The following is a 120977-nucleotide window of genomic DNA, read 5'->3' on the forward strand; positions in this document are numbered from 1 at the left end:
TCTCTGTTTGCCCTGCAGAGCCTGCAGCCTTGGAACGAGAACACCGCGAAGATCAGCAGCGTATCGGCCTGCGAGTAGAGCCAGCACCGCCCGCTCCGGCAGGGTGTCTGAGGGACTGCTCGATAGCAGAGGAGCTGGCTACAGCTCAGAGGAGCTCCGTGAAAGGCCGTTCCCTGCTCCCACTGTCACCCATCTTCTGTCAGACAGACAATGAAGCTGCTTCAGACAGAGTTACTCCCTCCGTAACGGGGGCCACAGTCTGAGGTGGATCCTTCGGTGGTCCGGAGTGAATCAGCCCTGCAGACACCACACAGCAGGCTTTGGAGCGTAATGATGAACAGTGTGCTCCAGAGCACAATCAGGAAAGACTGGCATCAGTGACTTGTATTATAGTTTCTTAAGAGACTAAATGATTCATAAGCAACGTATTTTCATATGGCGTGTGTTACAAAAAGAAAATGCCCCTGCACCCGGTGCGTGTCCAACCCGGTCTCAGGGCCCTTCGTGAAAGGCTAATCATGACTTTAATCTATGGATGTGTGCTCCTCCCTGAACATCAGTCCGCTCTCACAGGTAGTGTTTCAGAGGTCAGGTGAGAGGCGTGATAGTGACGTCAGCCTCACCTTCAAGCCAGAGCCGGAAGTTCGACTCCTGCTCCTCACAGGTTTCCGTCATTTTTAAATGCGTTAATAGTTACAGATGTGTTTGGTTAAGGCATTAAAAACTACTTGGTTATCTTTAGAAAATATCAAATACAACCCCTGTCACATCTTTAAACATCAAATAGAGTTTCTACTGGAATGCTTTACTAACAAATTCATGCAAAAACAACAGCGACAAAAAAAGTCCTCCATTAAAAAATAGATTCAGTTTTCATTTTCATTTCACAGCTGCCGTGAGACCGGGGGGGGGGGGGGGGGGGGGGTAATGTTTATTAACAAGACTTTTTACTCACTGCAAAATAAAAGAGCACTTATTTCAGCACCTTTCTATGAATTAGCCTCAAATATGAGATCAATAACAGCAAAGCAGGAAATCAGCACGTCATACTTTAGGTCAGGGATCCTCACATCCAGGCTTCAAGAGCCGGTGTCCTGCAGGTTTTAGATGTGTCCCTGATCCAACACACCTGAATCAAATGGCTGAATCACCTCCTCGGTATGCAGTCAGGTTCTCCAGAGTTCTGCTAATGACTTCTATATTTGACTCAGGTGTGTTGAAGCAGAGACACATCTAAAACCTGCAGGACACCGGCCCTCGAGGCCTGGATGTGAGGATCCCTGCTTTAGGTGGTCAAAAAGCATCTGATCAATACAGCATATCACAGAACATATAGAACATTTCATGGCACTTTAAAAATACTTTTCACCACAGTTTAGCACGTGTCACATTTTGTTGGACTCTTCTTATAGACTGTATTTTCCTGACTCACCTCAGAGCATCTCAGACTGTCACACTCACAATTACAAAGCAGCCATGTGGTCATCTTTACATTGTCTACCACTGTGTGTGTGTGTGTGTGTGTGTGTGTGTGTGTGTGTGTGTGTGTGTGTGTGTGTGTGTGTGTGTGTGAAAGTAAAATGTGAGACATGGGAGGACACAGAGTGTGTGTTAACATTTATGAGGTCAGTGTTTAATAAGTGAGGAGCCCCGGGCTGCTGTGATTAATGAGAGTGATAGAGATGATTAATATGGCTGTGTAAGTGTTAATGTTTACTCTGTGTGTGTGTGTGTGTGTGTGTGTGTGTGTGTGTTGATTTGAACAGTTCATTAGAGAAATAATAAATAATAAGCAGGTTCATTAAAAGTAATTTGAATGGAAGAAATTCAGGTCCAGTCCCAGATGAAGACCTATCATAAAGCTCCTGACTTTATGCCATCGTTTGAGCCACTCTCATGGCTGAGCCTGCTGATGCTGAAGTCAACAAATAATGAATTCCTGCTAATATGAGGCTGATGTTATGTTCTGTAATTCATGTATGTAGACTTCTCCTCACAGTCTGTCAGTCAGCTCACAGTGCTTGTTTGTTTGTTTGTTTGTTTGTTTGTTTTCAGACATTACACTCCTATGGTTTGCTTGCTCGTGTTTTACACAACAGATATAAAAATGTCATTTCTTAGTCATTTGTGTGAATAAACCTTCTCTGATCCACCGAAGAGGATAAAGCTGAGGGGTTCACAGATGCCAGGACACTGCTGAGCCAGCTGTTTGGTTGTTTGTACAGCTGCATGTTTGTGCGTGGACACACGTGTGATGTGACATTTGCCAGGGCTGCTCTCTAAAAGGTTGAAGGGGAACGTCATCATCCACTCAGGAATATCAGTACTGAGCCACAGAAGCTGAGCTACACTGGTACCTCCTTCCCCCAATACACACACACACACACACACACACACACACACACACACACATCCCTGAAACAGACTGAAATCAGATAAAATTGTAATACTGGGGACTGTCTTATGTTTAACCAAAGCAGGAAGGCAGCAGGAGAACCAGCTAAACATCCATCCAGACCTGTTGGTGTCTGACTACACCTGCAGCAGAACTGTCGCAACCTTTCCAGGTTTCCCATCAGTCAAATACATGTTTCATGGATTACCACCATGACCTGATATCTTTCACTGCTTCTGAGATTATGTCCTGTTTACGACAATGATGCTGCCAAGCTAGCTAAAGATTTCTACTTGCACTGAGTGCATCCCTGTCAAGTTTTGTATTTAAAAATACGGGAAATTTTCCGCTGCTGAAAATAGAGGTCACTATATGACGTCATCGCCTAATTTGCATAACTGTTCATTTGGATGTACTGTAGTTGCAATCGAGGCTGCAGGAGAGAGGAAAAAAAGTGAAGAAAAAAACACCATAAATATGTTTATAACTACAAATAAACTTTAATAACTTTAATGCTTTGCCTAGACCCACATTACATACATCAATTTTGTCCCGTATTGTTTAATGTTAGCATATCAAATTTAATGAAAACACTGTGGGGTGAGACTGCTAGATAAGTTCAGCCTTCCTCCTTTATCTGGGCCACTGCTGCCAACCTGTGTAAGAAAACTCGCTGTCGCCTGTCTTAAAGGTTGATAAAGGCCGAAGTGAGGACCGGGGATGGGAGCGGAGGGAGCGGAGGGAGCGGGTGGGCAGGCTCGGTGTTTAAGTGAGGTCCGGGGGTTGGAGGGTGGAGTCGAACCGAGGGCGATGCCAAAGTGTACGAAGGGACGCAGTAAGATGTGCACAGAACATGGTGACAGCGGAGGATTTCACTGTCGCTTTATGGGTCCAGTTGTTTTTACGGGGTTGTTCCGGCTGTCGGCACTAACCTAGTGATAACCTAGTGACAATTCAGTTTGGCACAGGAATGCTTTAAAAAATTGAAAACTGAAAATACGGGAAAATAAAAATATAGGATGCCGGCGGGACAGAGGGGTAAAATACGGGAATTTCCCGGCCAAAACGGGAGACTTGACAGGTATGCTGAGTGGGTTCATCCTAAATGGAACACAACAGAGAGAAATACCTGAGACAAGTGCAAGCAGAGCTAAACTGAGTCAAACAGTATTAGACATTGTGGAAATGTGGCTTTACTGTAGGCTACATATAAAATGGTAAATGGACTACAGTATTCTTATATAGCGCTTTTCTACTCTGAGCACTCAAAGCAACACCACGTTTACTTTTACCCCATTCATACAAGCACTTCCATGATTAACTAACCTAAGTGCTTTTATTATCTAACATTCACACACATTCACACTCCAACACAGGGGCGGACTGGGGAGAAAAAGTGGCCCGGGAGTTCCTGACAGACTGGCCCACTATATATATATATATATATATATATATATATATCTGTATGTGTGTGTGTGTGTGTGTGTGTGTGTGTGTGTGTGTATACTGTATATGAATCTATACATGGCACGTAGTGTATATGACTTTTATTGTCATATGGACAATATTACTTCCAGCAATAATATGACTACAATAATACAATAATATGGCGTAACAAAATAACTAACAAACTTAACAATTCGACCCTGACAAAATACAGGGGAAAAACAACTGGAAAGCTACTGAAACCTACATTGTTCACTCAGTGAGTAACCTCTGCAGCAACCGACTCTTTTCTGCTACACCATCTATAATTTTATTACTCTCCAGCATCTTTAAGACATCTGTCTGAGTAGCCATGAGCATGAAAGCCTCAAGGTGCTGTTGTGAAAGAGGAAAAAGGTCTAATGTCTCTGGTTTGGGTCTGGTGAAATACTCAATCTCTGATTGATGGGCATCTAGGCCTTCCTCTTGAGTCACATCTCTCTCTGTAGAATCATCAGATTCACTTTCAGCCAGTGACGTGCAGTCAGGGGAGGCAGGTGAGGCACGGCCTCACCTGTCATCGTGGAAATATAAAATTAAAAAATAAATTAAATGGTTATATTCATTCAGTGATTTGTATTTTAAAGTTCTTTTCCATTTAACTACACCATTTTTAGATTAGTTTTTTCAAAATCGCTGAATTTTTGCATTTGCCGGTCAAATACTAAGAGACGAACGGTGAGGCACCAGCCCGGCGAGCCGCACCACGGATTGCGCAATCCGTGGTGCGGCTCAGTATAGTCATTGCCAATGACTACTAACTGTGCTGGCATGCTATGCAGTGAGACCGGATTACTTTCCCTTTGCATGTGGCTATTAAAATGTTCTAACACTTTTACTATATGAACTAAATTTCCATATTTTAGCTGGTGTATATAATGCACAGTTTTTTTTTTGTTTTTTTAATTAACAACTGTATGTGTGTGTAATGCATTCTTGTGTTGAGCGATCATGAAACTGCTGCGAAGAGACACTAGGTGAGGCACGCAGTTCTCGTGCCTCATGGTAGGGGGCGCTGGTGATCCCAGGGACTCTACGACTCCTCGGTGGCAAGCTACCATAAACAGTTAGCAAGGCCAGTTAGTTTTTCCTGTTGCTTGGCCTTATGTTCAACATGGAAGATTACATAACTCAACTGAAAGAATTTTCTAAACTGGACTTTCAATCGAAGCAGAAGATAATAATTAAAGGAAGACCAACACCGGAGCTAAAAGGTTTGCTTCAGACTATGTTAATGTTAAACAAAACAACTGTTGCCAATCAAATGGTGAATAAGCTATATGTTTGTAAATCTGATGTGATGACGTCAGTGCCTCACCAGTCACGACCCTCACCGCACGTCACTGCTTTCAGCCTATAAATAATTAGTAATTGTTAATTGAATTAATAGGCCTAAAAAACAACTACACAATCAGTAATAATACTAATACAAAAGCAATAATTAATTATATTAGTAGCTGGTATTAGTGCATCTTTATGGCAATGCGGACTTATTTTTTCACGTTTCAGTAGTGTCAACAGTGTCGCGGAGGGATCACATGATGAGTTAGACCCCCTCAGCAGTGTCAGTGTGCAACTGGCGTCTCTCTCTTGACTTGTCACTCATGGGATACAAACAGGGAGATGTAATTAATGTGGCATTAGTATGGACAAGACTTTTCCAGTTCGTGACTACTTGTATTAATAAGTGAAACAGCTGCTGTATGTTTTCGTAGTCCGGCCCGGATTTTCTGGGACAAGTTTTTTGTTTTTTTTTTTCTGATCTCCGCTGCATGCCGTCAGCCCGCATCAGCTGGCCGGCATGCTCGTTCATGTGTTTACAGGCTCATTCCGCGGCCGCGCGCTAAGCAGATTTGCCTGACTGGAGCGGGGGAGAGGTAATAGGCACCGTTAAACAGCAGCGTGACTATGGGCCGGGGCCGCAGTGCGCGGCAATGGCTCCTCCACGGACTGAGTTAAACAGCCGGCGGCCCGGCGGCCCACTAACCCATCGGCCCACCGGGGAAATCCCCGGTAGTAATGTATGCCAGTCCGCCCCTGCTCCAACACTTAAGTCGGAGAGCAACTTGCCCAAGTATGGAGTAGCCAGGAATCAAACCGCCGACCTTCCGATCAGTAGGTGACCTGCTCTACCTCCTGAGCTACAGCCACCCCGCCAAATCAAGTTAAGTATCTGACCTGAGATGATTGTGGTGTAAAGACTCATGTCAGTTTTGCAGAACAAAAGTCCACTTGCACTAAAAGACCACCATGTAAAGTCATCATCAGGAGTTAAAGTGGGCAATGGTTTTCTGGCACCTTCAATTAACAAGTGATTTAATCTGGTAGGAAAGTGCACATTACTGTCAAATGGATTCCTTTTTTCTGTCCTGCAGCCTGATGTTGCTTCCAGCAATGTCATGTAGACCTATGCTCAGAAATAAGAAAATAATGAAATCCTATGGCCCACATCATCATTGGTGGTGGCTGTACATCACAGGGTAGAGTAGGCTGGAAGGTTGGTGGAGCAATCCCTGGCTGTTCCAGTCTGCATGCCCACATATCTTTGGACAAGATCCTGAACCCCAAGCTGCTCTGATGCATTCATCCAAGTGTGAATGTGAGTGAATGGGTGAATGAGCCATGCTGTATAAAGCGCTTTGAGTGCTCACTGTAGAGAAGAAAAATGCTACTAGCGGGGAGGGAATTCAGAAAAATTATGCATATTGTGACTAGTGCTTGTAATTTGGCACGGCCAAAGGTACGGAAATAAGGTTTTCAAACACCAACACACACAAGCTGATTTGGACCCCTGTTGGCAACCCAGTAATGACCTCAGAAACTGATTTCTTGTACCAAAAATCTAAGAAAAGTGGTATCATACAAGGTTCTACTGCAGGGATCCTCAAATCCAGGCTTCAAGAGCCGGTGTCCTGCAGGTTTTAGATGTGTCCCTGATCCAACACACCTGAATCAAATGGCTGAATGACCTCCTCAGTATGCAGTCACGTTCTCCAGAGTCCTGCTAATGACTTCTATATTTGACTCAGGTGTGTTGAAGCAGAGACACATCTAAATTCCACCTTGGCCCAGGCCTCTCCCTCTCTCTGTGTGGAGTTTGCATGTTCTCCCCGTGCTTGCGTGGGTTTCCTCCGGGTACTCCGGTTTCCTCCCACATTCCAAAGACATGCACTTACTGGGGTTAGGTTAACTGGCTACTCTAAATTGCCCATAGGTGTGAATGAGAGTGTGAATGAGAGTGTGAAAGGTTGTCTGTCTCTCCGTGTTGGCCCTGTGACAGGCTGGTGACCTTGCCCTATGACAGCTGGGATAGCCCCCCCCCCCCCCCCCCCCCCGTGACCCTGAACAGGATGAGCAGAAGCGAATGGATGGATGGATGTTACTTGTAACAGTAGAACCTCATATTATTGTTCTGAGGGTGGCCATATTGGATTTTTTACATATCGGCCACTAGGTCGCCACCTCTGCTTGTATGTGGTGGTTTTTGAAAACAAGACTACATTTAAGAGCCTACCAAATTACAAAAACTTGTCAAAAAGTACACAATTCTTATCAATTTTTCTGGATTCCCTCCTGACTATATATATGAGAACCAGCCCATTATACACTCTTTGCACCAGCTGAATCCCATGGAGGTCAGCAATTTTGAAAAGCTCCAGAAGGAGATGGTAAGATGACCTTAAGATAATGGGCTGGACATCAGCTGTGGTCACTGTCTGGTTTAAGATGATATCATGCCAGTTTCACGTGTATATGCCTGCTACAGAGCTGTGTGTGTGTGTGTGTGTGTGTGTGTAGGGGCACAGAAAGCCAGTGCTGGTGGAGAATTTGCCTGGTCGCTACACTGTCATTTCCTTGTTTCACTGTGAGAATTAATCCGATGTTCAACTTTTGTTCCACGTGACTTTTCGCCCAGGTCGTTCGCGCCCCACCTGTCACGACCCTGTGCCCCACCAATGGGGCGCCCCACAGTTTGAGAAACACTGATGTATGTAACATTTTTGCCAATGTATAAATTTTTTTGCATCAAAACAAAATTGGTCCTCTTATTAACCTAAACTCAATTCAAAATCAATTTAAAAATGCACTAAAACAAAATGTAACCGGACACCGCCTTCATTTTTACACTGCGCTGCATTCCTTCTCATTAAAACAGGCGCATCTTCTACAAGCAAAATGAAGTATTTCCCTCCATTCATTGCTCACGCATGCTGTTGTGAATAAAACGCGTTTCCCGGACCCCCTACAGTGCAGCAGAGTAGGCCACTTTAGAAAAAGAGCTGCCCGAGGAGATAATGCAGTTTGTCCAGTATGCGGAACGTTTTCACGAAGCCTTCGCTACTCGGCATGTATATTGCGCAAATGGGACTGGAATGCGCCTGCGTTAGTGATTTCAGTGCGTCGCTCTCACAGACGATTCACGTTAGTAACCACTGCACAGTTTTTTGTTTGTTTTGGCCTTCGTGCATTAATTATCCTGCACTCTGTGACGTGTTTGGCTGTGTTGGTTTGCGTGCAACCCCTACAGCCCTCGGTTAAAGTCATTTCCAAACAACGAGTGATGGTCTGCTGTGCCGTGCCAGATGTTAGAATTTTGTTGCATGACTCTCTTTTAACGCAGTATTACTCGATCACACTACATCCAGGGAAGCTTCAAGCTGCATGGTGCAGGAACAGCTGAGATTTAGCGCTGATTTAGGGAGCTTTTGATTTGATTTTGATTTACATTCTGTCTGCGGAGCATTTTCAGTATCGCTCGACCACATTCACTTAATTAGGGGAAGCTAAAATCGCGATCGAGATTAAAATTCGATTAACTGTGTAGCCCCATTTTCTACACGTTTCTACACACCAAAGTTGCGTTGGAAGCACACACGTCTTTATAACGGATATTTAGCGCTTGGTCTCCCCCTGCTGGCCGTACGCAGCAGTGCACTGGCTCGCCCGACATTTTCCGTCGCTAAATGATGATGAAAATTGCGTAATTGTTAGTCGACAAACAATATCATTACAGTGTAAGTGCCCGAGCTGAAGACACTGGACAGAAAGTCACTGGTTTTGTGTTTCTCTTTTTGAGACATGTCTGTTCTGCGGGTGTGCTCCTCAGTCAGCAGACATGTGCTCTGTAAGAATCCAGCTGTGGAACCGCTGTTCACAGGTCAGTTTGATCGCTTCAGTAAGAGATAAGCGAACCTCCGTAACTGACTGCACACTTGTTGTTGTTAGTTGTGTTTTGTGTTGAATCCTCTATTAGCAATAAACTGTAACTATAGTAATGGGCAGATGACGCCTCGTGAAGCTTTCTGATTAAAATAAAAGTTCATTTCTCGAGGCTTCACGTGCGCACTATGCGGGATAGTTTAACTTAACATTTCGAGATTTATAACTCGAAACTTCGAAATAGCTCTGCTTCGGTGGAGGTACGTCATTTCCTTGTTACCCGGAAGCAGAAGGCGGAAGGCATCAGCTGTCCAACAGTTCGAGGACCACACGCATATGTGTAGCGACATCAATGGTGGCCGTTCACAACAGACATAAGCTGTGTCCTAATTCAGGGGCTGCATCCTTCGAAGGGCCCGTGGACTGGGCCCGTGGACTGGGCCCGTGGACTGGTCCTGCGAAGGCAGGAGACAAATATTAATATATGCCATCCACTACAATTGTCTGAAAGCTTTCATTAGTTATATTTAAGGGCAGCATCTCATAGCTAAAAGTAAAATAAAAAGACGTGACCACGTTGTGGTAAATATTCTTTTATTGGGTGAGAAAATTGTGCAATGTCATAAGATGGGATGATGTAAGTCTATCAGGAGAGAGATGATGCAGACACATGACCTCTTTATAAAATATGATGTAATACTGTTCATTTACTTACCTCAGAATATATAAAACCTATAAAATTCTACAGCACTAATATGCAACACACACACATGTCACAGAACAGGAGTTAGTTTGCTTGACATTTATCTGCAGGTACATTTTGATGCTGATACTTACACACTAAGGCCTTGAATGTACAATTTTACTGCCCTTGATACTTTTTCCTTAAAAGTGCCGATTTCCTTTCACCTTCTCAGGAGGCACAGAGACCTGAGCATGAGGGTCCAGCAGCAGCACCAGGGACTCACTGCTCAGCTCAATAAATACAATTTCTCATTTGAAAGAATAAAATGTTTTCTTTTTCACCACATATTAGTTATTGTAATTCTGTATACACCGGTTATATTTTGTGTTGGAACCTCTGCAAAGAAACATATTTAGTAACTGTTTCCAGCAGTCGTTCAGCGACAGCTGTCTGCTCTCTCCAGCTGGTGTTGGGTGGCTCCTCTTCCTCACACACTGCTGAATTTGTCTTTGTGTATCATCAGGGGTGGAAACCTCTGTCCCTTCACCTCCCACTTTGCAGCAGTGGGTTTCTCAGTCTATCCTGACTTTGGATGCTTGCAGTTCGAAGACAAAGGAAATCAACCCTGGCGTTAACAAAAAAGCAGCAAAAGCAATCAGAAGTTTAACATCTGTTAAGTTGCAGGATTTAAACACAATTTTGACTTATAAACACATGAAGACACTTTATATATTTTAATCAGAGAAAACATAAGAGTAAGGGAAGCTGGACACAGAATCCTGCAGAAATGTTGGTCACTATAACAAAGGTAATGGGCTCAGGTGGGATAAAAGCATGACAAAGACAACACAGAGACAGGAGGACGATTTCCCCATCGACTGCCTATTATTAGAGGCTCTGTTTGAATTAAACTGTGACCTTCAGCTCAACAAGGTTCAGTTGGGATATTACAAGCTGTCTGATACCTCAGCACAGTACACTGGCAAAATGTTTGATTCCTGTAAGTAAACTTTTACAGTTATCTGCTCCGTTCTTATTAAATATTAAAGTCTGTTTGGCTTTACACCACAAAACACCCAGATTTAGTATTCGATTCAGTTCATTTTTATTTATATAGCAGGAAAACACAACAAACAGTCGCCTCAAGGCGCTTTGTATTGTAGGTAAAGACCCTACAATAATACAGAGAAAACCCAACAGAACGACCACCTATGAGCAAGCATGTGGCAACAACACACAAGTGGCTGTTTTTCATCTTCAAAGTCAGATTTTATGTCTTATATTATATGAATGTCAAAATTTACAGACGAGTGCTGTTCACTAAGCGAGGATCAGATGTGGAGCTCCATTGTGTCAGCTTGTTGTAAAGGTCAAGCCAGCTTTTATTCTAAAACTCCTGCCATGTGTCTCCTCCTTCAGGGTGTTCCCGGACAGCAAGCGGAGTGGTGAAGGACACGGAGCCGTTGAAGAAGGCCAAAACCCCGCAGGGACGGTTTGACAGCCTCGAGGAGAAGAGCAAAGATGTTCTAGAAAGTGAGAAAGAGACGTAGCACTTTGATTAACATACAAACTACACTCAGAAAACTGACAAACAAACTGCAAACGGAAGAATCTCTCAGCTGCTTCAGTTCTATTGATTTAATTGCTGTCCAGTAGTGCTGTTACTTGATGAGGGATAATGAACAATGGAGGTAGATGTGCTAATTCTTAAGGGTTTTTTTTTTTTTTGGTTACAGTCAAGGCGGTGTGAAGTCGGGGGGCCATGGGATCCAATGTCACGTCCTCCTTAATGATGCCAGCCCTGTGTTTAAGTCATAGCACACCATTTTTAGGAACATTTATTGTGTAAAGTGAATAAATTTTAAGCTTTACTCGTGCTTTACCTACAACCCAACATCTTACAGGGACAAGTCCCCCACCCTTGCTTGGAGGGTTTGCAATTTTAAGGTAATTTTCCCCTTTATGATGAAGACAAGAACACAGATTAAGATAAAACATCAAGGCAGGACAGTAAAACGGGCTGGCCGGGCAGATGCAGTGTGCAGGCAGCGGCCAAGAACGGTGGCCCAGGCAGGCCGATGCCCAGCTATCGAGGCTGGTGACTGGGACATGGAACGTCACCTCTCTGCTGGGGAAGGAGCCTGCCCTAGTGCACGAGGTTGGCAGATACCGGCTAATTATAGTCGGGCTCACCTCGATGCATGGCTTGTGTTCCAGTCTGGAGTCGGTGAGAGGCGGTTGGATGGGGTGGGCGTCTTGGCTTAGCGCCGGTATGTTGGAGTTTTTACCAGTGGACCAGAGGGTTTTTTCCTTTCGCCTTCGGGCCAGCGAACAGATCCTCACTGTTGCTTATGCGTACCCAGCGTTCCTGGAGTCACTGAGTGGGATGCTCCATCTGTTGATGCCATTGTCCTACTGGAAGACTTCAACATGGGCAACGACAGTGAGACCTGGAGCGGCGGCCGGCCTGATTGGAACCCTAATGGTGTTCTGTTTTTGAACTTCTGTACAAATCTGAGTTTGTATGTAATGAACACCATGTTTGAACATATGGATAAATTACCTCACAATCACCTCACAGCAGAACAGAAACCCAAACTTTAGCCTCCAAAGTGACCATGAAGTTAAATCATGAAGCTGCCAAACAGCTAATGTAAAAACTGATTCTCAGCTTAGACACTCCAGATCTATTTAACTGCATGTTGCATGTATCACTAAAAGACTACCACTGACTTTCAGCACACAGTGCCAAAACTTTTACTCCTCTTCACATCCATCCAAAGCAAAGGCATGCTTGGCCATGCTTGGCTAGCAGTTGTAGCTCATCTCCCCAGGCTCAAATGTTTGGCTGGTGGTCCTCACAGCTTGCTGTACACTGATGGAAATGGGAAAGAGGCATTCCTCCAGGACTAATGTCTTGAAATGAGCAGTTGCTCTTGGTAGTTTAAGCTTGTGGCTTGAAATGTTTGTGGAACAAACTATGCTGTGCCTGTAGATGCCCTATCATAAACTGCGAGAAAGGAAAACAGTTACTAAAGAAACATCTGAATTACTCTTATTTTTTTCAGAGTTCCCTGATGATGTGAACCCTGTGACCAAGGAGAAAGGAGGTCCACGGGGTCCAGAGCCAACTCGCTACGGAGACTGGGAGAGGAAGGGCCGGTGTGTGGACTTCTAGTTCATCTGTAAATCTGAAATGTATCATATGTGTTATGGATGTGTACTGTAAATCAGTCACACGCTATCCAACAGTTTTACTGTACAGGTAAATGCCTTCATATCAGAATGAGGCAAAGGGTGATGCTGTTTTTGTACTCTTCATCGCTGGTGTTGAGATTCAGAAATGACACCAAATGGCATACTGATACAGTTTGGATATGTGTGAGACCATGAGTGGGTTTCCATGTTGTCTTTAATCGTGATGGAGAAGCAGGAACAATCAAGTCTCCAAATTAAAGTAATAAACAGAGACGATCAGCAGAGCTATGACTACAGAGGCACTTCTGTTCTGGCTAATTAATTTACATGTTGATAGAGGAATGCCTCTATCAACATGTAAATTAAGAACACACACTCTCATTGTGTTTGCTGTGTCTGAATCATTGTCATACCATACAGAGCGCTAACTGAACACTCAGATCTTTCTTGAATTTTGATTTAAGAACAATTATACAAGAAAAATCACCAAATATCAATTGAAGTCATTAAAAAGAGACTTTAAGTGTAAACATAGCATGAGCCAATGAGCTACAGCAGCTCATAATCATCACTAGCTCAGTGGGGTCTAACTAAAACAAAAGAAAATCAGTTACATATTTGTTCAAAGATGAGTTTGCACATTGATGGTGTTCAGCTGTGAAAGAGACATAACTGCCTGTCCTGTCCTCATGGATGAATGTTCAAATTAATAAATGTAAAATGAATTTCATTCACAACTCCACAATGTATGTTGCTGACTTTATTTAAAGCAAGTACATATGGCCAAAATTATTAGTAACCTTTAGCTTAAAGAAGCATTATTTTCTCTGAAATAGGTTGAAACTGACCAAAGTAATCAGCATCCACTGAACCAAAGTCACCTTCCTCTACCATAAATAGGTCAGTCCTCTGATGGACTGTCTTATAAGCTTGAAAAAGAAGGCGACTGGACTTCTTTACGTTTCTGATCCAAGAGGTGGAGAGTTCAAGGTATTTCTCAGACTCTTTATCTGATTTAGTGCTCAGTTCAGATAAAATCATTATAGTGGGTTAACATCCATGTAGATGCTGAGAATGACAGCCTCAACACTGCATTTAATCTATTGTTAGATTCAATTGGCTTCTCTCAAAATGTAAAGGAGCCCACCCACCACTTTAATCATACTCTGGATCTTGTCCTGACATATGGCATAGAAACTGAAGACTGTGAGGTTGATTATCTCCTCAATAGTTTTACATCCTCACTGCGTATAACTTTGGATACTGTGGCTCCTCTGAAAAGGAAAGCTTCAAATCAGAAGTGCCTGACTCCGTGGTATAATTCACAAACGCACAGCTTAAAGCAGATACCCCGAAAGCTGGAGAGGGAATGGTGTCTCACTAAATTAGAAGATGCTCATTTAGCCTGGAAAAAGAGTTTGTTGCTCTATAAAAAAGCCCTCCATAAAGCTAGGACATCTTACTATTCATCATTAATTGAAGAAAATAAGAACAACCCCAGGTTTGTTTCCAGCACTGTAACCAGGCTGACAAAGAGTCAGAGCTCTGTAGAGCCGAGTATTCCTTTCACTTTAACTAGCAGTGACTTCATGGATTTCTTTACAAATAAAATTTTAGACATTCGAGAAAAAATTATTCATAACCATCTCAAAGATTATTCTTCATGTTCGGCTGCTTTCAGCACTGCTGGTATTTGTTTAGACTCTTTGGCTCCAGTTGATCTTTCAGAGTTAACTTCAATAGTTACTTCCTCCAAACCAGCAACATGTTTGTTAGATCCCATTCCTACTAGACTGTTCAAAGAAGTCTTTCCAATTATTGATGCTTCAATCTTAAATGTGATCAGTCCATCAATCGGTGTGGCTGTATCTCAGGAGGTAGAGCAGGTCATCTACTAATCAGAAGGTTGGCGGTTTGATTCCTGGCTGCTCTTGGCTGCGTGCCAAAGTATCCTTAGGCAAGATACTGAACCCCAAGTTCAAGCGTTGGCATGTAGACAGTAAGCGCTTAGCTTCATATGAATGGGTGACTGTCTTTGGGTGCTCAGAGTAGAAAAGCGCTGTTTAAGAACTGCTCCCTTTACCATAAGTATTGCTGTCACTGAGGAGTTCAGTAATTTTGGTGTGTTTCTTCTTTGGTGTTATTCAGCTGGAGTTTGGTCTCCAGCTTATCCCTGTATATCCCTGTAAAGCTAAATAAAACTATCCAGTAAAGAAGCTTAACTTTAATCTCTGCTAAACTGATTTGCTCAGGAATAAATGAAACAAAGAAATAAACCAGACATCAACTATTATTGATCATCTGAGTGCATTATATCTGTGTTTAACTTCCACTCATGGGTGAAAGTCAGCGGGGGTTTGAAAATGATGTGCCAGGAGTCAGGTGTTCTTTCTGGGTACAGGGACCCTCGACCGCCCGGTCAGCTGACAGCTGGTGAGGTGAGCTACTGTTAGACCAATGGGAACGGACATCTCCGAAAATATTGGAGCACTTTTGCAATTAAGCAATATCTTAATATCAATCAGATATCTGAGATTTATACATCTACAGTCTCGCCTGAAAATGTTGTAAAAATTTATTTTGCATCACAGAAACAGTAATATTTCAGAATTTTTGGATGTTCTCCTCTGCAATTCCCACAACAGGCTTCAGCCCGCAATGAATCATGGGCTAGGCTAGACCATGAAGGATACTCCCAACCTGGGAAATCTGGGAAAATGAGGCCACGTTTTAGGCGCCTTCAAGTTGGGACAGCCTTCGACGCCTGGCTCTGACGGCTCTGACATATCACCCTTAAAATGCAGCCTTAGAAGGATCCAGCCCCTGAATCGTGACGCACCCATTATCAAATAAAAGAATCAATGAAAATGTGGTGCTTCCTGTTGGTTTTAAACCGACAATCTGAACATCACCTGTTCCTGACCGTTTAGTCTCAGCTGCAGACTCGCTGTTCCGTGATCCTTATCCATTTTGGATGTGTCCTGCCGCGCAAGTGGACTCACGATCCGTTAGGCAGCCTGTAACACCTTCGGGTATATCCGGGTCTGGGTCGACCCGCCGAGACTGATTTTGGTGATTTTTAAAGAAAAATATGTCGAGATTCATTCTCTGAATTTCAGATTATTTTACCTTTCAGAATGCTGACAGCATTTAATGACTGAATCTCAATCTGTGAACAAATGTCAACATGAAATGTTCACAACACAGACTGTTTGCAGCTGCATTTAAAAACTCACTTTAAAATTCTATATTCAGTGTGTTCCATGTCTAAAGCTTTATACAGATGTATTTAAAAAGTGATTGTTACAGTAACATACAGTAGTAGGCCTACTAAATGTTTCAGAGGAACTGACTGACAGTCTGACAGCTGTGTTACTTTGTGCAGTCACAGATTTGGAAAGCTGGAGATTATAGATTATATTCTGAGCTGATAACAGATCCACAACATAATTGCTGTCTCCGTCCTTATATACTAATGACTGTAAAAGCACTCATGTTAAATAAATTCAAAAATAGTGTATTGTAACTGGAATTTCAGTGTTTGTAAATGTCTGCAAATTAATTCACTCCCCTATGCGCTCGTGGGCAGGTTAAGATCTGAGTCTGTTCCCTCAGTAAGTGACTCAGAAATGAAGTGAATTCTCTTTCTGGAACAGAAACTCAGTTTTCCTCAACTCAAGGTAACAAATTCAAGGTAAGCCCAGAAACTGCTGAATATGCACAGATCCACTGCATTAAGTATGAGGAAGAGAGGAGAGTAGCTTTATTTAAGAACAGCAAACAAAACTCTACAACATGAAGTCCGGACAGCAACACAGAAATTAAGCAGTATTTTATTTGCTCATCTTCGAATTACATGATTAATGCAGAGGATATGGTTCTTTCGGTTCTTCCCATTGCTAATCACCAGTATGGCCATCCTCCAGTCCGGTAGGTGGCGGTAATGCACCTATAAGTTGGTTTGTCAGCAGCCTTTAAAATCCGAAGAAGACGACGAAGCAGCAGAAGCGGAAAAAGAGAGATCAGAGTTTAACGAAGCGCCGACAATTTTGGAAGCTTTTCTGTTCACAAAGTGATAAAAATAAGACCGGTGTGCATTTTTATTATTTTCTGTTTTACCTTAGTGCTACGCGTTCCTGTTAATTATTACTTTCATATCGTTAAAGTGTATCCTTTACCAGATACATTGTACATGCAACAGATTACAAGTTATAATAAAGCAATTATTAAATGTTATTTAATGCTATTAAATGTAGCCGAGTGGCAGTAAATAGACCATTCCCTGATGGTACGGCCTGGATGCTAATGCCAGTGAAAGGCTTGTCCTCCGTACTGAACAGGCAGGACCGGACCTGAAGGCAGAACGAGCGGAGGAGGGAGGCAAAGCTCCGGGCTGAGCTCCGCTGCTACATGCGGTAAATATCTGCCGTTTGTGTTGTTTTTGGGTTGCATTCGGGCAAAGGGTTGTAACTACTGCTAAACACTTCGATTGTTTTGATAGATTATCTATAAGTGGCTGTTGGTGTGACTTACACACAGACTGTGGTCGGCGATGGGAAGTGTCAGATTCTTTAAATAGGAGTGTTGTGCCAAAAAGCAATTTTCGGTATTTGCCATAAAATGATTGCTCGTATTTAAACGGCTGCAAATGACTTGTTGACCTATAATCTGTGAAACATGTGTCAAACATATCTCTCATGAATGATATCAGGTCATTTTGAGTGAGAAACAGCATTTCTGTCACAAGGTGGAAGCTGCACTCAGTTTTTGGCAAAGTGACTTTGATATATTTGGTTTTTTTATCAAGGTAAAAACTGTCTGACATTAAAAATCTGGCTCAGAAAGCTGCAGAAATCACAACAAATATAACATCACAGATCTATAAAGATTTTTTAAAAAGCACTGGATTGATTATAATGTAGGTACAATAACACAGACTCCTAAAGATTGTTGAAAAACAGGTTATTTCTTCATTTTATATATAAGCCCTTCATAAATCATGCTGGCTGCACTCTGTTTACCAATATAAGCAAAGACATTACACATAAAAACACGTAAAAACACACAGAAACATCAGGATTACTTTTTGGCACAACAAGGAGATTTTATGATGATGAAAACCAGTTGGATCATTATGAAGCCATCCCCTTGGAAACTATGGTGGTGTAAATGGTTTACCAGCCACCCCAAATCCTGAGACAGGAAGGTTAGTGTGTCCCAGCTGAGCCTAACCCTAAACCCAGACCAGGGTTAGCCTAACCCTGTTTCTAATGTGACAGCTGCTCAGTGCCGATCTTAAACTTGATACATTTGAAGTGGGCCTATTCTATTCATTTCTAGCTCTGTATGTCTCATTCTTGGACTCTACAGCAGTAGAGTACCATGATCTACATTTCAAAAGAATCCTTATTTGCTTTTTTACTGTGCCTCGGTGGAGCCCATTCTCTGTCTGAAATGAGCCATTTTAGCTCCACAAACCTCCCGCCAAGCCAGCTTTGTGCTGATTGGCTGCCCCTCACCAGCCAGTGATGGAGTGATGGAGATTCACAGCTGACATAGGAAGCTATAGCTGATGATATTAGAGTTAGGCAGTCCTCGGATCTCCTTTAGTACTCAGGATGGGTAGAAACTTGCCAAATGTGTTCCAGTAGAAAATAGAAAGTAGAAAATAAATAGAAGTATCTAACAAATAGAACTGGGCAATATGGACCAAAAATAATATCTCAATTTTTTTAAAAAACTCAATATATCACCCAGCCCTGCTAACAAATAACACGGCCAGCTATGAGGAACAGCCCAATCAAGAAGTTTGCCCTTCCACTATGAAGGTCATGTGACTCGTGTGAAGGTCACGTGACTTCTTTTCTATTAATTTTATGGAAGTACTCTGCTGGTAAACTCACAAAGAAGACCAAGCTGAGTTGAGGTAAACACTTGTGCTGCACTTGTACAGTTTATGAAGTGCTAAGAAAGCTTACTAATGTAATGCACTCCACCCTCTTGTCCAAATATGGTAACTTGTGGAACCAAAAACCAACATGGCAGTGGCTGTGATGATCTGATAATACTGTCAGTACAAAGTCCTGACATGCTCTTTCCTGGACTGTAGGTATGGAAGAGTCAGATCACTGCATCCCTGTGGATCCTGCAAAAAGAAAGAAAGAAAATATTCTGTTCCTGAAAGTCCAGTTTAATATTGACACTGTAGAAACATTTGAAACATCTTTTTGCTACTAAACTTCACGTTTTCCTCGACGCATCATATTAATCAGGATTGAGAGGCAGTTGATGGAGCTCCTACAAAACACAGTGAGCAGCTGTGGTCACTGAAGGCCGATGTGTCCGGTTGCACCACCGTTGGACAAATGCCCCTCTCCCTCATTGATGCAGGGAGGTAGGTGAGCAGGTCTGGGCATGCATTGTTAATGATATCGGTCAGATGAGGAGCACCGTATCATTGCACTGCCTGAACCCTGGAATTGGATGCTTATCAGATCTACTGCCTATAGTGCAGCAGAAAGGCTCCCAAGATTTCATGCTACATTTGAGCTTGTGTAATTTCATAATGGAAACACATTATCCCCAAATTGATGTAATGAGGAAATACAAGTACAATAGGCAGAAATTTGAAATATGGGAATATGTGATGAATGGATTCATATACTTTTTGATACTTTTGTTGCTATTGTCCCAGAAACACTGAACATGGTTTTCTGAATAGTATATGATGTGTTATGGTATCAGGTGCAGTCAGTGTACTGCATTAAAAGTCTGTGATGTGGTCCAAGTAAAATAAAGAGGCATGAAAGGAGTGCATTTATCGAAGGAGCCACTTCCTGTTATTTAACTTAGACATTGTTGACCAAAATATATTTTATTTAAATAATGTCTAACATGTTTGTCCCCCTGAAATAATATTAGCCAAAGCTTTTACAAAGCTAGACACAGTCACAGATGTAGGCTTGTGACTGAGCCTGATTGGCTGAGAGTAATTTGATTAACTTTAGCCCAATAAAACCTCCACATGAGCTACAATCTCTGCTGAGATATTTCTAAAATGTCCAGATTTCATTTGGCTCAGACTAAGAAATTGATGAGTTGCCAGCAGCTAGCTGGAGCTTATGGTAAGTCATGACTTCACTTGTTTGACTTCATATAAGAGCAAATTTTACTTGAGTTTAGCCTGTGCTTGTTTCATGTTAACTACTTTTATCATCTTAGAATTAAAATGAAAAACCTCTTAAACAATGTACAACAGATTTGCAGTGGCTACATCTTCAGAAGAGAAATGAAGAACAAACATACAGTCATTTACATAATAAATCTAAAGTATATTAAAACTGCTAAATATATCATGTATAAATGAGGTATGTTTGACATTAAAAGATGAAACGAAAGACGAGACAGGAGAAAACACACCTGTCAGTCACATGTTCCAATACGTTTGCTCACAAAATAATCGGTGGGTTCAGACAAAAGCTGCCGTCTTCTGAACTGTGGATCAGATCCAGATATAATAAAAACTGAGATGTTCATCTGATGTTTTCAGGCTACAGCAAAATAAAGGGATTGGCCTCACTGTACCTATACACTTTTGGAAGGAAGTGTAGAAGCAGATTCCGCCTTCCCTCGTTTTCCCAGAATGCTCCATATTGCAGTCCGCTCAGAGAAGTTGGAAGCCCAGCAGATATAATGAGCTGAGGTTTTGGTGAAGCACATTGGCAGAAAGATGTCCGCCTTTATTCTGTTGCGTAGCAGCAGTTCATTGATCTTATTTGCAAGAGGCGGGACATTCGCCAGGTGAACTGAAGGGAGCACAGATCGGAATCCCCGCTGACGGCGTTCAATGAGCGCTCCAGCTCGTTCCCCTCATCGGCGTGTCCTGATATTCCCATTGAGAGCTGCCGCCCTTCCAACAAAGTTCTCCAAAACTCTCTGGATGGATGAAAGATGGTGAAAAAGTTTAATAACTTGATTGACGGACGTGTAAAAGTTCTTCTCTGCTGTATGAGAGCAGAAAAGTACCGAGGCTGCTGTCTGCGGCGCCATCCTGATCACAGCAATAAATAATTTATATTTCCCTATGAAAACAAATCTCTTTGCTTCACAATCTGTGTAGCAAATAACATCTTCTATTGAACTGCTGACTCAGATGAGGAAAACTGTCCATTATTACGGAGCAGAAACACTGATGTACATTAACTGCTCTGTGGACAGAACCATGAGGCAGTACTTCCAGTCTTAGAGAAGTAGGACAGTCCTTCCTGTATGTTCTCATGTGCTTTGCTTCTTTCTTGTGTCATCGCAGGGCTCCTGTGTGTGTCAACTCGGCAACATGATTTTTGCTGCTGAGAAAACACTGTACAGAAAACGCTGCCTCGGTATTGCAAGGTACATGGATGAACTCAAAACTGAAATAATTAACAATAATGTAAATTTCTGCTTTTCTCATACAATAAAGAGAATTTTATTCTTTCAGTTGACAAGTCTTCCTTCATGCAATGGAAACCAAAGGATGCAGCCAGCGATTTAAAGAGTTACAGAGCAGGAGATGCTCAACTACAGAAGACAGTGAAAGAAGCACGAGTGAGGGCCGAGGAGGGCCACACAAAAGTGTTACTATGGCAGCTACCTCCAGCTCTGTGTCACACAGACAGTATGTGGCGAGAAAGCCTCTGTTTTCTGCAGAGCACCATGCATCTATCTTAAAGAAGACACATCCACAGAGAATCACAGAGGTGAGGAAGCTGGAGAGGTAAAATCTGTTTCCTCATCAACAAAATTATACTGCAGTTACTGAATGACTTGACTTTCATTAAAGGTCCCGTAAAAACACATTTATATAGAATTTAAAAACTGAGATGTAAAGTATGTGCTATGAAATCTGAAGTCCACCTCCAACATTTACAGGCCACTAAGAATTTCCTGCATTTTCTTTGTGTAAAAAAAAAAAAAAATGGGTACCAAGCAGACACTGAGCTAAGCTAACGCTGCTGGTTAAAGCCAACATACTCCAAAAAAGGAAGAAGAGAAATGTGACACTGTGTAGCAATGACTGTGATCGGGTTGTTCAGCACTTTCACTTCCTCCTCTGCATTTCTGCCTTCTTCCTCTGCTGCCATTTGATTAACTTGCAGAGAGAAAGCCTGGTTAGTGTTTGTGGTTGTAATGCTGCAGAGCAACGAGGGCACAGCAGCACAGGTGTTAATGCTGGAAACACATTATACTTTAATTTTCTCACACCCCTGAAGAACATAAATATCTGATGAACTCTGGCGCTGCTTGTCAGGGCTGGTGTGACTGACATATACCCTCAGGTCCGAGCTCTGTGGAGATGCATGAAGCGTTATTTTTATGCACTTCAGTGCAGTTAAACAGATCTGAGTTTCCTACTCTAAACTCACTTATACTATATTTTAATACTGCTAGATTCCCAGTAAATGTTCTCCTGCACATATTTTTCTATTCCTGTTGTCAGGTACTGAGCAGGAATAAAATATTGACTTTATCGTGGCTAATAAACTACAGAGCGCTAACGCACTCAATCCACTTACCAAGCCTCTGCTTTTCAGCGCTGAAACTGTAAATGGTAACCATCATTTCCAGACAAAGCGCCTGAGCTGCTCCTGTTGGCTGCTCCTCACTGTCGCTCACCGACGCCTCCTTGAAAGGGGCGAGGCCGACAGCTATTCCAGTGTGATTTAAACCTACAATAAAACATAAGGTTAGGAACAGAGTGCCAAACCAGGGGGGTTCAGGCATGGTACAAAAAAATGACCTGTGTGGTATTTCGTTGTGGAACTTTAAATATATGTCGTGGGGATTTGCAAGACTAACATCAATATGTCTTAAAGTGGGGAAATACGGGACCTTTAAAGTAGCTCAGGTCTTGTACATTTATCCATAATCAAACCGACTGTTCACTTACTCATGTAAGACGTTGCCATTTGCTGTTATTCACTTCATCTGTTTGTAGTTTGAATGTTTAAGCTCATTTATGTAAATGCCAGGAGCCTTTACTCTGATGCACAGGTCTGCAGTGGAGCAGTATCATTTTTTTCTGCCTTGTAGGAGAAACAGCCGGGTGTTGACAGAAGTGGACATCATAGCACGAACTTCTGGACCAAACCAAGAGATGAGGTCACCCCACTGAGCCTTAGCCTATCTCTCAGTGACATATCACTTCCCTCTACCTCCAAAGAAGACCTCAGCTCACCCTTGGGTGTCTCAGAGCTCCTGTCTCACCATGAAGAATCCACTACATTTGGAACATCTTTCCCCATGACCAGATTGGCTCCAAAGAACCTCTCGAGCTCTAATCTTCAAGTCCATAGACTTAACCTTCCTCTGAAGCCAAGACTGACTTCCACAGTCCTGTATCCTACATCCACCCCTCGCTCAGGGTTCTCTAAACCAAACCAAACTCAGGTCAGGCTAGAGAGCAGGAAGGAGAGAAGCTGGAGAGAGAGAAAACTGTGTTCTCTTGGAGCAAACACAAAAGAAGTTCCCAAGTCTCCCTATCAGGCAAATTACTGGGCCTGTGCCATCCCTAAAGCTTTGCCTCCGTCTCCAGACAGGCACTCTACAGGATGGGATCCAAACAAGGAGTACCAGGCACTGCTGAACTACACCTACCCTCTGAGACCAGGACAGGAAGTGAGTGAGTGTGACAGCTCTAAGAGGCTCCAGGGAGACTTTGTTCTCCACACAGACTTCAACCTGCAGGACTCAGGAATTGCACTGGACCACCCGTGTAGTTCCACCAGCCTATCAGGGCTGGACACTTCAGTAAGTGCGACAGGGCAGAGCAAAGAAAGAAGCACTCTTTGTCCAGGTCAAATGTCACCTGAGCGGCAGTCCTCCACTAGATCTGCAGATGAAACACACTCCCTGCTGTCTTTGTCCTTGGACTGCTTGGATTGCAGTAAGGACAGAGGGGAGACAAATGCTTTCAGTACTGATGGTCACGATCATCAGTGCCGTACGCTATGCTCGCCTACCCCCTCTGCTTTCATCCACTCTGCAAGTGTACTTCCACGGTCCATGTGTGGGCAGGTGGATGAGGAATTCCGGCCTCTTCCAGAGCAGCTCGAGGAGCTGCAGCTCCTCTCCAGAGAGGTCAGTAGAGTATGAACATTCACTCTTATGCAAGTAGAGCCATTTGCAGGTTATATGTACATCATTGCTGATTTTCAAAAACTGAATACTTTTGCTTTGCGTTCCTTTCATGATTCTTGATAAAGTTGCAGAAGTGGTCACATCATCACTGTGGTCCCTGTGTGCAGGTGAGGGAGATCACAGCCCAGCTGAGCCGGCCTGGCACAGCTAACTGGAACTCTCTGGAACCACACACAACCTCCATCCTTTCTTCCATCACCTCGGCTGAAAAACAGGGGCCCAAAGTTGAGGACGAGGAAGGAGCTGAGGTCAAGGAGCTGCAGGAGGACAAGCAAGACAGAAATGAAAGAAAGCAGTGGAGCAGAGAGCAGACAGGTTATCATTATAAATGTTTCTATATATGTTTAGATTTTAGGCTTTTACACATGGAAAGGATTAAATCACAGGGGATATAATTAGGGCTGGGCGATATATTGAGTTTTTAAAAAATATCGATATATTTTCATACGCGATATAAGATGAGACAGTATTGTTTATATTGATGTAGTCTATGACGCGTTACAATCATACTGGCTGTTGGTTTGTATTGTAAGTCACGTGACCTTAATAGCGGAAGTGGGTCTTTGAATGAATGCTAATAAGTGTCTGTGGGACATGTGGGACATGCAGCTTTGACTCAGAAGTGCCTTTTTGTTTATAGTTTTTGGGAAGAAAAAAATATAGAGATATATATCGATATATTGACGTTCAGCTAAAAAATATCGAGATATTATTTTTGGTCCATATCGCCCAGCCCTAGATATAATCCTTCTTTTCTTTATGCCAAAGAGTTTGGATTAATTGTCCAGTTTTGGAGGCATCTGTCTGAGATTTCTCCACTGGAAAACAAATTCCTCTCCAACAGCAGCAGTTCACAGGAACTCTAAGAGCATGAATTACCATTCTGAAGCCTGGGCGGGTCCTGCTGGGGGGAGGCTGAGTCCTCCCAGTCTCAGGGAGGCGGAGGCTTTGGTGGCCCGGCTGTGTGGTGTCAGCCTGATTGACAGCCAGAAGGACAGCTGGGAGGATGAAGAGCAGAGTGACTCTCTGATGCAACACATCCAGGTAGAGATGCAATCGCATCTGCTGTACAAGACCATCATTTTAATCCAAACACCAAAACGTAGTCAGCTGCTTCTTATACCACACCCAACAACACCTGAAATTCTCATCGACATTCCCTTCATGATTTTCCGGGTTATCCTACTAACAGACGAACAGAGACAGACCAACGTGACTGAAAACATAACCTCCCCCCACCTACAAATGCACAGGCCATCATTTAGAGTACAGTGCAGTGTCATAATGTAAATGAACCATAGTAATTAAAGTAGTTGTTTGCTATATAACTTTGGTGTCTGATTTATATGAATGTGAAATGTTACTGAATTATTTTGATGGATTAAACACAGCAGTTTTCAGTGTCTATTGTTGGCCTGAATAAAGTCCATAACAGATTTGATTTTTCAGTCAGATCTGGCCCAGAAAACTGTCCATGAATATCTGATGGTATTTATGTAGTGCTTCTCGACTTTAAGTCAACACTCACGGTACTTTTTTCTGTTTTTTTTAACACGCATTCATGCAGAATTTTATTCTATACCTTTAAGTGCATTTACACCATGATCGATGCATCAAGAACAGTTTGGGGTTCAGTAATCTTGCCCAAGGACACTTCAGCAGTTGGATTGGAGGAACCATGGACGAAGCACAGATTTTCTGATTGGTAGATAATCTGCTCTTCCTCCTGAGTCACAGCGGGAATATTCTAACAACATCAAGATAACACATGCTGTCTTCGTGTTGACATACAGTGTTTATCATTTCCATCATAACAACCACAATATCATAAAAGCACCCGTGAATCGTATGTACTGTATGTTCCAGGTCTTCTGTTCCCAGCTGCAGCTGCTCATCCAGCAGCTGCACGTAGTGTCAGAGAAGATGGAGCTGCTGACTGCACCCACTGTGGAAATGGACAGTGTGAAGTCCTCTCTGGCTGAGTATCAGGTGAGGGCTGCGCCTCTCAAGCCCTGTTACAGACGCAGGGTTAGGGTCCTATGATGGTATCTATGAAAGTTTGCCTAATAATTACATTAATGATTGATTATTAACACAAATATCAGTAGTCTGATTAATTAATCCATTTATTTTTTCATAAAACACATTTCATTATATTCAAACTCGATAAGCTTAACACAGAAGATAAAAACATAAAACCTGTGTAGGTTTACAATGAAAGCAGCAAAATAAAAATACAAGTTCAGACACACACACACACACAGCTGTTGAGTGTGACCCTGTGAGAACAGAAAGATTTAGTCTGTTTTTTGCACAGATTTGAGTGAGCTCAGCTCAGCACACCTGGAGGCATTTAAAGATCTGTACTTGGTGACCTGAGAGGTCTGACCGGGTTATAGACATTAAGCAGGTCAGAGCTGTACTGGTGGCCAAACCACTGAGAGCTTTATGAACCAACAGAAGGATTTTAAAGATTGAACTGGGAGCCAGTGAAGTGAGATCAGTACTGGGGTATTGTGTTCAAATTTCCGTGTAAGGATCCTGGCTGCTGCGTCCTGAACACTCTGAAGTTTTCCTACTGATGATTTGGAGAGTCCTGCAAATAGAACATTACAGTAGTCTAACCTGCATGTGCCAATATCTCAGTTTGAGATAAGAACTTTCAAAATATTTATTAATGAATTATTATTAATGTGATCATCAAAACTGAGTTCACTGTCCAAAATGATGCAAAGGTTCCTGACTTTCTCACCATGTTTCACAGACAGGGATGATAAATATGAACAGATGTTCTGTCTCTGACTTTGTGGAACAACAACAAATGTTTCGGTCTTGTTTCTGTTCAGTTTTTAAAGGTTTGCAGACACGCAGCAGTTAATGTCATCAATGCAGCTCATTAATCTGAGACTAGAGGTTAGCTCATCAGAGGACCATAAGTGCAGCTGTGTATCACCTACATGAGAATGGTAGGATTATGACTCTTTATGAGAGAACCAAGTGTGAGCCTGTAAAGGTTAAAGAGTAATGGGCCAAGGACAGACCCTTGAGGAACCCCAGATTGAATTTTTGTTTGTGCCGCTCTAAAGCCACTGACTGCAACATAAAAACAGCTACCCTTCAGGAACGATGAGAAGCAATCAGCAACCTGACCTGTTAAACCAGCTGAATCATGAAGTCTTTGAATTAAAATGTCGTGATCTAAGTGACTAATACTGAAACTCTCTGAGTCACTGTTGCTCTTCAGGTCATTGAGGGCTGTTTCTGTGCTATGATTGGTTCTGAACCTGATTGGTACTTATCATAAGGACAGTGAGAAGAAAGCTGAGGAAAGAAATATGTCTGCTATACATTTTAATACAGTTTGGTGGGGATGGGATCAAGTAAAGAGGTGCAAGACTTTAACTGATGAAAAACGTCTTCCAGATCTTTAGAATTGACAAGTGGGAATGTGGACATGGAGATATCGAGTCATTTCTTGATGATGAGAATAAAAAAAGCAGAATTAGACAGATTACAGTTAATCAGTTAGGAGATGTAGGACTGTACGGCTAATTTAATTTTCGATTTCAAAATGAATTTGTAGTTTATTTTTTCTATATTTTCTCTCCGTTTCTTTATTCCAGCCAGTCTTGGAGGTAAGCAAGGAAACGACACCTGAGCACAGCTTTGAGTTTTCTGTGTTCACTTAAGTTTCCAGAGTGGATTTGCTCCTTTCAGTGTTAGTCAGATACTTCACATTATTTTGGTTAGCTAGTTAATTTAGTTAGATATTGTTTTAGTATGGGCAGCACGGTGGCGCAGTGGTTAGCACTGCTGCCTCACAGTTAGAATACCATCTGGAAGGCCTGGGTTCGATTCCACCTTGGCCCAGGCCTCTCCCTCTCTCTGTGTGGAGTTTGCATGTTCTCCCCATGCTTGCGTGGGTTTCCTCCGGGTACTCCGGTTTCCTCCCACATTCCATGCACTTACTGGGGTTAGGTTAATTGGCTAATCTAAATTGCCCATAAGTGTGACTGAGTGCGTGAATGTGAGTGTGAAAGGTTGTCTGTCACTCCGTGTTGGCCCTGCAACAGGCTGGCGACCTGTTCAGGGTGTACCCTGCCTCTCGCCCTATGACAGCTGGGATAGGCTCCAGCCCCCCCGCGACCCTTAACAGGATGTGCGGAAGCGAGCGAATGGATGGATGGATGGATTGTTTTAGTATAATAATAATAATCCATGCGTGGCGTTGGGCTGTGGGAGGAAGCCGGAGTACCGGAAACAGCCCACACAGGCACCGGGAGAACATGCTTCAAACATGTTTTTATTTAACTAAAATGTTTTTTCACACTTTTAGTTTTGGTTGACTATAATAACCTTGTCAGCACCTGACATCATGTGACTGTCCTGTCGTCAGAGCTTTCAGAGAGAAGTGAGCAGACACCAGCCCCTGGCCTCCTGTGCTCTGCATGCAGGACAGCTACTCCTCAGCTGCATGAACAGCACCTCTCCATGTCAGTCTGTTACAGCAGCCTCTCTAACAAATACTGAAGCAAAATACTTTTTTTTTTCCCCTCACTGAGTCTGACTCTTCTTTCTCTCTGCTCTTTTGCAGTTTTAAGAGACGCCCTGCTTCTCATCGAGAGTCAGTCTGGAGTGCTGCAGACCCACTCTGAACACTTTTTCTCCTCTATCCTATCTGCTATGGACAATCTGACCCAGCCCAGTCAGGCCAGTCCCATCCAGCAGAGTGCAGAGGAGGACCCTGTGGTGCTCTAGGGCTCAGCTTAACAAACCAACTGAACGGACTTCAACATCAAAACATATGAATATTTTTCTTATTTCTTTCTACAAATTCTGCTTTTGATACAAGGCTCTCATTTATTATTCACAAAAAGCACAAGTGACTTTTTCACATAAACATTCAGGACCAGCACAGACCCTCAAAGTGCCACCAAAACACTTTTCAGAAGTGTTACATAAATGTTCTTCTCTTAATCTTAACATTGCATTCATTTTCTGCTTAATCTCACATTTGTGTTTTCCAGGACTGATCATGTTATTACGGCAATTAAAAGTCTATTAACTGGTTAGAGAAAAGGGTCTCTGTAGCCTGATTTCCTGTAACAAAACAGGTAGATGGCCACAGTGCTCCTTTGCCTAACAAAGAGCAGAGACTAGATAAACCAGTGTCACGCAAGTGGATATAGGCCAAATAACCCTCCAGCAAATATATCATGGCCCACATTGAGAACAAAGGCCATTTACCCCACAGGATAATGTTTCAATTACTCCAGGGCTTGAAAATAAAATGGGGCAAATTTAAAGAAAAATGTGAACCTTGACTCCGATAGTGAGGAAACATTCCTGTTGGAATGGGAGTGGTACCTTCCTGGATGATAGTGCTGTCAGGGCAGGAGGGCTCACCGAATGTTTGTGAATCATATGCTGTGCCTTTATGCACACCGGATCTCAGGGGAATTGAAATTCTGGACAAATACAGAGATCATAACATTATAACCCTCCTAAAATTGTGTTGGTCCCCCTTTTGATGCCAAAGCAACCCTGACCCATTGGGGCATGGACTTCACTAGAGCCCTGAAGGTGTGCTGTGGTATCTGCACCAAGATGTTAGCAACAGATCCTTTAAGTCCTGAAAGCTGTGACATGGGGCCTCCATAGATACGACTTTGTCTGTCCAGCACGTCCCACAGATGCTTGATTGGATTGTGGTCTGGGGAATTTGGAAGCCAAGTCAACAACTCAAACTCATTATTGTGCTCCTCAAACCATTCCTGAACCATGTTTGTCAGGGTGCATCATCCACAGCCATCAGGGAATACTGTTCATAAGAAAGGGTGTACATGGTCTGAATCAATGCAGGCATATAGAGAGAGGTTGATGTGGATGGCAGGACCCAAGGTTTCCCAGCAGAATCTTGCCCCAAGCATCACACTTGCACCAGATGGAGCGGGGCTGCACCGGTCTGTCGTGGTGAAGAAGGAGCCGAGGCTGTGGGATCCCCCCGGATGAGCTGGAGGAGGTGGCTGGGGAGAGGGAGGTCTGGGCTTCTCTGCTTAGGCGTTGGATTCAGGAGACACACACCCTCTCTATTTTTTCAAGATTAGGTTTAAAACTTTCCTTTATGATCAAGCTTATAGTTAGAGCTGGATCGGGTGACCCTGAACCCTCCTTGCTTAGGCTTCTGGGGGGTTCCCATGATGCAATGGGTGTGTTTTCTTTACTCACCTCTTTTCATTCTCTCTCTGTTTATACCCCACTCTGCATTTAATCATTAGTTATTATTAATCTCTGGCTCTCTCCCACAGTGTGTCTTTAGTCCTGTCTCCCTCCCCTCACAGCAGATGACCCCCCCTCCCTGAGCCTGGTTCTGCTGGAGGTTTCTTCCTGTTTAAAGGGGGGTTTTCCTTCCCACTGTCACCAAGTGCTTGTTCATACTGGGTCATTTTGACTGTTGTTTTTTTCTGTATTATTGTAGGGTCTTTACCTTGCAATATGAAGTGCCTTGTGGTGACTGTTATTTTTTGGCACTGTATCAATAAAAATTAATTTAAATATTTTGCTGAGGAATGAGAGCTTTAAAAATATGTCTATAATTATTAATTAACAATGGATCTAAATTGTTTATCTTGAGTAGCAGTGTTATTACAGCACATAGAGAAAAACAGGAAAAATGCCAGTTTGTGTCTCATTGTGTAACAATGGGACACAAATCTATATCATTAGGTGGGGATGGGTTCAAGAGGTGGAAGAGTGGTGAGTAAGAATTTACAGGTGAGAACGTGGACATTGTGCTTGTGGCATTAATTTGATCTGAATATGATAGAGCACTAGATAAATCTCTATGAGAGGCTAAGATATTACCTCCAATATTAGAAAGAAGCAAATTCATCACACATAAATAAAATTTAATTGAATTTGTTGAAATAAATTCAGTGCAATTTATCAGTGGATTGAAATTAAAAGCTGAATTAGGCTGGTTATTGGTAGATGTAGGATTGTCTGGCTGATTTATTTCATTGTTGTAGCAGTAAAGTGCATTTTTATAGATTTCAATATTGATTTGTAGTTTATTGTTTCTATATTTTCTCCTAGAAAATACCTTTACCTTTTTCTCCAGGGTGCTTTAGGTGTATATTTACAGTTCCAACAGGAGCAATATGACCAATAATTTGAGAAATTGCATCAGGGAAAGTGTCCATCATTTCATCACATGTTGGCAGTACTTTGAAATTCACTAAAGAATGCATCAGCCATGCTGACATTGACATCACACTTACTCATAAATCAGTGATAAATTGCAGTGATGTGGGCGCTGCACCGGCCCATCGTGGTGAAGAGGGAGCTGAGTGTGAAAGTGAAGCTGTCGATTTACCGGTCGATCTACGTCCCTACCCTCACCTATGGTCATGTGACCGAAAGAGCAAGATTGCAGATACAAGCAGCCAAAATGAGCTTCCTCCTAAGGGAGGCTGGCCTCTCCCTTAGAGATGGGGTGAGGAGTGCAGTCGTTTGGGAGGGACCACTCCACATCGAGAGGAGCCAGTTCAGGTGGTTCAGGATTCTGACTAGGATGCCTCTTGGGTGAGGTGTTCTGGGCATGTCCTGCTGGGAGGAGGCCCTGGGGAAAACCCAGGACAAGCTGGAGAAATTATATTTCTTTGCTGGCCTGGGAACACCTCAGTGTCCCCCTGGAGGAGGTAGCTGGGGAGAGGGAGGCCTGGTCTTCTCTGCTTAGGCTGCTGCCCCCATGAACCAGCCTCGGATAAGTGAAAGAAAATGGATGGATGGTATTTATTTTTGACAGATGAACATAAAGACAGCTACACCTAGATCCTTTGTGACTGTGACATTGAGACCTCTGGAGAAAATTAGAACAACTGTGTGACCTTCTGTGTGGGTAGTTCCAGTCACATGCCGTTTAAAATGAAGCCATTCTAATAAACTGATGAACTGCGGTTTTGCAGCTGTTGCCGTCATTGTGAATATTGAAATCATCTGGAACAATAATAATACAGTTAAACTGCTGTAATTTTGGATAAAGTTTACCAATTTCTTCTAGGAAACAATGTCTCGGTCTAGGAGGGTGATGTATAATGAGGAGTAACACAGCAGAAGATGTAGAATTAATTACAAAACTTAAATATTCAAAAGGCCAGAGGTCAAGTTTTCTAGTGTTGCACAACCTGCAAAGATGTTTTAATTAACATCTGCACAATGTAAAAGTGAAAACAGGAGCCTGTTGGTTTAGTTTTGTGTTAAGTTTGGCTGCAATGTTTTTATTTATATTTTTTATTTTCTTCTGAGATATGCACTGAATATCGGTTAATAAGAAGGACCGATTTTATTTTGTACATCAGCAGGAATGTTGCACTACATGGATGTGAAGGCAGTGCTATGGTTAAGCGCTTTAACATAGGAGTCTCTGATGATTGACTTGCTTTTAGAGTCCGCCTCAGTTGTCCACTCCAAACTGCAGTTTTTGGTACCTCCTCGTTCGCCTCATTTTTCTTGTCCAGGGTGAGTTGGAAGAAACTGATGATGCACAGATGACTGTAAAGGAGCGATGAGTTAAACACATTAACTCTTTATGTGTTACTAGTGGGGGAACAAGTCTGTAATCTAATCAAGTGACTGTTGCTGTTCGTAGTGTACCTGTACATGTGCTGACATGACTGCCAGTCTTCTTAACGCCTGTATTTCCTAAGCACTGATGACACAGCCATGAGTCGTAGCACACTTATGAACTTAGGACAGAAATTTCTGAATTAAACAGTCTCGTTTCTGTTGTTGCTTATTGTGTTCATTTCTAATATAGATCTTGTATTTTGTTTACAATAATAGTACAGTTAAATGTGTGCTAGAAGCAATAAAAAAACTCTCTGGGACGTAATAACAGCAGACAAGTGTACAGCGGAAGCGGATGGTGAACTAACCCATCAGGAATTGATTGTGAAGCTTGATGGAATAAACTGGCATGTGACCGGAAGAGACAATTATGTCCTTGTAAATAAAAGCACAACTGCTGAAGGTAAAACAAATAGTTCAACGTACATGTTGTGGTTTATACTGAAATATTTTCCCGGAAGTTGTGTATCGTGTGTAGTTTGACACGGGGCACGGACTTACTCCTCTTTGCCACGTTTCACTAAATGATGTAATCCCTCCTACGGGGTTTGACAGCTCGCTGTTGCGGCAACGACACACACTCAACCGGAGGGAGCGAAAGGGCCGGTTGGCTAGACGTTTACCCATATCCCCTGTTTGTTCGCCTTAGTTTTACAGCTGTAAAACGGGATACGAGTCTGATCTATCCGTAAAAACAGGTTTCGTGGTTGGTGTTACCCCTGCCTCGGCTGACCAGTTGGCTAATGTTAGCTGTTTCCTGGTGGAAGCTGCAGCCATTTTGGATTTTTGCTGAGGAAACAGCTAACCGGTTGTGGTTTGAGGAGCAGGACAAGCTAGCTCCATTTTTTTACGAACGAACGCTGTTTATCGGACAGAAATAAAGAGACAGTTTACTTGAAGGGATACACTATTCAACAGGTCAACAATGAATCCCGAATAGTAAGTATCATACTTACACGTAAACATAAGGTTGTGTTACATTTTGTTTGCTAGCTAATACTAGCTCTGTGCTAACAAGTAAGTTACCGTTGGCAAATAACTTGATGTTAACAGCTGAGCTGAGTTAGCTGGGAGCATCAGCTGACCGTAGCCTAAATGTCCACATGTCCCCGGGTGGATACTGTGCGCTTAACAGTCGATGCCCATATGAAGCAACTGTGTCTTATATTCATAGTGCTAGCCAGCTGTTAGGCAAATGGCCAAAATCAACGCTCCTTGTACAACATGTCTCACTCATTCAAGCACTTGTATCTACACTTAAGTGCTATCAGTCTAACGCCACACAATCACACTTGCTCAAGGCCTGCAGATTGGAGCAGTCGGGGATCGAACCACCAACTATGTACTTAATGGGTAACCTGCGCTACCGCCTGAGCCACAGTCACATAAGGCCAGCAGCTTCAGTGAATTCTAGTGTCGGTTCGGGGTGTTTCAGACTGAGATACACGGCCGGACAAAAGTGCTGGATTCTGTCAGCTTTCACAGCTTTTGTTGTGAACAGCTTGTTTAATTTGGTTAATAGTAACTGATCGAGGCATAACCCGTATTTAGATTTAGCCACTCGAATTCATCAGTTTGTCATTACGACCCTTAACCTACATGACCTGTTGCTGCTCTGGTCATTGTCTGCAGCAGGTGTCCCAGCACCACTCATCCTTTGTTTCCGTACAAAAAGCTGGTTTTAGTCTTTGCTGTGGATGAGTCGTTTTCTTAGCGTGCAGTTGTGCTCTAACCGTCCCTCCACAGTCATGTGTAGGTCACATGCCACAGGACAGGCTCTCGATTTCCTCACAGCAGTTGTGAGTAATAAGTTACTTAAGCTTTCCCTCAGTCTTAGTTTTGTCATAGATGTTCACATGGGCTCATTGTAGAATTTTCCTCAGTTTAATGAGCTGTTACACAGAATAGCTGTTAAATATTTTATAGTTTTACTATCTAGCTGTACACCTCAGCTGATTTCTCCTTAATCTTGTGATTAGGTTGAAATGAAACAGATATGAGGTAACTTATAATTCAGTGTGCTGAATATTTAATTTCTGATTAAAATGGCAAGCAAGTACTTTAGTACTTTAAATTACACATTTTGATTGGTTTAGGTGGCGTGTTTATAATATGTTTGTAAATAAACTGGAATGAGGAGGTTGTAATGTGGATGCATTTAAGGTAAGAGATGGCATTGAGAGAGTTAATAAAGGGAACTCTTTATTAAATTTGAACCTCAGATTTTTCTTCCACATTCTTTTCTCCCGTCAGCTCGGTATTGTTGCCAGAGTTGTGCTGAGCAGTGAGCGGTTAGCCTTGCACAGGAACAGCCATTGTTCATAGTCACAGGCTTAACGAAGAGGGAATGACTGGAATTTATTACAATGAGAAGGAAAGGAACTGAGATAGTCCTCAAAGGCAGGATAACACTCGGACTGAAAGAATAAAGTGGCACATTTATGCTTTGCTTCTGCTGTTGTGGCTCATAAAAATATTAAGTTTACTAATATTTTTGATTGATTGGCTCGGGCCATTACAATGTTATTCATTATTAGGTTAAGTGTTAATAAAATAGGAATCTTAAAATTTGCCTCATAAAGTAAGGATGCATATATTCTATCAAATGTAAATGTCAAGAATCCATAAATTTCAGACAGAAAATAGTTATTGAACAGCTATTAGAAATTATATTTAAGAAATTAGCTCATTTAGCTCTTAAAAGCATTTGTCAAGACAGCGTAGGCCTGTGTGATCATGTTTTAAATAACATCTCAGGGTTTTAGCCAGCGGTTAATCGCCCAGCGCTGCGCCATGATGAGGTCGGCTTGTGCCGGGTGCCCCGTCACAAATACCACACTCATACTTTCTCTAGATCGCTGCACCAGATTATTATTTCACAGCAATTTGCAATCTACCACTGTGAATGGCCAGTTTTGTTCACTATGTGCCCGCGCGATGACAGTCCTGTTCACACTTGATTTCGCGGGGCTACAGAAAGCAAAATAGTGACCAGCGTGAACACGAGGGGGAAGAAGAGGAAACAGAGAGCTCAAACAGACAATTTTGAGCATCTTATTAAAGATAAAATCCCAGGAGCCGTGAGAGGCCTTGTAGTGCTGACAACGTGATTATGGATATTCGAGCATAGGGAGTGCTTTTAGCGGCTGATTGAATCGATAAAATATCTGGATTATAATTACGGCTGCAACTATCAATTATTTTAGTAATCTAGTATTCTATTCATTACTCCATCCATTAATCGAGTAATCAGATAAGAAATACTTGTCTTATTAACAATTCATCTGCACATTTTAACTTGTGTACTGCAGTTTTTCCCTGTGTGAAACAAACAGGGTGCATGGAGCAGCTACAAAGTTATTTCCTTCACTTGTTGATCAGGTGGTCAATGAAGGACCTCCAGCTGTTTCCCAGTAAAGGTTTAACGGTGGTTACAGGAACAAGCGCTGCTGCTTTGTACAGTAGAAAAACGTTTCCTTTCGCTCCACCTGAGCTCACCGTCTCAGTAACGGCTCCAGCTCTTTGCGCTTGCTGCCAGTGTGCAGACAGACTGCACGTAAAACAACTGCTCGTTTTTGTTGAAAAACTGGGGGTTACATACAGCTTAACGCTGTAATGCTTTGTATTCACTAGCATCCTCCTAAATACGTTTCTATTGCAGGTCTAATTTTAGTCCCTAATCAGGGATTAAAGTTTAAAAAATATTTTGAAGGAGCCCCTCAGTACCAAACGATTGCTAGTTCTAATGGCGGCTCCTGCTAGCAAATTGTGGTTATAGCAATCCATTCTGGTAGCTAACAGCCGAAATTCTCAGTGAGCACAATACACACACCCACACACACAGCAGAGAGCAATGGAGGCGTGGAAAACATGTCAGCGATTATCCACTTGGTGTTAAAGGGTCATTTTTCCCAATTGACGGAAATCTGTGGCAGCGACGGAGAATTCTAATGCTGCTAATGTGGATGAAATGCTCTGCTTACAGAGACACCTGAGCTGCAGAGTTCAAACAGTGCATCGAAGCAACAAATTTCTGTCAAAGATTTTTTTATAATTGAATTATTCGAGTTACTTGAGGAATTGTTGCAGTCCTAATTATAATGTTTTTGTTGTGTATGCTTTTTACGTGATATCTGCAAAACCATTAGTGGAAGGAAATTAAGGAAACAGCGCTCTGTGACATGTTGAATTCATGATATGTAAGTGTAACTCTTCTGGTTTATATGCAAAATGAATTATCTCTCTATCTAATAAGGCCTGAGTGAGAGTTCTGCGTCGGTCTTGCGTACGTAAGCAGAAATCCCCTCTGAACTCTACACTGTAACATACAACATAACCTGACGTGCACCTCTCAAGAAATGTAACTACACATCCAGAAGGATAGTGATTACTGCGTAGGCTTCTGGCTAAATGCTCTGAGCTGAAATTTTTTTCTGGCTAGACCCATGCATCTCTAACTACACCATAGAATGAGAGATCGCGAATACAAACAGCAGAAATGAGCCATTTGAGAGGGGCTCAGTAGAGCCGCTGCTCCTCCACAACAAAAGGAGCCAGTTGATGAGGTGGTTTGGGCATCTGTCTAGGATGCCTCCTGGGCGCCTCTTGGGTGAGGTGTTCTGGGTGTGTACTACCAGGAGGAGGCCCCGGAGCAGACCCAGGACGCGCTGGAGAGTTTATATCTCTTGGCTGGTCTGGGAACACCTTGGGGTCCCCCTGGACAAGCTGGAGGAAGTGGTTGGGGAGAGGAGGTCTGGTCTTCCCTGCTCAGGCTGCTGCCCCCAGATAAGGATGGATGGATGGAACTACATCATGGCTAATTGCTAGTAACAACCAAAAGTAATGAAAAATAGTGTAATAATACATTAGTAATCAGTTCCATATAACATGAATCTCAGTTTTAACCATGAAAGTCAACTGTTAAATTTGTCATGTTCTATATTTGGGACTTGAGGACATCTGATGATGCCTGGAGATTACAGCTCCAGCTGCCAGATTGGAGGCTTTTACCAAAACCTATACCTTTGTACCTATGGATGGGCAGGATGGCTCAACTCACTGGGTGTGATAACTAATGTGTTTATATTTTAATTGGTTTGCAGAGGTAATTGTCCTACTTTACGTAATAAATGTCCAAGTATACTCATATCCAACCATTTTTTTTAGATGCTTAGTACATCGGTACTTAAGACATGTCAGTTTCCAGTAGCTTTGAGTTAATTTTGTGGTGGGGGGGGTTGTAACCAGGGCACCAGCATTCTATTTAAACCAGGTGATTACACACCATCATCCATCCATCCATCCAATTCCTTGCTTATGGTTGGGTAGATAACATGCAGGAGAAGTCCTGTTACTCAGGCAGAGTACTGGAGAGGATCCGTTTAAATGGATGAAACAAAAAAAGCTGAACGCTATCAGGTTTTGGCAAACCAAATATTAGCCTCCTGTGTAGAGCCTCCTGTTTGAAATTTGTATCCCTACACACACACACACACACACACACCCATGCATGCACACACGCGTGCATGCGCGCACCTTAATTTGGATTATGGGGTGGTAAATGGAAGTGGTGTAGCAGAATTTAAACCTGTGTTAGCTGCATGCTGCCCATACCTGCCTTTGCCTCATGACTGTTTTTAGGTGGTTTATTAGGTTGGATAATTATATAACAGTAGGATGGCCTGCCCTTAGCATGTAGTTTGTCCTGGGCCTCAGTGGTGCTCTTTGAGGATGAAAACATGGCGTCTGTCAGTCATTCTCCACAGTAAACCACAAACACAGGAACAGAAAATTCCATTTCTCTCAATCGTGAAAAATCACATAAATCTGGAAACACATCAGAAAGAAGCAGCTTGGCCTGGGCTTGGTATGGTATTTATTTACTTTGACCCAAACTAAGGTTCCACATGTTCTGTGTGTGTGATGTTTGCCTTTTGATGAAGCTTTTTGAGAGTAATCCCTTTGGAACAGGAAACTAAACTCGAGAGTTGTTTTCTCACCTGTTCCTTTTATTAAAATACTAGTCAGTAAGTCAGTGCTGGAATTATCATTTCAATTCTGGTATCATTTTATTAAATCCTTATTCTAAAGCTGCTTACTAAATGCTGTACACTGTATGGTGTGCACCACAACTTGATACTGTGGGTCTCCTGAGAGTGCCACCTAAAGACTTTGGGGACCCAGGAGCTCATGCTCAGGAGCAAACAAGCTCACTTGTTCAAACTACTGTTATTGAAGTATAATAGCTGTTTGCTCTCTCGTCCTTAAGGCCTTTACACATCAGACCTGTAAAATTTGTGCAGATGTTTTTGTGTTTAAAAATAGTTTTCACCTATTCTTAGTGTGGCCGTTCACACCGACCGCGTAATTTAATGGGACAGGTTTGCGGCATTTATTTTTTTCTGATCAGATTTGATTTTTCACATTTTCACATGTGAATAAACAGGTTTGACCAATCAGAGTGCTCCATTTGGCAACAAGTGTGCTTATAACTCCAAACGAATATGAAGTGGAAACAGTAAGATGCTATTGTAGCTCAGACACACGGCTGCACTCTGCTCCGGATCAGTCGGCTCTCTGAAATTATTTCTCTGTGTATGTGATCCCAACTCTGCCAACAGGAGCTCAAACTGCCCCCTGATATCCTGAAATATGTCGGTCAGGATCAAACCGTAAAATTCTCCCTGCAGTTGTGTGTGTATAAACATAAATGAGGAGTTTGTTTGAATTTTGTGGTGTTCTCGGTGTGTAAAGCTCATTAGAGTTGGTTCATGTGTCAGTCACAGGATCAGCTAGCTTCACTACACTTCTGTACATGTGGCTGAGCTCAGCAGGGCTCATTGTCCCGTTTCTGTCCTATTGCTCATAAAGTGCACAGCTTTCATCTACTTTGCCAGAAGATGGTATATTTAGATGTAACTCAAACTGACACTGAAGTAGAGAGGCCCATCAAGCTTATCAATAAAGAAGTGAGGCATCCTGAATGGTTCTTATGTGTTTCCTTATTGCGGTAATCTGTAATTCACTCACTTTATTAACAATTGTGAATATCCTCTAACTCGAGTTTTTCTTTGTGGTCTTCCCTTCAAGTGACTATTTATTCAAGCTACTCCTGATTGGTGACTCTGGTGTTGGAAAGTCCTGTCTTCTTCTCCGATTTGCAGTAAGTTTTGCCCCAGTAGCCCATAAAATGTGTTCCTCTTAAGTCCATGAGACTTAAACTGTGTCACAGTATTTGAAGCTTCATTTGCACTCTTTTGGAAGATGTTTTCAGTTGGATAATCTTAAATTTTTCTGCATGTATGTGTGTTTTCTTACACAGTATTTGTCTTGTTTGTAACTCATTCATTTACAGTGTAACATGTTCCAGTTAAAACTGTACCAACACAGAGAGCAGGGAAGCCAAAAGAGTCACAGTCAAGAGTTTGGCTTCTAATAATTATAAAATGAAGGAACTTGTGACACATTCATATTGATCATGATTCTTATTTTAACCATTTCTTTATATCGCTGCATTTTTGTGCGTCCATAAAAGTCTCGTTCGTTTGTTGTGATCGTAATCGGTTATGATTGAACAGCCCTGCCTCGGCTGCTTCTTAGTAGAGGTAGTAGCCATTGATGGGTGTGAAGGTGTGTGAATCATCTAATTTGACTTTCTCTTTTTGCAGGATGACACATACACAGAAAGTTACATTAGCACTATTGGTGTGGACTTCAAAATACGAACCATAGAATTAGATGGAAAGACCATTAAGCTTCAGATTGTAAGTACTCCACCTTGGCTCGGTTAGTTTTCAGCCCACAGGAATTACTGTTTTCCTCCTTTGGAAATTTGGGCAACTAGAAACATTAATGGATTAGTCTGTTATTATCGTCTGTTGTTTTCTTATCGGTAAATCTCATGTGAAGAATCAAACCTACAGTTGATTGTCTTGTTTTTCTCGTCTCTGAGCCTATTTGTGGTTCAAGGACACAGAACATGTTTATTAAATGACACAAACTGGATTTGAGACTATTTTCATTGGTGCATCGATCACCAAACACAATGGTGTATATGAGATTGAGTCATGGTGCCATTAAGTAGCTCACTGATGGGTTTTAATATTTTCTGACACAGCAAATACATGAGGTTTTAGAAACACTGTGTGTGTAATTTCAGTTTAGTTTGGGGGCTCTACATGAAATTTGATGACAGGAAGGAATGAAAAGAACAGCAGCTTTAATTAATGAGAGAGCAGGTGGAGAGTGGATGGCTTTAATGCTCCAGGAAGCTTGTGTTCTTGTTGCTAAATTCTTGTCCAATGAATGGTTCAGTGTACAGATCTTTGACATTATTGTGGGAAATTTGTATATGTACAGTTGTATTGACACTTTGATTAGCTGTGCTGTCTTTGTCAGTGTCATTACAAAGTGAGTCTTTTTCCTTTGACAGTGGGATACAGCAGGACAGGAGAGGTTTCGTACAATCACGTCCAGCTACTACAGAGGCGCTCATGGTATCATCGTAGTCTATGATGTCACAGACCAGGTCAGTCAAACAGATGCTTTCACACACACGTGATACAGTTTCATCCATGTTTTCAACAGCTGATGATAATTTGCCAAGTTTAATAATAATTGTGCATCCTGCTCTCTAAATGACAAAATCTGATTGGCTGGGATCTGTAGACCTGAGGAGCAAAGAAATAAGTCATTCGCCGTGCTGGCATTTCATAAGCATAGAGTCATTACAGACGGCTGTGATCAGAGTCCACAGTGCAGCCACGTCCTCAGAGAAATGAGAAGGCAGGCTCCAAAGTGACATCATCTCTGTCGTAGAGGGTCACCTGTGAATGGACGCCAGCTTCTGTCTAATGTTCAGAGTTCAGTGCTGAGGTTTGTCTGTTTCCTGTCCCAGGAGTCCTTCAATAATGTCAAACAGTGGCTACAGGAGATTGATCGCTACGCCAGTGAAAACGTCAACAAGCTATTGGTCGGGAACAAGTGTGACCTGACAACAAAGAAAGTGGTGGATTACACAACAGCAAAGGTGAGGCAGCTGGCTGTCTCCTCATATATTTGGCTAACACTGTAACTACTGTAACATGCAGGCCATTAATTGGAGGACTGCTTATTTAAGATGGGTCACCATTCAGACTAAGTGCTACTAGGAAACTTAGATTTGAGCTTACAGCAGGTAACTTGTTACCTCCACACACCTGACCAATCCCTGCATGAAGGGGCGGTCTAAGGGGCCGCCGTGCTCCTACACGAGGCCTCTGTGTGTGCTGTTCTGTATCCAGCTGTTGGAGGAGTGACTGCAGAGCAGATTTTTGAGTAGATCTATATTTGGCCTGTTGTTTATTTTTCTCTCCTGTTTTATGTAATTTCCCTTTGTTGATCTTTTTCTGCTTTTGCTCAGTATTATTACAAAACCAGAGAACCTACATGCTGTCCCTCTGTTATATCCAGGAGTTCGCAGATTCTCTGGGAATCCCATTTTTGGAAACCAGTGCCAAGAACGCCACAAATGTGGAGCAGGCCTTCATGACCATGGCTGCTGAAATCAAGAAGAGGATGGGCCCTGGGGCCACAGCTGGAGGAGGGGAGAAGCCCAACGTGAAGCTGACTCCAGGCACTACTGTCAAGACTCCATCAGGAGGATGCTGTTGAGAGAGGAACCACTTTCTTTCACCCCCCACCCCACCCCACCCCACCCCGACATGATTCGGTTGTATGTGAGAACAAGATGAAGTTGCCTGTATTTGTACTGTATATAATGTAGCCACACTACCAAAAACAATAAATGCATCGTTGTTGTCATACTGTCCTGTTATTGACGACAAATTCTACCAATGGGTGATCATCTGCCTCGGCCCCAACTCCCCATCATCCTCCATCTCAGACATCTGAGGCTATTATTGGTCATGTGCATACAGGTTGATGAGCGCGGTGTGGGTGTGTGTGTTTCTCTGCATTCCTGTTGCTAAATGATTGAAGGTTTCTGTTTGTATGGACTTTGTTTCTCTCTTCCTTCAGTGATCATTTGCAGTCTTTTACACGTCTGTCTGTTGCGATTCAAAGGTGGGTTTTTGTTTTTTCAGTTTTCTGAACAACCTCTGCACAACTGTGTCTCCACTGTTGTGCATCTATAGTCTAGTGTAACAGTATATGTACATAAACATTATGTATATATCTGTAAAATCTGATTGGCTGGTTGTGTTTTGTTCCAACCATTATTGAAATAGTCTTGATTCTTTGTCTCTGCATTCAATTTATGGCTGAAGACAACTGTAAGTTGGTTGCTCAAAATGTAACACTTAAATTGAAAATAAATATTGTATTACCAGACTGTATGAAACAGGAGGATGTGTCTGGGATTTTCAGCGAGATGTAGAAAACGTGCTTATTTATTTAACAGTTTGGCATATCTGCTGCCAGACACAGGGTCTGTGTGTAATCACAATACTGAGATACAATGTTTTCATAATAAAGGCAACTGGATTCAGTTTGAAGCGAACCCTGGGACCAGTGTTTGCTGTGTGGATACGAATAGTGTGTGTGTCAGTGGACGTTATTTTGTGGTGACTCCCAAATTGTACACATAAGGACAGAATTATTATACCCTTGTGAAAATGTCATTTTTGTAAGTATTTCCAAAGTGCCGTCAAACAGCTTTTCCAAACATCGTAGTTTTGTTTTGGACATGATTTTAATTTCACACAAACTCCTGTGTGTCAGCCTGCACTCACTCGCTGCAGTCTCACGTCCCCTGAGCAATCCCAGCCTGTTCTTCTTTGGAGAATCTCCCAAGCTCCTCCTGATGGTGTTGTTGACACTTGGAAACACAGAGATCTTTGTGTATCCACGTCCTGCTTTGTGAGCCTCGGCACTTCTTTAGTTTTTGGTGTGAAGTGAGAGCTCACAGCCTCGCTGAAGTTTGACTGTGTGTGAACTGGAAGATAGCCTCAGTCTGAGCTCGATGTTACAAACTGAGCACTAAAGTTAAAGAGCATCATTGTTTTCTGGGGTAATGATACTGACTCGTCATTTTGGGTTTTCTGGAATAATTCTGTCATAGTGCACGGACAGAAAAATGCTTTCTATGTTTAATGCCTTGCTCTGTTAAATAAAGAGCACTTGGGGAAATTTTGACAAAAACATTCAGTTTCATTGGGGGCTGATCCTTTGGTCCTGACTGTGAGGCCTACTATCGGCCTGAATCACTGGAGCATCAGGTCATGTCAGGTGAGAGGAAGCATTTGAGCAGCACTGACCCCATGTGATCACATATCAACTGGCATACTTTCTGGGACTGAAATCCATTCATAAACTGCTTGTTCACACAGCAGCATTATATGCAGGCATAATTTTGCATGTTGGCTAAACTTCTGTACGTTTAATGAAAACACCTGTACTGTGCATCCCCAACAGGAAAGTTACTGACAGGTGAAACAGTTATGTTTGTGATTTAATTACAATGATCCACCAGGAAAGCTGTGCTGGCATCTGTGTGAGTGTGAAACATCCTGCCCACTTAAACATGGTTGTAGGACGCGCACACTGTTTTATACTGAGCTCAACACTGAGTTGACATTTCATGGATCTGAATCATCTCTCCATCGTGGTGGCACTCGTCTCAGGTCTGCAGCCCGAATGAGTCAGACAGCCATACTTTTCCTGCTAATGGCCCTTCATATAAAGATGCTGCTCAGACAAACGGTTGAGAGTAGGTCAGTATTATTATAACTACACTGCTCAAAAAAATGAACATTTTGAAAACATCAGATCTCAACGTGGGGAAAAAAATCCTGCTGATATCTACACTGATGCGCTCGCCACACGAGACCGAGCATCGTCGTGCACCAGGAGGAACCCAGGACCCACTGCAGCAGCGTGGGGTCTGACAGAGACTTCACCCCCATACCTGATAACAGTCAGACTCTGGAGAAGCTGTGGAGAACGTTATGCTGCCTGTAACGTTCAGCATGATCTGAGGAGGACATCCAACATTATTAAACTATTACAATCATATCCCAGTATACTGAAACGTTGTCAAGCCAATGTGAGAGAGACGTTTATGTGATGTTACACCTTGTTCTCAGAATGACCTTTGACCTGGACTCCTGGGGAGAGTAAGAGTGCTCTTGAGCTTCCTTCTTTGGCTAATTAGAAATAATCAGCACCCACAGTCTACACTGTAAATCTTAGGTTGACAACTTTATCTTTCAGACTTTTGAGTTGCTCAATTTATTTATTTCTCTCAGGTCAAAGTTGCCCAACTTTTCTCCAAGGTGGAATATTGAGTTAGTGCAGCTTATTATAGTTGTTGGGTCAACTTAATGTTTCTCGTTGGGTCCAGTGGGCCCGGCTGTTATACTATATAAAATATGACATTAGCTCAGTTTGTTGCAGTTGTTGGTCTCACGCGTTGTTGTTGTTCTCTCACAGCAAGTTGGCCTCACATAATATTACAGTGTGGTTACTCCAAAAACATTTCATTTTAAAAACCTTTATTTACTTTACAAATTTGAAAAATGCAAAGAAAAAAACACATTAACAACAGACAGGATTTCATAAACTGATGCCAGTGAACATCTCTCAATACCAACCATAAGATATGTAACCATATAACCACAGACAGCAGCACAGACCAGAAGTACAATCAGCACCAAACATGCAGAATGACGGTGGCAGCTGCAGCAGGCCCATAAACACTGAAGTGTCTCTCCTTCCTTATAGATCCCATAGTTAATATGTGAAACTGACCAATCACATTTTAGTGACATCATGTGACACTCTGCGACACTGAGGGAAACCAACTGAAGAAATAATAAACACTGAACCTAAAAGTGACCTGAAACCAGTAAAACTGGTGATGATTGGGTGAGTTTAGTATTAATGAGTCAGGGAGCACTGAGGGTTCAAACCTGCCCAAACTGTGGCTCAGAAATATTAAAACCTGAGCCGTGTTGGCCTTCAGAGCTCCACTGTCAAATGTTTTACGTTTACAGTGTGATAAACTGGAACGGCAACTAATTTGGCTGCAGGTCAACCGTCATTGAGCTGATACTGTTTTATGTTTCAGAAACTTTGAAAATTTAAAAAATAAAACAAATTTTTAAAAAGTCAGAAATTAAAACTCAGTCTATACAGTCTATATCTATATATCTATATCTATATCTATATCTATATCTATATCTATATGTAGAGAGAGAGAGATAGCTCTTCCCACCTTACATTCGCGGGAAATATCAAATCAGTTATCGCACACATTTCCCTGAGAGGGGTGGCTCTACTCTCAAAATGTTTTTGTGTGAACAGTAAGTATTCTATAATGTATGAAATAAACATTCTGTTAATATTATGAATATTGTCACTTGTTTTTGTTGCTAGGTTCCGACTATCGTGTAAATATGCCCTGCTGTATCGACCACCTTGAATCACACACCACCCGGTTTCCCAAATAGTCCTTTCGTCCGAATGGCGCGAAATTGAATAGCCCCGCCCATTGTAAAAATCGAAGGTTCAAGGCATGTCGCATCAAAATGGCGGAAACAGGTCGTTGTTGCCTTCAAAATAAAAGATTATCGTAACCTCAACGTAGCTACTGAGCACATTTTTGCATTTGCACATTTATTTTGAAAGGTGTTTGCCGGAGATGTATTTGTTGCTTCTCGCTGCTTAACGATAATAAGGCGTTCTAGCTGCAGAGTACCAGCGTGAAACTCCTTGTGTGTAATCTGTTTGCAAATTTGTCGAGAAAATAATATTTTGGGATATACTGCTGCGACACTGCGCAACTGTCGGAACAAGAACTAGGCAGTCAGTTTGTTCGGCTGGAGAGAGTGAGCTATATGACTGCCTGGATATCTTGATTGACGAAGCTGTGCGCCGTTTTTGAGCAGAAACGGAACTTTTAGAAGTTACATAAAAAGCTTGAAGAAGCCGCATTAGTTGCACCGTCTGCTTCGCTGCCGGCAACAATGAGCTGGTAAGTGCAATAACACCGGTACAAGTCAGCGTAATTCCCCTTCGTAACGCTACAGGCAGTAATGTTAACTGTGTACCTAAGTGGGCCAGTGTTACTCAGTCTCCTTATTCTTAACACCATAATTAAATGTCCTGATAAACTATAAACTTCTTTCCTTCTCCATAAAGCTTCCCTGGCTTTGATGTATTTATTTATTTTTGGTTACAAAGAAGTTGAATTTCAGTAACACGTGTTCGCTGTTACTAAGAGCCAACATAAAGTCGTGCATATTTGCGCATTATCCGCAGCCATGTGTACACCTGAGCAATGGTCGGCTGTTCTTCTCGAACAGGGTCTGCTTTAAGGTTTTTATCACCAGTAGTTATTTTGATTTGTGCAGTACTGAGTCAGTATGGCTCTCAATCCAGGTGACCTTAACTGATTATAATGATGTTTAGAAAAACGGTCTTAAACTGCATCCTTGGTGGTAAACAGTCTTACATTCACTTAGGTGAACTTTACATATTTTATGTGTGTGTGTGGTTATTTCAGTTACACACACACACACAATCTGTTCTAACCTATTTTGCCCACGTTGCAGGGTTTTAAGTCTTTGTTGCAAAAGTAATTTTCTAATATACCTTAAGAAAAGAGTCAAACCTGTAAATGGAATTTGCTCCCACCTGTAAAGACAGCAGGAAGTGGATTTCATCCTTGATTTTTCTCTGCTGACAGCCTAAAGGAAGAAACTCGAAGTGTGTCCCCTCACTGCCCCAAACCCGATGAGCCCGAGGAGCCGCTGGGCACAGCCATTGAGACTGCAGCTACTGAAGGTAAGTTAAAAGCTCCAGTTTGTAATCTGCAGAGTCCCAATAGTGCATAATTTCACTTTTTGGTCCATCTCAGGGTGGCAAACCATAACCATAATTTTTGAAAAGGTACCAAACTATATGATCCAGCCCTAACTATAAGCTTGATCATAAAGGAAAGTTTTAAGCCTAATCTTAAAAATAGAGAGGGTGTCTGTCTCCTGAATCCAAGCTGGGAGCTGGTTCCACAGCCTGATAATAATGAATTACAGTAGTCCACCCTAGAAGTAATAAATGCATGAATTAACATTATTTGTGATAAGAACTGATACAAAGCAGCAATTTCAGCCTCAGGGCCCAACCTAATTCACAGCCATGAAAATTGCATTGATTTTTTTCATGTAATACACACTATGCAGTGAGATAGTGGTAGAAAACTTTATGTTGAGATGGCAGAGTCACGCCCTTCTGCCGCTTGTGAAACACATTCTTGGTTCAAGACCAGCTTGCGGGGCCTGAGTTGAACCCATTTTTCGTCTGAGTACCAAGTGCGTTTGTCGTGGAAAAAACGCTGAACAGTCCGTTCAAATACCGGCACCTCGTCGGTGGAAAACACTCACTAGAAATGTAGAACTGACAATGCAGTGCAAGCAAAATCTACAGTATGCTGATCATCCTGCTGAAACCAAACCTTTGTCCTGCATCCCAAAATCAAGAAGAGAAGCAATGGAGCAGTGGATGTGGTGCTTCCCCTTTACAATGCAGGAGAGCGTGCCATTCCTCCAGCTGTACAGACAGTTGATGCTGATCACACTGCTGTTCTACAGGAAGCAGCACATGGCTATTTGCTAAGAAATAACACTCCAGCCACATAGCTATCAACGGTAAAGGTTCTTTGCCAGGTGATGAGCATCATCAAGTCTCTGCAGCTCAACAACAATGTTTTGGTTTTTGACCAGGCATTGTAGGCCAAAACTGCTGAATTCACCTGGAACCACCAGAGACATCTGAGGACATCATTTTAAGAATGGAGGAGTTTCATACCACCTGTGTTTACATGGAAAATGTTTCACAGATGCTGGTCTGAGACCTTCACATAGAAGCAGGAGTGTTAGCTGATGGCTCAATCACAGGGGTTTTAATGGCCACAGGTATAACTGAGCAATAAGGCTCCACAAACTGCTCTATGAGGCTGTCCTGACACTAGCCTGGAAAGACTTTGATCCCTGGTTTGGATCTCATTTACTCTGAAGGAAACTCTGCAAGCAGTCTGCAGCCTGTGTGATAAAGTGTCACTGCCCAGATTTGAGGAAACTCTCGGGCAAGATGCCAGCTCATTTTGAGTTCCTCAACTACCTCAGAGAAGACAATAGTCCCCTCTCAGCCTTCTGGATGTCTTACATGGACACAGTTGAGGTTTTGCTCAGTGGTAAATGGACTAGTTCTTATATAGTGCTTTTCTACTCTGAGCTAATACAACACGTTTACATTTACCCATTCACACCATCCATCCATGTGTAACTAAGTCTAACATTCACAGAACACTTGCGCCGGAGAGCAACTTGGGGTTCAGTATCTTGCCCAAGGTTGCTTTGGCACACAGCCCGGTGCAGCCAGGAATCAAACCACCAACCTTCCGATCAGTAGGTGACCTGCTCTACCTCCTGAACTACAGCCACCCTGTAACACATTTATCTTGCAGCATTCAGAGCTATGCTTCGCCTATGATAAACTGAACTATGCCAGATCAGGGCTTTCAAATTGTTTTGGAGTGGCAGGGGGGCATGCCAAAGTAGCAGGCACCTTATGACCGAGACGAAGCCATGACGGCAGCAGACGATATGAATAGTCACATGGCAGTCGTGAACCAATCAAATGGCTTAGATTGAAAGGAAGTAAATATTGCCAGTGCGTCCACATGGCGCTGGAAATGGAGACGACGGATGGTGCAAAAAAAGTTTTTTAGGAAAATTAAAAAGTAGACGGCGCAGAGCGGTGGAGTAGGTGGAAAATGTGCCTGGCGCCGGCATAATTTGAAAGCCCTGCCAGATACCAACCATACTACTATGCTCAAATGCCTTCCCTCAATATTGATCATCCTGATGATCTTTGCAGAGGATGGTTGGGAAGGAACGGTCCCTTTGGAATAATTCCAGTAGACCAGACAAATTGAAGAGACTGTAAACAAAGAAAGTCAGACAGCTGGAGGAACCAAAGGTTTCAGGTTGAAAATTGGAGCAGTGACCAGATACTATCTCACTGCAGAAAACAGAAGTCGGTATCTAAGGCGTGACACACTGTAAGCCCACAGAAAGTGTGAGACTTCATGATCTACAGAAGCCAAGGATAGAGAAGGACAGGACAGATGTCAATGCCTTTGTAGAACTTTTGGAGTAAAGAAGTAAACCCTCTAAGTCCACATCAGTCAGACATCGTCAGTCTTTCCACAGGAATCACTGTGTCACCAAACATAGCCAGTGATCCCCTGCGAGCTCACCAGACTGGAGCTGAAGCATAAAAAGTTCAGAAGTGAACGTTTGGAAAAAGGCTCACCAACAACCACGTTCCATCACACAATGGAAAAAGCAGAACCTGTTCCTGCCTTGCAGTTCCACCTGCTTGAAGACTGTGACCATCATCGCAACCCCGATGCACTCAGCAGTCATATGGTTGAATGGTCATCAGCCCGCTGCATTAAGACCAATAATCGTGAAATGCTTTGAGAGACTGGTAATGAATCACATCAAGGCCTCCGCCCCTCCTGACTTCGACCAGTACCAGTTTGACTATAACACCAACAGATGTACTGAGGACACCATCTCACTCCTGCTCCACACTGCACTGACACACCTCAAGAACCCAAATACTTATGTGAGGATACAGTTTGAGTTCAGCTCAGCTTTTAACACGGTCATCCTGGACCAGCTGGTAAACAAACTACTGACACTGGTCCTGGAATACCGCCTCTTCAGCTGGATTAAAGATTTTCCTCCAGCACATGAGATTTGGAAACCTCTACTCATCTAACATACTCATCAATACTGGTAACCCCCAAGGCTGTTCTCAATCCACTCCCATTCACACTTTTTACGCATGACTGTACCCCCATTTATGACACAACCTACACATTCAAGTGTGCAGATGACACAGCTGTGGCGGGATTGATAATGAAAAGGCAAATGAAGCAGCCTACAGACAGGAGGTCCAGGTCCTCACATCCTGCTGCCAGAATAATCACTTGCTCGTCAACATCAACAAGACAAAGGAGCTTGTCGTTGACTTCAGGAAACATAAGGACATAGTACACGCCAGTCTGGTGATTGCTGGGGAAAAGATGGAACAGGTGGGGAGCTTCAAGTACTTTGGTGTTCACCTCTCAAGGGCCTTGACATGGGTAGTAAACACCAGAGAAGTGGTGAAGAAGGTCCAGCAGAGACTCTTCTTTCTACAGTCCCTCAGAAAAACTTTGGCTCCCACCAAAACTCCTCACCACGGTGTGGTTCTCCAACTGCACCTCAGAGGAGAAAAAAAGACCTGCAGCGGATCATTAAGACTGCAGCAAAGCTCATTGGTGCCCCTTGGGTACATTGGGATGAAGTGTCAGTCGGGCAGAGTGGATTGGGTCCAGGGATGGGACAATCCATTCTGTCCAACTGAGAAAAAGAGCAGAGAAAAAAAAAACGGGTTGGATTACACACTCCCTGGACAATGTCTCTTAAGCCGTGTTTCCATACGGAACGACTCGGCGCGGGTCGACTCGGCTCGCCGCGATTTGACGGCATTTCCATTAGGAGCAGGTACACTTTGCCGGTCCTTTTTCCGTACTCGCTCACCCGAGGTTCTGAGCGATCCAAGGCGATACAAAAATGTGACGCGGAGGACAGCATGCCACTGATTGGCCAGGGAGTGTTGTCACTAGCGGAGTCATGAGAGCGACTCCTACACCAGAATCATCCCTGCCATTTTTAAAACCCCACTAGGCACGCAGGGCCATCTGAAACACACAGCATACATGTTATAACCCTATACTGCCGGGCGATCTCCGCTGAAGCACCGTTACCTGCCCCTACTAGCCGAACAGCTGGTTAGCACAGAGCCTGAGGGCTGATGAAAGGAACCGTAATAACACGACCGTTTGTCCTATCAGAAAAATCCAAACGGTTTCTGAAAGCTGAGAAACTGCACTTCACAACCAGCATAGGGTATTACTGTGGTGTTATTACGGTAATTGTTGGTCTAAGTCTGCTAACAGCGGCTCTTTTGAAGTACACTGAGCCGATTATGACATGTTCAGAGCAGGGTTATTATAGTTAACGAAACCGAACGAAATAACGAAAACTGAAATTGAAAAAACATTGTCGTTAACTGAAATAAATAAAAACTACAATTAAAAGGAAAAAACGATAACTAACTAAAACTGTATTGTGAGTTTAAAAAACTAACTAAAACTAACTGAAATTATTGTGGATTGATCATTTTTCCGCTCTATGAGTTTAAGCTGGGAGCGCCGTGTGTGCAGCTGTGTGCGTGCATGTGCACGAGGAAGCGGCAGAGCAACGCTGTGATTAACCTGTTCAGTTCTTGTGCGTTTGTTATTCTCTCACTGATAAAGTAGACGCAATCAGGAATAATAATGAAAGCATCAGTATAAGGACTCACAAATGTCAGCAAATTCCTGGAGGGAGACTGCTGTCGGGATGGACGTGAGGAAATGAAGGAAGTGGAAAAACAGGGACAAATATGTTTGCAGCCAAAAAACTGAGCACAAAGAGCGAGGACCAAAAAAAGTCCCAGCTGGCACCACAAGGTAATTAACACACTCAACACACACAGCTACACAAGCATAAATGCGGACATGAGGTCGGACACTTCTGTAGGTTGTGTACAGAGGCTGCAAAGACCCTGCAAGTCTAATCAGCGAGCATCTAACCAAGCTAACAGAAGCAGCTTCAGGTGGTGAGAACATCAGGATGCAGCTGGATTTGACCTTTGACTCCTTCAAAGAGTTTGTTTTTGTCAAACACCACATGTAGCTGTTGTTAATCTACTGCACTGATGCTGGAGTTTATTGTAGAATTTATTGAGTTTGGGAGTTCATGTTTTTCTTTGTTTCTCCCTGTTGATGTTCATGTGTGTCCTAATTATTACACATATATTTCTTTATGTATCTTGAGTTTTTATTACACAATAGTCACTTTTGCGCATTGAATCTTGGACCTGACAAAGTATGAAAATACTTAAACTAATACTGAAACTAACGAAACTAAACTAAAACTAAGCATTAAACCTAAAATAAAAACTAATAAAAACGAGCAAAACCGCTCTGAAAACTAATTAAAACTAACTGAATTAGAGAAAAAAAAGGAAAAACTAACTAAAACTAAACGATAATGTAAAATCCAAAACTATTATAACCCTGGTTCAGAGGGTTAGGTTTATACTTAACAATGATAACCTTCATCCATTAAAACATTGTACGGGGACTTATGCATGATGATGATATTAAACTAGCATTAGCTGTTAGCTTGCCTCTATCTCATCTATTGTTGTGTTGTTTTGAACCGCATGTGAGCTACATCATGAGACTACTGCCCGCACTGCTATATCGACTCCACCCACAACGTGGTGGTCCTCAATTGCAATGGAAACACAACACGACCGTGCCGAGTTGTGTTGACCGAGTCGTTCCGTATGGGAACGCGGCTTTTGGTCCCCTCCCGTCTGGCAGGCTCAGGGTCATGAGGACATGGACAGAAAGACTTAGGCCCCGTTTACATGATAGCGTTTCCACTGGAACACACACAACACACACAGCTACACAAGCATAAATGCGGACATGAGGTTTCCACTGGAAACGGTGTCGTTTTGATGCGTTTCAGCCTTCCGTTTACATGATGGCGTTTCAGAAACGATCTGCGTTTACACGATGACATGTGAAACGATGAAAACGATGTAGTTCCCATGCCAGGCCACAAGTTGGCGTTGGTTTTCTCTTTGCAAAGCTTGTTTACGCAAGACGTGCATGCCTGGAGTGACACAGTAGGAAGCGCGGAAAATTGTTCATTACTTACAAAACGGCCAATGTGAGAGGATTTGTGTGGACTGACGATGAGGTTGGGTTGCTGGTGCACACAACGCTGAATTACAAAACAGTAAAAACACAAGAAAAGCACAGGAAGCGCTCGTGAATCCGCGAGTATTGTTTGTCAATTTGTGCATGCACGGAAAACTGTGGCCGTCGCAACCATAGTGCGCACGTGCGAGTCACCCGTTTTTCAAATCACCCCGGTTTCAAGCGTTTACACGAGAACGCAGGCCGGTGCATTTCTGAAACGCTCCACTCTGGACCCCGTTTCCGAAACACATCGTTTTCACTCCTTTGTCGTGTAAATGACAAAGGAGTGAAAACGATTTATTTAGTTTAGGTGAAAATTATGGGGAAATTTGTATTATTTGTGGTTTAAAGGGCTCTACTGACCTCTGTGTTGGTCAGAGAGATCCAAAACCTGGCTCAAATGAAAGGGTTCCCTTTAAAATGGTACCAAACACTATATTCTAGACCTTTGATAAATGTCTTTAGCATGAGCCTAAAGCAGATATACACAGTGTCAAAAAACTAAATTTTTCTTTAGGGGTTGTTAACTTCATGAGCTGATATCTGTGACTAAGCTACCACTTTGGAAGGGCTATCATACCAAAATATCATCTACAGACATGTAGCTTTTGAAAAATGATGGTTACGTTTTGCCACCCTGAGACTGAATAGTGGTCTGGTCCATGGACTACAAGGGAAGCTGACACAGAGCCGTCCAAGTTTAATGATGGATGTGTGTTGCTGTCATGTTGTTTAAGGTTCAGATGAGCCTGTGATGAGATGTGGACAGTTCATCAAGATCAGAGCACCACAGCACACCCACATTGACTAATGAATGTTATGTTGTGTTACTGAAAAGATGATGTGCGGTGAACTTGTTCAGGTGGTATCCTCAACCATCAGCCTGACTGTCAGTGTTGTTTCATTGAAGATGTGAATACGACGTCCAAAGTGGTGATCACTAAGGAAATGGAGGAGGAAGAGAATAAGCTGATGGAGCAAGGGGAAAGGAAAGAGAGGGAGATGATGGAAAAGGTAGGTTTAATTTCTCAAGGTCAGAGTTCTATTTATGGCATCAAATGTTGACATTCTTAATTTCCATCTTATTTTTGAAGTATAACCTGATGAATTCATCACTTTTATACTGTGAGGTACTTGCTGAGATTCATTTTTGGGTGCCTAAGTTTTTTTTTTTTGGTGCTGGTAAAAAGTGTTTAGCAGCATATCAGGTGGCTGTGTATGTGTAGTCCCCTCCTTTGAGAGCCTTAAACATGATTGGACAAACGAAGGTAATTTTAAATAAAGGACAGTTTAATTCTTTGCAGTCAGTGATAGCCTGAAGTCATGACGTGCTCTGCCAGGCCTTTCCTGTGGCTGCATGTCTGTGGGTCTCTGTGCCTTCAGTTTTGTCATAAGTAACTGAAAAGCCTGCTCTGCTGTGAGATCACATGACTGACAAACATTGAAGAATACTTTCTTCATATTTATTTTCTTTGCCTTGAGAAACTCTTGGGCTGCTTTTGTAGTACAGTGTAGTACAGTGTAGTACATGATTGTTGTGAAGCGTCTGATCAGATTTGTTCTTGTTGTAAACCGTCTGTATTTGCATTCATGAAGGCATCCCGTGATTGCAGAGTCTGACAGTGACCTGCCTGCTCCAGGGTGTTGTGAAGGGTTCTTCTTAACTTGGCAAAGGATCCTGCGATCATCCACTTTAGTTTTATTCCGTGGTCTTCCGGGCCTCTTGGTGTTGCTGAGGTGGGAAGTGCATTCCTCCTTTTTAAAGAGTTAACAAACTGTGCATTTGGCCACAAGTTGGAGGTTTATTTAGTTTTTCAGCCCATTGATGGACTCCATCACTTGTATTTACATCTCTTTGGAGTTCCAGTGACCAGCTATGAAACGCAAGTTTAACACATAGAATCAACTCCGGATCTTTCGTCTGGTTAGTTCGGCCTGGAATAACCTGGGGACATGTTGCCTGCCTTTAGCACAGAGCGTATCACCACTGAAACGTCTGCAAACGCACTTTGCATTACCATAATTACACGACTGTTTGTCCTGTCAGAAACGGGTTCTGAAAGATGAGAAATTGCGCTTCATACCCAACATAAGGGTTGTTGTGGTGGGACATTTGAAATGTGTTGCATCAGTGAAGACGTGGTCAGTGTTAAATAGTTAAAGAGTTTATTTCATTCATTACTTTCATTCAAAATCCTCTATATATTAACAGAAGGCAGTAGTGTTAATTATTAGCTCCCCTGTCCCAAAGATCAGTAAGTTTGTGTCATGGTTAGGTGTCTGACCACCTGTCTGCATCCCTACTCCTCCTACCGTATTGGTCACAATTTAACCAAACTTGCCCCCCTAATGGGTCTTCACCCAGAGTGTTCTCGAGGTCAGTTTTGTAACTTTGAAAGATGTCGTTTAGTGAATTGTGACAGATCACTGACATTCTGGGTGGCTGTAGCTCAGGAAGTAGAGCAGGTCATCTACTGATCAGAAGGTCAGTGGTTCGATTCCTGGCTACTCCAGGCTGCATGCCAATGTATCCTTGGGCAAGATACTTAACCCCAAGTTGCTCTCCGACGCAACCATTGGAGTGTGAATGTTAGATAATAAAAGCTTAGCTTAGTTGATCATGAAGTGCTTGTCTGAATGGGGTGAATGTAAACATGTTGTATAAGCGCTTTGAGTGCTCAGAGTAGAAAAACGCTATATAAGAACTAGTCCAATTTACCATTCTGGTTTGGATGCCTTTTAGCCCGCTCATGCATCATGGATGTTATTATTAATGTGTGATTGTTTTCAACCCTTCCTCTAAGGCCCGGGAGTCCTGGGAGAGGGACTCCCACGACATGCGGTTCAAGAGGCTGCAGCATTTGCTTCAGAAGAGCAACATCTACTCTAAATTTCTGCTGACGAAAATGGAGCAACAACAGAATGAGGTACACTGTGAAACTTGTGCAGCGTAGGCTGTGCTGTGTTTGCACCTGCTGACTCTCTGCTAACACCTGACACTCTGTTCTACTGCCGACCATCTCAGGAGACACTCAGGAAGGGGAAGCTTGAGAAGAAGGCCAAGAAGGTGGTGAATTTTACAGAGAGACATTTCTTAGTTTAGAATAAAAAGTCGTTTCTAACTGTAGTATTTTTTTTTTCTTTTAGATGCCAAATGCCAAAGGTCCACAGGCTGACAAAGGTGAGCACACCTTCTGATGAATTAAAGTTAATGTAGCATGAAAATAGCTCAACCAGCAGTTCCCCAAGAGTATATACACTCACTGGGCACTGGGGACACTCTCCACTCACTAACCCGGGAAAGACGCCTCCTGGCCAGGCAAAACTCTCCACAGCCTCCCCTGGAGAAATTAAAAAAATAATAATAACTTTAATTTCTATTTTGTTTTTATTATGTCAGCAGCTGGAGGATTTACAGGGAAAGTGGCAGTAAACTGTTTATTTACATAAAACTGTGTAGTATGCTAAAGTGGATGTGAAGGTGGTGCTGTAGTCTGTTGGGTTTGTTATGGTCAGTGTTCAGTAGTGTGACGGCTCTGTGGTAAAAGCTGATCAGGTATTTGCATTAACAAGCAGTTGAACATGTGGACCTAATAATAATAATAAGCGTATATAAACCTCGTGGTGTTTGACTCCATTTTCTATCAAACCAGGTAAAAAGAAGAGGAGGAGAGATGAAGACTACAAAATAGCAGATGTGATGTCAAAAGAAGTAAGTTTGATTTCACTTGATGTCTTTATGTCTTTGACATTTGCTCATCTCTGGTTACTTTTGTCTTTTAGGAAATCATGTCACAAGCAAAGAAAGCAAAAGTGGAAGAAGGGGTGAGGCTAATTTCCTTTTTCCCTCGCTTGGTCGATCAGTGAAAGAGGTGTTTGTAAATTATAAAGCCCATGTATAACTGTACCATATACATGCATATCAAACATCTTATTGTAGGAAGAGGTGCCAGCTCAGAAGAAACTAGAAGCTGAGGATATTGAGAAGATGAGCGATTCCAACCAAGACATAAAGAACCGTCTGTCAGAGACGGTGCGGGACAATGCTAAGCATCTCCTGGATCCTCACAGGAAGGTGAATGGGCAGCCAGTCCCTGTCCAGCAGCCGCAGCTCTTCACTGGAGGCATCATGAGGTGGTACCAAATTGAAGGCATCGAGTGGCTGAGGGTAAGCGGGGGGGGGGGGGGGGGGGGGGGACCAACACAGGGTTATGGGAACAGATTATTTGTTTGGGCCCTGCCTGTCTTCTAATAGGGATGTAATCAATGTTAAAACAGACTGAAATAAAGTTAAGGTGAAGCACTATCATCTGGAAGTTTAAGTAGCTCACTCGATGCTTTTGTTCTTCTCTCAGTAAAGTTTGGTCGTGTCCATGATGGTTTCAAAAGTCAGTGGTTATAGAGTAAGGCCATACATATGTTAAAGTTTCATGCTGTGCACTTTAATGCATGCCTGTCTACATTAAACGCAGCCATACAGTTTTTTGTTTTTCTTTTTAAAGCTATAAAGTTTCATGTTGTGCAGCAGAACCCAAATGAAGTCAGGACATTGTCCAAAGTTGTGCTTTGCTGTCAAGCAGGGATGGTGGGCTTCAGACATGTGCTCACTGTTTGCTTTCAGTGCCTGAAAACCAAATGCTGGACACACAGTGTTAATTCACCAGTTATCTGCACTCTCACATTAGTTCACTGAGATACAGTTTCATGCAGTCATGTGCTTTAAGAACTGTTGGTGTTCATTATTAATGCTGCTGTGTGTCTACAGTCTTTCAGATTGTTTAATCTGTTGTGATTTGGTGCCGTATCAGTGACACTGAATCGTGTTGTTACTGTGTGCTGTCAGATGTTGTGGGAGAATGGCATCAATGGGATCCTGGCTGATGAGATGGGCCTGGGAAAGACCATCCAGTGCATCGCTCACATTGCCATGATGATAGAAAAAAAAGTGTTGGGCCCCTTCCTGGTGGTGGCCCCTCTCTCCACTCTGCCCAACTGGATCAATGAATTCAAGCGCTTTACACCAGAGGTAAGACGGCAAACTACTGAGTTGATCCTGATTTCTTGAGGCTCATGGTGGTCTGGCTGTACCCACAGTCTGATCAACAAGTACAGATAAAAACAAGTGTTCTCTTGTACCGCTGGCGCATGGCGTTAACTGACACTGACTCGTTTGTCTCAGGTGTCTGTGCTGCTTTACCATGGTCCTCAGCCAGAGAGGGCCAAGCTGCTGAAACAGATCTGCCGGCCTCAGGGGCCTCTCAGCATGTGTCCTGTGGTCATTACCTCCTTTGAGATCTCCATGATTGACAGAAAATTCTTACAGGTAGAATCCCTGTTCACCCTATGCTATACAAAATATTTAACCAGCATATGACTAAACCAGAGGGAGGGGATGGTGAGAGGGGAGCTAAGTTAGCACAACCTTTTAGAGTGCTTATTGTAACGTTGATGTTTCGATCCCCAGCTTATCCATTAATCATACTGAAGTGTCCTTGGGCACTTGTGAATGTGGGTGTGTATCAAAAACATGGACAAAAAAACATTTGTATAGTCATCATGGTGTATACAGCTTTCTGTTGTGAACAGCACAAGTGAAATTGCCATAATAACCACGTGTGTGTGTGTGTGTGTGTGTGTGTGTGTGTGTGTGTGTGTGTGTGTGTGTGTGTGTGTGTGTGTGTGTGTGTGTGTGTGTGTGTGTAATATAAAAATTAGTCCCGTCCTATCACAGACTTGCCCGCGTGTCTTCCCCATATTTCCACCCCGTTTCCTGTCTGTCTACACTACAAATAAAGCCGCTGTGACCAAAAAAGGAAACCTGATTACTCACTGATCATTTGATCTCATGAGTGTTGGATAAAAGGTTGGACCATGTCTGTGTTCTGCTGTAGCGCTTCCAGTGGAAGTATCTGATAGTGGATGAAGGCCACAGAATCAAAAACCTCAACTGCCGGCTGGTGCGGGAGCTGAAGACGCTGCCCACTGACAACAAGCTGCTGCTGACGGGGACGCCACTGCAGAACAACTTGGCCGAGCTCTGGTCCCTCCTCAACTTCCTGCTGCCAGAGGTCTTTGATGACCTCAAGAGGTAGCTTTTTCTTTCTATACACACACACACACACACACACACAGACACACACACACACACACACACACACACACACACACACACACACACACACACACACACACACACACACACACAGAGAGGCGTACCTGTGGTGGAGAAGCAAGACTTCGCCCTCAGACAGAACAGTGCTTAACACAAACGGGGGAAAGTTGTGAGCACGTTTTCTCATCCTAGATTTCACTTTAAAACTCTTTTTCTTTTTAAAATAGGAAACGGTGCAGCAATTTGTTTTAAACATGCAAACATGTGACCACTTTTATTTTCCATTTGTCCAATTTTATCAGATTTTTAAGAACACCCTGCTCACTACACACTGTATATGCCAAGTTTTCAGCTAATAACTCTTTGGGAATAAGCTTGTTAGTGCAAAAAATAGTATTTTATGCCTGTTATCTTTGGGATTTTTTTTTTTATTGGTTCAACTAAAGCAGTTGGAACAAATGGTGCTTTGCATCAGACTGCTAGTAACAAAGTGAAGACTTTCAGAAACCCTGTAGAGACCACTTTATAAAAGAGAGTCTGCCTTCTTGGAAGCAGAATATAAAGAAATGAGGGGAGGTTCAATACTTTTGCACAGAACTGGGTTTTTAAAAGTCAATTACCAAAAAGGAACCCAATCCCACAGCAGTGTATCTGTATTAACATGACATTTCTGATATTTCTGCCATGTTTCTGATTGCTCGGCTTTGACCTTTGGCTTGTTCGCTGCACAGCTTTGAGTCGTGGTTCGACATCAACTCCCTTGGAGAGGCTGAGAGTGTGGTGGTTGCTGAACGTGAGCAGAACATCCTAAGCATGCTGCATCAGGTCAGTCCTCCATCATGAAGGGTTCCTACTTATTTCACTGTGTTTAATGACTTTCTGTAGACTGTGATTAACACCAGATAAATAAGAGTTAAACTTCATCCATGCATCCACATAGATTCTTGTCAGCATCCTGTGATTAATAACATTTATAAAGAGAAACCTAGTGTAAGGCAGCCTTTAAGTTCAGTGTTAAATTTAGGATCAACTTGAGCTAATTGGTCCTAACACGTCTGTTAATGAGCAGCAAATTTAACTCAGATGTGTGACTGAGGCAGCTTAGCCCTTATCTCAGACTGACAACCTGTCCAGGCTGTACCCCACCTCTCACCCTGTGACCGCTGTGATAGGTTCCAGCCCAGCCTCCACCCTGAATAGATGAGCGGAAATCATTTTTAATAATGGACATGCCAGACCTGTCACGCATCCTCCTGTCAACTGATCCAACTCAGCACCAAGTGGTGAACAGCTGATAGCTCGGCTCCTCTCTTCACCCAAGTGTACAAGACCTGCAGCCACAGATCCAACAAATTGATCATTGACCTGCTACTTAGGGTGTCCTGGTACTGTATACAGTCATGAACACTTTTGTGCTTGAAAATGATGTTTGTTATGGACAAACTGTGATTGGCACAGAAGTTCCTCTCACTTACACCTCTCCAGGTCTCACGATCATTGCCCACGTGAGCATTGGAGTCCCCAGATCGGGCATTCTCAAGCACCTGACCCAGTGTCTCCAAAGGGCTGGGTACTCGCATAAGCCCAAACGACAGTTAGGACCTGTGCCCCAACTCGAGGGCACAAGGAAAAAACGAGGGGGAAACTCCAACATACAGGCAACAAACCAGGGAGATGTGTTATATGGCCTCACCCATCAAAATTTGAATCCAGGTGTTCAGTCCCTTCCACAGGTGTATAAACCAGCACCTATGCATGCAGACTGCTTCTACAAACATCAGTGAAAGAATGGGTCGCTCTCAGGAGCTCAGTGAATCCCAGCGTGGTACCGTGATAGGATGATACCTGTGCAACAAGTCCAGTCACTGCTAAATATTCCACAGTCAGCTGTTAGTGGGATTATAACAAAGTGGAAGCGATTGGGAACAGCTCAGCCATGAAGTGGTAGGCCACGTAAAATCACAGAGTGGGGTCAGAGGATGCTGAGGGTCATAGTGCACAGAGGTCACCAACTTTCTGCAGGGTCAATCACTGCAGACCTCCAACCTTCATGTGACCTTCAGATCAGTGAGCTTCATGAATGGGTTTCCATGGCAGCTGCATCCAAGCCTTCCATCACCAAGGTCACTGCAGAGTGTTGATGCAGTGGTGTAAAGTGTTGATGCAGTGGTGTAAAGTGTTGATGCAGTGGTGTAAAGCACGTCGCCACTGGACTCTAGAGCAGTGGAGACGTGTTCTCTGGAGGGATGAATCACACTTCTCCATCTGCCAATCAGAGGGAGGAGTCTGGGTTTGGTGGTTGCCAGGGGAACGGTACCTGTCTGCCTGCATTGTGTAAAGTTTGGTGGAGGGGGGGGTTATGGTGTGGGGGTGTTTTCAGGAGTTGGGCTCGGCCCCTTAGTTCCAGTGAAAGGAACGCTTAATGCTTCAGCATACCAAGATATTTGGGACAGTTTGATGCTCCAACTCTGTGGAACAGTTTGGGGATGGCCCCTTCCTGCTCCAACATGACTGCACACCAGAGCACAAAGCAGCTCCATAAAGACATGGATGAGCCAGTTTGGTGTGGAAGAACTTGACTGGCCTGCACAGAGTCCTGACCTCAGCCTGATAGAACACCTTTGGGATGGATTAGAGCGGAGACTGTGAGCCAGGCCTTCTCTCCAACATCAGTGTCTGAGCTCACAGATGTGTTTCTGGAAGAATGGTCAGAAATTCCCATAAACACTCCTAAACCTGTGGAAAGACTTCCCAGAAGAGCTGAAGCTGTTGTAGCTGCAAAGGGTGGATCAACATCATATTAAAGCCTCTGGATTAAGAATGGATGTTACTCGTGTGTGTGTGTGTGTGTGTGTGTGTGTGTGTGTGTGTGTGTGTGTGAGTGAGAAGGCAGAGGAGTGAGTATATCCACCCCTGCCTCTCACAAAGGATTGGAACAGAGTCCAGTCCCTCTCCAATAATCTGTGCTATGCACTGAGTTGAGCCTGATTATATTGATCTGGACTCTCTTGACCTCATGCACTAGCTCGGGCTCCTTCCTCATGAGAGAGGTAATGTTCCATGTCCCAGTAGCTATTTTCAGCCTGGGTTTGGACCGCCGTGGTCTCTGCCCACGACTGCCACCTGACTCACATAACACCTCCTGTGGGTTGATCGGCCCACGTTGCTTCTTTGGGCTGTGCCCAACCAGGACCGATGGACTAAGTCTCGGCCACCAGGCACTCTCCCTCAAACCCCCTCCCCAGGCCTGGTTCCAGGACAGGGTAAGCCGCTGTAGGTAAACGGTAAAAAGTGCTCTTCTTAAAGGTTATCTGTTGTTTCAGATTCTGACTCCGTTCCTGCTGAGGAGGCTGAAGTCGGATGTGGCGCTGGAGGTTCCTCCTAAGAAGGAGATCATCGTTTACGCTCCTCTGTCAGCCAAACAGGAAGCTTTCTACACTGCTGTTGTCAACAAGACCATTGCTAAGATGCTGGGCAAGGAAAAGGTAAAGTTTCTGTCAGAGTGGAGCCTGCAGAGCTGCACTTACTGTCAGTGAGCATTAAACAGCTGTGCTTCAGTTGATTTGTGCTGATGTGCCTGCAGATATAAAGCCTGATGCAGATGAGCTGGTGTGTGTCATAAATGAATATGTCCATGGATGGTACAATTTTAGATTTGCTGCATCATCTGTTTGTATCAACCAAAACTATGTAGTTGTAAATGTAAAGTGAACACAGATAAAGACTTTGTTTCAGTGCACACAGTATACCAACATTGTTTACTTAAAACTTATTTTATTTATTTCAGTACTTTGTGTAAATGGGGAAAAAAAGGACCTAATTTCTCACATGAAGGCAGATCTGTTATTTTAAATATGCTAATGTGGTGTGACCTCAGTAAGTATGCACTAATTTACACAGATTCTCCAAGCAGAACTGGGAGCATGGGTCATTGAGTCACAGTGGGCCTGGGATTATTCATCTGATGATTAAATGTTGATTTTATTGGGCAGCAGAAGCCCAATAATATCAATGTGCAGCGCAGATCAACATTGTTTAACCCTTTAGCCCTGAATGCAGTGTCCGTGGCACAGCGTACTTCAAAAGTGCCGCCGTTCAGACTTCTGGCAACAAATACTGTAATACCCCTGTATGGCTGAGAAGTGCGATTTCTGGGCTTTCAGCAACTCTTTGAATTTTTTCGATAGGACAAACAGTCGGAGTTACAGTAAAAAGCCAGCCAGGTTGACCTTCATAAGAACACGGCTGTAGTGGATTCATTGGTCATTCTCTGGTATCAGTTTGACCCTAATCAAATAGCCAGTGATCACGAGTGGTGAGAATTGTCTGTTCTCCTGGTACATTTAGGCAGAGGCTCCTGTAGCACTGACGCCCAGCGGCAGGCCGAAGCGCCGCAGCCAAAAGGTGGTGGACTACAGAGAGACGGAGGCAGACACCCCGTACAACCTGGAGAAATATCTGGAGAGGGTTCGCAAGGAGCTGGAGCCAAGGTCAGACTGCCTCAAACCAGTGAACGCAACTGTGAGGTGTTTCTGTGGAGGCCGTTGAGCCGCTCATTGTTATGTTTTAATAATGTCGGTGTGAGTGAGTTCACTGCTGCTGTAAAATGCTGTGACCTTTGTTTAAAAGGGTACTTTGTATTTAAAACCTTGCTACATCTAAACTAAAGGGTGTGATTGCACTGGAAGCTGTGTGTCAGCTCTTATTAACCTTTAATGAGAAGAAAAAAGAGCCTTTGGTCTGAAGCATGTTCTGCATTATTATGAATTATTTCATATTTATCTGCCTGTTAAACTCCTCCTCCTTCAGCTGCCGCCCAGTGCTGGATGTCCAGAGCCCGCTGGACACTCAGATCAACCTGAAGCTGCAGAACATCCTCATGCTGTTAAAGAGATGCTGTAACCACCCGTACCTGGTGGAGTACCCTCTCGACCCCACCACAGGGGAGTTCAAGGTAACGCACAGTTAGTTTGTACAGTGATGTTACAGGTACAGAATGAGGTTCATGAAGCACAGACTGACTCTTTTAATAGTGATGATAGTCCAGGAGTGCGGTTGGTAACATGCTCTGTCTCATCCTGCAGATTGATGAGCAGCTGGTGCAGAGCTCCGGGAAGTTTCTCATACTGGACAGACTGCTGCCGGCACTGAGGAAAAGGGGACATAAGGTGAAACCAGGGCAGAGCTGGGAGGGAGAAATGCTTTTACTTTGGAAAGATGAGTCTAGAAAAAAGTTATGAATACTCAAGTCTGAAAATCAAACAGGACATGTCTGCTAAAACAAGTGCAACGTGTTCTTTACCCTGTGCTGGATTCAGCTGTTGACAAAGTAAATCTGAAACACTGAGGATGCAGCCATCTACAGGACAGTCAGTTAAAATCAGATGAGCATGTTTGAAGAAGATGGCACAGTGTAGCCAGCCTGCTGTAGCTTGTGGACAGCTAGTAAAAACCTCAGATACACCAACAGTCTCTGTGTGAGTGAATGTCTGTGTCCCTAATAATGAAGGTGAGAAGCTGCAGGGAGCCAGAGGCACACACTGAATCAAACTGCCTCACAGCAGAATGACATTTAAATTGAATCGTATCAAAACTTAAACTGAACCCAGCTGGGCACTGCTGTCACCTGTACACTCGTCTGCCTCTCACACCGACCCTCTGCATGTCCTCCTGCACTACAACCGTGAACCACCTCCTCTTTCCCTCCTGCCCCGCGGCTCCATATTTAACCCCCTTTGCCCGATATATCCTCTATCACCCATGTGCACATGTCCAAACCATCTCGGCCTCGTCTCTCTGAGCGGTCCCTCGGATGTACTCATTTCTAATCCTGCCCATCCGGATCATCCTCAGTCAAAATCTGGGAATCTTCAACTTGTCGTCCTGTCCTGTGTTAGTGCCTCAGTCTCTGCTGGGCTGTAAACCTTCCTCTCCTGGCTCACAAAGAGGAAGAGCACAGATGAGTCATGGTCGTAGTGAAGGACATGCAGAGGGTTGGTGTGACAGGAGGGTGAGATGGAGGCGACCCCTGAAGGGAGGTGCTGAAGAAGATCCGTGAAACGTTTTCCTCCCGGAGGTTTCAAATTAATCAGATAACTGAATAAATGCTGATTAAAATCAGATAAGTTATGTCATGGACACACACACACACACACACACACACACACACACACACACACACACACACACACACACACAGACACCATAACAGGCGCTTCGATGTATGTTTACTTAGTCAGCAGGTAGATACAGCTTGTGGAGCTGAAAATGTTGTAACAGTGATATTAAACATTTCTTAGGTGGTATAATGTGTTTTAATTTGCACAGTTCACCCATAATAACTTAAGGACATTTACAGGATAAATAAAAATACAGGTCACAGTTATAAACCTCAGCACATGCTCAGACCTGAAGCTGGTTTACATCAGTAGTTAGTGTTACATCAGTGTTGGAGCAGTTTTGGTGATTTGCAGTGTGAAGTGTCAAAGGTCAAACTGAGTGTTGTGAATGTTGTGAGTCTGCTGGCTCTCTCGGTGACACACTGCTGACGTTGCATTTGATTGCTCCAGGTTCTGATCTTCAGTCAGATGACGTCCATCTTGGATATTCTGATGGATTATTGCTATCTGCGGGGCTTTCAGTACAGCCGCCTGGATGGCAGCATGTCCTATGCCGACAGAGACGAAAACGTGAGTTTTAGATGGTGACGATGATGCGGAGGTGCCAGCCGTCCTGTACGCACAAGCTTTTCAGGAACGATGGTGCAATACTGAGAGTTTTGACTCTAGAAATGTGAAGCACCCAGACTGCTCCTCTGAGTGGATTGTGTCATTCTTCTAACAGATGGCCAGGTTTTCCAAGGATCCAGAGGTGTTCATCTTCCTGCTGAGCACCCGAGCAGGAGGACTGGGCATCAACCTGACCGCTGCCGACACCGTCATCATCTTTGACAGTGACTGGGTCGGTGCAGATGATCGTTTGTCTATAACCGATATTTCCTGGACACATCTGCTGTTCTGTTGATTTTCCTGTACTCATGCTTGATGCTCCTGTCACCTCTCAAGAACCCGCAGGCAGACCTGCAAGCTCAGGACCGCTGTCACCGCATAGGACAAACGAAACCAGTAGTTGTGTACCGCCTGGTCACAGCCAACACAATTGACCAGAAGATCCTGGAGAGGGCCTCTGCCAAGAGGAAGCTTGAGCAGATGGTCATCCACAAGAGTGAGTCTCTTCACCTTACTGTAATTACAGCTCACACCAAATTGTAAACGCAGGGCCGAGGGTGGTCGTTTTAAATGTGCTCTGCTGGTGGCTTTCCTCCACAGACAGGTTCAAAGGTGGGAAGGCAGAGCTGAACCAGAGCAAAAGCTGCATTGATCTGGATGAGCTGCAGGAGCTGCTCAGAGCCAGAGGCCCTGAGAGGTAAGAACTGATCCAATGAAAGTGTTGTGACTGAGACCTGGAGCTGTGTTACAGGCTGACTTTGTGATGTTCGCCCCACTCAGGGAGGTTAAAGCTTCAAAAGGGAACGTGATCAGTGACAAGGACCTGGAGATCCTGCTGGATCGCAGTGACCTGCTGGGTGAGGAAACCTGCACCTAAAATTCAATGATGTCTGATTCACTGCAGAAGCATCCCAACTTTAGGCCCAGATTCAGTTTTAAAGCGCTTTAGGAATATTTATTTTCTCACTTTTTCAGACAAAGAAAAGGGCGGCGTGAAGAAGGAGAAAGTGGGCGTGTTTAGAGTGATTGACAGCAAAGAGTCGTCAGAGATCACTCTGGGCTGAGACCGCAGGAACATTGAAGACCCAGGCGACGCTGTGCTGGACCTGCTGTCGTCTCTGTGGAGTGAGGTTTTACTGTTTCGTTGCTCTGTGGTGTTGAACCACCGTCCCTCTATGACTGAACTTGACACTAGGATGTTTTTCAGCCTTCAGCTTCATGGAAACGATCAAAACTAATTAAAGCTGCCACAAGAAACAAGAAGCTAATTCTCCCGGTCCGCTGCCTGCTAACATGCACAAACGGGACTGTTAGAAATCCCCTTTAAACCCATTCATCTGTACTGACAGTACTTGGAGCACTTATGCTGCTGAAGTGTTTATGTTCTCATGTCTTTATATGAATAAAGAGATTTAATAACTTTGTCTCCTCTTTCTCCTGGAGCTTCCTGTTCAGATTTAAAGCACGGTGCAGGAATGCTGTTTTCCCGCAGCCAAACAGGGAATTCTGAGTTTTTATCCAAACAGCCCACCGTGGTCAGACACACCTGTCCTTTCCTCACATGGTGGAGGAAGCAGAGCAGACTGTTGGGGGTGTCTCCTCCATCAGTAGCAGCCTTTCCTCTGTTAGTAATGAAGATGGTGGCGGTCCTCTTTAGCTCTTGTTTTCATTAGTTTAGGGGAGAAGCCTGATTTGTTCCATATGTGTTAATAAAGATGTATAAGCTGGAACTGCCACAGGGCAGTACGTGCTCAGTCTTCACTGAGAGGAAAGCTGGGTTCCCTCATTCCTACCGTGTTCCCAGCGTGCTTCCGTCAGACACTCAAATAAAAACAGGCTACAAGCAGCAAGTAGAAAAATAAAGACGATCATGTTAGGCAGGTTAGAAACCTGCAGCACTGAACCGCTTTGAGCCAATTGTTTCAGTTACAGCGCCCTCTGCTGGAGAAGGACGGGGCTTTAATTACACACACCTCAGTGAGCCTCCTCAGTTTAATAGGAAATACCTTTAATTATGAAGCATCTTTGCATTCTTTGAGGCACGCACGTGATGACCAGATATATCAGGTTCTGTTTACAAATAAGGATGTGTGTGTGTGTGTGTGTGTGTGTGTGTGTGTGTGTGTGTGTGTGTGTGTGTGTGTGTGTGACTACAGTAGGGGTGATTTAGTGGGAGGGGAACACTCAAAGGTTTTTACTGAACATTTGTTCAACTGTTTTTTACAGAGGTGACAGAACAGCTGTGTGTGTGTGTGTGTGTGTGTGTGTGTGTGTGTGTGTAAATTGGGTTCACATCAAAAGTTGAGTGTTGGTGTGTGATGCAATTGTTTTAACTAAGTTTTAGTTAAATTCTGAAACAGGTAATTATAAAAAGTATCTTTAATTATTGTTCATATTTAAAAGTTTATAATAAACCAGCTGTTCTGTTCCTCAGTGCTTCATGCAAAACTTTAGAGCTGCCATTAATATCTACGCATGCTTTCAGACTTATTCATGGATTCACAAATATGATTACACACACGTCTGAGTAGGCATATAGGATTGAGACACACACACAGAGTTTTGCTGCAATAAGAGCCCCACAGTGACCAGCTTATGCTGCATCTGCAACAGCAGGTAACTCCGCCTCCTCTCACCTGAGGCCCTCCTCATTTTTCCTTTTGAAAAGCTGATGATGTCCGTGATGAGCACGTTAGCCACAACCAGCTCAGCCTGCACATGGCTGCTGGGGTCCAAGCAACACTGAATGGTTTGTGAGACATGTCTTAGATATATGAAGTATCCCATCAGCATGGTTCTTAAAGCAATGATCCCCCCCCCATCGGCTGCAGCAGGTGCTCCTCCTGGTCCTGCTGCTGCCCTCTTCCAGTTGAAACGGTCCAAGTGCTGCTCGTAGGGGGTCATCAGATGTTGGGGTTTGCCCTCTAATACTGTAGGGTCTTCCCTACAGTATAGGCCTGAAGCACCTTGGGGTGACTGTTGCTGTGAATTGGTGCCATCCATCAATCAATCAATCAATAAGGTGAGAGGCAGGGTACACCTGTACAGGTCACCAGCCTGTCACAGGCCTAACACAGAGAGAGACAACCATTCGCACCTGTGGGCCATTTAGAATCACTAACTTAATCCCAGTAAATGCATGTCTGTGGACTGTGGGAGGAAACCGGAGAACCCACACAGACACAGAGAGAACAAACTCCACACAGAACGCCCCGGGCCAAGGTGGACTCGAGCCCTTCTTGCTGTGCTAACCACCGTGGTTTTAATGGGGTGACAAATTAAAGGAAAAACCCAACTCTTTTCAGTAAGATGATTGGCTGTCACACACCACCAGCTTTGGTTTAGCTCTCTGGAACCCTGCTGGAGGGATAGTAAACATTTGGCATCATTTAAAACCGTTCGGGAGCTGCCGTGCCTCATGAACTGGGACGCTGTTATCCTGGAAGTGAAACCTCAGGAATATTTTGTGAAAGAGCAAATGGTAAATAACTGGGACTGATTTGCAGTGACTCTCACTGCAGGCATCAAGAGTTATGGATTTGTTACCCACCAGTATAACTTAAACTCAGCATAGATACATTATACAACAATAACACAAATATGGCACACCCTTTGCACTAAAGCGGTACACACACACACTTTGGTGTGGCATCAGCACTATAATACTGTGCAGAGCACACTGACTGCTGACATCAGCTGCACGTGAAGCGCAATAGTCCAAAAATATTTAGATCACCCACCAGGTAACAGAGAGATCTGCTGAAATGATCAAAGGTTTTAAATCAGCATTTTAACCGTCTGTTGATGCACCTGCTCACATCACTTATTAAAACATGAATCCTCTCAGCAGCTGTACAGTTCATCAAAACCACAGCTTAGATTAGTTTAGACCTCTAACTGACAGCAATAAACTCTGTAACATTTATTTAATGGTTAGATTCCCAATAAATATTATAATATACATAAATATGTGAGTCTGAGAAATGCCAATGAAGCAGATCAATCTGTTATATATTATTCTGGAGATGCACTGTTTTTAACTTAATGCTGACAGTCAGTAACTTCTGCCTCCACGACCATCTTTGAGGCACAGATTACAGAGTTATTACAGAGTTATTACATTTTTCATGACTGGTTAGTGCAGCACTTTTTATCTGTGCCATATGTAGATATGAGAAATGTTCAAAGGCCCTCCACATCCAAATTCTCTTGGCTCAGGTGTGTCAGTCCTCATTCCTCTTCTGTCAGTTTGGAATTAAAGCAGAAACTGGAAGAGAAACAAACAGAAGCCGTTTTGGGCGAACTCAGCACAGGTGTCTCCTGCTCTGTGGAAACCTGCTCTCAGGTCAGACTGAGAATAGCATACAGTGCCATTCAAATACAGTTTGAAGCAATCGGGAAAGTTAAACGACTCAAACCAGTGTAGTTTAGGATCGCAGGTGTGACCAGACAGTAATTACCATCAGGTCTAATTCCTCTTGAGACACTCAGCAGGCTGAAAAACACTCTCGATCATCAGTTCTTGTAGGGCTTGTTGATGACTTTGTTAATCCATCGCACAAACCTGCTAACACGTGTGTAAACCCCAGGGAATGAAGGGTTACCACAGCCGTGACCCCAAGAGATGACTCCTGTCAATACCCAGCGACCCCTTTCCCCTTCACAAACCAGAGGACCCCCACTGTCACCCTGGCAGCTGTCCACGCGGCGCTGCTTCGACAGGCTCCCAGCACACAGCATGCGGCTGGTGAAGTGGTTACCATATCGCTTCTTACATTTCAAGGCTGGAAGCAGGGAGACCCAGGCCTGGAGCAGGGTACGCGAGTACTCCGAGTCTGAAAGCACATATAGAAGAGACGGAAACAAGTCTCAGTGACGACGATAACAACGAGGCATCTTCTAGAAATACAAGTGAATCCTGAATAAAAAAACATCCTAAAGATTGTAGGGTCTTTACCCGCAATACAAAGCACCTTGAAGCGACTGTTTGTTGTGATTTGGCGCTATATAAATAAAATTGAATTGAATTGAATGTGGATGTGAGATGATCATAAAGGCCAGTGCAGGCAGAAGTGTGACATACACACAACAGGAGTTCAGATGGCATCTGGGGAACAAAGGCTGCCCCTGTTTGCAGATGACTTACTGTTAATGATAACAAACCCAGCTCAAACTCTACCTACACTTTATGGAGAGTTTGGTTCATGATCAGGTTCCAAGATAAACACATTTTAACGCTGAACTACAATCCACAGAACAAACGTAGGAACTTGTACAAAAGTATTTAGGGGTCACAATACCCAAGGATTTTTATTTTGACGCCAACTATGGACTCCAAACCTCAACGCTGAAATCAGACATACAGAGATGAACTTTTTCAAATTTATATTCCAGGTCAGTTAGGATGAACATACTTGCTGTATGTATTTCAATGTTTACCTATTCAGATAACTGAAAGGCAATTTTTAGAATATTGCAGTATATCTGTGGAGGGGAAAAGGTCAGGGTGAGATAGAGAACGCTGCAGTTAAAGAAGGAGAAAGGTGGACTGAGTCTTACAGGTCTGCTACCCTGCAGCTCAGTTAAGGCCAGTGATCCGTCTTTGCTCTCCATCTTATGATGCAGGATGGAAAGATATAGAAGGCTCAACAGTGGAAGGAATACCTCTAATATCAGTGTTAATGGATAAAGATCTACAAGAGGAGTTGATACCATCAATGTTACACACAATGCTGGAGTCCTGGAAAAAGATGGTTCAAATGTGTAAAATAGATAATCAGATCACGATGCTCAGACGCTGTGCCTTTGACTCAGCTTTTAAACCAAAGCAGAATGATGGGAGATTTAAAGGCTGGATCCCAAAAGGAACTGCAAAGGGCAGGAAAAGGATGATATCTGCAGGTTAGGACCTATTTTACTCTCAATCTACGAGACACTTGGGAAACAAGTTTAATGGGTTTCTGTCCCTGTTGAAATCAGAGTCATGCATGAAACTTGTTTCGAGACTATATAATGGTATTCTATTGTCTATACCAGGCGACACAGAGCACATAAGAAATAAGAGGATAAAAGAAGGAAATTTAATTATCTCTTCTGAAAGCTGGGAAAGGATCAACAAATCTCACTGGAAGACCTCGAGCTCCAACACTGTTTGATACTTTGTAACATCAGGACAGTGGAGCCTCCTGCTGGGACAAGTGAGGCAAACCATCGTCATATTTTCTGGGGTTGTCCAGTGATTAAAGCATTCTGGGAGCAGTTATGTGTTCACTCAAAGCACCCTGTAAATGTGAAGCCCTGTACTTCAGAGACATGCCATTTGATAACTGGACTTTGAAAGATAAAAACTGTTAATGCTCCTGGCAGCAAGCAAAAAGACTATCACTAGAAAATGGTTACAAGAAGCTCCTACAGTTGGTGAATGTTTAAACTTATACGGGACATTTATATTCTAGAGAAGCTGTCATTCAAAGGGACCTGGTCAAAATGGACAAACTATGTAAAACCAGTAATCCCTGTGGATTAAACATGTCTGTTAGATGAAAGAACGGTCATGCTCTATGTTGTACCCCCGTTTTAATTGTGGCAAACACAAACAACTGACTGTGTTTTCTCCCTAAGCAAGAAGAATAGGAGCGTGCCCCCTCCCCTCTCCACTCACATACTTGTTCATTCATTCTACAGAAACTGGACTTGCAGTGTCAGCCCCACAACCACAACTGTGATGGGGTCACTGAAATGTACACAGAGGAGATTGTAACACTTGCTTCTCCAAAATGAACATTAAAAAAAGAAGTGTGGCATACACTGAGTGAGTCACATGGAGGGTTAAAGTGGGTTGGAAGGACCCTGAACAGTGTTCTGGAACCTTCTATGATTCCAATCTGATGATCAGGTTGTTATTAATTATTATTAATTATTAATAGTCTGTGACAAAGCGTGTCAGAGCTCTGTGTCCCCGGGAGAAAAAAACCTGTGTGATGCAGTGAAACGGTGAAAGATATGAGACAAAGGACGGGAGAGGAAGATGGGAGATTATTTAAGGACTGCAGCAAGTGGAAAGTTTCAGATCAGACTCGATGTGTGGCTGAATTATGCTGTGAAACGTCTTGCAAAGCAAACTGAAGTATACTAACTCTGTGTTACTGAACTGCAGACCTGTGAAGCAGGTTTGTGGGGTTTAGTTCAGGCTACACTGGTGCAGCAGTAGTGCAGTGGTCTCAGACAGCAGCTTATATTTAAGCTGATGGTGCTGATCACTGAATTCTACCTTAGCTTCAAGGTGTCTGTTGGAGATCAGCCACACAGCCTGTGAAACATTTGTTGTGTTCAGCTGGCCAAACCCACAAGGAGCAGGTAATAACTGCACAGGTCAGCTTCACAAATTATTATGTGACTTATTTCCGATGGACTCTTTTCTCCACATTACGCCGCTACACAGAACCTTAGGGTTCCTGTGCCTGCAAAATCCACTTTAAGCCCCGGTTATCTGTAGCACTGATTAGAAGGAGGCTCCAAAGTGATGGTCCAGCAACAATCAGGTTTCTTTTAAACAGTAACTGGGTTCTTGTTTCATAAACCCTGACTGCTGCTGGATTTTGGGGAACAATGCCAACACAGACTGAGGGATGAAAAAGTCTGCTATGGATATATTTCTGCTACTCTATGGAAGATGAACACACAGGCTGACTCTGTCCCAGTTTCCTCTCACCTGTGTTGTGTACTCACAGCCGCTCTGCTACACAAATGATATATTGACTCTGTTACTAAATGAATTTTTCTACATTATGCTCAGTAAATAAAAATGACAAACGATAAGGACAACAAAAAAATCTAAATAGAGACCTAACCGTCTCATTCTGCAGCACATCAACTCCTGTAACAAACACAGAGCCAACATGTGATGATGCAGTATGAGCAGGGAAGTTACCTGTGATGCCCCAGCCAGTGATTACACAGGCAGCTGGCCTCTTCTCCCACTTATTACCCGGCTCTGGCAGACACACAGTTGCAGTGTGAGGGTTGAATGCCACACAGTTTCCCTCTGTGCCTTTGAGCCGCAGCAGGGCTATATCATACTCCCAGCTTTGACTGTGGTACTTTCTGTGGATGATGATGCGCTCTGGAGACAAGGAGCGTTCAAAGTCATCCTGTTCCCCGGTGTGGTAGTCACCGAGACGCAAGACATATCGGGCCGGGTCTCTGCCAAATCTGAAGGTGAAAAGTCAGTTAGAAACGGTGGTCTTAATTAATAGATAATAATTAATATACAGTCTTACAACTGTATAAACATCAGGCTTAAAAAATAAAAACATAACCAAAAGTTGAATATATAATTTCTTATATAAACTTGGTACAAAAAGTTGTGTTTGCTTGATTATGTGGTACTGTTGGAAAGCCTGTTTGTTAAATGGAGCCACGTTTGTGAGTCTGCTTTTTCACAGATGGTGTCCAGCAAGCAAAGTTACTGACTGTAACACACTGTGTGAGTTCACAGCACTGCGTTATAACTACCACACAGGTAACTACCCTGCAGGAGGCAGGGCCGAGGAGTTTGCCCTAACCCATAACAACACCCGTGAGAGCCGACAGAAAAAGATCACAGCCCCCAACCCTCCAGAACCCTGCAGAACCCTGCAGAACCCTGCAGAACCCTCCAGAACCCTGCAGAACCACTGCATGATACTGATGTTGGTAACTCCCTTCCCATTAAGCATATTGTTGCCCTCTGCTGAAAAGAGAACTAATGATAAGGAGGCTCTGGAGCTTGAAAAAGGCGACTGGACTTCTTTTTGTTTCTTGAAGACGTTTCACCTCTCATCCGAAAGGCTTCTTCAGTTCTCAACCAAAAGGTGGAGAGACCCAGGTATCCACCATTTGGTTGAGAACTGAAGAAGCCTTTCGGATGAGAGGTGAAACGTCTTCAAGAAACAAAAAGAAGTCCAGTCGCCTTTTTCAAGCTCCAGAGACTACTATGACCTGGATAACTGAGAATCTACACAGACATAATGATAAGGAGGTGACGTATCTTCTTGAAAATGGTTTAGCCATGCCCAGGCTCAGCTCGTGGAGCTTCTCCTCGGGTCTGTATGGACTTTTGGAAGGTTAAATGCAGCCACGCTGCCTTTGCCCCCCCCCCGGCTGCTACCTACATTACTAAGTTTTTTTTTACATTTGTTTTTTTTGGCCCTTATTTGACAGTGTACGGTGAAGAGAGAGACTTGAATGCTGGAGGAGAAAGATGTGGAAGGTAAATAGAAACAGGTCGGGATGCGAACCTGTGCCACCTGCTCCACCTTGTGGCATAAATGCTCACCTGCTCATCCGCAGAGCCACCCTGGTGCCCCTAAGCTAGATTTGTTGAAGGGGTACTGGCAGGTTCCACCTACTCCCCAAGCCTCTGATATTTCTGCTTTCATCACCTCCGACCATTTCTTGCAGTATACTGTGATGGCCTTTGGGATTATAACGCACCAGCCACTTTTCAGTGTTAGGAATTATTCATTCCCACCTGCAATGTGGTCTTGGATGATGTTGTAGTATAGTCGTCTCACTGGTCTGATCATAGTGCCACTCTAAGAACTGTTTACCTATTTAGCTCAAGCTTCTTTGACCCTAAACCAGGCCAAGTATGAGTTTGGGAAGGCTGTTGTAACATATCTGGGTAAGCAAGTTGGACGCGGTCTCGTGTGTCCTGTGGAGTGGAGGCAATTTTTGTCCTACCCCACACCCACCACAGGATCTGCGCTCCGGCGGTTCTTGGGTTTGGCTGGGTATTACAGATTCTTTTGCTGTGAGTTTTCAGTGGTGGGAGACCCACTCACCCGGGTGTGCAGCCCAATTGAGCCTTTTGTACAGACTGTTGAATATCAGTATGCCTTTGACTGTGCCAAGTCTACTCTCTGCAGCGCCCCTGTGCTAGCCACACCTGACTTCACCCCACCCTTCAAGTAGGGAGAAGATGCTGGTGCAACAGGAGCTGGAGCAGTACTACTGCAGGATGGAGCAGATGGTATCAGTCACCCGGTGTCATACTCCTCAGTTAGGTTTAAACAACATCAGCTAACTACTCCACCACTGAGAAGGGAACATTGGCTGTGCTCCTCAGCTTACATCATTCTGAAGCCTATGTTGGCTCCAGTGCAGACCCAGTTGTGTGTTACACTGATCATAAAACCCACAAACATTCCTGAACTGAATTTTAGCCTTGGAGACCCTGACATTTGACACGCTTCCCTTTTTGTTTTGATAACATTGAGTTAATTGTAAATAGCTGATTATAAATAATTGTAAATAAATGCACACAGGACTCAGTTTGTGGTTTGCCTGTGTATTATGTTACACTCCCTGTGGCCCGTAGGGGGTTGTAACATCATCCATGTAGAGGCGGTGGCTAAAGTTTGCTCCAGTCTGTAATCAGTGGCTGCAGCCAGTCTTGTTAATGATCTGGCTGAGGGGGTTCAGACCTATGCAGAACAGCAGTGGGGACAGAGCATCTCCTTGGTAAATCATACACTTGATGGTGACTTGTGCAGTTGGCTTGAAGTTGGCCTCTAGTTGATCTCATACACCACGTGTGAGGCACTGAGTTAGGCTTTCTTGTAGTCACAGGTTGGTCAGCGACTGCTCTATCTACCAGTAGCTGGTGTTTCGCCCCTCTGGGCACCGCTCATGTATTGAGCCACGTGCCTGTTCATTTTAACCTTTTAACAGGAGCTTCCATGTAGTGGCACACTGGAACTGGTCCCTTCAGAGGATCCTTGGAGATCAGGACTGTCTGGTTTTCAGTTATCCATTCCATGTGTGTCTCATCCAATGACAGCTGGTTCATTGGTGCTGCCAGGTGCTCATGGAGTGCAGTTAGCTTCTGTCGCCAGTAGGTGTGAATCATATCAGGGCCTGGTGCTGTCCAGCTCTTCATGTGTGACACTCTTTCCTGGATGTCTGCCACTGTGATGGTTACTGGAGCCTGTTCAGGGAGGTTGCTGTGGTCTGCTCTTAGATCCAGTAGCCACTGAACGTTGTTGTTGTGTGTTGCGTCCTTCTTCCATATGCTCTTCCAGTATTGCTCCATCTTCAGCCTCGTTGGAGGTGCTGTTCTCATCTTGTTCCCCTGCCACTGAGAGTACACCTTGGATGGTTCAGTGGAGAACATCCGGTTTATTTTCCTGGCTTCTGTCTCTCTGGTATACCTCCTCAGGCAGTTAGCCAAGCTGTGAGTCTCTGTTTGTCAGTCTCTAAGGCCTCAGGTATGAACAGCCTGTTGCACTTCTTAGGCACCACCTTCTTTATCACACCTTTCTGCAGCTCTGATAGCTGGCTAACCTCCCTCTGTGCTGCCTTGATCTTAGCCTCCAATCGTCTTTTCCATGGAGGGTACTGCTCCTTGTGGCTGGTTATCTTAGAGCCAAGCATCTCAAGGATCACTGTTGGTGTGGTATAGATCAGCTGGTTGGTTTCAGTGATGGTTGCAGTGGGGATTACTGTGGCATTCACACCCTCTACTAGACTTTCAGATGGTACTTCTTGTAGTCTTGGTAATCAGCCATGGAGGGTCCAGATTACCATGATCTTCTCTTCCAGGTCAGCTGCTCTTGCGTTCAGTGTTTCAGTTGTTGTTGGGGCTTGGTACCCAATCTCAGCCTCAACCGGTCACAGCAGATGACCCCCCCCTCCCTGAGCCTGGTTCTGCTGCAGGTTTCTTCCTGTTAAAGGGAGTTTTTCCTTTCCACTGTCACCAAGTGCTGCTCATAGGGGGTCGTTTTGACTGTTGGGTTTTCTCTGTATTATTGTAGGGTCTTTACCTACAATATGAAGCACCTTGAGGTGATCTGACATCTTGGGTCCCCATTGCTGTAGCATTTGCAGTGCACCTCATCAATCTCTAGTTGTGATAGCAGCTGCAACACTGAGCTGCTAGTTGTTTTGATTTTAGTCTGGATGTTGGGTTTCAAATAGTAAATGGACTGGTTCTTATGTAACACTTTTCTACTCTAAGTTGAGCACTCAACTTCATACAACATGCCTCATTCACACACACACACACACACACACACACACACACACACACACTCTTGGGGTTAAGTATGTTGCCCTTTGGCATGCAGATTGGAGCAGCCAGGGATCGAACCACCAACCGTCGTAATAGCAGGTGACCTGCTCTACTGCTTGAGCCACAGCCACCCCATCCTCAGCGATCCATTCGTCCCATATCCTCTTAGTAGCATTCCAATAGCTCCCTATTCTCATCTGTTGTCCACTTATGCCATATCCTAGTTCCAGTAGCCCACTTATCATCAGTATGTCCTGGTTTCCTGGTTCCTCAACACCTGATGTCAACCTTGTTAATCTGGATGAGGTACGAGCTGTGTGGCTTCAACTGTATATCTCTTGCTCATATTTTGAGGCAGACTTGGTAGCATGGTGGGCCTAGCCTGGCGACCTGGCTGGGATGCAAACCCCTGACCAAAGACAATATTGTTGTTACTACACTATCCAGCAGCTGTAATATTTAAATTTAAATAGTTAAATATTTCTTATTTGGTTGTAGATGTGTTTAACTTGTTGGGAAAAAATACAAATATGATTCAGAGACATGCAAAGCAACTAAAATTTTCACAGTTCAGCTCTGACCCCATTCACAACTCCCACCTAAGTTTGTGTTCAGTTTGCTAAAATTCTTTGCATATTTTACAGGTCTTAATATCTGTGCATAGCTAAAAAACTTAGTGGTGTAAATTTCTGATATGTTTAATATTCCTAATGGTAACATATGACCATTAGAGGGAGCAGTCTCCTACCTCTTGAAGCAGTGGGCAGCAGTAAGAAGCCAACAGGAGCTGATGAGTGATGCACCACACAGAGGATGATTACCTTTAGACTGAGACCTGAGCCACAGGGACACCTGCCAGGGCCACTCACCCCTGAAATCAGAGAAAATTCAGAGTAAGTCTGTCAGAGCTGTTTTAGACTAAAAATGATCCACTAACATGACGTTCATGAGTGCATGTGTGCTTGTTAACCTTAGTGACTTTTCTCCTCCTATGATTCTACGCTGGCGACGCTGATGACTGAGTCTCAGACCACAGGTCTGCAGTGAAACGGCACCACCTCCCACAGGATCTAGCTTATAATCGCAGATGACACCTGCATCCTCACTGTGGCGACAATCGTGGCCCTCTCGTCCATCAGCTGGACACTGGTCTAAGAAGATTTCGCTTCCTAAGCATCGCACATTGTCCAGATGGATTGGACCTTGACCCTCACCAAAATAGGCCATGGATCGAGCTTTAGCCACACCTCTGCAAGGACAGCATGCAGACACAAAAAGATTCCACACTTTTTTTTTTAGCATGTGCGTAATTTTGTGTCGCTCATGTGCTGTATTGTGACTACTGTCTATCTCTGTAATTGTAGAAACATTCATTTTTGTAGGCACACTGTAAGCCACAATCACCTGTTCATATACATTCATGCAGAGCTTTATGCACTGTCCCTGTCACATGCACACTACAACAGCTGTCTGTATGAACTGTAACCATAAATAATAGTTAAGTAGTTAATGATTTAAGAATTAGTAATGATAAGAAAGCAGCCAACAACTCTTTGCTATTCAAAGATATAGAAAAGGCATCCTTAGCAAAGAATAAAATAGAACTGCCTCTGTGTAGTAATCTGAGCTTCTGTGCTTTGGCAGTCAGTCAGTGTGTGTGTGTGTGTGTGTGTGTGTGTGTGTGTGTGTGGATCCTAAATTGCTAATGTACTGAGCTTCTGGGAGTGGTGGCCTAGAGAAGAGGACAAATCCGTGGCTCGACCGGCATGTACTGGAAAAATTGGATTGGAGCCGTCGGAGGGACTGAAAACCGTCTGTAATCTGAAACCATCTAGGAAAGACTGGCGTGGAAAACTGCATTGGTGAGGGTGAAGTGCCAGGACCAGTCTCCACTGTGTGCCCTTGAGCGAGGCCCTTAACCCCCCCTAGTTGCTCCCTGGACGCTTTCTAGCTGCCCCCTGCTCCACACGTTGTGCTGTATGTGCTACATACTACATGTGTGATGGGTTAAATTTCACTGTGTGTGTGTTACAATAAAGTTGTTCTCTTTCGCTAATGAAATTTGCACGTTATGCATATTATTTTCACCCCTCAGTTTAAAGCACAACAGAATGGATCTTTTCCACTTACATTAGGAAAATCCATTAGCTACTGTGTAGTTTTCTATGACAAATGTGTCTGTAAAATATGATTACACTAACGTGAATCCCAGCTGTCTGCAAACTACAGCTGCGTTAACATCATTCCATCCATCATCGCACACGCTTCCCCACTGGCCGTTCATAAAGACTTCCACTCTGCCCTCCCTGCTGGTCTCTCCAGCAGCCAAACGCACCAGAAGGCCTGAAAACAAAGATTAGAGGGAAATGTGCCATCACTGCGGTGCCACAGTGGGGTACCAAGTTCAGAGCTTTAGTAAGCGCTGGCCATGGCTGCACAGAATCGGAAAAGTATTTTCTGTTTTTCCAAAGCAGCTATTGTCATTACTTACCTATAGGTGGAAAATTGCTTGCTATCTCATTGGTATCACCTTTCCTGTCACAGAAGACACCTACATCCTCACTGTGTGAGCAGTCATGTTGTCCCCACTGAGAATGAGTGCAGGCCAGTAAACTGGCCTCTGTGCCCTGACACTGCACCTCATCCAGCAGGATCAATCCACGACCTTCCTCATACGCTCGGTTAGGAGCCACTCCTGCTTGCCCCCTGGAGACAGGGAAAATGTTTTAATGAGATAAACAAATAATCTGTACCAACAAAACCTATAGTTCCCTATAAATTCATTCAGATTTAAATTATGCATATTGCAAATGTGGTTTTCTTTGGACAGCCTCACGCATGTTGGGAATTCTTTTGAACTGGTGGAAAACACACAAAACCCAACATAATCATTATTACTTCATTTATGTATTTTTTTAACAAGTGATCTTGTAAATGAGCTGATTTAGCAAATGCAGGAGTGATTACTACTCAGTTTGTTTAAAGCAGCTGTCACTGCTGTGTGCCACTTTCAGTCTGCAGCAGGATTTCATTGCAGTGAAACTCTATCCTGAACTGAATTTGGTGATGTACTCTGGGAATACTTATGAAAAGAACTATTAACATGTGGTGAGACTGATAGTAATGATGTAATGATGACAATCAGGGTTATAATAGTTTTGGATTTTACATTATAGTTTAGTTTTAGTTAGTTTTTACTTTTATTTCTCTAATTCAGTTAGTTTTAATTAGTTTTCAGAGAGGTTTTGCTCGTTTTTATTAGTTTTTATTTTTGGTTTCATGCTTAGTTTTAGTTAGTTTCAGTTAGTTTCAGTATTAGTTTTAGTATTTTCATACCTGATCAGGTGCAAGATTCAAGGCGCAAAAGTGACTATTGTGTAATGAAAACTTGACAAAAGATACAGTTTAAAGAAATATAGTCAACAACCAAGACATGCTAAATTTGTGTAATATTAAGGACACACATGAACATCAACAGGGAGAAACAAAGAAAAACATGAACTCCCAAACTCAATAAATTCTACAATAAACTCCACAATAAAGTTCAGCATCAGTGCAGCAGATTAATAACGCCTACATGTGGTGTTAAACAAAAACAAACTCTTTGAAGGAGTCAAAGCTCAAATCCAGCTGCATCCTGATGTTCTCACCACCTGAAGCTGCTTCTGTTTTGGAGCTAGCTTGGTTAGATGCTCGCTAATTAAACCTGCAGGGTCTTTGCGGCCTCTGTACACAAGCTACAGAAGTTGCCGACCTCATGTCCGCATTTATGCTTGTGTAGCTGGATTGTGTGTGTTAATTACCTTGTGGTCGTGTGCAGGTGTTTGTACTCAAAGAACCTCCATACGGGACTCTGCCGCTTTCTCGGCAGACCGCAGCCATTACTTTGCGGACCAGCGCGGCGAGCGCACGCACATGCGCACTCACACAGTTGTCCTGTGGCGCTCCCAGCTTAAACTCGGAGAGCGGAAACAATGATTTCATATCAATCCACAAGGCTTAAAAAAAAACCCCCCAAAAAACAAGTAAATGAAAGTCAGTTTATCGATAATTTCAGTTAGTTTTAGTTAGTTTTGTAAACTCACAATTCAGTTTTAATTAGTTATCGTTTTTTCCTTTTAATTATAGTTTTTATTTATTTCAGTTAACGACAATGTTTTTTCAATTTCAGTTTTCGTTATTTCGTTCGTTTTCGTTAACTATAATAACCCTGATGACAATACAGAGGCACAGAGCTGTATGAGTCAGATGTAAGGATGCACTGACCTGAAGCCAAGCTGCCTGCACACTACCTGGGCATTGAGCTCAGTCCAGCTGTCATCACAGACAGTGCCCCATTGCCCCTGGTAGTAAATCTCCACTCGACCCTCCCAGTGACTGTTTGCTCCCACCAGGCGAACCGCACCGTCTGCAGCCACACATCATTAGGTTACATACTTATGGGTGACAAATTTCATTCACTTTAGTGTTTGTGGTCTTTCAAAGGCTGCTAAGCTTAGGTTGGACTTCACAGTAATGCTGCCGCAGCATAAAACTGATGCTGGTGTAGGTAGGCAAAATGATGACCAACCTGCATGTTAACACAAGTTTTTAGGACATTTTACTCAAAACAAAAATCGGTGACTTTATGGGGTTCCTAAAGGAAAAGTTAAGTGATCATCGAAGTCTTTAGGATTCACAAGTGTTTTTAAAAACTTCACAGCAATATAATCTTAGAAATGTGTGTTTGATCAATTACTTCTTTGCTGTAACAATGCTTATTGGCAACAAACCTTTAACCATCTCCTTAAACGGAGCCACATTTGTGGGTTGAACAGCAGAGCTGAGTATGTGGACCGCGCCCATGAAAACCAGCTGATTCTGCTACTGATGGAACATAACTGCTCTTAGTTACTGGGCTTACCAACCATTACATACAGAAACACACACCACACTTATATTGGAAGGCGACAGGGACAATCATACTCTCAAGGTCCAGATGATTGTTCAAAAATGCTCAATCTGTGACACATCTGAGACAGTAATATCATTTATACTGAAATGCGTCCTCCTGATTTAGCTTTCCTCCATCTCCTAGTGCCTGTTATGTTTGGTATATCGTATTGGTTGACCAAAGGACAGTTGCTTCCTACAGAAAACACTGTAGTGCTGTCTAATATCAATGTGTGAGTTAGTGTGTACTGGCTCTGACCTGTGTATGGATTGCAGGACACTCCCGCATCTTCCATGTGTTCACAGTTGTGTTGCTCCCAGTTGTTATGGGGACAGTCTTCCAGAGAGAGTTCATTACCTGTGCACTGAACCCCATCCAGCAAGATAGGACCAAAACCCTGGCCAAAGTGGGCCCATGTCCATGCTTTGGCAACACCCCTGTTGATCAGGACAATCAAACATTTTGCACGTACTACAAGATAAATATCAGAAAAATATTATGTACACATGAATAATTTGAGGATATATATTTCAAATACATCTAAGTGTGCATCAGTGTCAGTTTGGTGCATAAGTGCAAATGACAGTCAGGACCTGTTCCCCAACCAGAAGACACGCCGGTGAAAACACCAATGCACAGGCAGCGAGCCAAGGGAGTGCAGGATACCACCCCAGCCAGCAGCCTCTCACCAAGACCAACTCCAGACTGGAACAGAGTATAGCTGGTATCTCTAAACCTCAGGCACAAGCTCAGGCTCCGTCCCCACCAGAGAGGTGATGTTCTGTGTCCCAGTTACCAGCCTTAGTAGCTGGGTATCGGACTGCGAGAGACTATGTCCTTGACTGCTGTCTGAAATACACTGCAACTGACCCCTACGGTGCCTTCTGTGGGTGGTGGGCCTAGAGGAGTAATTCAAGTAATTCAATAAATTGGATTTTGTCTGACTTCAAAATAAGAAAATTACAGGTCGTCCAGGACTTTACAGATACAGCGACTTAAAATGGCCAGCTGTGGTTGGTAATGAGCCTGTGTATATTACATACATATCATGGAACAGTACATTGTAAGCTATATAAGTTGCTTTTCTTTGGGGTTTTTTGGAAACACTGGATGTTCAGGGCCAAATATTTCCATAATGGCATTTTTGCTTTTACTAAAAGATCAAAATTCTTCTTTCACTTCTGATTACTGTAGCACTAAAGCCTACAGTCAGTCCTGAAACACACACACAGCAACACCGGGTTTTATGACTCAATACTCTTTTTATTGGGTTCTCTTTCTGTAACTTTTACATGTGTGGCAGGCATCCACCTCAGCTCAGCTCCCTCCTCCTGCCAGCTACTGCGCAAAAAGACAAAAACACACACAATCAATCCCAGGCCCGACCGCCTGTCCCCCCCGAGCGCCTCGCAAACCCCACCTCTCCCCTGCAGCAGTGCTCCGAACCACAGCCCGCCACCACAATTACATTTCCGGTTGGTGACTGCATTTTTGTTCTTTTATGAACAACCACATGAGCCAGCAGGTGGAATATGCTGGGAAAGGTAGAACATCTAGTCCTCTGATTTGTTCCCTTGTTGTAACTGCTCTGTTTAACAGTTCATTTTCAGCAGAAGGTGGAAACTGTTCAGTAAAACTGCACTTGTTCTAGATTTGCTGAAGGCCTGTCAGGTGCTGACTGATTATTGTTAATAAAAAACGAACAAAATAACAAAAACTGAAATTGAAAAAACATTTTTATCAATTGAAATAAATAAAAATGACAACTAACTTACAATCTAACTAAAACAAACTGAAATTATAGATAAAATGTTTTGTGTTTATAAGTTTTTGTAAAGGTTTGTGCATATGACATCACTTTTCAGCTCTTGCAGTTTTAGCTGAGAGCACCATCTGGCACCTCAGTAGGTGTGTGTGTGTGTGTGTGTGTGTGTGTGTGTGTGTGTGTGTGTGTGTGTGTGTGTGTGTGTGTGTGTGTGTGTGTTTGTGTGTGTGTGTGTGTGTGTGTGTGTGTGTGTGTGTGTGTGTGTGTGCCTGCTCACCGTGCCAGTCCACAAAATACTGGCACAGTAAAAGTTGGGAGAAAGTCCCATATGGGATTTCTTTGAGTACGACAGTGAGACAGACAGAAGTGAGTGTCGTGTTGTGGATGATAAAATGTGTGGAACACTTCTCAAGGGGAAAACCACCAACATCTAAGTCCACCCGAGAAGTGCGCAAGGAGGTTACAGGAACCCGCTCTGAACCTACGCAGTAACCGAAGGTGCACCTCTGGAGAAATGTGACTACGAACAAAGTGGGGGAAAAAAATCAACAAAAACTAGAGGGACAGTTGTGTCTGCAGCTGGAAAAACAAACTGACCACAAAGAGGGAGGACCCAGGAGGGAAAAACGTCCCAGCATTTTTTGTTTCTGTCGGCACCGCAGGTAAAACACTGGGACACGACCACAAGGTAATTAACACACACAACAGCCCCCACAAAGACCCAGCACAGACTAATTCAGGTCTAACAGTGAGCATCTAACCAAGCTAGCACCTCTGAGCAGCTCCTCCAGCTCCAGCAGAGAAGCAGCATCACAGCCATGCAGCAAGGTGGATGGCTGATAACTTTCTCCAACTTAATGATGAAAAAAATGAAGTCCTCATTTTTGCCCCTGATAGATTTATACCCAGGATAATGGAAGCTCTTGGTGTTCTTGGCAAATTTGCTAAATCTTCCATCAGAAACCTTGGTGTAACCTTTGACCCCGCGTTCTCTTTAGATACTCATGTCAAATCTCTGGTTCACTCTTGCTTCTATCATTTACAGAACCTTGTCTAAGTTAAGTCCCATTGTGTCACATTTTGAACTTGAGATTGCTATCCATGCATTCATTTCCTCACATCTGGATTATTGTAACGCTTCATTTACTCGTCTTAGCAGAAACTGCCTGGAGCGTCTCCAGGAGTTCAGAATGCTGCTGCTGGTATTCTCACACCACACCGTTACTGATCCAGCTGCACTGGCTCCCCATTAACTTCAGAGTCCAGTTTAAGATTCTGGTCCTGACTTACAGAAGTCTTCATGGTCAAGCCCCAGCTTATATCAGTGAACTCTTGCATCCGTACATTCCCCCCAGGCCTCTGAGGTCATGTGATAAAGGCCTGCTGGCCGTACATCACACAAGGCTGAAAACTGAAGGAGACAGAGCTTTTGCTACAGTAGCTCCTGAACCAACCAACATTTTACACATATATTACATTTTTAATGGTATAATATTTAATGGTTTTATTACACAATAGTTACTCTTGAATCTTGCACCTGACAAATAAAGTATGAAAAACTAAAACTAATGAAAACTAAACTAAAACTAAACATTAAACAAAAAATAAAAACTAATAAAAATGCGCAAGACCACTCTAACTAATTAAAACTAACTGAATCATTTAAAAAAGGACATAAATGTAAACTATAATGTAAAATACAAAACTATTATGACCTGGTGATCAGCTTCCCTCTGTGTGCCTGCCTCCCTGTGTTGTCTAGTCTGCCTTCCTGTGTCCATGCTCAGTTGTTTCCTGTCGCTCTCTCGTGTCTTGCATTGAGTTTTCTTATCTCGTTTCCCTGTGATTAGTCCCAGCTGTGCTCACACCTGTTTCCTCTCCCCTCATTACCTCTTGTGTATATATATCATCTCCGTTTCCCCTTTCTCTTTGCCACATCCTCTCATCTAACTGTGTTTTCTTGTTCACACTGATTCCTAGTTTGTGCGTCCGGCTCCAGTCCAGCTCTGTCAGTGTATCACCAGCTGTGTACTTTTGAGTTCAATCATGTCTTCTGAGCGCTGCACTGGGGTCTCTGCTGCCTGCCACATAGCATTTACTGACAGAAGGACATGACCAGACATGGACTCTGCAGACTCGCATTTTCTCGACAAGTTTGAGGAAGTCGTTGCGAAGCTTCACGATTACTCCCAGCGTGTAATCACTGCAAAAGATGACTACAGGAGACTGATTCAACTGGCCTTTTTCTGTGAATAAATTTCTTCCACTCGACTGATCCAAAGATTCCCGGGAACAATTATGCTGCTTCACTCAGTATCTCGGTTTTTGTTCTGTTAAACTGCAGATGGTTTTGCGTCGACAGTCCACGGGCAGCTTCCGACTGCCCGTCTACCTGCAGAGAGCATCGTTGTCAGATGGGGGAGGTATCAAAAATACGTGGTACGGCTGAGTGTTAAAAACAATGAAAATTATCCACTGCAGCCACTGTCTGTACTTTTCATGCTGTATTTTTTTTCATCTTTGATGGGTTTTTTGCACTTCTCCCACTCCTGGTGAACTATCCTGTCACTCTTTTCACTCTTCCAGCCCACTTGTAAACCAGTCAGTGTTTGCCACCGCATTCGGCATCCACATCGAGCACCATGCAGTTGGGATTTTGGAGGACTGCAGAGGAGTGGTTGAAAACCCCTGTCCATAGGCTCTCTGCAGACAAATACCTCGTAATATGAACAAAAATGCAGTAGCATAAATTAAGCCTAATACAGTTGTTCACCACATCCTCCTCTCTGATACATTCCACTCCTGCAATCATCAGAAAACCTCTGACGTCAATTTGATGTCAACTTTATCGTATGGTGCCATCTGTGGGGCACTGGATGGTGGGTACAATGGAGTCCTAAAGGTGGCAGATCTCTGTGCAGTAGCTGAAGTCTGTGGTGTAAAGGATGAAGTGAAACAGAGAGAGGGTAGTCCTGTGTTGCTGACCACACTGTTTGGCACTCAGTGTTGTAGGCCCAAGTACTGTGGTCAGCCAGTCAGGTAGTTAACTATCCAGGTCACTTGCTATGATCTTATCACCCAGTAGAGCTGGCCTGATGGTGCTGGAGGCACTGGAGAAGTTAAAAAACACGATTCCCACAGTCCTCGCTGACTTGTCCAGGTGGGTGTAGACATGGTTGAGCAGGTAGAGAATGGTGTCCTCTAGTCAGGGCTGGTAGGTGAACTGGACGGTGTCTATCAGTGGGTTGGCCATGGGCTGGAGCTGATCCAGGATGAGTTTCTCCGGGGTCTTCATCCTGTATGATGTCAGTGCCATCAGTCTGTAGTCCTTAGGGCCACCCTGGCATGAATTCCACCACAATGAATTTCTGAATTTCCCTCTGGGATCAATAAAGTTATTATTATCTTTGGTACAAAAGCAAGGTATGCCCTCTTCCACAGGATGGGGACCCTTGGCAGATCCAGGATCATCCTGAAGATGTGATGGAACACTCCATACAACTGGAGGGCAACAAGCTATTAGAATCCTGGGGCTCACACATCACAGCGCTTGGATTTGACCAAGTGGACTCTCATTAGCAGTGTCAGAATTCAGTCAGCAGTGAAGGTAAGTGGTGAGGGCGGACTGGAGGGCCCTGATGCAGGCTTAAGGATGACGGTCAGTGCGGGGGTGAGCCACAGCCACCTGTTCAAGAACAGAATTAGTTCAGTGGTCATCGCCACACTATCTTCAACTTCTCTGCTGTTGGTTAGCCTCAAACCACCTCCAAGTGATGTTCTTCAGCTACTCCAGACCTCCCTGATGTTGTTCTGCAGGTGTTTCATATTTAGTGTTAGATGCAGAGATAGGGTGGCAGAGGGAGGAACATATCCAGCCACTACGATGACCTACCCATAAATAACTTAAAAGACAAAACTTAAACTTAAAAGACAAGAATAGGGGAAAAACTGAAAGAATGGAAAAACAAAATAAAATAATCAAAAATCAATTAAAAAAATAGGAGCGAGTGCAACAGGCTGCATGCAGCTCTGGACTTACTGGGGATTTATGCTTCAGTGGGAACTTTACATCATAACCTGTGTCGTAACCAGAAATCCCTCCAAACACTGTAACCTGCTACATAACCTGAAGTGCACCTCCCAAGAAGTGCAACGACACATTGGGTCGACGCAGCCCGCAACTACTGTGATTGTCCTGCCCCCCCCATCCCACAGCAGATGACCCCCCCTCCCTGAGCCTGGTTCTGCTGGAGGTTTCTTCCTGTTTAAAGGGAGTTTTTCCTTCCCACTGTCACCAAGTGCTGCTCATAGGGGGTCGTTTTGACTGTTGGTCTTTACCTTATAATATAAAGTGCCTTGAGGCGACTGTTTGTTGTGATTTGGTGCTATATTAATAAAATAAAACTGAACTGGCTTGCTCGGCATTATCAATTTCTCCCCTGCATTTCCATCTACTTTTTCGCCTCAGTTTCTGAATTTATTACTGAGAGAATAACAACATTTGTCTCACTATAAGGAATAATAATCATAGCATCGATATAAGAACTCACAAATGACAGCATATTCCTGGAGAGAGACTACTGAAACTATCAGATTGGATGTAAGGGAATGTACAAAGAAGTGGAAAAAGTGGAGGGACAAATATACCTGCACCTGAAAAACACTGACCACAACAGAGAGCGAGGACCCAGGAGGGAAAACGTGCCAGCATTTTATTTGTTTCTGTCATCTTATTCCAGCCTGTGGAGGAACTCCATCCTGGTCATAAGTAATGTGTCATTTTACAACACAGCAGCTTACCATTCTCCTTCGTTTCTAAAGTGCACAATTTAACTTTCAAACCAAAAGCAGCATCTCCCTCCATATACTCCATATTATCAACTCAGACTTGTGTGAACAACGATCCCACACAGCATTGTGGCGGTGATGTCACGGCCCTGAGCTCTATAGAAAGCAGATAAATAAAGATGAGCCATTATTTGACTCACTGCTGAAAATGTCAGATAGTCAAGAATATATGGTACAATACATTTTTAAGGTATGAGTGTGTAACAGTGATCTTAATGAGCTAGTATGCCAGTAATCATAACTCCTGCAGAGGATGGTGGCAGTGTAAGGGGAAGGGAGTCCTGATAGCTGTCAGCGCTGAATGTGGTGGAACATCCTCCAAACAGATGAGTGAACACAGACTTACCTCATTGAACATAAGCTTCATTTAAAATGAATCTTGATCGAGCTTATGTAACACCCTAAACTGTATTCATTAAGACATTTACAAAAGAAGGACTGTAGATGCCACAGGGAGTTGATTCAGGCAGTGTTTGTGTAGCAGTAACAGATTATTTTTTCTTACCCCAAGCCCAGCTGTCGGCACACCACCTCTGCATCAAGATCATCCCACTGGTCATCACAAATGGTTCCCCACCTGCCGTTATGGTACACCTCGACACGGCCCTCAAATTTCTCCAGGCCTCCTACCAGCCTTAAAGGGATTCCAGTACCTGACACAGTGTTAAAGCAACAATGAACCAGTCATTTGAACACTACTGACATGTCAGTCTTGTTTACTGAAATTTACTGTGAAGTGTATGATGCAACACGGTGAAGCAGGGAAAAGTACTGCAGTCAGTTGTGGGCAGCAGCTGGTTCACTTACAGTCTGTTACATGGATGCATTTCTCACATCAGGAGCATCATTCTCACCACTCTTCATACAGTTCTCAAGCTTGCTATGGCACTTCTCATAACACAGACTCACTGTTTTAAAGTAATAGGAACACAGCAGTAACCCCAAAATCCACTTTTTACAACCAAGATATGCAGAAGAGGATCTTTGGATACACAACACGTTGAAGGTTGAGGCAGACGAGCTACAGCCACACCAGCTGCCTGTCAGTAAAATAACTGAAGCTGCAGTTCACACAAAATTTGACAAGAACTTGATTGGAAAATGCTGTCTGATTTGATCAGTCTCAATTTCTGCTACAACATTCAGGTGGTGGGCTCAGAATTGGTCACAAACAGCGTAACAGCAGGATCCTCCTCTGGCTCAACGGTTCAGGCTGCTGGAGGTAAGAATGTGGGGGATATTTTTTGGCACACTTTGGGCACATTAATACCAACTGAGCACTGTTTAAACTCCACATCCTACCTGAGTATTGTTGCTGAGCATGTCCATCGCTTTATGACCACAGTCATAAATGTAAATTTAAAGCACTTTGAGTGCTCAAAGTAGAGCAGAAAAGCGCTATATAAGAACCAGTAAATGCTAACATGCCATGTCACAAATCTAAAAACTGTCTCAAACAGCTTTCTTGAACATGACACTGAGGTCACTGTACAGTCACCCCATCTCATTCTAATAGAGCACTTCTGGGATGTGGTGAATGGGAGATTTGCATCATGGATGTACAGCTGATAAATCTGCAGCAACTACGTTATGCTATCATGCCAAAATAGACCAAAATCTCTTAGGAGTGTTTTCAGCACCTTGTTCAATCTATGCCACAAAGAATTAATGCAGTTACAAAAGGGAAAAGGGGGTCCAACCTGGTACTAGCAAGGTGTACCTAATGAGATGGCCAGTGAGCAAAACAGTGGGGTGGCTTTGGTGCAGGAAGTAGAGCAGGTCACCTATTAATTGAAAGGTTGGTGGTTCGATTCCTGGCTGCTCCAGTCTGCATGCCAAACTATCCTTGGCAAGATACTGAACCCCAAGTTGCTCTCTGATGTGTTCACTGGAGTGTAGATGTTAGAGAGAAAGCACTCAGGTGTTGTGTGAAGGGGTGACTGAGGCAGAGCTTTGAGTGATCAAGCAGAGAAGAAAAGTGCTTTATAAGAACCACTCCATTTATCATTTATAAGAGTGCACAGAAAAATCCCAGCTCACCCTGCAGGCAGTCTTTGTTTGTCCTTCCAGCTTGAATCCTCTATCAGAGGCCTGGGAGCCTGAGGGTCCTGCACAGTATCTTAGCTGTTCCTATGACTGCGCTCTTCTGGACAGAGATCTTGGCTGTCGTTCCTGGAATTCGGGGTCCGAGTGTTCTGATTACCATGGGGAAAACCTTTACCTTTTACATCCTCTCTGCTCCTCTCTGAGCCCTTGGTATTTCTCCAGCTTCTCGTGTTCCTTCTTCCTGATGTTGCCATCACTTGGTATTGCTACACCAATCACAGCTTGTCCACCACTACTATCTCTGGTTGGTTGGCCATGACCAGTTTGTCCATCTGCATCTGGAAGTTCCACAGGATCTTAGCTTGGTCATTCTGAACCGCCTTTCGGGGCATATCCCATTTTGACCCTGGAACTTCCAGGTCATACTCGGCACAGATGGTCCTGTATACCAGGGATCCCTAAATCCAGGCCTCGAGGGCCGGTGTCCTGCAGGTTTTAGATGCGTCCCTGATCCAACACACCTGGACCTGGGGTCTTGCCTTGTGTAGTACACCTCAGCCTCTATCGATCTCGTGCTCAGAGCTTGTTCCTGTGCTGGCATGATTAGTGCCTCTGTGCTGTCTGTCAGTCCAGCTTTGTCCAGCCATTGGTAGGATTTCTCTATGTCAGCCACTTCTTCTATCTGCAGGTGGTACATGCCGTGCAGAGGCCTGTCCTACCATGATGGTTCCTGTTCTTCTTTCTCAGGTTTCTGCTGCCTGAGGTACTCACTAAGCACCTGATCCTTTGTGGCCATCTTCCTGATGTACTCATAGATCTTTGTTGTTTTGTTGGCTCTGACACTCACTAGTCCTCGGCCTCCTTGGTCAGTCAGTCTTATTGTTTGGAGTGACTGTTCTATCTACCAGTAGCTGCTGTTGTGCTCCTCTGGTGCCATGTGCCTGTTCATATTAGCCACTATGACAGGAGCTTGCATGTTGTACTCAGGCAGGTTATTAGCCAGTAGCTGAATGCAGTAGAATCTGTAGTTCTGACTGACAAAAGTACAAACTGTTGTGATGAGTTGTGAGATTCATGAGAGAACACAAGGATAAAGCATCTTTCATAGTGCAGTATGTGTAGAAAAAAAGCAGTACGTACACACGAGAAAGGTTAATGTGGGTTTGAAAATGTGTACTGGTTTAACAACTGCATTAAGAGAGGTGAGAATGATGTTCCAGATGTGAGAACTGCATCAATGCACACGAGAAAAAACGATCTGTTAAGAACTGAGCAAAAGTCCTGAAACTTGTACTATGACTCACAACAGTGCCAAAACATGTGACATATAGTAAGTATAGTAAGTTGGTAGTCCACTGTTTTTGTGATGTAAGGTGAGAAATCTCACCTTCAGGTTCAGCACAAACTACCCCTGCTTCATTGCCATGGTTACAGTCACCGGTGGCAAACTTCCTGCTCCAGCACTCCAGCAGGGAATTCTCATTACCGAGGCAACCAAGACGCTCATAGTGGAAGATGGAACTGGTGCCAAAGTAGGAATGCTGTAGAGCTGTGCCAATCTCACTGCATGAAACACACACAGACACACACACACACACACACACACACACACACACACACACACACACACACACACACACACACACACACACACACACACACACACACACACAAAACTAAACATCCTGTTAAAGAATACCTTAAACTATTACAGTTTTTCTGGACTGCTGTCATGTAGTTCTCACATCAGGAGCATCAGTCTCACCTTAATGCAGTTCTCAAACCCCCCCACATCAACCTTTCTCACTGTGTCTGTACACACTGCTATTGTTTCTACACATACGTCACTACTAAAGACATTCTGTCATTGTGTTACATAACACACTCAAAGGCCACTTTATTAGGTGCACATGACAGCATCACGTGATTGCTGCAGATTTTTCAGCTGGTCATCTAAACCCCCATTTCATCACATCCTAAACGTGCTCTGTTGAACTGAGATCTGGTGACTGTGGAAGCCATTTAAATACAGCGTTTTTCCAATCTTATATAGTCCACTTTGGCTGAACCTGTGTGAATTCTAGCCTCAGTTTCTTGGTTTTAGCTGACAGGAGTGGTAAAAGGTCTTCTGCTACTATAGCTCATTGGCTTCAAAGTTTGACAAGTGCTTTCAGAGATGCTCTTCTGCATACCCTAGTTCTAATGAGTGGTGATTTGAGTTACTCTGCCTTTCAATCACATGGATTGGTACATTTTTTGGTGCTTTCCTACTCTAACTGAGCACTCAAAGAACTAATCATTACAAGCCTCATTCATTCAATCAGTCACGCACACATTCATACAAGTGCTTTTTCTGTAGCTTAGCAGATTGTGTATCGGCCTTCACACACTGAGCATGCTGCGAAAGAACGACACGAAATTCAGAATTTTTAGGATGCAAACTTGTGTAACTAATGTTGGGGTTTATTTTTTACTCAATGAATAAAATGACAAATGTTTAAAAGCAAACTCCAGTAAATTAATTAATAAACAGTGGCTGAAGCAAATAATAGACAATTAAATAACACATTAGACAGAGAGTGACAGATAGTCCCAGACCAACTTCACGGCCTTTGGGCCATATGTTTATCTTATTTATGACCTTCTCGGTCTCAGAGAAGAATATGTTTATCTTATCCTCAAAGGTTTTACCAAAACTGCCAAGTCATGATTAGGAACATGTGAGAGGGGAAGGTGTGTGTGTCTTTTTTTTTGTTTTGCATTTTTGGCCACAGCAGCTTTTTAATCGGCAGTGGAGAAAGATACAGGGGAAGACACCCGGGCAAATTGGCGACGGGCTGGGACTTAAACCCGCGCCGTCCACACCACAACACGGCATATGTATGTGGTCGCCGGCTTCACCACTAAGCCAACCAGGCGCCCAGGTGTGTGTTTCTTTTATGGAGCTTTTATTGCTGATTGGAGAAGCTTGTGCCATGATGCTGGAACCAACCAGTGGATGAACCAGTCTGAGAAGGCCGAGTCTAAACCACGGCTCTGTCCATCTGATTTTGAATTAATAGTGCTTGTTTGTGTTTTGTTGTGTTTTGCTTAGAGCGGTGCTATTCTGGGGAGGGAGCACAGGCAGCTGGCTGGGAAGGCCTGTCTCCCTGAACAAGATTTGCCCACATGTACATGTGATTTCTTCTCATTCTTTAATAGATTAAATGTCATAATTTTTTAATCAAAGTGTTTCAGGTGACTTCCTTCACAAACAAATCACACGCCCTGTCACTACATACACACCAACCATTTTGCATTTTTGCAAATAATTCATTCTCAAGAAACACGGTGTGAAAAAACTGAAACTGACATCAAGTGATGATGAGCCGGTCCTGATGTTTCTAAACAAGAAAAGGAAGAAACTGAGATTCTGGGTTCATCCAACTCTCAGGAGAAAGCAGCAGCAGAGAGAATTTCATGGTTTGATCCAGGAGTTGAAGCTGAAGCGGATTTCAGGGGGCAGTTTGAGCTCATGCTGGCAGAGTTGGGACCTTCAGGGAAGAAGCTGTTCCTCAGTCTGGCTGTCCTTCTCTTGATGCTCGTCAGCCTCCTGCCTGAGGGGAGTGGGACAAAAAATGTGTGTGCTGGGTGTGCGGGGTCCTTCAGGATGCAGGTGGCCCTGTTCCTGCATCTGGAGGTGTAAATGTTCGTGGTGGTGGAGAAGCTGACTCCACTGTGCTGCCTTCACCACCCTCTGCAGAGCTTTCTTCTCTGCTGCAGAGCAGCTTCCATGCCACACAGTGATGGAGGAACCCAGGACGCTCTCCACCACACATCTGTAGAATGAGGAGAGGTCTGAGCTTCCAAGTCCAGCGCACCTCAGCCTCCTGAGGAAGTAGAGGCACTGGTGTGCCCTCCTGATCAGATTGGAAGTGTTGTTGCACCAGGTGAGGTCGGTACTCAGGTGTACACCCAAGTACCTGTACCTGGGGACCACTTCCAATGCAGATCCTTGAATGTGCAGGGTGAGGAGGGGGTTTCTGCCCCTTCTGAAGTCCACGATCATCTTGTTTGTTTTGTCACATTGATGCAGAGATTGTTCTCTCTGCATTAACCCTCCAGGTGTTCCACCTCCTGCCTGTAGCTGGACTTGTTAGCAATGTATCTGACCACTGCTGTGTCATCACAAACTTCACAATATGACAGCCTGGGTGTTTTGCTGCGCAGTCATATGGGAACAGGGTAAAGCTGGGTATCACGTGCATATATATGCTATACTTTCTAATAATACTGCCTAAGGGAAGCATGTATAATGTAAATAAAATTGGTCCTAGCACAGAACCCTGTGGAACTCCATAATTAACCTTAGTGTGTGAAGAAGACTCCCCATTTACATGAACAAATTGGAGTCTATGAGATAAATATGATTCAAACCACTGCAGTGCAGTACCTTTAATACCTATAGCAAGCTCTAATCTCTGTAATAAAATGTTATGGTCAACAGTATCAAAAGCTGCACTGAGGTCCAACAGGACAAGAACAGAGATGAGTCCACTGTCAGAGGCTGTAAGAAGATCATTGGTAACCTTCACTAATGCTGTTTCTGTACTGTGATGAATTCTGAAACCTGACTGAAACTCTTCAAATAAACCGTTCCTCTGCAGATGATCAGTTAGCTGTTTTACAACTACTCTTTCAAGAGTCTTTGAGAGAAAAGGAAGGTTGGAGATTGGCCTATAATTAGCTAAGACAGCTGGGTCAGTGATGGCTTTTTAAGCAGAGGTTTAATTACAGCCACTCTAAAAACCTGTGATAAATAGCCAACTAATAAAGACTGATTGATCATTTTTAAGATTGAAGCATCAATAATTGGAAAGACTTCTTTGAACAGTCTAGTAGGAATGGGATCTAACAAACATGTTGCTGGTTTGGAGGAAGTAACTATTGAAGTTAACTCTGAAAGATCAACTAAAAAGAGTCTAAACAAATACCAGCAGTGCTGAAAGCAGCCGAACATGAAGATGGTCTTTGAGATGGTTATGAATAATTTTTTCTCTAATGTCTAAAATTTTATTTGTAAAGAAATCCATGAAGTCACTACTAGTTAAAGTGAAAGGAATACTCGGCTCTACAGAGCTCTGACTCTTTGTCAGCCTGGCTACAGTGCTGAAAACAAACCTGGGGTTGTTCTTATTTTCTTCAATTAATGATGAGCAATAGTACAATAAATGCTGCAAATTCATACTGTGAAATTCTGTAGTTGGTGCAAACAGCTGCATTAAGAATAGGTAGTTCAGGAAAATATTTTTAACACTCAAACATTTGCACAAATTTTACATGTTCAGTGTGTAAAGGCCTTAACATTCACAGACACACTTATACTCTGGTGGATGCATCGGGGGCAACTCGATGTTCAGCATTTTGTCCAAGGAAACTTCAACATCAGCCCGGAGCAGCCAGGGCTCGAACCACTGACCTTCTGATTGGTGGGTGACCAAGTAACAACCAACCTGCTTCAAACTCACTTAATCACCTTTCTGAAATTCAGCAGGTCATTTTCAATGCACTGAATTGCTGCCATATGATCGGCTGATTAGATATTTGCATTAACAAGCAGTTGCCTCTACTCTACTCCTCTGTAGTAGGTCTGTATTCTCTGCAGTACTCTCTTTTTTCAGGTCAGAAAGGTTTTGATGAAAGCATAAAACCATTTGGTGTCCAAGTCTCCAAACAACGGTAAAAGTTTTTATCCACTGATCACAGCGTTGACGTGATTGACTGATATATGATCAGGTTTTGATTGTTTTAGTTTCTTTTGCACAGGTGAGTCTGTGAACTGTTTTGACACCTGCATGAGTGATGAAAATGATGCTCCTGATGTGAGAAATGCATCAAAACAATCAAGAAAAACTGGGCTTAAGTTGCTATGGTGATCTAGCCCACTAAAAAAAAAACAACAAACAAAAACAAACTCACTCAACTTATCTGACCAAATTATCTTGTAGGTCTCTACAATAAATATAAAATTGATTTGACTGTAACACATTTGTGCACAAATACTGTAACACAATATTCTGTTATATTTACACTTTAACGCTGTCTCTGAGGGGTGTGTTCCAGTCGTTCAGGATGTTGTCCAAGCCTGAACTACATTACATTATTCAACACATCACTCTTCCTCCTGAGCCACAGGAGTGTGTGTGTGTGTGTGTGTGTGTGTGTGTGTGTGTGTGTGTGTGTGTGTGTGTGTGTGTGTGTGTGTGTGTGTGTGTGTGTTAAGGTTAAATGCTGCCCTTACCTCAGTCCAAGCTGTCTGCATATGACGCTGGCATCACGGTCAGTCCAGTGTGTGTCACACACTGCCCCCCACATGCCATTCCGATAGACCTCCAGACGCCCACTATTGGCTGAACCCCCCACCAATCTGGCTGCACCTGAACACGTCAGGAAGATTTCCAACAAGTCAAACTCTTACAACAATAAAAGAAAAAGATCATTTTTAAACAAGTGGCTTTGATAAATGGTTTGGTCACTGCTGAGGATGGCAGTGCAGTGTTAATGGCAGCCATGATAGCACAATACTACCCATGGAGGAAACTGTGGGCTATAATGCTTACATTTGAGCCTGCCACTTGCAACAGGAGAAAGGTACACATGTATTCTAAATGTGCAGCGCCAATACTGTAAAAGGAGAGAAACAGGAACTCACAGGAAGCTAAAGGGGAGAAAGATTCAGCCTTGAGGCGACTGCTGTGATATCAATAATCATGCAGAAGGGAAATGCCAACATGCTTTGGCTACACAGCTGTGGCAGCAGCAGGCTGCAGGCACCATTCTTAGGCTGCACGTTGCATTTGCAGCTTTTCTGACAAAAGGGGTGCAAATGAATGAGACTGTCAGGCTATACAATATAACACAATTACCATTATTAAATTTTCAAGCAATTGGAAAACAATCACAACAAAACAAAAACAAGGTTTTTTGTATATCATTTTTTGATGCAAGCATGAGTTGATGAATTGATCCAAGTGATATTTTCTGTTCAGCTTTATGTTTCTCAGTGATATAAGCTCATGCACATGGTATAACTGTTTATAATGAAAATGCTTTTGTAATCTCAATGACCACTCAAGGTGTCTTAGACTACAAGCTCCACTGAACATCCATCCTCAGACAGCTGCTGCCTTCCCTCAACTCACCCTGCTGGCAGTCGCAGTAGGCCCATCCAATGGCTCCGGAGCTCTGCCGGAAGAAGCACCATGGTTTGGTTTCTCTGTCTGGGTTTCGGCAGAAGCTGTGGTCTCCCAGGCCTCGGTTTGGGTACTGCTGCATGTAGTCTGGGAAGTCAGTCCATTTCAGGCACGGGGAGCCTGTGTCCGTGTGAGAAACTGAGCCATTATAGTAGCCCAGTTTTGTGAGGCCTTCTGGACAGGAGAGTGGGTCTGCAGACGCACACAATCACACAGTCAGTCAAACAATATTTTTATTAAATCACATTTCATGAAAAAACAAATAAAAAGCTCACAGTGAAAAAGATACAAGCAGGGATTATTATTCATACAAACACAAATATAGTCCACTGCAGGACTTCTTTGGTTACATATGTAACACACTTTGAATTTATACACATTTTATACAAAAACACAAATGGTGCTTTCCAGCTGTCTGCTTAACACTGCAGGAAGATTTGCAGTAAATGTGTGGATCAATGAACAATGCAGCAGCAGACATATAGAAGAAAAATCATTGTAAGCAGTGAGAGTTCACTCAGTGTAAACATTACATAACAGAACACCAGAATAAACTAACTGTAACACAGACATCTGTGAATATGAGCTGCATCGTACTGTCTGTGGGCTCTGACCTGCTCCAGTATTCAACCAACACACTGACATTTCTAAGCTCAAAGCCAGTATTCAAAGATCAAATTCAGAATTGTGAGAACAATGTCTTAATTCTAGCAGCACACTGAAAATTCTAATATCAAAGCTAGTATTAAAGAAAGATCAAATTAAGCATTGTCAGAACAAAGTCAGAAGTCAAGCAACACATTGAGATTTGGTTTATAATGCTCAACAACAGGGAATAACAGGAATAATTTGATATAACACAATAAGTTATCCTTCTTTCTTCATCTTTAATTCAAATCAAGTCCAAATAACTGATTGTCCTGATGTTAAATTAAGCTAATGCTGACTTGTAAGGAAAAAGAACATTTTATTAAACTTACTGATCACAATGTCCCATCAGTGCCATGGAGCACACTTAGGTGCAGTGCTCAGTTAGAATAGTATTGTAGTAATATATGGCTATAATATACTATAATAAAATATAAATTAAATATAAATATATAAATATAATAACTAACTAGAGGCCAATGTAGTTAGAAATCCAATCTATTTGCTGATATTTATTCTTCTTCCAGCCTAAACAGATTTCTGCAGCACTGGTTATGAGTAGTTATTTATTTATTACACTCTTCAGATCAGCTGGCTGTTGTGTTCCAAACATGTGTGACCAACAGTGCAGAGTTGCAGAGTGCCCTCTGGTGGACACCAGATGCAAAGATGAAACGGTTGAATTTCTTCCATCTCTTCTTTTCATGTTCATTTATTGGCCCTTATAAAATGCCAATGCTGATAGATTGGCAAAGACCTAATATTTAGTCTGTGATGTTGAAGAGTCCATAGATCCACATTATCATCCAACTACCATGACAGGGTGAACCCAACATGGAACATGGAAAATCCAGAGGAGCAGAACACCAGCTACCACATCATATTCCAGGAAGGACATCCGAGATCTCTGTCCAGAACGGGAACAGCTGTGCAGGACCCTCCGGCTCCCAGGCCTCTGGAGTAAATCACTTGATTTAATTTTATTTATAAAGCACCAAACAGTCGCCTCAAGGCTCTTTATATTGTAAGGTAAAGACCCTACAAACATACAGAGCATTGCTCAGCACTGCCAAAGGTAGACTTGCTTCAGTATGATGGTGCTGTGTTTGGCTTTGCTGATGTTTTCGCTCTGTATCAGTGATTGCCCACCTTGGTTTATTTTCGCCTGGCATTGTCAATACAATCCTCAACGATTGGTCAAGATATCTCATCTTCTGATGTTGGCATTGCCCATCCTCTACCAGCTGGAGCTTTGTCCGGCGCCCTCCCGGGTACTCACAGACCACGGAGGAGGAGAGGGGGAAGAGCAGGGGTTACCTGTACCACACTGTTTCCATGGAGGGGAATTTTTCTTCCATGTCCCCGCTTGGATGTTCAGGGCCTGGCTGTGTGAAGCTGTGCTACCTCAGGAGGGTTCATCCAGACTCTCTGGTTGTTTGGCCTTCTGTCCCCGCGGTGAGTGGAATCCACAGGGTCACAGTTCAAACCCTCAGTATTTACATCCTCTGACTTGAGCTTCTGCTAATAATCAGGCTTCTACCTCGCTGGTGCTATTTATTGCCTGATCAATTGTTTGTTGAATGATTTCATATGATCACTCTGATCTCTTTGACAGAGGTTTTATCAGCATCATGGATTCTTTTCATTATACCAGTGGTTCTCAAATCCAGGCCTCATGGCCCAGTGTTCTGCAGGTTTTTGATGTGTCCCTGATCCAACACACCTGAATCAAATGGCTGAATTACCTCCTCAGTATGTAGTCAAGTTCTCCAGAGTCCTGCTAATGACTTCTATATTTGACTCAGGTGTGTTGAAGCAGAGACACATCTAAAACCTGCAGGACACCGGCTCTCGAGGCCTGGATTTGAGAACCACTGCATTATACCCAGCATGTGTCTGGCCCCACACATGCCAAAGGACACACACACTGCACCTACTTTTTACTTTGGGTTTAAATATTGATTCTATTTATTCTAAGGACATTTTATTTCCTATCATCACTGTATTCTTTTTAACTTGTCTTTTTTTGTGCCTTTGTCTCCTGTCCACAGTGTGGTTAGCGCTCACATCTTAAATTCCTCTACAGTGGAAAGATTCTCTGTTTTAATTTGTATCCTCCTTCAGTGGTGTTGATCTGAATTACTGGGAACCGGTTCTCTGCAAAAACCGGTTCTCAATTCCATCCATGTGTCTTCAGGACTTTGCTGCTCAGCATTTCCTGCTGTGAAGCAGTGATGCACTGTCACCTCACCTGTGCAGGTGTCCCTCTACATCTTCTCCCCTATCCATCCCACCAATCTGCTCTCTTCCCCGCACATTGCAGGTGAGGAAAGGAGACACACGGTTTACCTCCAGTGTCAGCGATCAGGTCCTCTGCCTCCCACCTGTTTGGAAAATCCCTGTTTTCCACTTTTCATTTGGCCATTTTTGGGGTCAGGCAGCCTAAATGTTACTGTAAAAAGTGCTGACCGATGTTTTCTGATCACTGATCAATGTCATTGGCAACACAGAAAACAGGTTAGCGCGCAGGTCTTGGCCTGCGGCATGTGTTGCAGTGCATTGTGGCACTTGTAGCATACTGGTTGGAGTGCTATTTACTCGCGGGCCATTAATAATAGCTATATGAAATTGTCTTGTGGGCCATATATAATTATATCGCAGGCCGGATCTGACCCGCGGGCCTTGAGATTGACAGATGTGGTATAGTGCATTAGTTCTAAACCTGTTACTATTACATTTCCAGGTTTCTGTACCTAAAAACTGAGTTATTGTTCCCCTCCAGCTGGAACTAAGACAAAGCCAGAATAATAGCATGTGGTCAGGAGGGTGCACATGCTGCATGAAGAGCACTGTAAGTTGTTACGCAGATTGTGGGTTGGATTGAGGTCTGGACACTGACTGAGACATTATTTTTGTGTAGCTTTGACTTCATTAGGCTTCATGCTGGGGACGATGCCCTTCTGATGTTGTGTTCCGTTTACACCTAGCATGTTGTTTTGTGTGATGATCAGACACATCACATTTACATCACTTTTAGCACTTTGTTGAAGTTTCATACACGCTGCTCAGCTGTTATAGCCAGATTCAAAGACAGGGCTTATATTTTCAGCTTAATCAGTTAGTAGCAACAAGGAGAATGAACATAACTATTCTTTAAAGCTGTGAGGGGCTCTGCTGCTACAGGTAAACAATAGGTGTTTTTGACTGTCTCTGTCCCTCACATTTACAGTAAAATTAATATGTTATAATACAAGTTGGTGTATGTTTAACTGTTAAATTCTCCTTTATGTCACAAGAGGTCAGCCTTACCTTTATTATGAATGAATGAATGAATGAATGATACTTTTATTGATCCCACAATGGGGAAATTATAGTAAACAGAACACCCATCCAAGAAAAGACAAACAACCAGACAAACATAGGGAGATGAGTGTCTGCGGCCTTGCTGCCATAGCTGAGGGGCGCTGCCATTACAAAAGATGAAAAACAATAGCAAAAAACACAGAGGGTTAGGTGAGGTGAAAAAAGTCATGTCATACTTCCTCACCAAGATCTAATCCCTCTGATTCAGCTCCAGATATACTGAGTCTGAGTTGAGTTTGTACTGCTCTGCATCCTTCACAGGCAGCCTTACCAAGGCCCGAACGGCTGCCCAGACTTCCCAGATTTTACGATAAGCCAGGTATCCCCAAGTCCAATCAGGAAGAATCCTGGTATCAATAAGCCAATATATATGCCACGTCCTCAATCAGCAGTACAGTCAGGCACGTCATCTACCACTCTCCACTGGAATCCATAATGTAGCCAGCCCGGTATGTCAGTCAGACAAGAGGAAAGAGGGTTCTCCTTTTCCTAATCTCCTTGTGACGAGAATTTGATCATCAATAGCGTCGAGAAACCAGCTGACCAGATCCATAATTTTAATTTCCAGTTCAGAAGATGTGTGAAGAGAGGCTCTAAAGTAGCAAAGCAGCAAAGTAGGGTAGATAAGGAAGGGTTAGGGAGAGAAGAAAAATGCGTCCGTCTCCCCTGAGAGCAAGAAGAGGCGTTTTTTCTTGGGTTTTGATTGTGAATAACAGTGCCATCTAATGGTCAACAGTGGTAAGCAGCAACTAAGTTAGGGAAACAGCCATGTTCAAGGTGCTAACAAGTCTTAATGTCATCCTTGGCTATTCATAATCTGTAAATTTACAAGTACATTATAGTTTTGTATTGTGTTCATCATTGTTTTGTCTGATTGTAGCTTCTGTCTCCATTCTGCTTATAGACCAGTTTTCTAGTTTGGGTGACAGTAAGCTAATGCTACTAACCTTTAGCTCAGTGTCAATGCTAGTGCTGGCTAAAGCATGGTTATATGAGCACTGTTTGTTCCAGGGTTATTATAGTTAACGAAATAACGAAAACTGAAATTGAAAAAACATTGTCGTTAACTGAAATAAATAAAAACTAAAATTAAAAGGAAGAAACGACAACTAACTAAAACTGAATTGTGAGTTTACAAAACTAACTAAAACTAACTGAAATTATAGATATTGTTATTTTTTCAAAAGTCTTGTGGATTGATATGAAATCATTTTTTTCCTCTCTCCGAGTTTAAGCTCGGAACGCCGTCGGGCAAATGGGTGCGCATGTGCGTGCGTGCGCACACCGCGCTGCTCCTCAGAGAGTCCCATGTGGTGTTTTTTTTTTTTACTATGATAGCACAGATAGCAGCGAGTGTCTTGTTGTGGATGATGTTGTGGATGATGTACGGAACACTTCTTAGTCAGGAAAAAAAACACCAACATCAAAGTAGACCTGAGAAGCGCACACAAGGCAGCTACGGAAACCGCTCTCATCCTACAAGGCAACCCGGCCTGCACCTCCAGAGAAACGTGACTACTCGTCGGGTCAACGCAGCCCACAACGTTGTGTTTAGTCCTTGTGCGTTTCCGGCTACTTTATCAGTCAGATAATAACAATCAGGACTAATAATCAAAGCATCAATATAAGGACTCACAAATGTCAGCAAATTCCTGGAGGGAGCTGCTGAAACTATGGGAATGGACGTGAAGAAATGAAGAAAGTGAAAAAACAGGGACAAATATGTTTGCACCCTAAAAACTGAGCACAAAGAGCGAGGACCAAAGAACCCCCAGCACACAACCACAAGGTAATTAACACACGCAATCCAGCTATACATGCATAAATGCGGACATGAGGTCGGACACTTCCGTAGGCTACAGAGGCCGCAAAGACCCTGCAAGTCTAATCAGCAGCATCTAACCAAGCTAGCTCCAAAACAGAAGCAGCATCAGGTGGAGAGAACATCAGGATGCAGCTGGATTTGAGCTTTGACTCCTTCAAGGAGTTTGTTTTTGTCAAACACCACATGTAGCTGTTGTTAATCTGCTGCACTGAGGCTGAACTTTATTGGGAGTTTATTGTAGAATTTATTGAGTTTTGGAGTTCATATTGTTAGCAGTTTCTCCCTGTTGATGTTCATGTGTGTCCTTAATATTACACACATTTAGCATGTAGTGCTGCTGTCTGTGAACAGTTGGTTGCTGAATATATTTCTTTAAAGGGTATCTTTAAAGCGTACCTGATTAAGTATGAAAATACTAAAACTAATACTGAAACTAACTAAAACTAAGCATAAAACCAAAAATAAAAACTAATAAAAACGAGCAAAACCACTCTGAAAACTAATTAAAACTAACTGAATTAGAGAAAAAAAAGTAAAAACTAACTAAAACTAAACTATAATGTAAAATCCAAAACTATTATAACCCTGGTTTGTTCATTAGTTTATTGATGTAATGAGTTATGACAGCATGTTTGTTCGTGAATTTGTGTTATGGCAAAGCACTTGTGTATTTCCTTTGATTCTCTTATTGTTACAGTTTTACAGTAAAAAATGGGTTTCAGTAAAGACCAAGAAAACCACGTGTCAGTGTCCCGTCATTGCTGGATCCATTAGTGTTTAGCTCACTGTCTAGGTTAAGTACTCAACATTTAACTCAGGGCAGAAGACACTGCAAATGTTATGATAGTGACACCATGTTAATGTGACAAATAAAAATGTCATTTCCAATGACAGTAAACATTTAACACACACTTTACACCAGTTATGAGACTGTATCTTTTAGCAAGGCTCTAATGACACAGTTGTTCACATTGTCCCAAAAAATAACAATGTTGATTTTAAAATGACCCTTACCTGCACTCTGCACTATACTGAAGTGTGCCCATTCAGAAATCTGTTGAAGAAATACACACAATGTGGATCACATACACAACGTTAAGAGGAATTACAAGACCAGCCTAGGCCTATAGCAGCATAACTAAGGGAGGGTTCAGGGTCACCTGATCCAGCCCTAACTATAAGCTTGATCATAAAGGAAAGTTTTAAGTTTTAAGCCTAATCATAGAAGTAGCGATAAGATGGTGCCTGATTATTCAAGACCTTGTAGGTGAGGAGAAGGATTTTAAATTCTATTCTAGATTTAACAGGGAGCCAATGAAGAGAAGCCAATATGGGAGAAATCTGCTCTCTCTTTCTAGTCCCTGTCAGTACTCTAGCTGCAGCATTTTGGATCAGCTGAAGGCTTTTCAGGGAGCTTTTAGGACAGCCTGATAATAATGAATTACAATAGTCCAGCCTAGAAGTAATAAATGCATGAATGAGCTTTTCAGCATCACTCTGAGAAAGGATGTTTCTAATTTTAGAAATATTGCACAAATGCAAAAAAGCGGTCCTACATATTTGTTTAATATGTGCATTGAAGGACATATCCTGGTCAAAAATGACTCCAAGATTTCTCACAGTGTTACTGGAGGCCAAAGTAATGCCATCCAGAGTAAGTATCTGGTTAGACACCATGTTTCTAAGATTTGTGGGGCCGAGAACAAGAATTTCAGTTTTATCTGAATTTAGAAGCAGGAAATTAGAGGTCATCCAGGCCTTAATATCTTTAAGACATTCCTGCAGTTTAACTAATTGATGTGCATCATCTGGCTTCATTGATAGGTAAAGCTGAGTATCATCTGCATAACAATGAAAATGTATGCAATGCTTTCTAATAATACTGCCTAAGGGAAGCATGTATAATGTAAATAAAATTGGTCCTAGCACAGAACCCTGTGGAACTCCATAATTAACCCACTAGATACAGTCAGTATTTCTCCATCCAGTTATTTTATTGTATTGTAGCTTTATGCTTGACCCAATTATTTATATAAGCAAGTGGAAAAGATGCTTGGGGCCATAATGACACCTTCCATAAGAAGGAGAATATTCTGTATCATCTTTAACATGTTAGTGTGGTTTCTTTCTATTAGTTGACTTATTTTAAGTGGATTTCATTTGCGTTTACAGGAATCCATCTCAAACGTTTACAGAAGAATTACCTTAAAGGCTCGGGATCATTTACAGTGATGATGTATGTTATCTGTAGACACACAGACCAATCACCAATAAATGAGTAAAATGGGTAAAAATAAAATGAAATGTTAAAATGAGTCATCAGCACAACAATGTCCTCCAAAAAAGGTGGTTTGTATCATTCACTCTTAATGTGTTCAAACAGATAATTAAGCCTTCAGAGCAGAGACATACTTTTCCATTCTCAAATCAATTTCCTTTTTTCTGCTTTCTTCAGTTCTCTACAGTTCTTTAAAGAGGGGGGGATGGACCACAGTCCAGGTCATTTCTGCTTACTGCCATTAGTAGTATTAGTATTTGAGTTGCTGCTGCAGGTGAAATATCTGAGTTTTCAGCACAGGTTACTTGTTATTCAAGTCTGTATAATCTCAGGTCAGATCATTAACAGATTGTAGCGCTTCTGGAAAACAAACCTCTAAATTCTTCTCCATATGTTGATGTCTGAATGTGGTTAGACAGTCATATGTATCAGCCTTGGCACAACATACTTCAAAAGTGCCGCCGTTCGCGGACTTCCGGCAACAAATACCGTAATACCCCTATATGGCTGTGACGTGCAATTTCTGGGCTTTCAGGTACCGTTTGCATTTTTTCGATAGGACGAACAGTCACGGAGTTACGGTAAAAGCCAGCTGATCAGCCGACTCCGCGCCGATACGCCACGTCTCAATCAGCTGTTCGCCGCTATTGACGGCAAGTACGGGCTAAAGTAAAGGATAAAGGTGATACAGACGTTTAAGTGTTTTGAGCCTTCACTGAATGAAAGCTGTTGCTTCTGCAGGCATCAACCAGAATAAATCATTATGAATCAATCATTATGAATCAATCATTCATCTTTGGAGAAAAACCTGCTTGAGAATTAAGTGTTTGAAGGCAGTACCATGTATTCTGTATTATTTAACATGTCTTATAATTTCATGAATTTCCAATGAATCAGTTGATATGCCACAACTAATTGTTCTATAAACCCGGTACTATCAGGGGAACACGGAGGCAGTGAAAGTAATGGTACAGCATACATTGTGGAAATTTGCCAACAGGCTATTAAAATGCAGCTCATACTTGTCTCTGCCTTCGGTTTGTTTGTATTGAATGTTCACATACAGAAGCTGCTCAAACTCAAAGTGCCTTTGATTAGAGACCCAGTTCCCCATTTAGTTGACATAATGTATGACAGAAGCGGCCCGAGCCTAAATGGTAAAAATCAGCTTCATATAGTGTTTGGCAGCAGCGTGCTCACCTCTGCAGACACAGCCAGGGCCAGGAGCAGACAGCACGGGGACAATCCGGACACGGTTCTCCTCTGGTCCATCGTGCTGAGCAAAACATCTCCTCCACACTTTCCACGCACACCTTCACCCAGTCACCACCACGCCCTCCGACAGTCCGTCCGCGTAAAAAACACGTTTAAACACAAAGGAGACCGTCTGCCTTTAACTGCGGTCCTGACGTCCAAGTTGCTTCAGAGCTAAAAATGACGCGCTGTTGGAGAGGGAAAAGCATACCAATATCTCCACCCCTCCCTCACCCTCACCCACACCCACACACACACACACACACACACACACACACACACGTCTTCGCCTTAAATATTATGAAGACTTAGTTTTTGTCCCCAGAAGAGAGAGGAGTCATGATCGCGCCTCCCTCCACAGCTGTCACAGATATACAGCCTTCACTGCGTGACAACAAGAACTTTGTTGTAAATAATTAACACTTCTTAACAGGGGAAAGATTTATCACTTTAAACCAGCTGGAGATGCTATGACTGAGTGTGTGAGTACAGAACAGCTGTGAGGTCACCGTAAAGACAGGTAAAACAGACCAGCTGATTAAAGCACCCAGACCCGCCCTGAGCAGCCAACCTGATCCTGATACCTGGGAGCTGGGACATTAGGTACAGCACCAGTCAAATTTTGGACACGCCTTCTAATTCAGTGGTTTTTCATTATTTAAAAATTGTAGATTAATGCTAAAGTCATCCAAACGATGAATAAATACATATGGAATAATTCAAACAAACAAACAAACAAAAAATATGTTTTATATTTTAGATTCTTCAGAGTAGGCTCCTCTCACTTAGATGACAGCTTTGTACATCTTTCTCAGTCAGCTTCATGAGGCAGTCACCTGAATGGCTTTCAGGTAACGGCTGTGTCTGTCGAGTTCGTGTCTTTCCCTCTTAATGTGTTAGGTAGAGTTGGTATACAGTGATTAGCCTTATTTGAGTAATGTTCTAATATATAATATGGTAAGAATGACTCAGCTAAGTAAAGAAAAACTACAGTCCATCATTACTTTAAGAAATGAAGGTCAGTCAGTCTGAAAAATCTCAAGAACTTTGAAAGTGTCCTCAAATGTAGTTGCAAAGACCGTCAAAGGTTCTGATGAAACTGGCTCTCATCGACCGCCCCAGGAAAGGAAGACCGAGAGTTCCCTCTGATGCTCAGGATCAGGTCATCAGAGCTACCAGCCTCAGAAACCGCACGTTAACAGCGCCGCAGATAAGAGCCCACCTAAATGCTTCACAGAGTTCAAGTAGCACACACATCTCAACATCGACTGTTCAGAGAAGACTGCGTGAATCTGGACTTTATGGTTGATTTGCTGCATAGAAGCCACTTCTAAGGAAGACCAAGAGGACGAGAATGGCTTGGGCCAAGGAACACCGGGACTGGACATTCGACCAGGGGAAATCTGTCCTGATGAGTCCAAATATGAGATTTTTGGTTCCAAACACCATGTCTTTGTGAGACACAGAAAAGTAAATAGACTAGTTCTTATAGAGCGCTTTTCTACTCTAGCTGAGCACTCAAAGCACTTTGTACAACACACTTGCATTCACACATTCACACAAGCACTTCATTCTACAGCTAAGTGCTTTCTATCCAAAATTCACACACATACTCTGACGGTCGCCTCAGAGAGCAGTTTGGGGTTCAGTATCTTGCCCAAGGATACTTTGGCATCCAGACTGGAGCAGCCAGGAATCAAACCACCAACCTTCCAATTAGTAGAGCACCTGCTCTACTTTGAACTAAAGCCACCCCAACTATCATGTACAATGTGATAATACAGTTGAGTCAGTACCTCACCACCTCCACCATCAGTTAGAGATGAGGCTTTTTCTTGGCTCTCACTCTGGTTTGCTGATGAATACATGAAGCTTGAACTGTATTTAAAATTCTGTTGTCTTGTATCCTTATGGCAGAGGGTTGTTCATGTGACTCTTGCAGATTTGCATGAATCACAGACTAAATGTGGGGAAAAAGATCAGGCAGAGATAAACAGAGCCTGATAGGCTGGGTTTTAATAGGCTCTGATTGTTTTTACTGGCAAACTTTCACAAACAAGCATGATTACAAGTCTTAATTGTATTATTATCAGTCTTCCTCTTTGGGCTGAGGCTTCAGATGTTTCCTTGACTCCAGAGATAGCTGTCCAAGATAGAAAGCAACATTTCACCGATCCCACACAACGACTCTGAAACAGCTGAGAATTTTCTGTCACTCAGTGCCAACAAAACACCTGCAGGCCCCGAGAAGCTTTTTTTTCAAAAGCCGTCACTGAATAGATTTATGCTACAAAAGTATTCTGAGCAACATTAATGCAGCACCAGGGAGCAGTGGATAAACGTACTGGTGACTCATTAACATGGAAGTCCATAGGCCAGGTCCTCAACGGCTTTCATATCCTACAGACAATAATGTCTGTGCTTGTGTCTGTATTTAATCTATGATTGAGTCCTTTTTTGATAATTAGGTAAAAATGAAACCTGTTATATTTGTTGTAAATGAAGGAGTAAAAAGACGTGTATGTAATTACTGTGGAGTGTAGATGTGGGAGGAAGTGATAAGCAGGGTGTGGAAATGGCTTTGTATAATGACGGGCAGATAAAGGGGCATGCAACAGAAACATTCTGACAAAGGCTGGTGCAAACAGCACAAATCCTTCCTGTGCCTTAGACAAAACATGAAACCAGAGTCACACTTTCAACACCAAGTAAATGTCAAAAAAGGATGAAGCATCATATCAGTCAGATAAAGCTTAAAAGACCCAAGGTCAGAGCAGTGAAACACACGTTATTTGAACCTAATAAATCTAATATGGGGGCAGCACAGTGGATAGCATAAACTAGCATGAACGTCTGTGTGATAGGACACCACCTCCTCCCCTGGTCCAGCCCTGAACAAGTAGGTCCATAAGTTTCTGGACAATGACATGTTTTGTAGCTTTGCTCTGTGACTGAAGTGCAGACTTTCAGCTTTTATTCAGTGGGTTAATAAAACTATTGCACTGGCTGTTTAGGAAATCCAACCATTTTATTATTATTAGCTCAGCTATACACAAAAACTTTAACGCTGGCCATAACTCAATGTTCAAATTCAAACTAGACCCATCAAATATCACTCACTTGTTCCCAATCACAAGGGCTACATGCTGATAAAAAGGCCCCCCTCATGAAGTCTGTTTCTGAGTGTTTGCTCAGAGACATTCACACCAGTGGCTGCTGGAGGTCATTTTGTAGCTCTGCAGACCTCATCCTGTTCCTCCTGCACAAAGGAGCAGATCCCGGTCCTGCTGATGGGTTAAGGACCTTCTCCTGTCCAGCTCTCCTACAGTAACTGTCCGTCTCCTGGAGTCTCCTCCATGCTCTGAGACTGTGCTGGGAGACACAGCAAACCTTCTGCTAATGGCAGTGCTTATGATCACAGCCACATTGTTAGGTAGACCTCTCCAGCACTCATCAGACCAGGCAACATTTTTCTTCTGTTGTCACATTGTGGCGAGCCTGTGTGACTGTTCCTCAGTCACTGTTCTTAGCTGACAGAGGCACCCAGTGTGGTCTTCTGCAGCCCACCAGTTAATGATTTGATGTGTTGTGCATGCAAAGATGCTCTTCTGCATATATTGATTATTTGAGTTACTTTTGCCTTCCTGTCAGCTCAAAGCAGTCTGGTCTGCCTTCTGACAGCAAGGCACTTCCTCCCAGAGAAAGTGCCTTGCTGTCAGAAGGCATCTCTTCTCTTTTTTGGACCATTCTCCATGAAGAGATTTTTGTGTGGGAAAACACCACTAGTTTAGCAGTTTGAGTTGCTCAGACCAGCCCATCTCTCATCAACCGTGCCACGTTCACATGAATCACCTTTCTTCCCACTCTGTCTGCTCTGAACTTCAGCATTTCATCCCAACCATGTCTACATACGTAAATACCCTGCGCTGCTACATCTAATGAGCGACTGAACAGGTGTTCCTAAAAAAGTGGCAGGTGAGTGTAAATATCAGCATTAGGTGCCGTTGTAAAGATATGCAACATACTGCTAGGTTAACATTTTGACCACTCCCTATTTATCTGGGACACTGTGTGACACAGCCTGTGATATTCTGAACTGCACCATTATGCAAAAAAAAAAAAAAAAAAATCACACTAGAAGACACAAAAAGAAATTAAATACATAAATATTTTTGACAAAAGATAATGTGCAAACTGTGGTATGGTGCACAGAAGTCTGGAGTGAGAGACTATAACCAAGAGAACCAAGCTTCACCAGGATAAACTGGCAGCAACAAAGGTGGAGCAGCAGCTGTCACAGCACACCAAGGACTAGACTCAGTTAGGTTCACACTGTTTAGGTACAGGCTGGACACTGAAATGTTTCCCCATAGACGGCCAGAGAAAAATGAAACGTGATTTAAATCCAGCCGGGGATCTGCGTATCGACCACACTGAGCTCGCTTAATGGGAATCCATCCATGTCTGCCGGGCTGATTTCATTTTGTCGTCTGCTAACCAATATCAGCTTCCACAGGAATGACGAGGCAGTTCAGTGTTCAGCGATAGCAGTGCACTCCCAGCCAGGAGCCATGAAACCCAAGAAGAATAACTCAATCTCACCCACTTATCATAAGATCTCTGCACCGAATGGAGCCGCTCTGACAAACCGGACTGAGAAAAAACAGCCCTCAGATCCATTTCAGGACGTGAGGTAAGAGCTCCTTCACAGTGTGCATTACAAACTAATAATGGCCAGAAGTATGGAGTGACTCTAGGAAACACTGAAGCAAAGCAACAATCACATCTGTCAGTATTACACTCATTGATTTATTTAATTTTTTATGGCAACTGACAACTCTAAACACCTTAACATGATCCAGCTCAGAGATCGTCCAAGTCCTGCACACGTCATGTGTGTATAAGAGGCGTATTAAAAGGTCTGTCCTAGATCTCTGTCCGCAGGCTGGGATACCTCTTCAGCAGGGCTGTGGCTTGTTTTGGAGGCAGACGTCCTTCCTGGATGTTGCCCTGTACAGATTTATTCTTCATGGCAGCCTGTGAGAAAGAAGATGATTCATTACCAACACATTTATATGAGTGAATGTTTATTAACTACAGCAAGGACACGTTTGAAGTCACAGAGCTCAGAGAGAGACTTTCCTAAAGAGATGGTGACCATGATCATGCAAGCTTAGGGACCGATTTCATGAAGAGATTTTACTGTTAGCCCAGCGCTCGTTTCATTTATATAGCAACAAAACTGCTGTTGCCTCAACGAGCTTCATGCTGTAAAGACCCCACAGATCAATCAGACAATCCCCTCCCGGCAGTACTTGGTGACAGCGGCTCTCGCTGTGGTGTCGTATCACTTCCTGTTACACAGCACAGTGTTTGTGTAGCTCGATTAAAGACTGATTTCATAGTTTAATCTTCATCTGCTTTAGCAAAAGCACACTTTCTCCTGAATCACTTGTAAATTACATTCACGTTATTGAATAAATGCACTTACGCTGCTGCTTTGAGTGCAATAGGAGTGGGAGGTACAATAAGTGGACAGGCCAGTGTGTGTGACTGTGTTTTATTGTGTTGTTTTATATTGTGGAAAAAAATCTTTGAACACATGAAACCAAGACTGACTTTTCTTGAACTGATGGGAATATGAATTTGATACAAGTCAATCTCGTCAAACAACATTTTCCTGCTCGAGTGTTTTTGGCTTTTCTAAATGGCGTGAAGGTGTTTAGAAATACAGAAATAATTCTGCAACCATCCTCTTTAGTTATCTTCCATGGTCTCCCACAGAGCCTGCTGTCAGCTCACACATGAACAGAAACTAATGCAGATGTTTACTTGTTAGTAAAGGTTGATCTCTGCCCCTGCGATAAGGTGAGCTGTGCATCAACTTCAGACCTCATGCACCGTGATAGACTTGTATGGAGTGTGTATTTAATGTTATTTAAAACATCATAATGACAAACCTTTAGGTGTAAAAAGCTGTCCTTCTAATTTTAATGTAAAACTTAATCAGTCACTTACTATCTACTGCCCACATTCACTGTCATTAAACACATTAGACTTGCTTCTTTCATGTCTGCATTGGTTGAATTTTGATCAAAAACAGCATGAGCCCCAGCCTGTGTGAAGGTGTAGGAGCACAACATACCTGAGCCTTTTCTACACATGTATAGAAGTTGGTAATCTCATTAGAGCACAGACTGTCCACGAAGTTGTTCTGCTTCCAACAGGCCATCAGGACTGACATCTCAGTTATACACGTGGCCTCTGTAGAGAAAGAGGTTCATGTTTACCCACAAATCCAACTTGAATTATTCATAAAGTATCTAACAGAGTTTTAACAAGCTGTGGGACAAAGGTCACTACTGCTATAAACAAAAATACTTCAGTGTAAAATTAAATTTAGATACTTAAGTGTAAACTCTGTACAAGGAGTTTAAGTGTCTCAAATTTAAGTATCTCTGGGTCTTATTCATGAGTGAGCCAGGAGAGGAGCAGGAGACTGACCAACAGATTGGGGCCACGGCTGCAGGGATACGGATGCTGCACCGGTCTGTCGTGGTGAAGAGGGAGCTGAACCTAAAAGGACGGCTGTTGATTTACCTGTCGAGCTACGTCCCTACCCTCACCTATGGTCAGAAGCCTCAGATAGTGACCGAAAGAACAAGATCGCAGATACAAGTGTCGGAAATGAGCTTCCTCCAAAGGGTGGCTGGCCTCTCCCTTAGAGACAGGGTGAGGAGTGCAATGATTCAAGTGGCGCTCAGAGTAGAGCTGCTGCTCCTCCACATCGAAAGGAGCCAGTTGAGGTGGTTCAGGCATCTGACTAGGATGCCTCCTGGGCGCCTCGTGGGTGAGGTGTTCCAGGCATGTCCTACCAGGAGGAGGCCCCAGAGCAGACCCAGAATATGCTGGAGAGACTATATGTCTTGGCTAGCCCGAGAACGCCTTGGTGTTCCCCCGGATGAGCTGGAGGAGGTGGCTGGGGAGAGGGAGGGCTGGGCTTCTCTGCTTGGGCTGCTGCCCCACGACCTGGCCCCGGAGAAGCAGATAAGGATGGATGGATGGATGGATGTGTAAGCACCGATAGGTAACAATTCTGATCCATGCTGTCTGCACTCTCACTGCAACTCTGTATTAAATAGTGGGCCTATGAAAAAAGAATACTGTGGAGTAGAATAGAATAGAATATATACATTTGTCATTATACATTATGCACAATGAGATTGGAGGGAAAAGAGACAACACCCATCTGGCTAGGTGATGCACTGTAAACTATTCTTGGAGGAGCCCGCAAATGATTGAAAACAGGGGTACAGTTTATTTATTAGTTTATTTGACAGGGACAGTGTACATTAATTAACATTACTGTAAATGCACCAGAATTAGCCAAAAGGCTATTTTTCATCTGTTGTCCCTGGACAGATCTTAAAATTGTCTACCTGTTCTGTTAGATTCATTTGTAATTTGTCTGTCTTATCTCTTTAATGGTAATGTTCTTACCTCCTTTCTTGGGTTTTCGGTTGGCTACAGCGTCTTTCAGAGCCAGAGTCCTGTTGGGTTTGAGCACTGGTTTCCCGTTGTGCCCGCTGAGGAGCCTGCTGACCTTCTCCTGGAACACGACGCCTCCCTGCGCGGCCATTGCACTTCAAAAGCCCCGCCGTCACCCGCCTTAGTTCCGCGAACAACTGCTGCTTCTCGGCGCTGCTAAAGCGCAGCTCTGTAAATGTAACTAGAGAAAGGCCGACAATGCTTATTTCGGTGCCACATTACGTTACCGAGTGCATCTGCGCAGCGCCATGTTTTATCGTAGAATGAAAATACTGTCGTAAATTTAGGAGCTGTCGTAATCGTAGACGTGCATACGTAGACGCCGCAGTCAGCCCGTTGCTGTGATACGTCAGAGCGTCCGCCATGTGACAGATGTGCTCTGTAAACTAATACAAGTACAGTGAACTTCATAAAGCGCTTTTCTACGAGGTCTCATTCACACATTCACTAATGCATCCTGGGAAACTGACAGGCACCAAAGACAACTTTTTGAACTGTATCTGATAATTATAAATGTTAAATCCTCCACGTATGTTAGGGTGCAGCATCAAACCATAGTATAGTATTTCTAATGTTTTTATGAGTGTTTACGGCTACCGATGTCTGTAACACTGTTGCTGTGATGATAAATGGCTACAATAATCAGATCCTGACATGAAGATATAACATCTGCAGGTTTATGACTTTAAAAAAGCATTTTTATAATCAGTCATTTTTAATAAAAGTATTATTATTATTGGCAATCTTTAAGTCAAAAAATGAACAAAGATTATGATCTACTTTATTTTCTTTAAGCAATGAAACTGCATACTAAAATTATAGATCCTGTCTTCCAAACCAAACAATGTGTGCAGCTCACACACACACAGCAGGTAAAAACACACTCACCACAGAACAGAAGCCTAACTCTGTGACGAGATTAAAGTGTGTGTGCAAAGTAGGCCAGGAGAGGCCTTCAGTCCATGCTTCACACTAACTGAGCTCAGTTAGACTGTCTGTTGTAAAACTGGCCTAAAGAGGAGTACACACTCAGTCAGGCATAGACAAAAGACTTCAGCTGCATCATTAGGCTGTGATCAAAATATCAACTAAATGTTTGACATTCATATAAAACATACAGTACTCAGTGACTTTGCAAATGTACTCTTTGATTGGACTGTGTAAAATGATTAGAAAAGGAAACACCTGAGCTTTATTTGAAAGCTAAAAATCATCTTTGGTTGTTGAATAATTGTCTAGAAAAACACAAGATTATTATTATTATTATTATTATTATTATTATTATTATTATTATTATTATTATTATTATTATTAAGACGAAGAAGAAGTACATCCATATACAAGGCAAAACAGAATTCCTTGTAAGCCAATTAATTCATTTTTCATGAAAAAGAAGGCGCAGGGTTACATCATGGCCTGAGCGCGTGTCCTGATCATGTGACCAGCTCTGGTTACTGCATGAGCATATAAACGATGCAAGTGCACCCCCTGCTGTACATGCAGGGAAGTGCATATAGAGTGGCTGCTCCCTGTTAGTGAGCAGCACTTTCACAGCTACAGTGGCTTTTATTGGCAGCATAGGGAGACAGGAAATGGGGGAAAGATGCAGAGGAAGACACACAGGCAAGCTAGCGACAGGCCAGGACTCGAACCTGTGCCGCACATATGCATGTGGTCGCCTGCTTCACCACTGAGCCACTCAAGCGTCCGGTGAGCAGAACTTTTAACCTGACCTCTCAGTAATCAATCTCAACTCTTTACAAAAAAACTATAAGTTTTTTCTTAAAGACAAGCCTGAGGAAAATCTTTTTTTAATTAGCATGTGTGTGTGGGTTCTCTCTGGATACTCCAGCTTCCTCCCACAGTCCAAAGATAAGCTTGTTAGGGTAACTGGTGATTCCACATTGGCCATCAGTGTAAGTGTGAACAGTCGTCTGTCTCTCTGTATTAACCCTGCAATAGACTGGTGTCCTGTGGAGGACATAGCCTTTTTCCCTATGAAAGTTGCTGGTAAATGTATTACTTGTACTTCCTGTTGATGCTAATAATGGTATAAATTATGTTTAACAAGGAAAAAAATAGAGTTGCTCCAAAGAGTAAGGAGAGAAGCCAACAGACTGAGTGTGGCACCAGGACCTTTGACTGTGCACACAGCCTGAACGATGAAGTTCTGATGGATGAATAGTTAGAGTTAGGCTTAGTGATCCATCCAAAAATTGTGGTAAAAAGTAACCAGAAATGTATCAATACCAACGGTACTGAACAGGCCAATAACAATAGATGCAGGCTGCATCAACACAACTAGTAGTTACATTTATAGGGAGCTGCAAGTCAGATTATGGCGCAGGTTTTCAGAGGAGTCTGCATTTAGGCCATACCTGTGGTGTAGATTTAATGCTGAAGAATAAACAATAAACCTTTACAGACAGGTTCATACAGTCTCCCATTTTAAGTGTCCCAAAAGTCTCTCAAAACAATCGAAGCAAGCAGTGTCATGGCTAGGTGAGGCCTATGCTCTCATTATTCATGACAAACTAAGACCTCCAGCTGATTCCAGGTTTTGATATTGCATTTGTTAGTCATTCACTGAAAGTCTTAAAATGAGGTCCAAAGAGATGCTGCTGCAGTGACATCAACACGCAGTAGCTGCCAGTGGACCTGAGTGACTTATTGATGATGTGACTGCTGATAGAAGAAGCAGGATGAATTCTGAAGTGTACATGGCTATACTCTCTACGCAGTGGGAAACCAGTAAGATACCTTGTGCTCTGACACAGTCAGCCAGTACATGATTCCAGGCTTAGACGGAGGATGAGGGCCCATACAGTCTAATATGATCAAACTGTCAAATGGCTAAACCACTGCTGGGATTGCTATTCTGGTAGGAGGAAGACCACAGATGAATTCATTCATTTGTATTTTGACACCAAACCTCTGCTTCAATAGGAGATCTAAGAGGTGACAGTCACTCCCTGATCACGCCCCATCCAGGCCCTCTGCTGTTTGTTCTGCTCACTCACTGCAGAGAAGTTTAGTTAGCAGCAGCAGCTAACTCTGTAAGCAGCAACACCACAATGAGCTGCTAACAGAGAGAACAGAGACAGCTGAAGTGGAAAAGAAAAAATAGAATATCATGAATGTGTTTTTTCTTTTTAATAATTTAATTCATATGCTCAGTATTACATATAAATGAAATATTTCAAGTTTTTTATTTTCATTTTCATTCTTACGGCTTATAGCTATTGAAAATCAGAAATCAAGAACCTCAAATTATGAGAATATTTCATTTTGAGTTTGGATAAATGATTATTCATCTGTGGGGAAAATAATATTTGGTACATGGCTGATTTTAATTAAGGAGTGGCTCCGTAAGAAGCATTTCCAGGTCCTGGAGTGGCCGAGCCAGTCTCCAGACCTGAACCAATAGAAAATCTTTGGAGGGAGCTGAAACTCAATGTTGCCCAGCGACAGCCCAGAAACCTGAAAGATCTGGAGAAGATCTGTATGGAGGAGTGGATCAAACTCCTGCTGCAGTGTGTGCAAACTTGGTCAAGAACTACAGGAAACATCTGACCTCTGTAGCTGCAGACAAAGATTTCTGAACCAAATATTAAGTTCTGTTTTTCTCTTGTATCAAATACTTATTTCATGCATCAAAAGGCAAATTAAGTATTTAAAAATCATACAATGTGATTTTCTGAATTTTTTATTTTTTTAGATTCTGTCTCTCACAGTTGAAGTGTACCTACGATAAAAATTACAGCCCTCTCCATTCTTTGTAGGTGTATCAAATACTTATTTTCCCCACTGTATGTGGTATTTATACCTCATATGTCAACCAAGACATTTGTTTCATTAATACCGCATATCTCTTGGTCTAGTTCAGTACACATAACCATAGACATACGAATGACTGCTGACAGCTCTCCAGATGACCATATTTGACACCGTCCACAAGTGTAAGCCTCAGAAGGTCGTGCTGAAAAGGCTGGCTGTTTGCAGAGCTCGACACAGACACAGGGTTTTACATGCTAATGTATTTATCTTCCTTATTAATCTGGCACCAAGTATCCTGCATTTGATTTTGCTTAAACATCATGCTGAAGAAATTCAAAGATCCCTCCATGCATGCTCTGTGTCTCAGTCCCAGCACGTGCAGGACAGAGACGCACACCAGCACACACACACACACACACACACACACACACACACACACACACACACACACACACACACACACACACACACACACACACACAAATGCATTCTGTTGTTGCTTCTATTACCTTTGTAAATACATATTCTTAAACACATAAATTCTGTTATTTTTGAATATGATTACATAATGTAATTATGTTTATGTTTTCCCATTTGAACTTACCTCCACGCAGTCAACCAGATAGATCACTTGGATTTGGCCAGTATCCCCTTTATTTGGGGTCTACACCATAAGAAAGCTTAGTGTGAAACCTTTGTAGGGTTTGACTTGAGCTGACTGACTTGATTCTAAAAATAGATCAAATTGCTACATAAATAAAACTTCCAAAGAACTTGAATAAGAAGAAAACAACAACTTTAAATATATTAAAAAATATAGGCTGAAAAACTATTTAAACAAATAATATGCAAAAAGGTCTAACACTCTGCAAACACACAATACGGACATCATCAGCTTTTCTGAAGCTGGAAAAGGATGGTGTCAAATTTGTTCCTGAAGGCACGGAATATTCTCTTTTGGACA

The 120977-nt window shown here is 43.1% G+C and overlaps 7 protein-coding genes across 10 annotated transcripts in view; 5 read left to right on the forward strand and 2 right to left on the reverse strand.

Annotated features, from left to right (window-relative positions):
* The window catches only part of tlx1 (T cell leukemia homeobox 1), a 6640-nt gene extending 5737 nt beyond the window's left edge, over nt 1-903 (forward strand). For all 3 annotated transcript variants that reach the window (XM_030725467.1, XM_030725466.1, XM_030725468.1), the window contains one exon: nt 1-903. This exon is cut by the window's left edge and continues 133 nt beyond it. In XM_030725467.1, the coding sequence (XP_030581327.1) occupies nt 1-78 (78 nt within the window). In that variant the 3' untranslated portion in view covers nt 79-903.
* Nucleotides 904-8860: 7957 nt separating this feature from the next.
* Nucleotides 8861-13665, forward strand: sdhaf4 (succinate dehydrogenase complex assembly factor 4). The gene is made up of 3 exons (XM_030725448.1): nt 8861-9038; nt 11145-11258; nt 12794-13665. The coding sequence occupies exons 1-3, from the start codon at nt 8960-8962 to the stop codon at nt 12901-12903; spliced, it is 303 nt and encodes a 100-aa protein (XP_030581308.1). The 5' UTR covers nt 8861-8959; the 3' UTR covers nt 12904-13665.
* Nucleotides 13666-16906: 3241 nt separating this feature from the next.
* On the forward strand, nt 16907-29084 carry cep68 (centrosomal protein 68). Of its 2 annotated transcripts, XM_030725417.1 has the most exons (11): nt 16907-17013; nt 17180-17338; nt 21232-21314; nt 21403-21661; nt 22995-24041; nt 24209-24416; nt 24946-25145; nt 25968-26090; nt 27725-27736; nt 28498-28594; nt 28696-29084. In XM_030725417.1, the coding sequence occupies exons 4-11, from the start codon at nt 21425-21427 to the stop codon at nt 28857-28859; spliced, it is 2088 nt and encodes a 695-aa protein (XP_030581277.1). In that variant the 5' UTR covers nt 16907-17013; nt 17180-17338; nt 21232-21314; nt 21403-21424; the 3' UTR covers nt 28860-29084. The 2 variants fall into 2 exon arrangements, with proteins under 2 accessions (XP_030581277.1, XP_030581278.1); XM_030725418.1 differs by lacking the exon at nt 27725-27736 and having other exon boundaries at nt 16910-17338.
* Nucleotides 29085-33151: 4067 nt separating this feature from the next.
* Nucleotides 33152-43227, forward strand: LOC115777513 (ras-related protein ORAB-1-like). The gene is made up of 6 exons (XM_030725434.1): nt 33152-33668; nt 39819-39891; nt 40397-40492; nt 41161-41256; nt 41626-41757; nt 42180-43227. The coding sequence occupies exons 1-6, from the start codon at nt 33655-33657 to the stop codon at nt 42378-42380; spliced, it is 612 nt and encodes a 203-aa protein (XP_030581294.1). The 5' UTR covers nt 33152-33654; the 3' UTR covers nt 42381-43227.
* Nucleotides 43228-46381: 3154 nt separating this feature from the next.
* On the forward strand, nt 46382-67831 carry hells (helicase, lymphoid specific). Its single transcript, XM_030725472.1, has 23 exons — nt 46382-46701; nt 47416-47513; nt 54515-54618; nt 56409-56531; nt 56630-56671; nt 56752-56785; nt 57258-57316; nt 57388-57429; nt 57545-57772; nt 58448-58630; nt 58784-58927; nt 59496-59692; nt 60448-60541; nt 63040-63201; nt 64064-64206; nt 64526-64670; nt 64801-64884; nt 66286-66405; nt 66560-66676; nt 66781-66940; nt 67045-67141; nt 67225-67301; nt 67420-67831. The coding sequence occupies exons 1-23, from the start codon at nt 46694-46696 to the stop codon at nt 67506-67508; spliced, it is 2550 nt and encodes an 849-aa protein (XP_030581332.1). The 5' UTR covers nt 46382-46693; the 3' UTR covers nt 67509-67831.
* A 1646-nt stretch (nt 67832-69477) lies between these two features.
* On the reverse strand, nt 69478-108845 carry LOC115777542 (neurotrypsin). The gene is made up of 14 exons (XM_030725473.1): nt 108635-108845; nt 106171-106210; nt 99270-99512; nt 98369-98504; nt 93476-93651; nt 90548-90695; nt 83688-83866; nt 82763-82904; nt 80988-81202; nt 80698-80839; nt 79467-79745; nt 79245-79367; nt 74375-74655; nt 69478-71279 (listed from the first exon to the last, which is right to left on the reverse strand). The coding sequence occupies exons 1-14, from the start codon at nt 108704-108706 to the stop codon at nt 70960-70962; spliced, it is 2496 nt and encodes an 831-aa protein (XP_030581333.1). The 5' UTR covers nt 108707-108845; the 3' UTR covers nt 69478-70959.
* A 4638-nt stretch (nt 108846-113483) lies between these two features.
* Nucleotides 113484-116513, reverse strand: chchd1 (coiled-coil-helix-coiled-coil-helix domain containing 1). The gene is made up of 3 exons (XM_030725453.1): nt 116189-116513; nt 114834-114952; nt 113484-113725 (listed from the first exon to the last, which is right to left on the reverse strand). Exons 1-3 carry the CDS (start codon nt 116325-116327, stop codon nt 113615-113617), a joined length of 369 nt encoding a protein of 122 aa, XP_030581313.1. The 5' UTR covers nt 116328-116513; the 3' UTR covers nt 113484-113614.
* Between the last annotated feature and the right edge of the window lie 4464 nt (nt 116514-120977).

This window comes from Archocentrus centrarchus, unplaced genomic scaffold, assembly GCF_007364275.1.
Source record: "Archocentrus centrarchus isolate MPI-CPG fArcCen1 unplaced genomic scaffold, fArcCen1 scaffold_55_ctg1, whole genome shotgun sequence".
Lineage (NCBI taxonomy): Eukaryota > Metazoa > Chordata > Actinopteri > Cichliformes > Cichlidae > Archocentrus > Archocentrus centrarchus.

Excerpts from the sequence above, each read along its gene's own strand:
- sdhaf4 (XM_030725448.1), top strand. The coding sequence starts at position 8,960 with ATGTCTGTTCTGCGGGTGTGCTCCTCAGTCAGCAGACATGTGCTCTGT. Across the intron at positions 9,039-11,144 it reads TGTGGAACCGCTGTTCACAG|GGTGTTCCCGGACAGCAAGC; the intron begins GTCAGTTTGATC and ends CTCCTCCTTCAG. Across the intron at positions 11,259-12,793 it reads GAGCAAAGATGTTCTAGAAA|AGTTCCCTGATGATGTGAAC; the intron begins GTGAGAAAGAGA and ends TATTTTTTTCAG.
- cep68 (XM_030725417.1), top strand. The coding sequence starts at position 21,425 with ATGGAAACCAAAGGATGCAGCCAGCGATTTAAAGAGTTACAGAGCAGG. Across the intron at positions 21,662-22,994 it reads ATCCACAGAGAATCACAGAG|GAGAAACAGCCGGGTGTTGA; the intron begins GTGAGGAAGCTG and ends TCTGCCTTGTAG. Across the intron at positions 24,417-24,945 it reads GTGGAGCAGAGAGCAGACAG|CAGCAGTTCACAGGAACTCT; the intron begins GTTATCATTATA and ends CCTCTCCAACAG.
- LOC115777513 (XM_030725434.1), top strand. Across the intron at positions 39,892-40,396 it reads GTCTTCTTCTCCGATTTGCA|GATGACACATACACAGAAAG; the intron begins GTAAGTTTTGCC and ends CTCTTTTTGCAG. Across the intron at positions 41,257-41,625 it reads TCTATGATGTCACAGACCAG|GAGTCCTTCAATAATGTCAA; the intron begins GTCAGTCAAACA and ends TTCCTGTCCCAG.
- hells (XM_030725472.1), top strand. Across the intron at positions 54,619-56,408 it reads AGAGGGAGATGATGGAAAAG|GCCCGGGAGTCCTGGGAGAG; the intron begins GTAGGTTTAATT and ends CCTTCCTCTAAG. Across the intron at positions 64,671-64,800 it reads CCACCACAGGGGAGTTCAAG|ATTGATGAGCAGCTGGTGCA; the intron begins GTAACGCACAGT and ends CTCATCCTGCAG.
- LOC115777542 (XM_030725473.1), bottom strand. The coding sequence starts at position 108,706 with ATGGACCAGAGGAGAACCGTGTCCGGATTGTCCCCGTGCTGTCTGCTC. Across the intron at positions 83,867-90,547 it reads TGCCGACAGCTGGGCTTGGG|GGGTGTTGCCAAAGCATGGA; the intron begins GTAAGAAAAAAT and ends CCTGATCAACAG. Across the intron at positions 82,905-83,687 it reads GTCCTGCAATCCATACACAG|ACGGTGCGGTTCGCCTGGTG; the intron begins GTCAGAGCCAGT and ends GTGTGGCTGCAG.
- chchd1 (XM_030725453.1), bottom strand. The coding sequence starts at position 116,327 with ATGGCCGCGCAGGGAGGCGTCGTGTTCCAGGAGAAGGTCAGCAGGCTC. Across the intron at positions 114,953-116,188 it reads CCGAAAACCCAAGAAAGGAG|AGGCCACGTGTATAACTGAG; the intron begins GTAAGAACATTA and ends CTTTCTCTACAG. Across the intron at positions 113,726-114,833 it reads CATGTGTAGAAAAGGCTCAG|GCTGCCATGAAGAATAAATC; the intron begins GTATGTTGTGCT and ends TCTTTCTCACAG.